This window comes from Patella vulgata, chromosome 1, assembly GCF_932274485.2.
Source record: "Patella vulgata chromosome 1, xgPatVulg1.2, whole genome shotgun sequence".
Classification (NCBI taxonomy): Eukaryota; Metazoa; Mollusca; class Gastropoda; family Patellidae; genus Patella; species Patella vulgata.
In genome coordinates, this window is record NC_065879.2 from 69,003,008 (window position 1) to 69,114,883 (window position 111,876).

Genomic DNA, 111,876 nt, shown 5'->3' on the forward strand with positions numbered 1-111,876 from the left:
TGGTGGTTAATATCAGTTAATTTCAGAAATAGTGGTTAATTTCACTGAATGTCAGTTATATTGGTTGATTTTAGTTATAATGAATAATATCAGTTATAGTGCTTAATTTCCGTTCTAGTGATTAGTTTCCGTTATAGTGCTTTATTTCAGTTACAGCGGTTCATTTCATTTATAGTGGTTCATTTCAGTTATTGTCGTTAATTTTAGATACAATGGATTTTTTCAGTTATATTTGTCAATTTCATAATTTTCAGTTATAGTGGTAAATTTAAAAAACAAACCAGTACCACCTATATTGTGTAAAATATTTTGATAGGCTTCTTTTTTTTTTATCCAAACCGGTGAAGTTTGTAAAATAGTTTCCTACCTAACGGCTAAGCAGTGAAATGCACGATGGGATTTGCAACTTTATGAAAAAATAATTATGATTATAGCGATTTGCAAATTTTCACTATTTCACTTACAACACAACAATGGCGAGACGTGTCATTTATTGGACGATCAAGATATTTGATGAAAACATGCCAATTGTTGGTTATTTAAGGGGAAATAAGACGGCTCGACATATTATTAAATGCTACGAAAATGGTACTAATCCAAATGTAGGACTTTGTTGGTAGGCGTCATTCTTTGTATTTTAAAAACAAATTGTTTGATTTACCATGTGGGATAATACATGTATATACATTCAGTCGCATTACGATGTCTATGGTATTGACTGTTCTAGTCGCTCGCATAACATGTAACGGCAGTTGTTTCAACCTTATTGTTTTTTTAGCTGTCATCTTTTTGAACAACGCGTGGTATTACTTCGTAATCTAATGAAGTAAGCGATCAACTTTATAACGATTGTGTATCTTTGTATCCCTGATAATCGCTAACTAAAGACCTAGTGTGATTCAACAGAAGACCATAAGACATGTCGAGTATTTTAATGTAAAATGACTAAGGGCGATAACTCTTATAGGTAGGTTTATTCATTCCTTTAGTACACGATTCTTATTTGTTTAATATTGTTCTGTAAGGTTGTGGAACTGGTCAATCTGGTTAAAATAAAGATCTCTATTTCGTTTCGTGTTTATACTTTTGTTGGGAGGTAAAGCTACTGGATAACGTGGACAGAGATTATGTACTAACAACATGCTAGTATGCTACTAAGAATGAAATGATCTATTCATATGTAAAAAGATTTATTAAGAAATATGTATCAAAAAGTAAAACAAAATACTATAAACCACACCATGACTGCATTTATGAAATATTGGGTTAATGTCGCGTCAGATGACCTCGGGAAACAATAAATAACATATATATAAGAATATAAAGCACAGTTAGTGTTTCTTTTTTTTAAAAAAAAAACCCAAGATATAGCCCATTATTTGCGTACAGATAGCCTGGCCTCGACTGAGACTGAACTATAACGAGTCCTTTTACTCATATGAAAAAAAAACATGAACGGCGCAATTACCGTCGCAGAAAGCCCAATCGGTTCAGATAAATAGGACGTTAAACCCCATTTAATTTCTTCAATGATGTACAGTGTATTGAGGCCCTGGTCACATCAGTGATCAAACTAAAATGAGCTGGTATTCACCGTACTATAAGACCAATGCATCAAAGATAATGTAAATATGTTTCACTATACAAATAAAACGTCTTTATCGTTAGTTTTGCACGAAGATACCGGTGCCATATCAAAAAACGACCATATAATAGGTCACCTTTTTTTTACACAAACACACAATGCATTCACAACAAATAAAAATCTATAACATGCCCAATATTAATTTAGTCCAAAACTGACCTACATGTAGATTTTATCGAGTGTACGTCAAAGCCCTTTTCTTGATCTGTCCTATAATGATTTATTTGGATAAAGATGTTTAATCACATCAGAAAATGGAATATCGTTAGTCATTATTATGTACAAAACAACACTGCATCTCCCACAAAACTTATTTTATGCTTCTTGGTAAAATGCACAATCTGTTAGTTCTGTTACAACAATGAATAAAGTTTGTTGACTTAAAGTTCACAAACACCAATACCTCCGACTGGAGAATACTCCACTACATTCCCTATAGAATGACCAGATCTGGCATTTAAATAGCATAGCTCAGTCATGTTATACACGCAGCACAAAAACTAGAATGTCAGGTACAAAACATCTAGTTTGGTCCAGAGGCTTCAATCTTTGATATGACGTCCCAATTCAAAGATGGATGCGATAACGGTTGATAGTCCATTATAGTACTATCGTACTTGTGTTAAAAAGCAGTCAAACTGTATACAGTAAAAGTCCTTATTATAAAACGTTTTATTCGATGTTTTCATCCATTAAACAGCCAAATGTTACATCCTGATCGATGTTAATGTATGGTGTTTATAATAATCAATATAAGAGGACATATTTATTTGCGTATTTAGTATTTATAAATTGACTAACACCGCTCCTTTCTGTTCACAATAAATCTTAGAATAAAACAAAACACTGTGTGATTCACTGTCTGCCTACTTTCAGTCCCTCCACTTTTGCGAAAGCTAGTAATGAAACAACGAAAGCTTTTTAATAATTATTCGGAACCCCACGGTACTCTAATGTTGAATTCCCATTGATTGGATAATGGATGTGGGTATTTCAAGAGCACGATGGGTGAGTAATTGGTATTGTCACGACTTTGGGTTGGATCGCAGGAGTGTGCACCCTTCCATGATCTATCACCTTATATGAATATTATAAGATTCCACAGCGCTCGTTATTTTCTTAGACACACCCCTAGCCTTATCTCCGCACTGGTTAAGGGTTAATAGTTCACCATTGCTCAGTACAATCACCAATCAACTCTAATTTACATCACTAACCAAACTGTCATACGCTGGTGGAGGATCGGATAGAAATTTATTGGCGATTTCTCTGTCAGTTTGTTCCACAGATTCATAAGAAGGGGGTGTTAATCGTAGTCCTTGAACATTGAGCACCATTGAAAATCCTTCAGCGGATCCGCCTACATTGGATATATTTTGTGGTAATGAAAAGTTCGTAATGCCTTGTGGTAAAGATTGTTCTTCCGCGTTGTCTCCGTCAGCATCACGTACTATATGCCCAGATGAACTTCTTTGTATCCGTGTTCCGTTTTCAATAGAAACAATCGTCTGTCCCGTGTTGGTAATGCTGTAAACGACGGACGCCGCTCTCAACCTGGAGGCAGGCCCACGACCACTTTTGCGAGCAGTTCTGAGAAAATAGTTCCCGAGTATAAATAAGAGAAATGTACACAGCAATCCCATGACGGTACACACTAGAGCTTTGGTGGAGAAATTTATTTCGCCGTCTTCTGATGAAATACCTGAAAAAAGTTTGTAATGCTATAAAATGATGCTTTTATCCAGTGGTGGTACATTATGTTGTATTGACTAATTCACAATAAATATAAGTCAAGAAACAATTTGTCTCTCCGCCTTACGTATATGACATTGGGCTTTATCTTATTTCCTTTATTAATTGTCAGCTGGGGGATTAACCCGTCATTGAGGGGTTTCGATACCCCGCTTATACGTGAAAATAGGAGTAAGGTCGCTAGTCCATCCTCGTGGTTTCTCTGAGCCCTCCAGTTCCCTCCCACTACAATAAAATCCTACGTTATTCCCGAAATGACCTAGTTTTGTCGAGTGGACGTTACCCCCCCCTCTCTCTTTATCTCTCTATCTCCCTCTCTCTCTCTCTCTCTCTCTCTCTCTCTCTCTCTCTCTCTCATTTGTCACGTCATGGCCACGGTTTTCGAGCTGTCACAGCACTGGGCTCCAGAAAATAATAACCGATGTTTTATTCCTGGCATGGGTCAAGAAGAACTTGGGAATTTTTCAAGCCTAGTTCCCTACTCGTTTAGGTGGGATCATGTGGGGTTGTTACTAATATGTATCTACACAAAAGGACGCGACTCCAATATGAAAACAAAAACTACGGTAACTGAAATTTCGAACAATTCATGCAGACTTTACACTAAAGTCTTTGTTAATCCAACTTCCTCACCAAAAGTGTATCTGTTTCCAACGCTTGACGACTCTAACTTCTGCGTTTATACAATCAACATCTAGTCTACGAATAACGTCAAAATCTTTACCATTTACAGATAAAACGTCCAACAGTGTAAACCTAGCATTACGGTGCCTTTTGTCGTAAAAATAAATAACCTACACGACCCTATCTAGACTGTATGGTACTTAGATATCTGTGACTATAGCGCATTAGCTTAGGTAGAACCCGCGTAAAACCGTAATTTATATATTATATGACTTTGTAGGGAGGTGCTAATTGTAGGCCGGTTGGGGAGGTTGGGGATTTTCCGGAGTCCAAAATGGCCGCATTTCTCGACTCCGAAGAATTCGAAGAAAAGAAAGCAGAGACGCCACGGTATAGGCGTAAAATTTATATCCCGAGCATTGTATGCCCTGTAGACAATGATTGTTGTAAATGTCACTCTCAAATTGAAATGATTGAAATATTGGAATGATTATAATAATATAAGTTCCTTGCAATTCCGTACGAATGTGTGAACATGACTTTAAAGACGATGACGTATATGTACATGTACTTACTTTTATATTCAATCTTAAATCCACGATATTGTTTGGACGAATCTGTTTTAAATTTTATAAATATGGTATTCTTCGTGGAATGAAAGGATGGTTGAGTGTTACCACAGAATACGCCAATACGTAAAAAGCTGTCGTTCGGTCCTGAAAATACATTTAGAAAAGAAATATTTAGTTCTAGTTCCAAAGCCAAATCTCCAACTACAATTACTGACTTTTATTAGAAGAGCTTTATTAATACTAAATGCCAATTGTCAAAATAGACGAAAAAGAAGTTTCACGGTTTGATTTTGAAGATGTTTTTCACAAGTGCGTAGAGACTGGCCCAAAACCCGTCGTGCGTGCTACTACGGACAGTCTACGGGGGAAATTTTAGTAAACCCGTCCGCGAGACTTAGTGTTCGGGACCTTATACGATCCAGACTTGCCGTAGGGACTTTTGTCAAAACACGTACGGCGGGTTTTGAGCTAGGCTTTAGAAATACAAATTAACAATATTATTATTATATAAATATAAAAACATCATAAATATTGTTTTAACAAGACTTTAAATATTCTATTGCATTTTGTGGACGCATAACCGGTTAGTGAATAGCAGTACTGACAAGAGGGTGAAGATACCCGGGTACGGGACAATTCGTAACCGGACAACTTGTCCCCTAACAACTCGTTCCTGGACAATTCGTCCCCTAACAACTCGTTCGCGGACAATTCGTCCCCCAGGACTATCAGTCCCCAGATAATTCGTCCCTGGATAATTAGTCACGTAGGACTATTCGTCCCCGGATAATTTGTCCCCAAAGACAATTCGTCCCTGGACAATTCGTTCCCTAGGTTTATTCGTCCCCTAATTATGATCAACAGCTAATTCTAAAGAAATTGAAGAAGTTGAAACTAACTGATGTCTGGTCTACATTGTTTTATCATACATAATAATGCATATTGATTATAAGTCAAGTGCAGTATTGACAATGGACAATACCCATAGTGAATGGATAAATATACTCAGCCAAATTAAAAACTTGACACTCGGGATTTTTGGGACTAGATTTTTAATATTTGGTTTATGGCAACTATTTTAGTGTTATGTTGTGCACAGACGACCTTGACATCAACAGAAAGCAAGAATACGTCTCGTGATGTCACATTACCCCCCAAAATGAAATTCACAGACTTGGAGAACAATCGGAATATTGTGTTTAGTAACGGTTGTGGCCTACTCTAGCTTCTCGTACTGCCACACAACGTCTTCTCATGGATCTCAGAACATTAGTAAGCACTACCCGAGGAAGACGTCGCCACTGCTCAGCAAGAGCATGTTGAAGGTCCTGCAACGTCAGTGGTGGATTCACTTGCTGACGAACACGTCAACCCAGTTCGTCCCAGATGTGTTTAATAGGATTAAGGTCGGGGCTAAGCGAAGGCCAATCCAGGACATGGACACCGGCATTTTTTAAAAAAATTCTGGGTAGCAATTGCTGTATGGGGTCGAGCATTATCTTGTTGAAACGTTAGTCCAGGCCCATAAACGGAAGAAGAACAGATTGCAAAATCTGATCCCTGTACTGGACAGCATTTAAGTTCCCTTGGACAACAACAAGAGGAGAACGTCCATGTGCACAAAAAGAACCCCAAACCATGACGCTGCCGCCACCAAATCGGTCAACTTCTCTGACGCATACTTGAGCGTAACGTTCACCTCTTCTGCGGTACACTCGGGCCCTGCCATTGTAGCACCATGGGTCTTCTGTCTGACGTGGAGAGCAGATTTAAGGGAACCGGTCGCCACATCCTACGTACGACCCATGCATCTTTTCTTACTACATATTTCTGTAGCCTTGTGATCGTCTAGAATTTGTCTCTAGCTGTCTTTACTTCTGCTTCACGTTGTGTATTTACTTCTTACAGTTTCTTAAGACGTTTGTCTTACCAGGAATAACAATGCAACAGTTTGCTTCTACATATTTTATATATATATATATATATATAGCTGAATACAGGTATACAAGCATAATCGATAACAATACAAGCTAAAACCATTTCTCTACCCTAGCCAGCCTCGCGGCTGTCTAGGATCTCAGATGTGAGCCCTCTGGAACCTAATAGAAGTCTGACTTACAGGGTTCCCCGGTTTCTTTTAAAGGTAAGTGAATATCATGCACAATAACGCGTGATCATGGCCCTGAACTTGTGTAATTAACAAAATGATTGGTTACTTTAAATCAAATGATGCAATTAGAATAATTCCACTCACGTGTAATTCGGTGGTAAATGAGTGACATATGTTTTCGATAAATCGCTCTTTTTTATGTGTCAACTATCAATTACAGACTAAGTTGATTTAAGTATTTTAAGTACATATCACATATTATGCGAATATGTTATTTCTCGAGCAAAAATTCTACTAGAAGTATTACACCATCGACAAATCTCAAAGTGAATCGAGATTCGTCACTAAAGACAACCGAATTCCACTGTCTTTGAGTAAATCTTATGTGTCTTGTGGCCCACACAAGTCGGTTACGGCGATGAAGAGGTGTCGATATTGGTCCATTATAGGGCCTCCGAGCTCGAAGACCAGCAGTCTGCAAGCGATTTCGAACAGTTTGTGCAGTTACCCTTCCACCAAACATCTCTCTACTTGTGGAGGTTGCAGTGACAAATCTGTTTATAAGATGACGTAATCGTATTGCTTGATCTTCCTGGAGTGACGTCACACGTGGCGCTCCCGCCCTTGGGCGGTCGGCAATAGTTCCACTTTGAAGCACTCTCATTCTAAGATTATATATTGTCTGGCGTGAACAATTAAAGGCTCTTGCAACAGTGACCACAGACTGACCAGCATAGAGCCTACCTATAGCACGTAGACGTTCTACATTTGAAAGGCGCGGCATTTTCTAACAAAGATGAAAATAACAATTTTAATTTGTTTTTCCAGTTCAAGTTACGTGTGCGTGTTCAGTTTAAGCAAACTTGCATCGATTGACCTCACGAGTTTGTGTTTGCACGTGTTTTTCAGGTTTTTCGTCTTTATATGGTCAAAAGTCACGTGATCCACGTGACTTTACAATTTTATGAAATTAAAGGCTTCTTACTACTTACTATCGTTAGAAACACTTTAAAATTTATTTGACTTAGCAGAAAAAAAAAATTGTTGAAATTCATCAGTGTCAAGTTTTTAATTTGGCTGAGTATAGATTCTTTAACTCATAAAAAGATGTCACTGATCATAGCTGATTACTACATGCATATCAATTAGCCCGAAAAAACTTCATGAACCATTAAGTTAAGGCCTATATTTAATACTAAATGTAAAACGATGTTAAACTAGCATAAAAACTGGGATTTTGGATAAAAGTAAAGACTAATTCAGTTTTTGATAATGGAACTACCGGTATTGTTGTTCAGGGACAAACTGTCCTAGGGGACGAATTGTCCTAGTGGACGAATAGCCCGGGGACAAATTGTTCATAGGGACGAATTGTCCGTGGACAAATACCCCTAGGGGACTAATAGTCCTATGTGACTAATACTTCTGATACGAATTGTCCGTGGACGAATTTTCCGTGGACGAATTGTCCGGGACGAATTTTCCGGAGACGAATTGTCAGGAGACGAATTTTCCGGAACGAATTGTCTTCGGGGGCGCGTTGTCCGTGGTCGCGTTGTCCGGGGACGAGTTGTCCGGAGCAATTGTTAGTCCTCCTCATGTTACCTATTCTGTGTTGACTGAAGCAGATCATTTAAATAATATGGAAGAAATAAACTGTCAAAACATACATTATACGTATATACTTACCATCGTACACTTTAACGAAATCATGTTGACAAGCATCATCATATTCTATCATACAATCTGTTACCGTTAGAGATATCTTAGCTGTTTTATCACTGGTGGAAATAAGCCAATAATAAATTGACGAACTAAAAAGATATTAAAATACAAAACGTTAGCTAATGGAAAGAATCGGGTTTAACGTATCGTCAACAAGATCTTCTGGTAATTTTGAGACTAACATATGGTTAATTTCTGTACTATGGCCATGTGTGTAGCATGTCAGTGGCGTTTCTTGTCTGGGATTCTTTTACCTGTATGCCAATGGGTAGATTAGGCCACACGACTTATCGTTGTCAACACCCATTCGATATATCCCTGCGATCTGTTGAGAGAATCTCGTTCTACGGCGGGAATCAAAAGATAGACATAAGCATAAAAATTGAACAATTATTTTCAGTATGTGTACTTCCCATAAGTTTCATCTTAAAACATTTAATCCTTCGGCATTGATACTCAGAATGCGATAAGTCAGATAAGTCGTCTTAATAAACGAGACTTGTACGCCATGGCAAGTTCATAAAGAATGACTGCGATTCTTAGAAAAGTTATCACATAATTATTCTGTTACTTTTAGAATTGTTTCTGTATGCCGTTGTGACGGATTTTAACATTCACTTTGTCATGTCGGGTTGTCTATGTATTAGTTGGCATTTAATGTCACACCCTCTTTTATGAAATGAAATGGGGTTTAACGTCCTATCGTTCTGCTTCGACTGGGCTAATGAAGACGGGCATACGCAATACAATGTGCTGTGAGAGACATTTTGTCCGGACAGTGGCGCTATGGCTTACTCTTATATCGAATTCCAATTGCCAGGGGATCTTTTACGTGTATGCCAATTTGTACACGGGAGTAACGGGAGTACACGGGACTAGTCTGCTGTATTTGTCAGGCCCTCCGTCCTGTACCACTGACAAAAGGAAACCACGCCGGAAAATCCCAATGAACTTTCTCGGCCAACACCGGGCCGTGGCTCCCCCGTCTTACTCACTTAGTCACCCCCACCCCAACCCGCCTTAAGAATATGATAATAAAATAATTGACCCGCTATTTTCTCTAAAATATGTATGGGAGGACATTTTTAAATTATGTTAAGTGTTAAGCTGATTTAGACGTGATCTACAAATTCCAAGAACACATTCGATCGTGAAGCGAAACAAGAAAATTTCCGGACATTACACTGCTATATATAAAAGAAAAGATAGAGTTTAATAAGACTTACTTGGGGTATCTTTTAGGATAATTCTGTGAGACAAGTTCTGCAGAAGACGAAGTTGCAGTCAGGTTATAGTACGTAGATGCTGATACAAAATTACCTAAAAAATAAAATAAAAGCAGTACAGAAATAATTCGTTAGAGCACCAAGGGAAACATTACCGTCAAAATTCAGCCATGTTAACGTTTGATTATTATATAATAACTGCAGATGCAGTTTATATGTTTAAATAATTCTCTCTTTCCCATTTATGCATGACTATTTTTTTTCGTTGAATTTTTGGGCTATAATCGAAGGAGAATTTTTGGATTTCCATTTTCTCTCATGGTTTACCGCCTTCTATATTTTTATCAGATGACTGTGGTATATTGGACTCTTTGTGGTTATACAGACTATGATCACCGGAATATTACAAAAATGTTACAGGCCATTAATATAACATTGAGGGTGAATTGGGAAGATTACTAGTCTTATTCCTGATTAATGTTTGAATTATCTCCCTTGAATTGACCAGTCCGTGTACCTGTAAATTATTGGAACAATGCAATGAATGTAATGGGGTTAAAACGTTTCGTCGCGAGTTTAGATAGATAATTTTCTAATCAAAGAGACATCAAGCCAAATCGTTCACATGTATCAAATACTATAAGCACTATTTTATAGTAAAACCTATTGTTATCATCTAATTGTAGGTTACATCCAAATTACAAGAAATAGTCATTCACGAAGAATGCGATGATATTACTTCATGTGTCTCAGAATTAAAACAATTGTTGTGCATACAATACGTATCTTAACCTCTTTAAATATAAACAGAAATGTAGGGCGTTAAACCCCACTTCATCTGATTTTATTTAAATATAAATGAAAGTGTTAATAGGAGTTTAGTTAAGCCATTGTTTGATAACACCTGGGTAATTATATAACAAGAGAACCTTTGTCTTTGTTTGCTTTTCTCTTTCAAGTGATACCTATCTGTTACATCATTCATTGTTCACGTGAGAGAAGTCATTTCGGGACTAACATATAAGGTACATTGTTATGTCTATAATTGGCTTGCTGGGCGAAAACGTAGGGGTGGCGATCATTATACTCTGTATTCCTGTAATAATATACAATTTCATCGCTAGCGTAACATGTTAATCTCTTATTTATCTATACTACCTGATGACTTGGGCAATAAAAAACACGAGTCAACTGTCAGCGATAACACTTCATAATGAAAGCGGTGGTTAAGTAGAGCTATTTCACACTTGCTTTGTCACATGAGTCAATGATCGATAATATATAAAACTATATCATAAATTGCCTCATTAATTACCATTATAAGTAGTTGAACTAGTTGAACTCGTTCGGTAATATAATTGTTCGTGTTAAAATGTTGTCTGATGTTATTCATCAATATTTACATATAGGTCGACTATTTGACCTAGGCACTGTCAAAGTTTAAAGGTTATGATGGATTATATCCCCCAATATGTAGCTTACTTAAATATTCCTTTCAATGTTATCTGTCTACCTGAGAAAACGGTACATTTGATACGGTACGGTGGCCCATATGCGACTTTTAAATATTATTTAGTTTTGGGTTGTTTTTTAGCTTTAGGTTTGTTTTTAGTTCTCACCGAGAGAGAGAGAGGGGGAGGGAGAGAGGGTGGGGGGGATAATGTCCAATCGCTTGACTCAATGACAGACCTTATGATTCCACGCGCACTAGATCCTTTAAAAGATCAAAGACAGATAACAGTCAAATATGATATACATTTATAAACTATAACTTATAAAATTGAAAACTCCAGAAACAATCATAAAATATGTTTTCATGATTTCATAAAACAAATAAACATAGTGTTCCACCACTCACACTGGTCTTATTCCACGTACAGGTTAAATGAAATGAAATTGGATTTAACGTCTTACTGTTCTGCACCTACTGGGCTTATGAAGACGGACATACGGCATGCGATGTGCTATGGGGGAACTGTTGCCTGGACAGCTGCGCAACGACCTACTTTTATTTCGAATTGTAACTGTCAAGTGCTCTTTTGTGTGCACACCAATATGTACAAGGAATCTCGGTTTTTGTCCCTTCCGAACGATTATACGTTGTCTGAACGATTATACGTTGTCTATACGACTATAGGCCCTTCGCCCTACACCACTGACAAAAGGGAACCACGCGGGGAAATCCCGATGGATCTAACACGGAACCTCCAAGCTAGCGAGCCAACAGCAACACTTTTGCCTTCTCTTCATCGAATTCCAGGGGTTCTTTTACGTGCATGCCAACGAGTACATGGGTGGACCTCGGTTTTTTGTATCACTCGAACGACTAGACGCCAGTTTCCTTGCTATGTCCTCCGTCCTGTACTACTGACATGGGGATGTCCAATTTTCTCGGCCAACACACGGATTGATCCTAGGACCTCCGTAAGAAACTTTTGCATTTTTCAGGGGCTACTTTAACAAACAAATAATTACAAACCTATATACACTATATAAATAACGCATGAATGCGCCCAGTTGTATTAATAACCCCACTGTGTGATACATGTGTTACTGGGAGCTCTTGTGTCTCAGTGAGTAAGACGTTGGCGTGCAAACCTGGAGTTCCCGTGTTCGATCCCGGTGTTCGTTGGGAAAGTTCATCGTGATATTTCGGCGTGGGACCCTTGTCAGTGGTGCAGGATGGGATGCCCGGCAAGTGACAACGTATAGTCGTTCGGATGGAATTCGAAATACATGTAGGCTGTTGCACATCTGCCCAATGCAAAATTTCCCTCATAGCACACTGTATGACGTATGCCCGTCTTCATTAGTCCAGTCGGTGTAGAAAAGCAAAATGGTAAACCCTATTTCATTTCATTTAAATTTTGAGATAGCTGTGAACCTATGAACCATCTGGACTATTTGAATAACAGTCTAACACGAAGTTTCTTTTCCAATACACCGTCAACCTCTGACCCCGGAGTCTCGCCATCCAAACGGTTGTCTGATTGCATAACATAATGGAGCACTGTCCGTTTAGTACAAATTTAATCTGTTTTGGGTGACCTTTGTTTTCAGTTCAGGCCAATTAGAAAACAGTGAAACCGGACATTAAGAAGCAACCTGCTGACAAATATTTATAATATTGTCCACGCTTGATTTACGATTTCTGTGTGTTTTATGTGTCATTGAAACCAAGCCGCAGCGTAATTTAATTAACTCGATGGACTGTAGTCCCAACAGGGGTTACGAGATATGTGACACGGGGTTAAAGGTATCCCTCGGGCATTTTCACCTGGCCAACCAACCAGGTTGTTTGATAAAGGGATAGAGAAAACTTGGCCACAAAACATTTTACGTCTAACATAATTATTGCTTTGTACCACGTACTACACGTATCAAACTATAATCTCCTCTGCCACATAATCGACATCGATCACAGGGTTCGAATAGTTCGGATGGGTCAAGACACGAGGAAGCTGAGTACAAGAAAAGACAGTGAGAGCTATTTTAAAAAGTCACTAACTTTCTCGCAAAGATAAATGTAATCAATTTTCACTAATATCATGTCCAAAATATAACATAAAATGGTGTTTAAGGTCCTACTGTTCTGCACCGAATGGACAAATGAAGACCACATGTTATTCTAAATGACCCAAGTAATCATCGAAAATCCAAGCATTAACATAATTGGAGTAATATATTGTTCACTAGTGTTGCTGAAACTAAAACCCCATGAAAACCTTTATCATAATATAAGACTCGCGAATCAAATTTTAGGGCAAGTATGTTAGCGACGCCCTGGCAGATGTGCTCCAAGTTTTGTATACAATCAACTTGTCCATGTAACTACATAGTCGAATCTAAAATTATTCTTTTACAAAGTAGAGAATATCCATTAAAACGTTTACTGTTGTAACCGAGTTTTGAGTTGAAAAGACGAAGTTACATGTTTTTCTTTACGCTGTGATTGACTTCATTATGCCATAATAAAAGAACAATCTGGGTGATAATTTGTACCAAAACCGAGTTAAAATACCATGAGGACATTCAGAAAAAAACAATTATTAAACACCGTCGCATGACCAGCACGGTCTTTGAATAGCCAGTGTAGAACACTGCTAAATTTAAACTTAACTCCGAACTTATTTACCTGCTTCGTGTTTCTAGAGAAAGGTATACCCAACCTGTTCGAGAAACCATCAATATCACATCGTTTCAAATAAAAGTCTTCTATAGATTTTCGTTTTTTGTCGAGTAAGGAATATCATAAATCTACCAAATTTCTCCACCTTGCCCATCTCGTCAAAATTAACGGATACCTTTAGGGCTTTATTACAGTCTTCCACTGTGCAGGTTCAACTGATCAAAAATAATTTTATATTTAACTCACCTTTGAGAAGAAGATAGCATAACAATATACTGGTCCAATTCCAGAAACAATGACTTCGAGTAGAACTTATGAACTCTGTAAAGATTACATTATTAGTATTAATATGTGACATTAAATTACATTTCCTTTTACAGAGTAAAACAAGGGCGAGTGAATATTCTTTTCGATATCGAAGAACAACCATAAGTGAACAGCAAGGATAAATCTGAGTTCACTCATGTTAATCCTGTGTTTTCTTCAGCATTGACGTGCCAAAATCAAACAAAATCTGACTTTAAACTGGTTTCTTAATTATGAATAAATTAGTTTATTTGTGTGTGCGTCTTGTACGTTTAAAATGTACTAAGGCTAGTTTTCTTGGTCATATTGGGATTTATACCTGAATGAAAGATAACACGTTTCTATATTAAGGTTTGAAGGTTAAATCCTATTCGATTATGCAGTAAAATAGGTTATGCCTTTACCACGGGGTCCTTGCACTAAGGATGGTAGCTTAAGAAAATAGTATTCATGTTTATCATAGTGGTGGTACATTTTATGTCCTTCCTGGATTCAATCAACAATATTAAAATAATTTATGCAAATTATCTGAATACAACCTAATTTAAAATTGTGAAAACAAAGTAAGATCAGTGGACTATGGTGTCGTTACTACTATCAGTATAAAAGTGCTTTTGAATATATAAATCAAACGCCAAATTATGAGGGTATAGCCTTTTCACATTGTCTCAAAACTTTAAAATCAAAATATTGCCGATGGCTTACCACTTCGATGGATATGAATGAAATGAAGAGGGGTTTAACGTCAATTTGGAGATAGACACTTCTGGCTTTCAGCCCTCGGTATATGCCATGCAGTCTACTATGCGGGGGAATTTTGTTAAGGGTTCTTTCGGGCGCACCCCAATATGTTCGATGCATATAAACATGGTTATTCAGACATGTCAGAGCATTGGATAATTACAGAGTACTAGGTTTACGCGGATCTTTTTCAAAAAGTATATATGAGTCTACTCCTTTAATACCTGCCCTGTTTTTTTTTATGTTTAGTGACTGTTTCTCCTGACATTTTAATCTATTTGATTAATTTATTTGAATTCTTTGGTTGATAATAAACAAAATGTGATAACACAGATAAAACAATTTACCTGGTAACTTCTAGGGTGTATTTAGTTTTCTTAGTCAACGAAATATTCCACGGTTGATATTACAGCGTATATGTATTACACATTGTTTAATCCAAATGAAGTCACCTATTTGTACGATTGAATTTGGGTACAATGTCAAATCAGTATATATACATATGGCTTATTCTAGTCAACGTAACTCAATTTTAGATTACATAATTGACTGCTGTATTAAAAAAAAAAATAGTGATGTAAACAAATTTTAGAAATTATGAGTTTTATAATGGTTGAGCACGTTTTAGAAAATATTTAGTTGTCTATTCATAACTTAAATTGAACACGTTTAAGGAGAATTAGAAATCCATTCGCCTACTAAAATTGTTCGTTATTATGATATAATTGTTCGTTATTATGGTATAATTGTTCGTTATTATGATATTATTGTTAGTTATGTGATATTAGAATTACAAGGCCACTCGCCAAAAATAATCGTAATTATAATACAATTTTTCGATATGATATTATTGTTCGTTATTACGATACAGTTGTTCGATATGATATTATTGTTCGTTGATAAAATTGTTCGTTATTATGATATAATTGTTCGTTATTATAATTGTTCGTTATGTGGTTTAAACGAATATAAGACATAATGATTTTTACACATTTCATGATGTGTTTTACACATGTTTAAATTGTATTCGGGCCGCGGTCGCTCACTGAGTAAAACGCAGGCTCTCTAGCCTGGAGGTCTCGTGTTTGTTAATGATGTTGGTCGAGAAAGTTCCTGTCAGTGATGCAGGGCGCAGGGCCGTGCATGATCGGATGCGCATTGGTGTGTACTGTACACTGTATGGTCTATGCCCATCTTCGTGGGTCCAGAAGGTGAAGAAAAATAGGGCGCTAAACCCCATTTAATTTTATTTGGTTTAGTTAGTTTTGAAGTTGACTAAACAAGACAGTGTTTACCAATACATTTGCTATGAATGAAGAATTAAAGTTTGCTTTTTCCAAGAAGATTGCTGCTACATCGAGAAGTAATACTCAAATTTGGCTTTTGTTCACAACTATATAGGGCACCATTGCAGACCGATTAGTCTTCTTGGTTACCGAGATGACTTTATAGACTATAGTCAAGATGACTTTATGAGTTTATAACGATCGTTGATAAGACTTTTAATTCCCACACCCAGTATACTGAGTTAAACCAAGGTTGTAGAGAAGTATGTGTTTAAAATTCCTAGAGTACCAGCCAGTAAAGTAATACGATAATGATCTGTAAATAAATACAAATGTACGTTATTGTCGTGAATTTGGTACACTGACAGGTCACCTAGAGTCCAAGGGGCTGTTAATAAAAGGTATCATTAAAATACTGACCAAATCCACAGAAAGAGGTATAATATTTCATAAACTACGGCATACCTATATTGATAAGACTAGAGTTAAATATTTGGAGAGAGAGAGAGAGAGAGAGAGAGAGAGAGGGGATGGGAGAGATAGGATTTAAGGCCCACTCAACACAAACTATGTCATTTCTTAACTAGCAGAATATGGTACAATTTTATTTCAAGATCCCTTGGTAGTTGGAATTCGGTATAAGAGTGGGCCGTAGCGCCACTCTCCAGACAAAATTTCCCTCGTGGCACACTGTATGGCGTATGCACGTTTTCATTAGCTCAATCGGAGCATACCACTAGGGTGTTAAACCCCACATTTCATTTCTAGCTTATTGAATACTAAAACATGTGTATATTAAAGTCAAAATTGATTCTTCCGTATAAAGTGGTTTGATGTTTATCATGTAATATGAATATAGATTGGCTGAATATAGTACATCCTAATAAGAAGGCATTGTCCAGGGTCGTCCATTTAAATATTCCGCGTCATCGGAAGTGGGCGAGCAAAACGTGCATTGAGCATCGGTGGAAGTCACAGCCTGATGTGATTTGACACCATTTGATTGATCTTAATCAAGTGAAATGAAATGAAATGGGGTTTAATGCCCTACTTTTCCGAACCGACTGAAGGCGGGCATATGCCATACAGTGTTCTGGACAGCGGCGCCATGGTTTACTCTTACACCAAATTCCATCTGTTAAGGGCTAGTTCACGTCCACGCGAATGTGTACACGGCATCTCGGATTTTCGTCCCATCCGAACGATTACACACTGCTTCTTGCCAGACCATCCGTCCTGAACAATTGACAAGTGGGAACTGCGCCGGAATATCCTGATGAACTTTCTTGGCCAACAAGGGCTCGAGATTGAACACGGGGCATCACCCCAGTGAGCCAACGTCTTACCCAATGAGTCACCGCGTACCACTTTATTATCAAGTGATATAACCAAGCTTAAGGGAGTCATGACTTTTTCAAACAGTACAGTGACTCTGAATAAACCATTACATACGATCAGCCGATTTTAAAGGTCAGAGTAGGGCTAGCAATATAAATGGAGGAATAAAACTATGCTTTGATATTATCTACGGAATGTGGTCATAACGGCCATAAAGCATAACGGCCAAAATTCACTTTGGTCTGAATGGTTATAATTGTTCTTAGATTTGCTAAGGGCTACACAGATCACAACGGATCGTTATTCTTTTCAACTGAAATGAAACAAAGTGTCTCTGATGTCTTGTACTGTACGAATGACTAATTCTTTTAGGGTTAAATTAAGCTTTCGGTTTTCATAGGTGAAGGTCACAACAACTGCTCGACTGCGGAAATGAAATGAAATGAAACGGCGTTTAACGTCCTACTGTTCTGCTCCGAACTGGGCTAATAAAGACATTCATACGCCATACAGTGTGCAATGAGGGAAATTTCGCCCGGACAGCGGCACTATGGCCTACTGTTATATCGAATTCCAACGGTCAAGGGATCTTTAACGTGCATGCCAATGTGTACACGGGACCTCGTTTTTTTGTCCCATCCGAACGACTAGACAGCTATTCTTGTCAGGCCATCCGTCCTGCTTCGCTGATAAGGGGGAACTACGTCGGAAAATCTGGATGAACTTTCTTGGCCAATGCAGGGTTCGAACACCGGACCTCCAGGCTAGCGAGCCAGCTCGACTGCGGAGAAATACAGTTATAATACCGATAATTGAGATATATACATCCAGACCTGAGTGGGGAGGTGATCAAGCAAAATATCAAAGCTCACCTCCAAGTTTACAATATTTCACACTTCAGTAAGTGTCAACATGTCTATAAGTGATTAATCTTGTTGTTTGTATAAAGCCAGTCATCTATGGCCAGTTGAGCGCAGCATCTATTTTTCAAAGTATCATATCACAGCATGTTCGCGAAATACCTCTTTTTAAATACATGTACATGCATGTATTATCAGAAGTATATCAATGCATTTTTCGCTAAAAGATCAACTGTCTACGGGTTAATACACGCTAATATGTACTCAGACTGCTTATTTAATATTTAATTAAATACTAACGCTAGATAATGTCCCGGCTTGGATTCAATCGGATAAAAACAGGCTCTTCAATAAAAAAAAAACTCGCGGACAACAACATGGCGGTGGCCTTATTACTTCGCGAAGCGGCATAGAGCGATGAAATTTTAAATCCACATATATTTATAAATACTGAAAGGAATTGAACCATTTGTGGGCTGATGTTCATATTAGAGATTCATCTTTAACAATATTGTAGTTGGCAAGTGATTCATATAACACTAAAATGGCGCTTCGGGGACTTTAAGAAAGTAGGGAAACTCGTGCAACATTTGAATTCCCTACATAGTCATGAAATATCCACCCGTTGGTAAATATAGATTACCAGGAACACTTCGGAGAAAACTGTTATGACAATCTCTAAATCTTAACGTAGGTGTCAGCGTCAGGATTACCGGGTAACACTCAATAGTAATTGACTTGTTTAATTGTTGTAGACTTATTAGTTGGTGATTTGCCTTTTCTAGTCAAATACAAATATGTCTAGACAATGGTCGAGGTAAATAGGTTATGCCCGAGAGAAAATATATATTCAGTTAGATTTCCTGAATATTCCGTAACGCACATTTATAATTTCAGAATAATGGTTTACAGATTAGTTGACATGTAGAGAGGAGTTTAACTTTGAAATTATAAAAATATGTCTTACCCATTGTTTCGCTTTTCTTCTTAATCGTTTATATTAAGCAACCATTTTGAAATCACTGGCAGAAGTATTATTAAAATTCTTATTAAGGATGCAGAGTAATAAATGTTTCGTTTCTTTTCCAGAATCCGGTACACAATTTATCCAGTACGTTGTTCTTACAGGTACAATATTTAAATGGGTTCTATTTAAATTCGAATACGCGCATAGAACAGTCTAAAGAACACCAGTCAGAATTCCAGCTGTGAAGTAGAAGTATCCCCCTCAAAAGTACTAAACAAAAATGTTTCAAAACAGAATGACACTTTTTGTTATCACTATTTCAATATCACCTATATCTAACTGTTATCGCAAGAACTTCCGCTGTTATCAAAGTCGATCAAAGATAACACCTAATCATTAAGCAATCAAAACAATTATACGATAATCCAGCTATAACAACATAAATAACGAAGTTTTGTTACGAGACCACCAAGTTTAGAAAGAACTGGAGTTTCTTTTATCGAGGGTCCATACTAAAGCTAACAATGTTATATTGAAGGTTTTATCTACAAAAATAGGACAAAATTTAAAGCACTACAGCTTATGATAATCCTTTAATCCCAGGTTTTGATAAATTCGTCGTTTAATCTGTCCATTCTCCATTAGATAAATAAAAGGCTAAGTAAAGCGACAGCCTTAGAGGATTAACTTAAGACGGAGTTCATTAATAGGTTGTAATTGTTTATTATATGTTAATCTAAAAGGCAAAAGATCAGTTTTAAGTTCCAGTGGCTGCCAGTCTTCAATCTTGGTAAATTGAAGGTATAAATCTTGTTTAATATACTGATCACAAATGGCAGTTTCTTCATAAATCTACGATTCTCCTGGTCACTTTGGAAATATCATTCACTCCTATACACAAACATCTGTCTGTTCCGTTTCACATTGGAAGAAGACGTTAAACCCATATCATATTTTGTCCATTAATCAAAGAAGGACAAATGTTTAACGAAACATAAACATAACTAGACTGAAAATATCACAGGCTTGCTATAATTGCAGATCACATTTCCTGGAAGTGCCGTAAGTTGTGTATCATGCGTTGAAGTTCCCTTTGATCGTAATGTTGCCACGTATCCTGATATACCTGACAAATTTCAGAAACGTTATGGTATTCTTAAACGCTATATTTTTGATATTTCAACTACAGGTGTTTTGCACATTAAATGTATAACACTTTAAATAACTGTCAACTCAAACACAACAGACACACTGCCACCCACACTCTCTCCAACATGACTAACCCTATGCACTCATATATGTTGACTTATACTGGACAGTCCATTGGTCACCAGTCACGAGTGACTGACCACTGCCCTTGTTGTAATGGTTGAATGATCAGTTTAAAGAATCCACACAACAACAATAAACAGCACAGATGAGGATGCAGACAAACAATAACAATAATAATATTGTTAAGATAATTGTGAACAGTCTGTATTCTTGTATATAATCTATATCTCATTCTTTGAAGAAGAAAAGTCTGAACGTCCGTCGCCCCTTCTTCGTTCCATAGCATGGAGATTCGTTTTTCTTCCGTTATTACTAACATGGCGTTGTCTGAGATTCAAGGCTTCAAAATTGCTTCAACCCATTTACTTTTGAAACGCGCGTCTCCTCCACTTCCCACAGGTCCGGTGTGGACAGTTTTAATGGTCGTAAAATATCCACTGACGGTTGAAATTTCACGATGGGCAGACGAAAATGCTGTCATCAGGTCAAATTACCCACCTTCCCACAAGACGAGTATACAAAGCTATAAAATTTGTTAGTCTCAAAATGATGAAAACATTGTTTTGAAGCGCTGTTAAACTTCATTCATTTTTTTTTATTTTTTATATTTTCCTTCTGTTTTAAAACATCTGTCATATTAACATTTTTTATATGTTCATTCTATATTAATACATCTATTATTTTCACATTTTTTATATGCCATTTTTTCTTTAAAACATTAGTAAACATCTATTATTTTCACATTGTCTATATGTTCTTTCGGTTTTAAAACATCTATTTTGTATATAGGTTCCTTCTGCTTTAAAACAGGAGTAAACAACTAATAATTTCACATTGCATATGTAACTGAGCAATTGTTCATCATAAATTCCAGCTTGAAATCAATGACATGTTTAGTGTGTCCGTAAAACCAGCTGGCGCCATAACATAATTATTATTTAACACGCGACGACTGTAGACCTATTACATCGATGGCAAAGTGGTATACTACTTGTCCACGTTGGTTGTAATATAAATACATTTAGACATTACGATTTATATAATTAATATTTTTGTCAATATCTCCACCAAAATTAGATTTAAGGGTCAGAGATAAATACAATCGTCCAAGATCATACAGTTGGTCGGATTGACAAAATTGTTATAAAAAGGAACAAAATATGCATATTTCAAAATTCCAAAACGTGTTATTTTTATGTAAGCAATTATATTTTGTGTTATTAAGCACGACATGATTTTAAAACAGAGCCACAGATACAGGTGTTAAATCCATAGAAACCAAATTAAACTTAAAATGACCATAATTTAATTTTCGATTTGAATAATGTTTGGACCAAAATATTTTAAACAATCAAAACATTTCGATTGTAATATGATCTTAAACATGTTGGGTTTTTTCCCATAGTATTTATCAAACAGGTATAACCCCTTTAAACAAATCTTATTGATACATCTGAAATCTATAGGTGTAGATGGACACTGTGCAAGAATGTAATAATAATTACACTGTGTGTGAATGCTACGATTATCATGAATACGGCTGCGTGTACGTGTCATTTCAAAACCATCTGATACAATTATATTATTCCATCGGATATTACGTCCACCCGTTAACCGTATAAAAATCGGCAATTCAACAATAGAGTCGACTATATGCAACTTCAAACTTTAGACTATTCAGTCACTCTACAACATTAAAAATACACTGGGCCGAGTCTTTGATGAAATATAAACATGATACTGATTTGCTATTAAACGCCAGTTTCTTTGGCATATTCCCCTGGTAAACCCCATATACTATTACACATTGGGTTTGATTGCCCTTTAGGGCGGATGATACTATATTTTATTCATAATACAAGTTTGCGTACTGTAAACACAATCACAACATCAACGATATTTCCCTTGTAGGCAAGTTTAATTCATAATTAATGACCGTAATTTCGGAACGCGTGTCGATCTTCGATTGTGAAAACGATGGCTCTGACGGTAATATAAATGTTAGGCTATATCCAAATTACAAGTAATTAATTGAAAGGGGGTTTACCTTTAATCAATGTTTTATCTACCTATTGTAATATTTATTCAGGTGACAATAGACAATACCAACATATTTTATTATTATTGTGTATTTATCTTTCTAAGTCCTCGGGTTCCGACCAAAAGTTCAATATTGTCATGAACTTTGAACGTTTAACGAATCCGCCCAATTGGTCATTGTTAATTGTTCAGTACATAAACATTTTTGGGGACGAACACTGACTATGACAGAAATATCAAAGAGAAAATAACACGTATATGAAAAATAATGTGTTGATGGCATCCGGAAAATAAAATAAAAATAGATTCTAATTTTATTATGGGTATCTGTAGACTACGTTTTATAAAAATACCCTTCAGATTCATAACAAAAGATATTTTCCCGAGTGATCAATCGCCGTAATTTACCAGCTAGTTGGGATATATTCGTTACTTGGACCCCACACTCCATAAAAATATGGTGAATATATTCGTCCTGTTTTCTGCACAGAACAAATTGACAGAACATAATGTTTATGTTATGGTATTTGTGTGGCTGTGTGATCATTAACCCCTTGACACCAATGTGAACAGAATGATGAATGGCTTATTGATGTTTTCGTTTGATTTTTTTTTTCTGTGATGATTTTTTATTTTTATTAATGTATTGTTGTTTGGTTTTGTTATGCTAACTAGTCAAGCTTGTAGCATGTTTACAGTTACTGGCCACTAATTTTTATATTTATCGGAAATCAACAACACAGATTATGTTGTACTGAACATTAAACTATCATTGCGCTACGAATTACTATATTTGGCAATTTCGCATTGCTAATAATTTTAGTACATTTGTATTTGTGATTGAAATGACAACTAACTTTCGCAACTTTCATGTCAATTAAAACACCATCTCGATATCCTGTTCTACCATCTTGAAAAGACGCCTGAATCCAGCTCAAATAGTTTAAATGGTTAGCGTGTGCGTGCTGTATCATAAGATCTGTTATTGAGGCAACTGGCGTGGTTTCGATTTCCCGGTTGTACGTGACAAGGAGTAGGGTCGCCTGTCCAACCTCGTGGGTTTTCTCCGGGTCCTCCGGTTTCCTCCCACTGCTAAAGACCCCTACGCGCAAGCGAATTATTGAAATAAAATTGAACCATATGTTAGTCCCGAAATGACCTAGTTTGTGTCGAGTGGACGTTAAACCCCATTTCTCTCTCTCTCTCTTGTTTAAGCTGTATATTTTAAACTAAATTAGTCTAAAAAAGAGTTATCTCACCACTTTCAAAAAAATGTTTTTCTATTTAATGCCAAAATCATTCTCTCTTATAGATTGAACATAAATGTAAATTTAATGGCAATATTCACCAGTTGACTGATGTTCGTTGTATATATTACAGCAATTCAAACATCATATCTATAAGTCCTTTAGAATAATAAGTGTTTGATCACTAGGACCGAATTCCCATGTAATAAATTTGTACGTGACAAGGAGTAGGGTCGCCTGTCCAACCTCGTGGGTTTTCTCCGGGTCCTCCGGTTTCCTCCCACTGCTAAAGACCCCTACTCGCAAGCGAATTATTGAAATAAAATTGAACCATATGTTAGTCCCGAAATGACCTAGTTTGTGTCGAGTGGACGTTAAACCAAATTTCTTTCTTTCTCTTAGGTAAAATGTACAAATTATATATTATACATTTTTTCAAATAAGTAAGTAAGTAAATATGTAAATAAATAAATAAATAAATAAATAAATAAATAAATAAATAGATAAATAAATTAATAATTCTATTAAGCGAAATTTGCTTTTCACACGACATCCATCACTACTTATATCTAAAAGGAGTCAGAAATAAAAAAAATCTTAACATGATTATTTACAATACTGATATTGTGGATCTGAAAACAAGCCATAGCGTATATAAATTCATCTCCATGTAAATTGTACATTTCAATAACATTGTAAAATGTACAAATTTTAAAGGTATAATATATCTTACATTTTTTCAAATAAGTAAGTAAGGAAATATGTAAATAAATAAATAAATAAATCATCATCGTCATCATCATCGCCATCATCATCATTATTTAACATTAATCATTGTCGCCTGCCAATTACCCTATCTATTCAAAGCGTTTGGTTAGTTTAAAATACCTGTGAACTTGACAAAAAATCGCTTTGTTGTACGAGTTACTTTCGTTGGGATCGCCATATAGGAACGCTTTTTGTATGTTTGGATTTAAATGGGAGGGTATATAATGTTGAGATACGCCGAGTCGAATAATTTGGGCAGTGCAGAAAATAGTGATCGCTGTAATGTGGATGTTCAATGAAAAACCTCGATCTGAATTACACCCCTACTCTGCAACTGAGCTAGGCTATTGCTTTATCTACCTGTGCTTCAAAAACGTTCTATATTACTTATTCACTATCTAATTAACTACATAGCGGAGAGCTCTAATTACCCTGAATATGACAATAATGTGTTGAACCGTGTTTTATGGATATACACGCGAATCTTAGTTTATTTTTCCGATGAAATTAGATTCTACACCATATAAATATAATGCGTGATCTCGGCTTCACAATATCAACATCTGGATTATAGAAGTCCAGATTTGGATACCGGACTACCAAGCACACCATGGTTAAGCTCATGCATGATCTGTATTGCAAGGCATTGCCAGGTGTTGCTCCGTACGTGGTGGACAGCGTTCAGCTTAACAATATTTTGAAAAAAGCTCGAGTTATCCCTTTCATTTAACATGAGTAAAGCAGTTGCCTCCCTTTATTGTACATCATGGTGCTTTTCCCATCAGGTTATAATCAGGTTTAGATTGTATTATTGAATGAGAAATATTGTATTTTTAAATTAGAAATCATGATCCAGTTATAAAATTCAAAATACGCTAAGATATTATCGCCGAATAACAGCCTTGTCTATTTCTACAAACAAAATATTTTTTCTGATAAACAACAATATTTATATTCAAGACATGCACGTTATAAACAACGGACACTGGATGATGGATGTTGTGCACGGGCCAGGGTATGTCTAATCTTTCTGAGAAACCTGATCGTGTATATACGTACTGTATTTTTAGTTGTGTGTGTGTGTGGGGGGGGGGGGTCGCATAGCTGAAAGTTTCATATTAACCGCTACATTTACTTCATTATGTGGTTGTTAAAGGTCATTGTCATTTGGGATTGTCTCGACTGGACTGTTCCCTATGTTTTTGCTGAGCAGTTGGAGTTACAGGGTCCTTTGAAGAATACAAATAGCTCAATCTGCTTTTGTACATCCAACTAAAGTGAACTTTCCAATATTAAAAAAAATACGATTTGCTGAATTTGGAAATAGTAACTATAATTTTACTCAATTTATAAAAAAAAGTAATTTCTTTGTTATCAATAACAAAATGGGTAATTAGATTAGCCAATAAAATAGCCCGTGCATCACTGTTACTCTAAAGTGTGTCAATACAATTGACGAAATACCCTAATTATTTACGGATCACTGAATTTAAAGATCACATTCTTCAGTTCATTAAAATCAATGTTGATCATTAATGTTTATTTAAGCGAAGTTAATCTTTGCCTATCGCCATCTTAAATGGCCTTCGCGAAGTCACGGTTGGTTATTACGTAACATGTGATGTATCATTAATCATTATTGGGCGGTTCGGCCTTTGAGAAATGAAAGGGTGTGTTTGGCGTTTTTATTGTCATGTTAAGCTTATTTGCATTAAAGAAGCGTTAAGTTAGTTATAGTCCACCCGAGTAATGCGTTTCATTTGGGTTAGGTTACAACTTTAAGACTGTACAAATTTGGAAAGCACCCGAGAAATATGCTTAGACCTTGGTGTTTATTTACAAACAAACGTCAATTGTGTAAATGACACTGCACAGTTCACAGTTTTCTTATCTAATGAGACAATTGAAAACTATTGGACAAGAAATCTACTTATTACGAAACTAAACCTGACACATTTGATACAACATCTTCATGACAGCTTCAAAGACTTAACAAATATTCCTGTGACCAGATCTAAGTCAATAAGATTGACTTTAAAGTATGTGACCACAGTGTGAAACCCATTAAGCCTACATTTATTACGAAACCATGCCTAATGTACTTTATTTATAAGGACCGTCTTTATAAAGGTTGAAACAATCGAAATCAAATAAGATTCTTCGGAACATTCCAAAAGTATTGATGGGGAAAAAAATTCGCAGTCGTTCAGACTAAAATCGCTCGAAAACAAAGGGGAACATGTTATTAAAAGACCAAAATTCCAGACGAAAAGTCAAATATTATAAGCTTTTAGACCACATACAATAAAACAAACAGTCTTACGAAAATCAGTTTGTTACAATAATAAAATTCGACCAGTCCTGACTTAAATTGCAATCTGTAACCACAAATAGCGAGGCCAAGATGGTAACTAAACTATACTGTTTGTACTGTTTCCACTTTTTGTTCAATTGAAATAAGAAAAATGCTTAAAGGTCTTCTGTTTGACATATTGAGAGAAAACTGTACGTCATATTAAGAAATAAGTTAACAGTAATTTGATATTATATTGTTGGATATCTTAACCAAGATGTTGATGTTTCCAGGCAATAGCTAAAGTTCATCAAGAATGCATTGACGCTCTTTGTTATTGTGTCGTTGACGTATTGACAGTCATCTTCGTAAAACGTGCAGTAAGAATTTAATGCGATCTGACATTAAACCAAATGATCTTTAAAATGGTATTAACTTATACAAGAAATCTGCATGTATCTAATCTGCACAAGGATGAAAAACCTGGCGATCCGGAGCTATAACTGTATCATACAAACATTCAAATTTCTAATCATATATAGGGTAATTACATTATAGTTTGGTTCAGGCGCTGCCTGGGTAAAATCCCCAATACAATCCATGCAAATTTCATAGAGTTACTACTTACTCTCAATATGAGATAAACATTCTGTTCTTTATAACACCGTTTCATTGGTTCCATGAATCGTGTCTCCGACCTCTTTACTCAAAATACCCCAAACCACACAAACCAATGTTTTGTAAGGGTCAAAACAGTAGCGATCGAAGATGACTGTTCTAAACTACTTTGATTTGACTGTTTATTATTCCTAACCATTCAATTTAACAATACTACACACGATAGCAAAGATTTCCTTTGAATATACCATACAAAACAATAAAAGACGAATGTAAACTGAATGAAAATAAATAACAATATGTATCTATGTTTATATGTGTCATTCGACGTACAGAGTGAAATTTCGAGCCAAATTTTATTAAAGTTTTTGTGGATTTATTTAATAAACTAAGGTGTCACCAGAGTAAATTCCAGGTATCTAATTATGATTTTTTTTTAGTATTTAATATATTGTTATTATGACGTGAATATAAGGGAAGAAACAAGACCGTATACTAAGGTTTATATTGCAGACCCATCATCGGGAACATTGGAATATTTTTAGTGTTTGTTTAAGCTGGGGGGGTTGGATGGCTGAATGATTAGCGTGCGCGCGCTGTATCATAAAGTCTGTCATTGAGTCGACTGGCGTGGTTTCGAATCCCCGGTTGTATGTGACAAGGAGTAGGGTCGCCTGTCCAACTTCGTGGGTTTTCCCCGGGTCCTCCGGTTTCCTCCCACTGCTAAAGACCCCTACGCGCAAGCGAATTATTGAAATAAAATTAAACCATATGTTAGTCCCGAAATGACCTAGTTTGTGTCGAGTGGACGTTAAACCCCATTTCTCTCTCTCTCTCTTGTTTAAGCTGTATATTTAAACTAAATTAGTCTAAAAAAGAGTTATCTCACCACTTTCAAAAAAATGTTTTTATATTTAATGCAATAATCATTCTCTCTTATAGATTGAACATAAATGTAAATTTAATGGCAATATTCACCAGTTGACTGATGTTCGTTGTATATATTACAGCAATTCAAACATCATATCTATAAGTCCTTTAGAATAATAAGTGTTTGATCACTAGGACCGAATTCCCATGTAATAAATTTGTAACTGCATAGCCAAATCACGTAATATTCAAATAAAGATAGATGGACTGAGAGTGTCTCTTTAATTACAGATGTGAAAGTTAACCATAGACGAGTAAAGATGATAACTTAATGTAATATTTATCACATGATGAAATTACTATACATATTACTCATATTTCTACAAGTTCACCTACACATCTTACACATTAATTCAGTAAGTAATGACAATTGTGCCTTTATGGTTGTTGTTTTCTGCTTGTTTGTTGGGGTCTCCAGCCTATTCCGACGAATATCCTTTACCTGAACAAAATTATGTTATAGTGTCAAAGATAATACGAAGATTCACGCATGTCTTACGATTTGTGTAGAGGTAAAATATTTCCACCCTGCATTTGTTGACATTTGTAGGGTATTTGTGAACAATCAGTTGTAATTTGTGACGACTAGGCACCCTACTATTCGTGTTAATCGAAGTTGAGACAAGCCGGGAGCGTGGGGTGGGGGTGGTGGTGGATCTACCCATATTTTTCTTCCTTGTCGTAAATATCTGGTTGAAAGCCACATGATATATGGTTGTTGTGGTACATCTCTCAGCAGTGAAAAGTGTGTATCCTGTTAGGGATTCCATTTTCTTTACTTTAAGTTTTGTAAAGAACGATATGTTTAATTACCAAACATGATTTATCCACTTGATATAAAGCTTCAGAAAAAAACCCAATTTGAAACAAAAACAGATATTTAATTTGTGTATTTATCAAAGGGCATCTAAGATGGGCGAGAAAATTTTTCAATATGTATAGCCAATGGTTACTATATCCACTTTACGGCAACTTCACACCAATCTGATTAAAATTAATTCAGCTATCTTCACTCAAGTCGCAAAAAGAGACATCGTTTACTTTACTTTATTCATTTCTTATTTTAATTACTGAACTGAAGAGGACAGGTCTAATGAAATAATAATTCACTCAAAATATCTCTTTCTTTTTGTTGTGTTACTGTGTGAATCTTTATATTAATGGTCGAGCGCTAGGGGAAATCGAATTATCTAGTTTCTTCCTTTTTCCATAATGTTAAAGGTGCGTTAAACTTTATTCCATTGCTATTTTAGTTTAGTACGGTATTAGAGAGACTACAATTTGCTATAAAAGAAGATACCAGAGTTGAGACAATATTATCAGAAATAACATTTGACAATGTCAGTTTAAACCAGGATGAGAACCAATTTGTATGTTACTTACAACACGTCGTACCCCAACCTAATACAGATCCTCTGATTGGTCCATTTGAAGTTAGAACAACCAGTCGTTTTGGTCTTACTCGTAAGTTATCATGAGAAAATGCTTTTTAGTCTTAGTCAAGATAGCCCTCCTTAGATATATAGAAATTGAGTGTTTGAGGTGTTGATTATCATTTGGATCCAATGCTCAATTTGATAAAATCTTCCATATAGCCTATATACGACACACCTTATAGACCACCAACCTCCTTGAATGTGAGCTTGAATGTTTAAATTGCTGTTCATGTCATAAGACGTCCGCTACGAGAAAATGAAATGAAATCGGAGTTAACTTCCCAGTTTTCAGCCCCGACTGGGTTAATGAAGACGGACATGAGCTACGGCCTACTCATATCTAATTTAAACTACCAATGTATACATGGCAGTGAATTGCCATATTGAACGATCACGTGATAACAGTCATGCACATGGATCACATCATATTGACCGGTTGTATTAAACAGTAAATATTTTAACCCATATTTTGAATAAGAGAACTATCTTCAAACAAACAACGATAATCCAAATAGCTTTCACCTTTTATTGGCATACGGACCTACAATGTAGGCCATAAAAACAGCCCTTGAAGTTTATTTATTTATCCCTGGAATCAAAGCGGCTTGAACCTTACCCACCCACCACCACCCAATTCCAGAGTCTAGCATCAATAAATATGTACTGGTCTCTTTTCTTTCCAGAATCTTCAGTGGTGTATGATCCTAAAAATGGCTTCCCGCTTAATCCGCTGATCCAGTCAGTTTATCAAACCAGGGTTTGTTGTTATGATCCAACGCAGACGTCAGATCCGCCTGTCTGTACTCCATTTTTCATATCCGTATCCAAAAATACACCACCCATTATAAATGGACGTACGTAACATTCAAAATAATATAACAAGATATTTTATGAAGCGTTCTTTTAAAATGAAATGATAGGTTTGATTATTTGCCCCACCAGCCCCGATCTAGATTTATAATACAACCAAGAATAACCACTGCAAAAACATCTGTCTCATAAAAGGGTGATACAATAATGGAGGAAAGGAATGCTAAGTGGGAGAATTTTGTCTGAATAGTCGGTTTGCCATCCACCCTTTATGGCATTCACTTTGTCAAGAGTATGTGACATACACGGTACTCTCGGATGACCCTCATATTCATGTCTTGACTAGCTACACTTTCCTTGGCATCGAACTGCCAATGGTTAATCTAGAGGTTCTTTTGGAAAAAATAAGGTTGTGGGAGTGGAAGGGAAGGGGGGGGGGTCGAAACTGGAACATACCAGACAGTCTACCGTTAAAATGTCAACGTTTTAGTAACAGTTCTTCTCACCTACTCTTGTCGAAAAGCCGATTGATTTGCATTGCATCTGACCTTGATTACTGCCCCTTCCAAATATATTATTAAATGCAATTTCTTTGTAAGTCAAAATATGCAGATTCCACATGTCTTTACTTCATGACCAAAAGAAACCTTCTTGCAAACAAGAGACAACAAAGAAAACAAGAATCCAAAGACTTCAGAGGTTCCGTCCATTTCTTTTATGTAAACAGTATTTTCGATAACAAATTTTAAATGATAAAATCTCAAGCACATCAATTTTTCTTTTCAGCTACGGAAATGACAATTGACAGTGAATTGAATTCTGGGGGTACTGTTGTACAGCTCACACCCGTTGATACGGAGAATGACCCCGTGAGCTTGTCTATAACATCAGAACCGGCTGATGCTAAAAGGTTCTTTGCTGTTGATTGTAAGTGCTAAAATTGCTCAAAAGAGATAAATAAATATCCGATCATGGCCGATTTGCTTCGTACACTGTGTTTACAGCGTTTGTCTAATCGGCATGCTCAGGCATATTTCAAGTCTATATTTGAGCTTCTCTCGTGGAATATCTTGTTCATAAAATGTATGTCCGTCATAAATGTAGAATGCTTTTGTTAAAACTAAGTGGAGATAAAAAAATTTGTTTTGTGAAATATCAAATATCAGCCTGCTCTAAACCGAATTGTATGGATTCAAATATTTTGCTTATTAAAATTGGAAAATTAGCCAAACAACAATATTGTATTTTGAATTGTAACCAATTTACATAGACGTACATAATTTCATTTTGTTGCCTTTTCTTTATAAAAAGCTAATATTATTTCCAACTATTATTGTAACTAGTTTGAACATGGATTAACTCGGTGTATGACTAATGAGCTGAATGGATCTAAAGAAATTTACAAACGTCCCACTAATACTCTTCCAGTGAGGTGATATAGTAGACAGCATCCCCCACCCACTACCCCCTCCCTTTAGTTGAAATCGTTTGTGATGCGCCCGCCTATTAATCAAGGTGCATAACTCTTGTTAACCGTCCAAATTAAAGGATACAGACCACCAACTATTTCTACAATGGTTTATGAGAATCTCTTTGCACTCAACCTTTTCAATACATTTTCTTGGGATAAACGCTCTCTAATACATAGGGAGCAACATCTGGTCGTGTCTTGTTCGAAATCGTGTATGAAGCTCACCATTGAAATTTTGAGATTCACAAATTTGAAGTAGCATACTCTATACACATGTAACTATCCGTCGTACATATTCACTGAAACCTGGTAGAGGATCATAAAATGTCAATTCAACCCCTCTCCTTCGATTCTCACAGGTACAGGAAGATAACTAATCAGAACGATTACTAACCACAATACGTGGCCAATGAGCTGTCAATGCTTGTAATCATTAATTTGAGAATGTCGATATAATAAAGCCTAGCTTATATGATATTTTGTTAGCTTCAGGATTAGTAACAACTACAGTCAATGGTAAATCAATACCCTATGCCAAGATGACTCTATATATTAATGCTACTGATAGTAAAGACTCAACATCATTTAAGCTCACTGTCAATGTTAATTGTAAGTTTTTATTTATTCAAAACTCTTGAATTATATTTTTACATTACATATTTCTTGTATATTCCACTGAAACTCACGGTCTCCCATTACGGACAGATCTTGTGATCAACAGTGGTGCCACAATTTTATTTTCCATTTCTTTTTTTCAGCTGTCAATCATCGCCCTAACATACTTCAACTACCGTTAAATGTTACAATAAAAGAGAATGCAGTTAAAGAGACCCTTATAACCAACTTTAACTTTGCCGATGAAGATGGTTTCACTGCTCCCATAAACCCTGTATGTACAGTTAATCCAAGAGAAGAAAGTTTCAAGTTTGCTTTCGATTCTAACAGTAAGTATAGATCAGTTTTGCCCTGATTATGCTACTGATATTGGTCAAACCATGAGATAACTACATAAAAATAAACCAAAGCCCGTTTCAAGAAAACCTCTCAGGCGACTTAATTGAACGGTAATTTAGGCAAAGATATGTCTGCCATTTGTACCAATTACATTTACTTTGTAACTTTAGACATGCTTACATTGTTACATTGTCTTTTCTTAGTACGAAATCTTCTTCGGACGTTATTCCTTGTTTTTGAATGGTTGACTCATTCGGTGTTTCGTCTCATTTTAATGCACTATTATAGTTGGGATTAATATTCCATACTATATCTTCATACATATATCTTCATACACATTTGTACATGGGGTATTTGCTTGAAAACGACTTGTGAAATCTAGTTGAAACGTTGCAGTACAATAAACCAAGTGATTGTATCCATAATAAGTGTTCTAGTATTTTAACATAGAAAGAACGATACCCAGAAAAGAAAACACGATATACATGTATATAAAACATAACAGGCCTTATTTGCACGACTTTGAGTCATCGCGGTTAAAATACAGTGTTTGATAATACAGTCGTCCCATTTGTAGCTTTCGAGTACAATTGAAATTGTCATTTGTAATCCATGAAGCGATGCCAGTAGTTTCTTTTTCTCTGAAAGTTGTTTACTGTGATGTGAGTTTATCCCGGAATATTATTCTAGTATGAATGTATTTATTTATTCCAGGGAATGCTTACAGACTCTCTAGTATAAGTGATCAACCACTCGATTTTGAAAGCAACAACTTTTATAATATTAGCTGTGTAATATCAGATGGGTTTTTAGATTCTGTAGGGGAAACAATCGGTATTTATGTGGAGAATGTAAACGAAGCTCCAGTTTTTGCCAAGTCACAACACACCTGTGTTCTATACGAATCTCCGGTAACACATCTTAAACAATATGTTTTACTGTTTTAACAGTTTCATATATATACCACTTTTATGAATGTAAATATTTTTTTCAAGAATAATATGATCATTTCTTTTAAATATAATATCCCATACCCATCCATCTCACCCCATCCCCAACATCAACATCATCATCATCACTTTATATGCACACTTATCATATTCTAGGCTGGCGAGTCATTTTGCGATGTACGCTTTACTGCCACTGACCCAGATAATGATGCTGTGACGATCAGTCTGGCTGGTGATTTTAATAACAGATTCGCTTTAACAGATAATAACAGACGAATAACATTTGCTGTGGATTACGATCTGGAATCTGTTGCATTTCCTAGTTCGGGTGAGTTAGGGGCGTTTTGTTTTTAAATTTTATGGACTAAAATTTATCACTAAGTAAACAATCGTTCCTGTTCTAGCAGGGATCTTGTATGTCACCCATTCCATTGTAGATTCCTTCGTTCACACGGATGTATGCGCTAGTGTCGTATGCCTACAAGTGGACCTTCATTGGGTTCCCTCCATTGCTAACGAACTGTCATGGCAAGAAAGGTATCTCTAGTCATTGAGTGGGACGAAATAACGCGGTCCTTTGTACACGTTTGCTGCCATGATCAGAGGTATTGTCATACTGTCTCGCGATAGCAATTCGACTTTGGATATGTGATGAATGAAGGCGTCCACATTTTCGTCTTGTTATCTTCGGGGACTACTTCTCCAACCGGTACAATTGAATACACACGTATCCAAAAATCTTAGTTTTAGAACTTACCAAGCACATGGCAGTGTGTGTTCTACAACGGGTTTGCATAGTTGGTGTAGTACATGGCCTCCGTCACTATTTGGCGTTTTGAAAGCTGACGCAGAATATAACCCCAAAGTTGAAAAGCCCTTGTCGACTATAACCTCGGGGCAAGTTGTTTAAATTAAGAAAATGGCTAGAATTGCTTTGTCTTGTTTATCTATGGTTCAAATGATAGTAAATAGATTCGACAATAACAAAGTTATATTTTCTAACATTAATTAATTGAAATCCTTAATGACAGACCATTATATTTCTTTAAATATTTTTAATCTGTGTTATTGTTTTAGTGATATTAAATGTGTTAGCTACCGATCCGTTCGGAGCAACAGGTACGACTACGCTGAACATAGCTGTTACAGATATAAACGACAACGATCCCGTATTTACGACGGAGATTACAACTATACCAGTGGAATATGCTACGGGCATCGGCCGTATAGGAGCATTTACAGCTACTGACACAGACCAAGGTAATAAATGGATGTATACTGGAAGAATTCGGTAAAATTGGTTATTCGTCACCTGAGAACATTCTCAGAGCGGACAGAGCTAGTTGAACAATAAGTTAAACCAAATAAATCTGTAATGCTAACAGAATGACGAATCTTGTATATCAAATCGTAAAGGACAATATATTATGTGATAATGTATGTCGTCTCGTATCAGTTTCATGCTGGGTTTTAGTCAAACATTAACCATGCAGCAATATTTTCCGGCCTTAAATATTTACACCGTTACACGTTACGGCAATACACGACAAGAAATTGCGCACTGTTACGGACATTGCCAGCTCCTAATGATTGTTATAACCACTGATTAGTTATCCCCATATCTATTCGATGTAAGTGTATGTTAAACATGAACTGGAGATTTCTAGGAACCTGTGTATCTTTTCTAATTCCGCTGTAGAATTGAAATATCCTATAGTGAATTATATCAGTTCTGGTTTTAATGAAGAACGAAATAAACCCTGCATTTAGTTTATTGATATAGCAATCGGTTATTGGAATACAAGAATCCCATGTCTAATTATATTTTAGACTTCTATTTATAATCTAATAGGCAAAATTCCTGATGACAAGCGTGGCTGATTGATAAATGTTTCACAATGCAAAAGGAAATAATATCAAAATCTCTCAAGGATTGTAGTTATTTTCCCTTGACTAAATGAATTTCAAGACACTCATAATATATACGACGTGTAATAGTGCAGCGCAATTAAAAACAGTATATAACCTCGATATATTATATTATACCATATCATTGCTTGTATGTAGCATTTATTTTAATACAATATATGACATTCGAAGTAACAGTAATTTGGCGCAGGAAAGGTCACAATCTTTTTTTTACTTCAGGTAGCAATGGTGATCTAGAATTTGAATTGGTGAATATTTTTCCGCCAGATGCAGCTACACATTTTAATTTGTTTAACAACGGTCAATTACACTACCTTAGTCAGTTCCCTGATACATTAGCTGGAACAACAGCTCTTATAGTAGCTAAAGCCACAGACAAAGGTAAGGTAGATTCATTATATAATTAACATGTAAGCGATTACGATTTTATGACGTAGATGATATACAGTACATCTAACGCACGTAGATAAAAGTGACAGAAACTATAAATCTATCTCCGAATATTTTCTAATCCAATAATTAAGAATATTGTTTATTTGATTTAAAGTTGGTGTTTCTATGAATTACTTTTGTAAACTTAAAATGAATTGTTGAATTACGAATGATGAGCACGCTCATTATTCATTATTCACAGGTTGAAAAACAACCCAGGTTTACCCTTCGCTTTGATAGGTCCGTAGCTAGCGGTGGGGGGGGGGGCGGTGGCAAGGGGCAGCCCAACCAATGTCACTCGGCTTTATAGGGCCGTTGGCTTCATATTGCGTTCAAAGGAAAGGGTGCGGTTCGGCGCCCAAGTGTGTTGGAGGGGGGGGGGGGCGCTAGCTACGGAAAGTTATTGTATTTCCCCTAGACTTCCGATGTATCTTTGTTATCGTCATTAAGAAGAATAACGATAGTTTATGTGATCTAAAATAGATATTAAATTGAAATGAATGGAGTTTTATAGCACTTCAGCTCCAACTAGGCTATATAGCGCCAAACGCATCTTGATCTGAACGAGACAAACTAAATCAATGAAATTAAAAATAAATATAAATCCTTTATGTATAACATTATTTAAAATGAAAAACAGGTTACATATATTTAGAATAAAATATGGTTTCTTGAAAAGCTCTCTATACCAGTGTTTTATTAGAAATACATGGACAAAAGGGCCAGCTTAGATATTTATTTTCTGTGTAAAACATCAGTGCCGTGTAAACGCAGCTTTTCTCATACTATTGTACTTCAGGGTCTCCAAGACGCAGTGCTACAGGAACCATAGCATTAACATTTGGAACAACGACAACGACATCGACTACAACCATGACTACCACCACCATGACAACAACCACCACAACCACCACGACTACAGCTCCACCTACAACCACACCATTTGACTTTTGGGCGCGACCCGAGAACGTAGCTATGTTCGCTATATTGATGACGCTTTTGGCCCTGGCTTTACTTGCTGCTCTGTTATTCTGTTTGAGGTACATCCACAACAATGGTATCTGCACATCTGGTTCAAATGCACATTTTCATAATTATGATACCAGCTCATGGAAACTGCTAAACTCGTTAAAGGCATGGCCTTACTGAAAATATGTCGTAGGGAAGTCTGGTTGATTTGCTTCATTTTATTTGACATACTATATAAAGGTGGTTCTATTTTAGGTTGGTGAAAACAACTGAATAATAGAGTTAAATCGGGGGTGCTGAAAATTATGCAAAACTATAGTGATTTTGTTTGTTAGCTATGTGAGCCCTTCAAAAGCGACATGGTACCAGATGCTCTACCATTTTATTTATTGAGCGATAATGACCATCAGACTTTGGTTGTATTATCCCGGTTATCAGCTTTAAATAAATCTCGGTTAAAACGTGTGATCTAATTAAACATGCATTATGCAAGAGCTAAATCTGCATATTGCAGGTCTTTCTTTAGGCCTGAAATGTTTTCTAAAGTATTAATTAGGCATTAATTAAATGATCCAGGCCCTAATCAACTCTCGATGGCATCAGATTTCTCCGATATTAAATAGATTAGAATGGTTCAGCGATACTTTGATTTAATCAAATATGGAGGACCGAGACTTAGCTTCGATCAACCAGTACGGTGGTTGAAATTATTGCGCACGTCTGTCAAACCTCCAAAGGCTAATATCTTCGCTTCCAATAGAGTAATTTGAATGAAATTCTCAAATTATTCATTTTACATCATCTACTTTCGAACTATTATAGCAAGAATGGCTAGTTCTTTATCTAAATCTTACATAATGTATCTTTAATCTGACAGAAATGCAATGAATTTTGTCTTCTTGCAGGTACTGTCTGACTGGGGCATGTTGTGGTGGTCCACCTATATTCACCGTGTTTCGTAATTTTTGTGGTCAGTGTTGCACAGGTTGTTGTGAACCAGGAGCTTGTAGTGGCTTTGTTGACAGATGTCGAGGCTGTGATTGTGACTGTGACTGCTGTAGGTAAGTAATGCTACGGTAATTGTGCACGGACAACAGCGTTTCTTTCTACTCTTCGTCGCATTCCAACTGCCATGTACACAACAATGAGTACACGAATGGACCTCTGATTTTTATCACACCTGGGCAACTAGACGTTATTTTGACTCAGACCTTTCCAGGTTTGAATAACCACTGTTGTTCTCTTCAGTGCGGTTGTTTCAAAACCGAAGAAAAAAAAAGTATACAAAACCCTAAACTTGTCTAACAGGAACTTAATTCTAAGTCCTAGTTGTACCCGCGTTATTGTCAGAATACTCAGTCAGAGTATAATAGTTATTCACCCCTAAACCCCTCTTCTACGCAATGATGTGGATTAAAGCCGCCCCCGAGTCACCTTGCGGGATTGGGGCCCTGAAACGTAAACCGGACTATACAATCCAGAGTAATCATATCGGTCCACATACCGCCAGACATACCATGTCATGCATTTAATGGGGGTGACAGTGATTTTAACATAATATATTATATCCATGACAAATACACCACCCTTTCCGTAGCACTTAAATAGTCTTCTGTTCTATAATTTCCACCGTCTGAATTCTGTTGCTCGATGCATCAAGCTGTTCCTGGATAACTAATTCTGCAATTTGTTTTTTTCAGACCACGAAAGGTTCGACCTCAGTAAGTATAAGTATTCTCCTTGGAATTGACACCCTCTATTCATGTACATTAACACATAACATCGAGAAACAAGGACTTTGTTGTAAGAAAAGCACACACCCTTCGAATTTAACGGCCTGTATGAATTAATAGGTTTAACCAATACGCTTTAATGATCGTCCTAGGTTTGCACCCCACTCTACACCCATATTGAATGCTCTGTATACACCACTGAAAGAAATGAGTTGTAATAAACCTCAAATGAATTTGTTGTGTACCAAGATGCCCGAATATATATTGAAAGGAACATTATGTAATAGCTCAGTCTGCCTATTCCATGTCTTTTTTCTGGCTTCAGATCATATATAAATTATTATTTAGATATTTATTCACATGCGATAAAATGGACAATCCCGGCTTTCTCTCGATTGTCAAGTTGCTACGCTAATAAACGATCTACACTACATATTCAAAAGTCATAACTTCGCCAAGAATAAAGTGATTTGGATGAAATTTTCAATATCTTCATTCTTCATTGGCTATTTTAAACCTTTATAGCAAGAACAGCAAACTATTTATGTAAATCTTACATAATGCATCCGTACTTTATGTTTTTGTTTGTTTTTTCCAGAGTTGTACAATCTATAGACTACAACGAAGATTTCTGGCGTAAAAGTAAGTTTTAACCATAATTGTCTGGGACCCAGTGCGGTTTGCGAGTTCCAAATTTTAAAGGTTAAGTACGTTGGTTGGATCAAGTATCGTACGGTAAATGACAGCAATTAGTCCCTGTCCAGGCACATTTAATCCAATTTAGCACCTTTCTTGTGACTCAGGAAATCGCTCGATGACTTATAGTTCTTTACACCGGTCTCGGAACACAGCAATTTCGTGCTACGTTAAATGTATCTTCCCCTCCTCCAACGCGGGAGATATTCCAGACATATCATTCCAAAACAGCTAAACCAAAAAAAGGTCACACGTTCTTAAGAAGCCAAAGACAAAGACACCTTGATGGGTTGGATGCGTGGTTATGATTCATTTGACAATAGATAAACAGTGTATTAAATTGTAAAGGATATCTACCTAACATCACTTCATGCTTTCGATATAACTATTCAAAAATAGACTAGATAAGAATGTATTTCGACATATGACATCATAATGTTAATTGGATGACTTTGTGACACTAAATGTATTTATTTGTATTTCAGCTGATCACTATGAGTCTGGCAAACCGTTCTACTGAAATAGTTGACTCGGCTAATTCTTTAATTGGCGAAATCCAGAATGGCTGTCATCTTCATAAACGTGGCATTCTGTTATATATATTTGAAAATCTTTAGTATAATAAATTATCACATGGGGATATAAGCGATATTAAATATGAGGTAAAATGTGTTTAATAATTATTATTGAAAATATCACCCTGGAACTGATGTACATAATTTATAAATATGTATATCACGTATTCAATAAGCACCACCCACTATTAATTATGTTTCCTTGCACATATCCGGAAAAGACAATGACAAAACTGTGTACGATTGCCGCGAACCAGAATCCATTCTGTTAGTTTTCTGCAGAATATCAAATCAGAAACCAGATACAAAATCTGTAAATCCACCTGCTGGTGTGGATTCTTCTATTCAAAATAGTCGTCATTCTGAAGTGCACCACAAATCATATCCGGATACCGAAAATTGACAACATATTATTCTACATTTGGTTGTTTTGGTAATCAAAAACACCATATGTAACCGAAAATGTTTAAAGTACTCCCCATATGTAGCATCTAGTCTTGGTTTCCAAGAATTACAAAAAGCAATACTTTTATAATATGGCGGCCATCTGAAAGTCATGTTAGTCTTTAATACAAAAATGGATGGGGAAAACTGTTCTATAGGTTTTGACCAATCAAATTGCTTACTTCGCTGAAACGCAATACCGGAAAACTGTTGACATTGTTGTCCTATTACTTTACTTGTATTTAGAATATCATTTGTCTTCTAAATTCTGAACTGTAATTCACTGAATATTGTCACAGTATATTGTTTCCTGACATTTTTACTCCGCGCAACTAAAACCCATGTTAAGTATTCGGTGACAAGAACTATAATTGTAGAAAGATATGTAAATATAATGACCGGTATCATAATTATTATCAATTTTGTAAATAAATATTATTTAAATAAACGTTGTTTTTTCAATCTTCAACGTATACACGAATTTAAAGTTCATTTCCTTGACTTCTTCAGAACCATAAACGCAATCTGACGACTAATCCTTCTAAATGTGCTTCCATAATTGATTATCGAACTATTAAATGGATTAAATTAGTTAATGCTATTGCTCAATAAATGCATATAGTGTCCTTTTTAATACATGGTCAAAATTTCAAGCATACATAAAAGTATTGAAAAAAAATAAACGACACAGCCCCACCCATCCGTTTGCATGAAGTCATGGTACAAATTCAAATACGTCGGATATTGTTGGAATGTACCTCATTATGCCGGTTTACAGGTATGATATATTGATAACCAAACTATAAACTGTAACAGAAGACCAGCTGTTGGTGATAATAATACAACTAATCAAACATACAACTAGGAGTATAAAACTTTGCATATCTACTTTTTGGTATATTTCGCAGTCAATATTTCTAAACGTTTCTCGTAATTTGACCAAGACAAGATGCACCGCCACTCCATGTGGTGATTGTTTATTTCACAACTTTTTACTGGCTACAAACAGTACTTGTTCTCATAAACGGTGACATTCCATTATCCTCTAAGTCTAAATAGACTTACTGTGACATCTTAGATACGTATTAAGTAGGAAGCTTGGTTTAAATAATACCATTGTATTTAGCCAAAAGTACCAAAAAAAAAAAACCGGCCTATAAAACAAAACCGTAATTAAACCTCAACCGCAATAATCATCATTTTAGGTTTTTGGGGTTTGGGTTGTTTTTTTTTTTAATCATTTACGAACTATAATTTTTAGACAATTGGGTCTCTAACAGTCTAAGTGGAATATCGGTCCAAAATTGGCACAATTGCGTTCAGTATGTACGCTGATGTGATGTATTGAAAGTAAACCAATATTCAACATCCTCTACAGAAGATATAAATGGAACACGTTCAAAACAACCCAGAGCCATTTATACTCTCGTTTTAATCCATGCCGGGACAATTTTTTTTAGTAATTTGATGTTAAATAATCTATTCGAGTACAATTTATCGTGCAACTAATAAACCGTGAAAAACATTTAGGCCTGCAGTCAGAATTTCTAGCGTGAAATTTCGCTACATGACCTGCACCAGCGCTCGGTTGGATATAGCTTCTTGCGAGGATAGACGATGACGCTGTTTGGCTGCAGAAGCCGCGAGTCACCCATTTCGACCTTAAAAGAGAGCACCTCGGCGAGCCAGATTTATGGTTGTAGCCGGCTAAAAGTCTAACAATAACTCATTTAGCATAAATAAACAATTATTTCCTGGTTAACAGAAAATGATATCGCCATTCGGGAATGCATACAAAATACATAAAATTAAAAGAAATTGAAAACAAAGATGAATATAAGAAAGTTTTCTTCCTTTAAATTATCGTAAAATAAACTCCACCTAAATATTATATTTAAGTATAGGAAAAATCCCATATAATTATATTTATTTAAATTTTATATTTATACAAAAGCATACAAAAGTTCGCCCGTTTATAATTAATTATATACCAATACTTCCATAGGTATAAATCACTGCATATCGATTGATGATTCGTTCAGTTTGAATGTATCTGAAACCTTGGGATCATTGGGGATTTCATCTAGGAGTTTCTCCCCTTTGTCGTCATAACCAGGCAGAATGTCTTCTAGCGCTAATCCCAAGGTTTCTGGTAGATAAAACCTGGTCAGGACACCACTTATTGCCAGGAGAATAATAACTATAATAAACGGTATCATCTCGTTATCAGTCTGAAATGTATAAAAAAATGGTATATAAAGCACCTTATAATCTCTTATCATTCTGAAATATATACTTATAGTATATAAACACCATATAATGCCAGTGTGATAATTACAATATACAGAAATGAAATGAAATGAAATGAAATGGGGTTTAACGTCCTACTGTTCTGCTCCTATACTGGGCTAATGAAGACGGGCATAAGCCATACAGTGTGCTACGAGGGAAATTTTGCCCGGGCAGCGGCACTATCGCCTACTCTTATATCGAATTCCAACTGTTCAGTCTTATAAGTCTGATATATTACGGACCAAATACATAGTTCTTTTATTAATCGGGAGATCACGTGAATAAGTGGGTAAGACCCTGGAGGTCGGGTGTTCGATCCCTGCATTGGCCGAGAAAGTTCATCCAGATTTTCCGGCGTGGTCCCCCCTGGTCAGTGATGCAGGGCGGAGGGCCTGACAAGGACAGCTGTCTAGTCGTTCGGATGGCACGAAAAGCCGAGGTCCCGTGTACACATTGGCGTGCATGTAAAAGATCCCTTGACAGTTGGAATTCGATATAAGAATAGGTCGTAGTGCCGCTGTTCGGGCAAAATTTTCCTCATAGCACACTCTATGGCGTGTACCCGTCTTCATTAGCCCAGTTCGGAGCAGAACTGTAGGACATTAAACCCTATTTCATTTCATTTCTTTTATTAATCGTTTCTAATCGAAAACAACCGTCATTTATCAATGACTATATCAGGTACTCCAACATGTTCCTAAAGCAACGACTGTGAGTTTTACAACATCTGGACGTTGCTAGATTACTTTGCAATTCATTTTACAGAAAACACGTGAACAGTGGTTTCCAATCAGAAGTTGTGACACTAACACACTCAAATCAAATATAGCGACCTCCAAGGAAATCTTGACACTGAACTAAAATTGCAACTCGATTATCACAGGTCATTTTACCTGGAAGGCGTGAAACTTGGTATTTACGATGGTCGAGGAATCTGATAGGCTCTTAAGCTGAGTGAGTAGCCCATCGAAATTAGTGCCGAAATATGTAGGCTATACGTGGAGGCCTTGATAAGATGTACGGGGTTAACGCGAGATCAAACCTTCTATTGAAGATGCTGCCCCTAAACTTACCGAAGCAAACACAAACGGTGCAACAATTCCCCCAACACGGGCTGCAGTACTCGCAGCTCCATAACCTAAATTTCTAAAAGCAAAAATACGGTTGTAACAGGAGAGAAAATGCTGGATTGAGATAAAGTCGTGATCTACCAAATGAAGTATTCTGCGACAATCTAAATGCCATTGTCAACCAAATGATTATTCCGAACCTGATTCCTGAACATCCTTACACAGTACATAAATACAACAAGAGCATATTATATACATGCAAAATATAAATATTATTTGAGACTAAAATATAAACTTAACATTTATACATATATACAGCCCCACTTCACCACCACCACACACACACACAATGAGAGCTACTCAAATTTGAAGTGGTATTAGCGAGTCCAACCATTCAATAAAATACTAATATCTTGAAATTGCTGCTCAAGTAAACCAAAAGTTCGTCTACGGACACCTGACAGTTGGGACCATAATTATGTAATGGCAACACTCTTCAAAATGATGTCCACCAGCACAGACGGGGCTATACATTAAATGTCTTAGAACCCAATGATCGAACCATGCCTTGATTAAATAATAAGCTTTATGGTCAATAGCACATGCGTTAGACCTAATACCAGACCAAACGCAGGTCAGTAGAGAAACATAACAACAAAAAAACACACTAGCATTTATTCTTATTTCACTTTTCAGTTTGTATTTTCGATCAACAATTAACGGTCATAATTTCTCGTATAAATTGTGTTGGAATGCTCTTGAAGATACTACCTTATAACTGTAGGATAACTTTCATTTGTTATGGCAATTATCGAGGCCCACGCTTCGCCTGCAAAAATTTTTATCATCAATGCTAAAACTGTAATCACAGTTCCTTTGTGATCACCAGATACTGAAACATAACAGACGACCCTTTAGGATATTATAAAAGATTAATACTCCTATAAGAACGTTAGATGCCGAAGGATATTATTCAAAATAGACGACATTTTATAACCCTTTGTGATCATTATCACTAAAGGATATTATAAAATATAGACGACTATTTTTCTATAATGATTGGTGATCAATAGATGCTGAAGGATATTATACAAAATAGACGGGTTTTATAATCGGAGAACGTGTTGGCTGAGGCAAACGAACCACTGTAACGAACTCTAGAATTGTAAACCTAATATCCATGAATAATTTTTGAAACTCACAGGACAATGTCATATACTTTAGAATGCGTTAAACAGATTCCCGGTAAGATCCATTAACTCGGTTCGCTGACGTGCAGAGAGACAAAAACTGATTTGCTGACAGTGCTCCAGCCCTGTAAACCAGGTGATCATCAATATAAATAATTGTAGGCTGTAGACTTTGGGTAATTTGCGTATTCTCATTTTCAATACCAAAATAACTCACCTAATTTGACAACGTCCATTTAAATCTTAATAATGTGGCCCAACACATAAGTTCATAGAAGAAAAAAACATTTTAGAACTAGGTTGGATTTTAAATTTTGCTTAGTGGGATTTATAATTTTTGAACTAACACCGACTGTTTAAAGTTTTATTTGTACCTGAAACATTATTCGATTGAACAAGAACACGATTGCAAATATTGACCAATCAAGCAAAACATTTTTTTTAAGACCATTTTACCTGTATTTTGGACAATGATCACTCCCACGCAACTCAATGAACCTCCTGCGAACATTGCTGCTGCTACGCTTCGTCGACCTAATCTACAACCAAATTATTCTGATATAAAATTAATTGGGACATTTTTGAGACCAAGTATCTTAGCCTTAGATACGACGTTTCATTAACAAGGCTATATGTTTTCGAATTCCAATTGACTTCTACGGACCTACATGATTGCCTCAACCTCTTCGGCAAATGGTACGCCTATCTCTAAGAACGCCGCATGATGATCTTTTGGCCTGTGGCCTTATAGGAACCTGAGGGGAGAATGAAGGATTTCCAGTTTTCTAGCATAAGAGACCATATTTGGATTACTAGACTATGACGCCATTGACCTAGTTTAATCTGCAAGGTACCTTATTAGTCCGAGTTTAATCTGCAAATAATACCGTATTTGTCCAAGTCTAGCTGTCACCCATTTCTAGGTGACGACTACGACTACAATACAATACTACAATACAAAATGACTTGAAAGGTGGTGGGGCAGCTTGGTAGACAGTAATTGCAAGCCACTCACCTATTTAAAGCACATAAAACAGGTACAACGAATGGAAATTCTAGCACATTCATCAGAAACAGATTCAAATAAAAATTCCCAGAAAATTTATCCACACCAAAAGCAATGCCATAATAAGAAGCCGATAAAGACCACCTGAAATTGAAAGAGAAGTTCTCTGAATGTCCGTTGGCAAGTACCTGTGATAGACCATGGTAATAGAAGCTACACTGACAATACTGGGTCTGTATTTAAGGACCGAATAAGTTGGACCATCCGCATAATATATATCCCAAGTCAAAACTACGAACTGTTTGTGTAATAATCCAAATAACAATAACCGCCATAAATAATTACACATTCATATATATTATGTGAATGATTAATAATATTATTGGGCCATGATACCAGTGTTAAATCAATAGAATTGAACGGTCAAAACTTTAGATCGATTTAAAAGATGTTTGATTGTATATAATGCCGTATGCTTTACATTCTATATTTAACCTTCATTCTGGTCAGTTGGAGCTTTACCTTGTTGTCTAATTATCTAAAATCATAATGCAGGACTTTAAAGGTATTCCTCAATGCGCATGATCATAAAATCCACAATTTTGCAAGAATATATTTTATGGTCTAAATTTTGGGACGTACCAAACGATCTGTAGTGTTATCGTATGTCTAGCAAGTTTCCATCCTTTGTACAAATTAATATAAGAATATTTTTGTCCTCGTTTCGTCCGCTCTTCCTCTTCCTCGCTTAGTTTCAAAATCATTTCTCTAGTTTTAGCTGGCTTGGTTCTGCCGTTCATCATGGCTACTCGTTCTATAATATGTTCGGCCTGTTCAACCCGCCCAGTAACTGCCAACCACCTTAAACTTTCTGGTACAATACTAAAATAAACATTTAAAGAAGTTTGTTAAAACAAACTCAATGTCCAATGACATAACCAAACTCTAAAATTTAAACTCACATACGGAACTTATCTATCTACAATTAGATCCGTTCGAGAAGAGACACAAAGTTAGTTGACCGACATTTTAATTCCCATTTCTACGATTTCAGTCGAAAACACTACGTATACTTCCAGAAGTTTGAGACGTATGTATCCCGCTTCCATTTTAGTATGTAATAAAATTGAAAACGTTTATTTAGCCTTTTTGTGTATGAAACGGATTAAAACCACATTGATCAGTACGCTATATGTTCAATATGGCAGCCATCCAGGTTATCTATTTTCAAAGTAGATAGTTCTCTGTGTGAAGAATTTTACTCAGGGTGATGTATTTAAGACCACGTCCTGTTATTCCGGTTTTGTTTTAAGGCGTTTCGTCCGCAACCGGGGAACCGTCCGTGACTAAGTGAGTAAGACGCTGCCTCGCTTGTAGCTTGGAGGTCGCGGTTTCGCTTCCGGTGTTGTCCGATATAGTTCATCGGGATTTCCCCGCGTGGTATCCTCTTGTCTGTGGTGCAGGACGGAGGGCCTGACGAAGACATGTCTAGTCGTTGGGATGGGACGAAAAACCGAGGTCTCGTGTACACTTTGGCATGCTCGCGAAAGATCCATTGGCAGTTGGAATTCGATATAAGAGTAGGCCGTAGTCCCATACAACACTGTACAGTGTAAGCCCGTCTTCATTAGCCCAGTCAGAACATTCCATTTCATTTTATTTCGTCTCCAACCCTTTTAAACAGGTCACTGATTTTTTTCGATGGGCTTTCTTTTTAATGCGAATGAATAGAGGCCGGAAGATCATCTACCACTGATATTTTGATTTCCTAATTAAAAGTTAAATTATCAAATTGCATACGTTTTAGCCTGAATTAGAATATATCTTTTCCCAAAAAATGCACAAAATGGTCAGTGGGTTTAAGAAATGAGGCACCCGATTGGTTTTGGGATTTCATAAGACAATTCACGCCTATCTCTCTTTATGCGTCGCATTTAGGTTATCAAGTGATATGGATTTTTCCCATTTCTCTGATCACAAAGCCCAAAAGCAATAATAATAATAATCGATATACTTGTACTTACAACCAACCAAGTAAAAATATCATCGTCCAAACTCCAGCAATTATATGAACATATACCCAGTCGTGCAATAACCATGTGACTAGAGCTAAAATACACACACCAGTCGCCCAGAATGGAATTACTATCAAGGCAGGCCTCCATTTGTATCCAAGAAATTCGACTGGAAACATGCTGACCACCAAATAAGACCCGATAGTTATTCCAATCAGACAGCGCATGACAGTAAACGCCTGCCATGACGAGACAAATATTATAGCTATTGTAAATATGGAATGGAGTAGTAACGTAAAATAGAATGTCTTTTTACGACCAAATGTATCGGCAGATTGACCAGCAATTATAGCACCAACTAACACCCCAGCCATCTGTATAGAGGTAATGATAGGTGTTATCCACTTTCGTTCACATACCAAATCCCACTGAAACACAGAATATGAAAGGGGATTAAAGTTGCAATTTCATATTTTCTAAGAAAGTCAAAACATAATTATTTCTATGTCTTTTGCTCAATAGGTTGTTAACTCACTATTATACGATCATAGGTGTCATTGTCACATACCAAATCCCACTGAAACACAGAATATGAACGGGGATTAAAGTTGCAATTTCATATTTTCTACGAAAGTCAAAACATAATTATTTCTATGTCTTTTGCTCAATAGGTTGTTAACTCACTATTATACGATCATATGTGTCATTGTCACACTTAAAACTCATTTACACCGGAAATAATAACACAATTACCTCCCAATTACCCCCGTTGTTTTCTATTCTCCACCATGGAGTAGCTATCTTCAAACGTTTGAATTTGAAGATGAAAATGATATTTTTGCCAATTTCTCAACTGGAAATAGTGAATTATAGGATTAATAGGATTATTCTTTAACAAGGTAGGACTGTTTATAGATACCATCTATTTTAAGGCTTTATTTTAATACATTTTAAAAATATAACTTAAAAATATGAAATTGCAACTTTAAAGGGAAATGAAAGTATAAACAAAATTAAAACGTTTTAGATTGTAGTAGAAAAGTTCGTGAATGGATTGCCAATTATTGTCCCATTCACTGTTCATGGAACTGAAGTTTAATTTAAGTTAGTAAAATGAAAATATTAAGTACGTTAAGTAAGTATTAAAGCAAACTAGATACTCCAATTAGTAAAAAAAAAGTAAATGCACACCTTACAATCTTAAAATAATGTAAACTAAATGTCGCAAGTGAATAGTTCAATCGTTATTTTTCAACTTAGTTTATCGCCTCTTCAATATGTGCTAGGTATTAGTAATCTACGCATCCTGGCACAATTTTTAAATTTTTGGACCACGGGAACAGTGCCGGCTAATCTATCCTAGTTGGAGGGTGGGGCATTTTGGGCGTGTCTATTAGGGGTAACCCACCGCACAAACTGTCTGGCAGTGGTCATTCATGATTCCTCTCTTGGTACTGAACAACTCCAAAGCTGTTTTAGGTGGTACAGATTTGAGCTAATCTAGCCTAGCTTTGGTCTTGAAATTAGATAACTCTTGTCAGGGATACTCCATCACTACAAATGTCTGGCAATTACATAGCTCTGTCAGGGGTACCCCACCACTAGAAATGTCCGTCAGAGTGTTTTTGTAATACCTAAAGATGTAGGGTACATTGCTGTGCGATTTTCATGTGGTACACTTTTGAGCTAATCTAGACTATTTGTGGAATACCACACCCACCACCAGAAACCCGGCAGACTTACATTCTGATGATACCAGATATACGTACATTGATACCATATAGGAGAAAATTGGTACACTTTTCAGCTAGGTTAACCCCCTGGGCTACCGCTCTATACGTAATACATCAGCCAGATGTCTAATAAGACTCCTTTGTCTGGAAGGGTTTATAAGCCCAGAGGACAAACGAATCGAGGGAGAAGTCCGGCGAGGACAGGCCACGCATGTCTGGAGTTAAGACCGGACAACGGCCATGTAATGTAAGTTAGTTGGGAGTTGGCACACTCGTGCCTAGCCGAGCTAGGACATGGCTCACCCAACACAAGCTAATTACGGAGTCTTGAGTTTTGTACATAATATATTAGAAGAAGAATAAAAGTATTACAAGATGTTAAACTAGTCTTGTCATCTGAACTTGATGATAGAAAGCAATAGTGTCGCATATTCGTAATGCATTATAGAACTGTAGAAAATGTAGATAAATGCGAATTTTTATTTATTATTCATAACGTGACAAAGACTAACGGAACTGTGACCCGCAATGTGGTGTCAAGTGCAATTTACAGTGAAGTTCAAAGAGCAGGTGAAACACAGATCAAGACATTGCACGTATTTCAGCAGTCAACCAGGGTGATAGCAGTGTTAGTTTCTGGTTGACATTTTATCCAGATTAATTTGAAACCACCACGTTATATACCATGTGAGAGTATGTAGTGGTTTTTCACTGAATGTGTCCCTCCAAGTACTCTTTAACGTGAATCACATCTACACTTTTATTGTCAGCTTTCAAGGCAATACGTGTGAACGGTGTCTTGCAAAAGCCCCTCCGGACGTTCGAGTAGACATTTCAATCTCCACAACCCAAATTCTAACCGTGGTAGCGAACTAAATACTATGTTGTGCATATTAGGACTTCGCCGAGGGAATCCTAGCTAGAATGACGTCGTTACAAAATACGTCTGTAAACAATTAATAAGGAACTGACCTCGGTCGCCACAGTCCTTGTATAGCCATCATAAACTCTTGAACATGTTGAATTACCAGCAGAACAATATTTATACGTCATATTATTCCTGCTAAAATTAGAATTGACGTCATCTACACACCACCAATCAGTGACGTAGGCACCATATGACATTAACATCATATTATATCCAATAGCTAACTTTGGTGACATCACCATGAACATCATTAATATCTGGAATTTCCCAAATGACCCTATCTCTTCTATCAATTCATCCAAATGCATTTCGAAAATATTGATTTTTTCTTTTTCTGAAATATATTCAATTAAATTGGTATTAAATTGTTATTTGAAATTAGATTGATGTGTGCAGGGATTTTGTTTCCATTTGTCTTCGGGAAAGGGGCTGCAAGGATATATTATTTGAGCGTGATGAATAATAGAATTATTCTTAGGAACGCTGTAATTCTAGTTCTTGTCCACTCAGTCGGTGTAGAACAGTAGGACGACAACCCCATTTCATTTCATTCTTCTTTCTGTATGTTAGAGGGTTTCATGGCGTACAATGAATATTAACAGACACCCCTTTCTCAATTTGTCATAAATTTTGGCAGCCTTTTCATTGTTTTCATGTATCCTTTCGGGAAACGATTCAGCAGAATAATAACAAGTGCTACAAAAAGGTTTCACCACATCTTAAATCTAGTTTAACAGTGAAAATTTAGGAAATGGGGTCCATATGGTATGGCACCAGGTTATTTACCTAAACTTTTCAAATTGTATTCCTACTTTGTTGGCATTCACATTTTCGTCGCGTTTCTGGCGAACCGACGAATCTGATATATTTAAGTATTGAGAATTATGCGTTTGAAATTTGCGTTATGTTGTTATCTCTGTAGCCATCAAATGATAACATTTATGTAAATGGCGTCCGATGTACTGGTGTTTATGAATGAAATATTAAATCACAATTAATGAATATTATTATTTGATGTCCACAGATATAACAAAAGAAACCGCACAGCCCATTTTTCATCAATTTTTATTTGAACGAGATCGTTGTTTCCAAAACTTTTATTAATTCATTATTGGTTTTAAATGTAGGATCACTAATTGTGACTGGCCATACATTTTGCCGAAATTTGTTTTCGCTTGATTGCACCAAGACAAATGAGTTTAACAATTTCGCAAGTTTTTCGCATGAAACCCAAATCTGAGGCCTTTAAAATCCCAGAATGTGTTGCACATATAAACACTCAACGAGTCAAGTGATGCCTCATCTGAACGAAGATCAGCGCAACTATGCTGTCGGTTGGTTACATGCAGGCGTCTAGCAGACAGATGTAGCCAGGCTGCTGAATGTTTTCCAGGGTACCATTTTTCGCCTTTAGTATAGGTACTGACAGCGAAGATCAACATGTGCCGGCCCAAGCTCAGACCAAACAAGATTGACCCCACTTGCCCTGGATCGCCACATCAATAATTGACACTTTTATGGACCAGAGGGCTTAAAAAGTGTCTTGTAGAAAGTCACTCTGCAAATAATACTCAGTTGAAAAAATATTGATTTTAGCTTCGGTGATTTCGGACATTTCGCATTGTCGCAGAGCGTTCAAAATAGCTTTATCCCCTAAGCCACGTAACGAGAGAGAGAGAGATGGAGTTTAACGTTCACTCGACCCAAACTAGGTCATTTCGGGACTAACACATGGTTCAATTTTATTTCAATAATTCGCTTGCGCGTAGGGGTTTTTAGCAGTGGGAGGACCCGGAGAAAACCCACGAGGTTGGACAGGCAACCCTACTCCTTTTCACGTACAAGCAGATTATTGAAACCCCACCGGTTGACTCAATGGCAGACCGTATGATACAGCGTGCGTGCGTGTTTTTTTGTTGGTTTTTTTTTTCAAAATATCGGATATTTTTTCGACTACTTTCGGTTTACATATCATAACCGGGATAGATTTAATAAGTGGTCTGGATAAATAACGTCCTGTACCAGAAGTTTCAGAGCCATCCATTGAGTAGTTTAAAACAGAAAGAAAATTTTCAGTAATTTAACGATTTTTCGACTTTTTTCAAAGATTTAAGCCCTTTTTGGACGCTTTATATCATATTGAGGCGTTCAAATTTGAATTCACGCCCTAGACCACCGATATGACTCTGAGTGACAGAAGATTAAGAAATGAAATAAGAAGAATTTTCGAGATAAAAGCGTCTGAATAGGCTCCAAAAAGGACAATACTAGATGAAATAACCATGAAAATCCGATGTTCAAAAGGGCAAAAATGTCAAAATATTGAAAATTAAACTTCAATAACTCAATACATATTTTACATCATTAGAATCGCCATTACATAAGCTATCTGGATATAAAAACCTTTTCATACGCCCACATTTTCATGTGGACGTATATTGTCGTCGCCCCTGTCCGTCCGTCCGGACGTTCACAATTGTTTGTGAACAGTCTACAGGTCACAATTTTTATCCGATTTCAATGAAACTTGAAATATAGGTTGATCACTCTAAGATCTCGGTTCTTTCGATATTGGCATGTGTCGGATTGTAACTTCAAGGATTACGGCCCCTGATTGTACGAAAAATCACGTTTTTAGCTTGTGAACACCGTAGAGGTCACAATTTTTATCCGATTTGGTTTAAACTTGGAATGTATGCTTATAATCCAAAGATCTCGGTTCCTTTCGATATTCGCACATATTGGAACGTAACTTCCTGAATTATGGCCCCTGATTGTAAAAAAAATCGCGTTTTTAGCTTGTGGACCCTATAGAGGTCATAATTTTTATACGATTTTAAAAACTGTATTATTATATCACCGTTACACCCTAAGGCCGACTGAGTTCGAATTTCGTGAAAATCAGCCCAAAACTGACAGACAAAATGGCCGCCCTTCGTTCTCAAATAGCATAAAAATATGGTATATCAAGGTTGCGGACCCTATAGAGGTCCGATTTTGATGTAAGATTATAACCCAAAGATCTCGGTTCCTTTCAATATTCGCGCATATCGAATTGTAATTTCCTGATGTATGGCCCTTGATTGCAGGAAAAATCACTTTCTTTCCATCTGTCGAAAATGTGGGCGTATCGTGCCTGGCAGCCGCTGGTTTGAACATCTGACAGAGCATTTTCCAAAATTTAACGATTTTTGGACCTTTTCGATTTTCTGTCCTATTCCAGTTATTTCAAAGTCGAATTGGACTTCTTTGTACACATGACTACCGAAAGGACCCGGGATATAGAAAGTTTTAAAAAGAATCGTTAAGTATTCGAGATAAAGGCGTTTAAAAAGACCCCAAAGTGGAAAATACTTGATTTTCGGCGTACATTAATTATTTTGATCCGGCAATATCCGACGTAGAAATCGAATTTTCCCAAAAGTATCCATTTTTTGTGTATTTTTACAAAATATCGGACATCATTTCGAGTATTTTCGGTTTACGGATCATTGTCGAAATAGCTTTATCCAATGGGGCATAACTATTGAAATGATAATTGAAAGGGTTGAAAATCAATAGGATTTATTCGTTTCAATGCGTTAGACAAACCATGTAAGCAAGTTCTTTAAGCTAAATAAACAGAGATAATCTCACCTTCAAAATACTGCTATTCATTAGCTAAGAATACACCACAAGTAGTTTGGATGTATGTGTATATTCTGGGATTTTACAATATATCGGATTATTAAACTACGAAAAGGGATACACAGCAACTGTCTATCTGTTATAGTTTACTGTCAGTTTCTCAAACTGTCCGTGATTCGGTGAACTAAATTGGTGTGTGAGAATAGTTATTAACCAACCCGGCTGGTGGACTGCATTTAAAGGGCCATTGTCACAGTCATTATAAAATAATGTAAAATATTACTTTATCTTTATTAAACACAGAAAATCGTTTAAATATAATTTATTCTTGAGAGAGAACTAGTAAAAGGTATATTGGAACGAATTTATAATACACATACGAATATTTTATTTATAATTTATTTCAGTGGTAGTGCTTTTGTGAAATACAAGTGCACACAGCAAAGCGAAACCAACATTAATTAACTAGCTGAGATTTGGTTGACAATCGTACTTTTATAATATCCCAAAGGTATTTTTAACTTCCCTACTAATTATGTGCCGGCGAATAGTGGTCTGAGAGTGAGATATGTTTTAAATTTGATTGAAAATCTAATTCTAGAATACCATATCGTCGAAATGATTTTGACCGGAGTGTGTTGGGATTCAATGAAGGCAGTAACGGGGAAACTATTATTTTGCTCTAATTGACACCAGAAGTAATGAATGTATCAGACCTTTGAACAACACCCTATAGTTAATTTTCAAATCATTTGTTTTACAGATCGGCACGTTCCGCCCAGGCAAAAGATACCTTTAAGTACCAGCGCATGTTGTAATAAATAGATAATGTTATGCATGGCGGTTAACTCAGTGAACTAGTGCGGTGTTACTTGGATTACACTAATAAAGTTAAACGTCCGTCAACAAAATAGTTCGGAGTATGGAAAAGCATGGGGTTAAAGGGAATGTCCCGCATTTCACGAAATAGGTGCTGATAAAATTAGTTTAAAGGCTCAATACCACTCTTGTTGTAACTGAATAATATGTCCCAATCTTTATTCTGGTCAACAAATTGTACTATTTTACAATATTCCAATTAATTGATGATAAAAATTTGATCTTAACCCACCTAATTTAAAAAATTAAACTAAATGATTTCAAAAGCCTGACGTAAAGCTTTCTAAATGTGACTTGGATTTAAAAATATTTTTGAACCCTCTGGACAAGTAAAATAGGATTTAATGGATAATTTACACAACAGGTAGGACACTAACACATCTAGTACTTAGAATAAGGCTATTTTTTATTTTCTGGGGCTGTCAAGCCAGCAAGAGTGGTATTGTCCCTTTAAGGAATGCCAATTAAACGTGAAATTGTAAATAAATGGCTGGTTTGCAAGATTCAAGATTATAAGCTACTAACTGGGTTACCTAATCCCTTTAGGGAATTCCAATGTCGAATGAAACCTGTGACTTTGTAGTAACGCACGTAAGTATGTAGACATGGTTATCAAGGAACTTAAGATAGCGTTAAAATTGGTGGCTTAATACAATAAACATAAGGAAACAGAAAGTCGCATGTACCAAAGAGATTCGTATAGGATAAAAGTTTCCAATGGTTTTCTTGATTCATTAAAAATTTCCATTACGACCCCTTTAACGTTCGCCAACACATTTCTTCGGTCATATGGTTGATTCTGTATTTACCGCGATCATTTGTATCATAATATCATCGGTGTTTCTACCTAATATTCAAATTAAAACTTTTAATAGTTCTCCCAAGTGCACACCGCTTTTTTCCCATCCCAATCCTCACTGCTTACAATGCTTAAATCTCCACTTGTAATTGATAGAGATATACGTGGTTTTCAAAGGAAAATATTTGAACATCCAGCTGTCCAGTACAATTTAATATATTATTATATTACATTCTGTCATACTTAAAAAGACCGTCGTGTAGCGCATTCACAAGCATTGATTAGTAGGGAAAGTACACCAGACGATAACGTGGGTTTAAATATAAATTTTGTTCTTCGGTGTCACCTTGTAATCAATCTTTATAAATTTGAACTGCTTGATCGAATGAACCTTTCTAATAATTTGAAAATCAACTACAAATCTTGTAGAATGTCCAAAAGTGGATAAAGATTATGCTAATTACATGCAAGAACGCATAGTTGAGATACTGTCGGTTGCAAACGATAGTAAAGGACATGTTGGTGTCAATCATTATCGTTCATGTGAAAGAACTCGTTAAACACGTTTCAAATATAATTTTAACACAGGGGTAATTGCTACGATAAATGTGTAATGAAGGTTTCAACAAAAGGAAGTGACGAACGCAAAAGGAAAACACGAGTTATCCTTCTATATAACAGACTGAAGTGACGAGTGATAACAGATACCCGGGCGAATTTCTGCTCACTAATAATTCCTTCGAACTAGCTACATCATACGGCCATACTATTACCTGATCTAGTTTCGACTATACGCATACACTGAATTTTGAGACCGCCTTTATATAATGCTATTGAAATAACATGGATTAATTCGGGTCACAACATTCAGCTGGGGATTTGGATATCCCTAAATTAGCCACAAACCACATATAGCACGTATCTTAAGATTAATTAATTTATTTCACGATTCACGCATGTAAAATGTGTATGATAATCATGAATAATAGTTGCGATATAATCAACTTAATTCAAGAACTGTGATAGTATCTAAAAAAAATGAGGTAATATTTGGTAGTATTTAATTCCTATTGGGTAAATCGTATTGTTCGCCGTGTGGTAAGATAACAGATATCAGGCCCGTAGCCAGCCCAAAAATGTTGGGGGGGGGGGGGGCTTCTGGAAAATTTCCTACGATCTCCAGTTGACTTTCTTATGGTAGATTTTTTCGAGCGTTGGTATGCGGGTCTAGGGTGCTCTCCCCCCACCCCTTCCCCAACATTTTTTTGAGGAAAAATAGGGTTTGTACCCGAGGACAGGAACTATGAAAATGACGGGAAATTTCAATTTTGAGGCTGAATTTGCGATATTGGCGTATTATGATATTTTGATATGAACATTATAAAAATCTGAAGGAAGGTATACGACTTTTGCGTACCTATAATAATTTATGAGAAAAACGAAGAGATTGGAAACGGATTAGAGTTCGTTTGGATTTTGAAGAATATCACGCCTGGTGCGAGCTGGAATTGATCTCATCGCCATCTGGTAACAGATATCATACCCGTAGCTAGCCCAAAAATGTTGGGGGGGGGGGGGGCTTCTGGGTGCGCCGATTATCACGCCTGTGTGAGCTAGAATCAATCTCCTCCCTATCGTGAATTTGACCTGGAAATTTCCTACGAACTCCAGTTGGCTTTTTATGGTAGATTTTATCGGGCGTCGGTATGCGGGTCTATGGCAAAATTCCGCTACAAGGTCCTCCCTACAAAACAAACGATACATTTTTGGAAAGCTTATAAAACCAGGAACACAAATCCAGAAAACAGAAATCCAAGCAAAATGTTTGCAATAACTCGATTTAGGGCCAGATGAAAATTGTGATAATTGTCAAGTAAATGCCATATTTATACTATTGTGAAGTTGACATGAAATTAAATACAGTGACTATGCCGATACATACGTTCGGTACTTCAATGGGTTGAACGTGAAACAGAAGGGCCGAAACGCTTCGAATTCTTGTTTAGGAAACAACCGGCAAATCTGGACCGTGGTGTCGAGGCCAGTTACATAATATCATTATTGGTAGCAAAGAAAGGAAACCCACATACTATCGGCGAAGAATTGATCAACCCGGTCTTAGTTGTTTTCGCGCACACTGTGCTTCAGAAAAGCGCCGACGCTGGTGTAAATTCAGTTCCTACTGTCGATATTTTTTGCATGTATAAACAATGCATTGTGTGATATTCTAATGAGCGATATCTCATATATCGCTTTACATGAATTCGATTACGATACTTACCCTGATAACAGACACGAAACTAGTTGACAGCCAAGTCGAAAACAATGTCCATACGTATACTTGGAGAATGTTCATGTGTTATGCAATTGAAATTTTTTATTTAGGTTTTGCGTGTAAAGAATGGATTAGAACCATATATTTGATGTCTTCGAATATAGTTTGAACAATAGGTTACCAGGCAAAGAAACATAACCCATGTCAGCTAAGTCCACAAAGATTATCATGCATATTTATTCTGTTGTTGGTAATGGAAGCGTTTAGAAAACACTAAGAACTGATTTAATAGTAAGTAATTGTCAAAATTCATTAATATTTTACTTGCTTCTAGTACTTCTCGAAGCCAACCACTATTATACAAATCTTGTAATATGATGATGAATTTAGCTGTTCTCAAGAATGGCGCACTGTGTATGAATTTACAATCGGATAACTGTGATATCTAAGGTGTCCCCAAGTCTTATCAAAGTGAGTTAGACCAATAATACAGAAATCATTGGAAATCATTAGACTTCATCGCATGATCGTATATAATGTGTATAAATGTAAGCCATTTGGATGATCACGTAGGCTTCTACAGCGTCCACAAGATGTTTCAACACGATCAAGGTCCATAATAATTGAAAATCAATAGGATATAAAACTTCTGTGTATAAATGCAAGTCAAAATACGACCATAGTTCCGTTTGGGAGTATTTCAAAAATTGTTGTTTAACGTCATATTTTTCTGCATAAACCGAGCCAATGAAGAAGAGCATACATCATGCAGGGAAATTATGATGGGACAATGGTTATGTTATGTGCGCGCCAATGTGTACAAGGGACCCAGTTTTCCCCGTTACAACGATTAGACCCGGCCCTGAATTCACAAGGCATTCTCAGGCTTAAGAATTTACTCAACTTACAAGCACTGTTGATGAGAAATGTCTTTGATCCAGAAACACAAAACTTTGCACATAGTTTCTAATTCGTGTATTTGATATATTAAAACAATAAAAGTTTTATAAAGGGCTATATTTTAGTTTAAATAAGGTAAGCAATTTTGAGTAAATTCTTAACTTAAAGGAGCTAAATCGCTAACATTTGGGACCTAGAAATTGACAAAAGTGGGTAGCAACGCATATAATACTGTAATATGAATGTATATAAACTGATTTACATTCAATGGTTTCCGTTTTTACTCCAATTTCAAATCTGTTATGTTCGGCGAAATAAGCCAGCAGTCTCACGCGAGTGCAAATTTCTAGCGTCTGGTTATTCCAGTCTACATACGCCGTTTGATATAGTGCAATGTGTCTAGCCTCGTCCCTCGAGTCCTTGATACAACTGGGGCTGAAGCGCATTATGATACACGATTCGTGTACCAATTGTAAAATGTTTATTTTGTGTTAAATATTGGATATCAAAAGCCCATCTTTTTCCGGTAAGATCACAACATCAATGTTGATTTAAATTGACAAATAAATCGTGTTTTCAATGTTGAAGATTTTGGATGATACTGAGTTAGAGACTTAGCTACTTTAAGTCTGAGAATGCTTTGTGAACTTGGGGCCCGGTCTCTTGTCAGGCTAGCCGTCTTGAACCATTGACGAGGTAAAGCAATACTGGAACATCACGAAATTTCGATGAACATAATATTCTAATATGAGTTCACAATAGGTAACCACGGGTGAAATCATATTATTAATATATTGTTGTGAGTACGGATTCGCTTGCTGGTCACGTTTGAAGGCAAGCGTTCTGTTAACCTACTTATAATCTCCCACGAAAGAAAACAGGATTCGGTCCACTAATTATTTATCGTCACATTTTATCATTGATACCTCCATTGGCCCTATAAAAGTAATTCTCGTCCGTAGCCTTTTCTCACATTTTCGTTTGGTTGAATACTTACTGTCGCAGCTAAATGTGGCGCCTAAGGACAGTTTAGACTCGCTGCTTTAAGTGTTCGGAATAGCTTGGGGAGAAATGATAACACAAGATGGTTTTAAAAGTTTTGAAAAATATCACAAATATATATGATAGAGCTACATCAAATATAAACCTGCCAATTCTAGCTGTTACAGGTTAATATTCAGTACCAAAGCAGCATCAACAGTGACACCAAGAACATCCATAACAACTGAAATGATACAATTCAATGGTACACAATTCCGCTGTAAACCCAAATAACTGACTTCCATCTTTGGATAAAGTCCACAAATTATTTGGTAAATTCATAATATAATCATTCATTGTACACACACTTGATTTCATTAAATAATACACGTCAGATACCAAACATCATGTATTCTTTGAAGTAAAATGTAATAATCTAATGTGTCTTACCAGTACTGTAGAGTACGGGAACGAACAAGTCATCGAACCAGTGAAGAGTGAGAGAATATGTGTATGTGTTTTAATAAATTGTGCCACCCAAATAACCCAATAAGAATACAAGAAATCATAATCACCTGATAAACAACCTCAAAGTAAAATGTTGATCAATGCTCAAAAGCATTTATTTGATCAACATGGAAATCTTGAGTTAAGCAAACTGAAAGTAACATACTATTAAGCATATATATACAAATATTGAATAACAGATTGAATAGGCTCGTCCAGCAGTTCGATTAATCACTTCGCAGTTTTATGTGTTGTCGAAAATTAAACTTCTGTACTTATCTTTATACTTAACGATTTTATTATTCGGAACAGAAGACCTGAAAAACCATAACTTCCTCTACATTTCCCAAAGATTCTGAATAAATGAAGGAAATATGAAACTGTTGATTGTGGTATGTACATGTATATAGCCATCTGATAATTTGTACATACTTTACTTCTTTCACATGTTTGTATTGTTATGGAGCGGGGGTCTATAGACTTATGCCTGTTCTCATATCCTGTTTCTGCGAATAAATATTGTTTAAAGAAAACACGTGTAACGGTTTCAGGAGATGCTTTTTTCATCATCATTAATATTATTAAGAAAGCCTATCTTCTTAACGGAAAGAAGTCTTACCTTTTCAGATAGAACCCCAAGCCCCACCTTTTCGTTCGTTCGTTCATTCATAGAGCTTCGGGCCCAACGAACGCCCCCCCCCCCCCCCCCGGGAGTGTGTGGAAGAAAAATGTTTCAGCCAGTCGTGCTTGAGAGACTTGAAGGCATTAAGTGGAAACGGATATGCGAAGAGGAAATCGCAGTCAATCCCATCATTTAAGACGCTATCGTGCCTTTTGTGATACAGCATCTGATGGACTATTCAGGGTCATTCTTACTCTAATGCAATGACATAACTCGTGGGGACAAGCTTTAAAATATAAACCCCATTAGGGGCCGCTAGGGTGATAGAAGTTTATGTGCTGACCCAGGCTGCAACCATCGTTCCCATACAAGGATGTGTGTAAGCTTGTAGCAGGTCGACGGACCCAACTGCATATCTGCCTCACCGTATCTCAACACATGCCGTATTGTTCGGTGTTCGGTCTATGAGCAAGAAATATTGAAATTTTGGAGGGTATAAAAGAAATTAGAAACGAAACGAAATACAAAATTATTAACAATTAATCTCACAAGTCTCAGTCCAGATTTATTCGTCTGCTCGTGTGTCGGTGTTATATAAAATTTTGCATAAAATTTTGTGACTTTTTAGTTAATCACAGGGGGGAATCTTATGGTATTCAGTCATGCATCATTTATTTGAGCAGTTGGCAAATCCTGGTGATCCGGAAAATACTGGCTATTCATGTTGTGTCAAGGGCATTGTGAAATAATGAATATACAAAAATCTAACAAAAGTGTGCTAGCAATATGAACCCCTGAAATAAGACGTTACATAATTGGAAATTAAACTTTGGTCATTGGCTCCAGGCAGAAAATTCTGCCGTAGTTTATCTTCAAACATATAAGTAAGATACTACTTATACTTACGAATTACAAAACAGGATTAAATTGTTAATATACATTTTAATCAGTTTGGATATAGGTTAATTCGGTCGTTATTAAAAACCAGTATAATACGGAACATGATGAGGGATATACAATATTCTATCCCCATTTTCAACATGATAATTATTAAGACATGTATATTTCTGACCACCATTACTTCCATGGTGGTACAAAATACGATCTCCATGTGGCCGTATAATACAGGTAATGCAAGTATCGTAAACACCAGTTTCCTTGGTGATTGCCTTCTCTAGATCAAACAATCTACAGCTTCTTCTTATTATTAGATTTCTATAACTGGAAAATAATTTAATTATATTTAAAAATTGTCATTGCTCAAAATGAATTGTGAAAACGGGTCATCTGAATCTAATACCACAGAGAAATTGTAATATTATACATTGAATCTATGACCCTTTATCGAGTTTGAGAAAAAAAACTTTAATAGAGAGTGTAGGTACCACGCATAAGCGAACAGAAGCAAGGGCACTTCATATGCAGACATTGTAATTAATATATAATAAAAGAACTCTCAAATCAAATGAATTGATTCTAAGGTATACCATAACCGCACCGGGTTTGAATCAACAAGTACTTAATTGAAATGAAAACAAGCTCACAAGGCAGACAACGCACAAAACGCAAAGCATTAAATATTAGTGGCAAAGTACATGTAGCTCCAATCGTTGTCAAATATGCGATCTCGAGGACAATGTCATTTATTAATGACAAATAAAATATATAAAGTGTTATACTCACTAGTTACTGAAAAATAAAACACATAAAGTGCTACACTAAAAAGAAGTATGTCATCACATAAGTGTATGTGTAAATATATTATAGTATGCATTTACTCTACATTATGTTTAACAAAGACAAAAATATTACATTAAACTAAACGATGTTCTTTATAATACACATATTATAAATATCAAAATAAGATATACTTAAAGGGACTATCCCGATTTAAACAGTCTCAAAAATAAAAAGTCCGAGTTCGTATGAAATTTAAGCGCCAAAATATAGAGGAATGGTGTATTTACCTTGTTTCAAATTTTCCGCTCAAAATATTCAGTTGTTTGGACGTGAACGTCAAAAATGCTTATCCGGACACGTAACCCTTTTAAGATTTCTGGTTAATTTTTTCGTTGGGTGAACTGATAATCTATCGCCGTTACTTTAGAGGTCTATACAGTGAATGACCCATGTGCCGTACTGGATAACGAAAGGTAAATTTCACCTACACATTGTTTTTATAAAATAAAAGTCTGGTTTTATCCAGACACGGCATAATACATCTTGGAACACCGGTCTCCATTTCCAGATGAAGACTGACGGGTGTAAGTTGTTTCCAGATGAAGACTGACGGGTGTAAGTTGTTTGAAAACATATCACAAATATTGAATTAGTTGCTGGGCCCTTAGGTACGGGATTTTAAGGGGTTTTAACACAAAATTAAGCAGTTTTATTCTCCAAAATATTATCGGGATTGGCCATTTAAGGTTTAAGAATATTCACATACAATTTATAACTCAAATTATACTTACTGGGGGTACCTGAAATAATATAGGATAATAAGTATTATATTAAAGACCGTTACACATTGAAATAAATTATTATGGTGGCTAATAGTGGCCATGTAGAATCTCCCTCTTTTCATAACAAGACATCGCTTCGGTATTCGACCGAGCATACGGCACGATAAGTCGATAAAGCGACACTTTATTCCGTCGTAACATCGTGGTATTTTTGCCGTGGTGTCGTATCCTCGACTTATCACCGTGATCTCTTTCTACAAGAGAGAGAGAGGGAGAGAGAGAAAGGGGGGGGGGGCATTTCGGGACTAACAATGGGTTTCTAATCTGCGTAATTGAGTTTGAACAAATTAGTTTTTAGTTGGGACATAAAAATTGTGAAAGTTTGATATTTTCTAATGTTTACTGGCAACTGATTCCAAAAGAGAGGTGCAGCAGCACTGACACTTTTATCACCAAATAGTTTTAGTTTAGGAACATTAAGAAGATTTTTGTTATGCGACCTTAGGGGTACGTTTAGGTTTATAGTTTGTCAAAAGTTCAGACAAATATAAGGGAGCGAGATTATTTTGATATTGATACACTAATGACAGAACCTTATACCCTGAAGTTCTTGTGACACGGCAACGATGTTATGGAGTCTTTGTAATTTGTGTGTTAGTGTTTGAGAAAAGCAGATTGTTGGCATGCTCAATACGTGAGAGTATTAGTGCCTGAAATAATGTTATAGAAGCATCTGTTGTGGTGGGGTGGCGAATGTCACGGCACAATTCATTAACGTGTGTTTCCATAGCACGTCAGCAGTCGATTATTACATCACCGATTGTTGCATTCTTTTCTGTTATTTTCCGTAAATTATTAGAGGTTCCAATAGCTTAATTTTAATTTTTAGCATCATTAAAAGTTTAAGACTGTTTTATTTCATCCAGGAATTAATGAGCTGTAAACATACTACTGTACGGTTTAAGGTCCACGATAATACGACAAGCTTATGGCATAATCGGGTGATCTTAGGACAGAACATAATATTATAACATCGCCTGATTTTGTCGTGATATCAACACATCGACTTATTTTTGCTATATGTTAATACTACGACAACTTTTGGCCAACTTCCGAGGGGTCGAGGATACACCGCTACAATATGAAAAGGGCGAGATTTTACATGGCCCACTGTCAGCCACCATATATTATGTTAAGAGTCAATCCGTGAGAAAACCATGCAAAACCCTGCAAAAGTGATAAGGTGGGGGGTCGGCCAAATTCATTCTTACTTAGGTCATAAAGTCACCCCATCCCAACATGCAAAAAGCCAAAATGGCCGACCCCAAATATTAACCCCCTCTTAGATATGGCCCTATGTCGATTTTTAGCCATTTTTGGCGAATTTTCGGTGAAAATTTGTCATTTTTTTAGTTATCAAATTCTACTAACAGCATCAGGTTAGTGATTATGTCCGATTGTGGATGGATAGTGGGGGTCGGCCCCTAAAAACCCAACATGGAAGACCGACCCAATATCACAGTCTTTAGCCGCTGGGGGGCGTTTTGTGGATGCCACTTTTCGCATAGTGAAATGTACCCAATCGTTGAGGGGCTATATCTCGTCTGCAGCAGGGGGTGGGTCGAAATCGGGGGTATGTATTTTGAGGCGAGTATATGTCCTAACAATATCAACAATAAAATCCACGGGCGCTAGTCTACAACATAGCGAATCTTTGATGAGAAGATTGCCGATTTCTGGATTTCTGACAATAAACTGATATTCATTGAAAGGATTCTAGGAGGCCTCAACACTTATAAAGTGCTCTAAATGCCCTATATATCACGGCATTTCGGATGAAAAATATTTCGAACGTACCGCCACCCGCTCTAGCAAAACAGACACGGTTGATTTTAGCTTGGTGTCCAACCTCAAATCCAAGATGGCTGCCATGGAGGAGAAATGCGATTTTTCTCAATATTTTGAGTCAAAATGTGGCATTTATGATGCGTATCCTGCAGAGAAAGATCACAAGCGGGTAAAAGACTGTAGGAAAGATATCAAATATTATCTGGCAAGAAATGCCGAGATATCAAATAGAAAAGTAAAAGCCGGTTGGGCTCTGAAACAAACTAAAACCATCAAGAGATTTTCTGACGAGATAAAGGAATTCTTATTAAAGGAATTCATGCGTGGGGTAGACACTGGTAGGAAAGCGGTTCCTAGCAACGTTTCTAAGAAACTGAGATCTTTGTTTCCGAAACAAAGCTGGTTATGTGCTCTGTGGTCCGCAACGAGGCAGAAAATTCCACCACGAGCGCGACGTGGACATTGAATTTTTATTTCCGTTTCCGGTAAATTTTGTTGCAATTTTACCTCGCGTTTCCCCACTATTAATCTGCTCTCTAGTTATGTGCTCTGTGGATTAAAGGAAGCCGTCCCTCAGATGATGCTGGAGACAATCTATTCAGTCTCCAGTCCCGGCTTCTTTTGATCTGGGTCCTATCAGGTGGCGGCGATAACGGAACTGACAAGAAGTGTTCATCATTCATATAATATACGGTAGATATGATGGCTGATGGGATACTCGCTTTCGTGTCTTATTATTGTATTTGTCACTTTTGTATTGAATTATATTCTAAATCTCTCACGATTAGATGAACATACTAATTTGAACGATAAATTATAGCATAATATACTATTCAAAAAAAGTAGGGGATATTTGATTTTTAAGTGTTATTAAAGTCACCTAATGAAACTGACGAAGAAACAAATGACAAAATGAAATGAAGTTCACATTCATCGATTTATTCCAAATGATCGTTAGACTAAGTAAAGCACAGACTGACCATTATAAGGGTAAAATGATACCCGGGGTCAAACAGCAAAGTTACCACAGCATCACAACCAAGTCAGTAACGGGTAAATCCTCCCCTGTTTGCCAAACAAGCATTGATCCGACGTGGCATACTCCTAATGAGACGTCTAAGGTCATTTTGGTCCAGATTGTCCCATTCCTGTTGCAACGCAGCAGCAAGTTCTTGGACATTGGCAGGACATTGTTGACGTTGACGTAACCTCTGTCCAAGCATGTCCCAGACATGCTCGATGGGGGAGAGGTCGGGACTCAGTGCTGGCCAAGGTAATGTGGTGATGTTCTGTTGTTGGAGGTAACCTGTAACGATCCTGGCCCTGTGACATCTTGCGTTGTCATCCTGGAAGATGAAACGGCGGCCATGACGTCGTGCGAACGGCACAACATGGACTGCCAAGATGTTGTCCCGGTAGTACTGGCCTGTAACACGCCCTGCAACAACATGTAAAGCCGTTCTTCCAGCAACAGTGATGCCTCCCCACACCATAACAGAACCACCCCCAAATCGATCATGTCTGATGACGTTAACGTCTTGGAAGCGCTCGTTTCGACGACGCCACACCCTCCTACGTCTGTCCAAAAAATCAACAGTGAACCTTGACTCATCTGAAAACATCACATTGCTCCAGCGTCGATTATCCCAGTGTTGACGATCCCTACACCAACGACGTCTTGCCTGAATGTGATGATCTCTCAAACAAGGGATCACGCGAGGACGTCGGGCGCGAAGGTGACCCCTATGCAGTCGATTCCGAATCGTCTGGCCACTCACTCTCACACCAGTGTCTGTTTGAAGACGAGCGCTGATCTGATTTGCTGTGATGACACGATTTCTCAAGGCCAAGGTACGGATAAATCGATCCTGGGCTTGAGTTGTCGACCTGAGCGTGGTCTGTCCTGTACAGATTGTGTATCACGGTATCTGGACCATAGCCTGCTTATGACAGACTGAGAAACATTCATCGTCCGCGCCACAACCGCCTGTGTTGTGCCGATCTGTAGCATGCCAAGGGCACGTAACCTTTCATTTTGGGTAAGCCGACGCATATCAAAATTTGTTTTCTGGTCACTAAAACAATTAAACTGATGTTTCCACCCTGGAATTCAATGCCACAATGACTGTAACATTCAAAGTCAGAGTCGTGCAAATCTTGGGTTGGACCCCCATGATGATCCCAAGCATCACCTGCATTCCATGCGGTAGCTATTGGTGCGTTTGGGCGTCACATGTAACTGGAAATGTTTCTTCTGTTAGGTTCTATAGTGACTTTTTTCGTAGTCATTTGCATATTTTAGTATTATGCCCCCAAAATCAAATATCCCCTACTTTTTTTGAATAGTATAGTATCGAGTGAGGGGATTGTTCTCGGGCATAGGAATCAAATCCTCAAAATACGGTATTTCGCTATACTACTCATGTTAGTAAATTCATACTCTATACTTACTAAATCCTATTTCTAGATCTAAAAACTTTTTAAAAATATTTTGTTATTAGTGATTGTCGTGTAAAAAATAAAATCCCTTTCTTTGTTTGCAAATAAAAGTTCTGAATTGGAGCTTACCAGATGAGTCGCATCATTTCCTTATTCATAAATACCTATCAAAATCCTTTATATCAAAATTGACAAAAATTTCGGGAATCCTAGCCTCACAGGATACCATTATTGATGACCAATCAATCCTGCGCCCCATGTAAAGGTGAAGGGGTGATGAATTGCCTCGATTAGGACTCTTAACCTCATCTCTCGGTTCCACATACTGATTTTTCTCATTTTTTGCTCACCACGAGACTGATTTTTGTCAAAGTTTTTCTCAATGTTGTAGACTAGCGCCCGTGGATTTTATTGTTGATATTGTTAGGACATATACTCGCCTCAAAATACATACCCCCGATTTCGACCCACCCCCTGCTGCAGACGAGATATAGCCCCTCAACGATTGGGTACATTTCACTATGCGAAAAGTGGTATCCAGAAAACGCCCCCAGCGGCTAAAGACTGTGATATTGGGTCGGTCTTTCATGTTGGGTTTTTAGGGGCCGACCCCCACTATCCATCCACAATCGGACATAATCACTAACCTGATGCTTTTAGTAGAATTTGATAACTGAAAAATGACAAATTTTCACCGAAAATATGCCAAAAATGGCTAAAAATCGACATAGGGCCATATCTAAGAGGGGGTTAATATTTGGGGTCGGCCATTTTGGCTTTTTGCATGTTGGGATGGGGTGACTTTATGACCTGAGTAAGAATGAATTTGGCCGACCCCCACCTTATCACTTTCTGCATGGTTTTCTCGCGGATTAAAACAAACTTTAGAATACGTACTGAAATTTTATATTTTATTCATATATTTCATTGTCATATAATTATATTTCAGTTCCATACCATACACTTAATTGGCCAACCATGTCATATATACTGAAACAAGCTCAAATAGTGAGATGTATAATAGAGGGGATTAAAGCATTCTAATCTTTCCATGTTCTTCGGAATTAAATTTGAATGTCTGAATATTATAGACTAAATAATACGTTAGGGGCCTAATGGTCGCGCTTTTTAAAAATCATTATAAATTTGATATCAACCCAATTTATCTGTTTCTGCCCTAGTTTACCTATGTAATTATGCTAAAAGAAGAAATTAGTGTGACGCCACTGGCAGTGATGGGATATCGATACAGAGAGACCAAGAAAAGCTAAAATTGGTAAACAAGCTGACTTCCATTTAATCTGTTGACACAAACATCTGATCGCTACCCAACGCAACACTTTATTTCGACCTAAATCAAAGAGGTTTGGATCCGGTATCTTACTTAATGATATGTTTAGTTAAGGTGAGTCGACTGACAATGGCTTGTTAAAAATGCACTATTTATATGACCATGCATTGTTTTAAGTCTAAAAGGGCATAAATCTCTATTCTTTCGTACGTTGACATAGACAAAACTGGATTGAATTGATAAATATGCGTGTATATTAGGTAATCTTAACCCTATTTTCAAATTTTTGTTGTAATTTCAAATCATTAATGTTCTGCGAACAATCCAAATTGAACTGACAAATTCTAAAAAGTTGGATTTGGGATTCGCCCCACTGAATCCAGTCAGATTTGATACTTTTAGAACAAAGTTATACATAGTTAACTTAAGGGGCAATTAAGAACATTTCAGAATTAGTTTTGATCAGTAGTTTTGATATTGTCCCAATTTGTGCCCGTGGCATATTGGGCAAATTTTAAATAGTTAGATTGGGGATTCATCCCACACACGCCAGTCAGATTTTATATTTTTAGAGCCTATAAATAGCTAACTTTTGACACCAATCTCAACCATATTACTTATGAGGCAAATTTTGACCGCTGTGAAAACTTATTGGGGCAGTCAGATTTTTCAATTTTATGCTCAGATGTCATGTTACTAATGAGACAATTTTTGGCCTTTTTGATTTGTCCCTCCCTGGCAAACGTTCTATTACTTATGGGACAGTTTTTCGTTACTGGTTCTTGGTCTATTGTATAAATTAAAATTAGACAATTATGAACATAACAGGCCCATAATCAACTGTCAAGAACATCGGCTGGTCGCGATTTTCAATGGATTGAAACACGATTCCCATTTAAAAATGGATAATCGTGGCTTTTTAATCGTAACAATGGTACATGACGATCGAGGGTATATTGTGAAAACCTTGGGCCGATAACTACCCCTGAATAAGGTAATTTGGCTTAAATTCTTAAAATAATTATTTTTCATTATCTATTTTTAAACTATCTAAATCTTACATAATGCATCTTTAATTTTACAGAATTACAAAAGGTAATTTCTATGAAAATTCAATAAACTAATAATTACCCTGGGTAAAGGTCTACAGAAATGAAATCATTGTTTGGATTGTTCCTGTTTCCTGAAAACAGCTCTGATTTTTCTCTGTTAATCATCACCGACCTTTTTATGCGCTTTCTCTGTTCCTCAATTTCTGTTTCCTAATAAAATGTAATAATACAAGTTTGTTCAATAAAGACCACTTGCAATAATTACGAACAAATAATAATATATTCGGTATGCTTTCAGGGTACAATCATGGACCTTAAAAAATTGAAAAACATCTTACCTCCAATTTTTTTACTACTTGTCCATAGCTAGCTTGTCGTAGACAAGTAATAAATTGATCATAAGCACCAGGACCAGCATCGCGCAATAATTCCAGCATCATCTCTGTTCCTTCCTTTCTACTTCGTCTTTCTTCTTCTTTAATTTTATTTATGGATTCATCATCAAATATAAGATTCTGAATTAAATAATTTCTTAGAACACTACTATCTAAATTATCAACTAAATAAACATAGTTTTCTACAATCTTCTTGTTATCCGAATTGTGTAACTTCCCACGTTCCATTTTCAAACGACGAATCAATCCGGTATCCCTTGGGACAACAAGCCCTCCAACTTAACACACAGACCTCGCTTTATTTCATTTACAGCAGAAGTAATATTAATTTGTAATCCGTGTCCACAGAAATGTTATTTTATTAGAATATATTTGCTACTCGGTAAACGTCTTCTTACATCTATATTACGAGTTACTACTATAAAGAGGAAGTTATTTAGGTATCTATATATTATGTCAACGCTTGGGCGATATAATATATTATGTCAACGCTTGGAACTAGGATGGAGGTGACTAGGCATGAACTTGCAACGATAGATTTAATTGGCGCTTTGATAACCAATGAATGCTTTGGAGACATATTTTGGCGGTATTTTCCATCATGGAATCGGTAAGTTTCGATTGTTTTTTTCTTTTCTGTTTTTTCTCTCTTTTCTGTGTCCTAACCCTAACCCTAACCCTAATCCGAAAGAAAAGTGCCCTTTTTTGAAATTCTGACATCACAGGTGCCCTTTTTCTGATAAGGATGCCCTCTTTTATTTACAGGGACACTTTCTATTGTTAAGGGGGTGGACCGGTCCCCATGGTCCAACCCCTGGATCCGCTCTGATGACGCGTACATTCCACTGAGTCTACAGGTCTAATATGCTAACACGCTTGGAGCGTCAACACAATATATTATGTCGCCCAAGCGTTGACATAATATATTATGTATGCGACAATATACTGTTACTTCGTGCCACAAGCCACTGACACTAATACCATATATACGCTTCAAGCTACTGACTTGAAACGTGCAGGGTGCATTAACTGTGCAGTGATGAACAACTGATATACTACTCCTTATTTTAAAGTGGCCAAGGGAGTACGTCAAGGTGGCCCTAGCAGCACTAATCTTTTTAATCTTGTTATCGAGACACTGTGTATATATATTAGAAATGATATAAACATAGGGGGAATTATCTTTCGGGATCAATCGTTAAAATTAATAGCCTTTGTAGACGACATGACAGTTTTATTGGAAAATTTTAAATCAGCTAGACACCATTTTGAAGGTTTTAAAACCAGCGGCTGCCAGGCAGGATACGCCCACATTTTGCAAGAGATAGATAGAGAACAAGCTAAACAAAAAGCGATTTTCCGTACAATCAGGGGCCATAATTCAGGAAGTCACAATCCTATATGCGCAAATATCTTTGGGTTATAAACTTACATTTCAAGTTTCATCAAAATTAGAGTAAAATTGTCACCTTTAGAGGGTCCACAATCTTGATATACCATATTTTTACGCTATTTGAGTACGAGGATCGGACATTTTGTCTGTCAGTTTGGGTCCGGTTTTCACGAAATTCGAATTCAACCATCCTTGGGGGATAAAGGTGATATATTCAAAGTTTTTTTTTAAATCGGACAATAATTGTGATCTCTAGAGGGACCTCAAGCTAAAAACGCGATTTTTCGTACAATCAGGGGCCATAATTCAGGAAGTTACAGTCCGATATGCGCGAATATTGAAAGGAATGAGTTTTTTTGGTTATAAACTTACATTTCAAGTTTCATCAAAATTAGAAGAAAATTGTTACCTCTAGAGGGTCCACAACCTTGATATACCATATATTTACGCTATTTGAGAACGAGGGACGGCCATTTTGTCTGTCAGATTTGGGTCGATTTTCACGAAATTCGAACTCAACCAACCTTAGGGTGTAACGGTGATATACTAAAACGGGGTTGGTGATAAGTCTATATATTATTGTGTTACCTTATAGTGGCATCTCGGGAGTCTTAGCAATTTGGACCCGATCTGGCTGGCTTTCAGAAGAGCTGAAGCTTGGGGATCTCCGGGGGGCATGATGAAACATAGGAGGCAACTCTAATACTATATTTGAATGTTTTGATCTGCACAGCGTGAAGCGTTGAATGGGAATAAGGAATGCCAAAATTAATAGCACTGGGTTATAATAACCCTCGAGCCAGGACGGGGTTGGACATAAGAACGAGGCGAGTTGAACTGTCTCTGAACGGGGGTGGTCGGGTTACATATATATGGACTACGAATGCCACGAATCGTCCCGAATCCAAACTTTTTCCGATTCGTAGATAAATCGTAGACGGTTCGTGAAGTTCGTGAGTAATTCTTATTGGGTTCTTACACATTCGTACTGTTCGTAGCATTCTGTAGTCTAAGTATTTCGAAATTCGTAGATGTATCGTAAACCCAGCGTAACCTATTCTTATCGTCAGTAACAGCTTCCTGTTCTATTCTTTAACGAATAGTGCCAAATATCGTAGACTTTTCGTAGCTTTATCGGCATCATTCGTTACTGAATTCCGCATATTCGTAAGCAATTAGGCATATCCGAAAATCATTCGTAACTGAATCGCTTTTATTGGGATAGACGATTCTTTCATTTCGTAGAACCCTACCTTGACATCCGGCATATATTTCACCAGATTACCCCCGAATTATCGTAGCTCTTTCGTAAATTATTCGTAACTGCTACGTAACTATTCCAGATTCTCTAAGACCTTTGATTTTTTTGCGCAATCGCCACGAATTTCGGGGCGATTCGTAGCATTCGTATCCCTCGTAAACGTTAGGCATAAGAAAAAAAAGCTACGAATGGGTTTAAACATTTTACCGTAAACTTTTTTTTATGGGAGTCGGGATTGGGCTTTTAAACCGACTAAGGACGGGCTTGGACTGCTTGGAAATGGCAAATTTACCCGATCGGAACATGATATGAACTGACTGTGGACGGGGTTAATACGAATTGGACGTACTAAGGACTGTTCATGAACGAACTAGGATCGTATTATAGACAATAGTGGTAGAGTGGTAAAACATTTTTAGCATTCTAGAACTTCCGATTTCAGAGATGCATCACATTTCCGGAAAAAATTGTGAACACGATATATTTGGTAAGGGCGACTTCCGAACTTTCCAAAAAGGGACATACACCAGCCCCAAAAATTAAGCCCCGGCATGCGAGGATAACGGTAGAGTGGTTGATAATTTTCAGCATTCTAGAGATGTATTATGTGTATAGGAATATTCTAATTTGATCAACATCCAATATATTTTTCTTTCTGGATAAGCTGCTGTTTATGGCGATCTTTCTTTTCGAGACTTGGGCGTATATTATACGTACTTTGCTTGGATCTCTTCTAAACCACGTGGCTTAAAATTGTTGATCGAACAACTTAATAACCTGTAACCTATATGTAAGCAGACCACCACTGCATTTGCAATTCTTTCACCCTTTTTTCCTCTTTTGCATAGCCAGTTTTGTGGATTTCCTTAATTTGTATATAATTGAAGACGGGGGTTTGAATAAACATTTGCTTCAGGTTTTTATAAATATTCATGGTTTAGAGGCTAACAGAATTAATTAAGAGGTTGGTTACACTGGGGGGCGAATGGTTAACGCCTGCATGTTGTATCATAAGGTCTGTCATTGGGTCATCTGGCGTGATTTCGATTCCCCGGTGACAAAGAGTAGGGTTGCCTTTCCAACATCGTGGGTTTTCTCCGGATCCTCCGGTTTCCTCCCACTGCTAAAGACCCATGCGCGCAAGCGAATTATTGGAATAAAATTGAAACATGTGTTAGCCCCGAAATGACCTAGGTTTTGTCGCGTGGACGTTAAACCGCATCTCGTTCTCTCTGGTTAAAGTGATATGCATGGAGTATAATTACGTGTTATTACCATGCTACTTCAACTTTGCGTATCTCATAATTTCAGTAGCCAATTACACAAAATGTGGAGCAAATACATGACCATTTGTTGCTCTGTCTGTAGTGAAGAAAACATTCAGCCGAACGAAAATTTGGAAAAGAGTTGGAGCTGGGCAAAGAGACCAGAATGAACATTGAAGGAAATTCGGAAATTAATTGTGGTCTGCCTCTTATATGTGCTCGGACTAGTAATTGATTCCCTTATCTCCGTACCAGCGATTTGTAGTGCGTCTATTTAAATTTATTATTAATTCTCCCTTTCTTCGTATCATATTTTGTTGATTTATTGGTCTAATATCATGAATGGTTATCGCCTACTTAAATGACATCACTACCTTTGACCAGGTCTAGCAATTAATCGAAATGGACAAACTCTTCGATATTACATGTTGGGCTCATTGTGGTTATGAAGTTTAAGATCATGGGAATGTTAAAATAAAAACGGCCATTGGCCCAAAATGTCATGGATTTAAGACTGTAGTTAGTGGTTAAAAAGATTAAGGTCATCGAAATGTTAAAAGAAACGGTCATTAGCCAAGAAATATCTGTGACCCTGTGGATTCCGACTAGTAATTATTTGCCCATTGACTTCAATGTTAAATGGCTGTAACATCACAGGCTGTAGCTTTTTGCTCAACGTTCCGTTAGTTCCAATCTTTATAGGCACAATGGGGACCACATTTGGCAATATCCTCATCATAATTTTGTATGGGGTTGACCGTTTAGATTTTTTGCTACAGGGATTTGATGTTGACTGGGGTGAAAATCTCACTTCCGACACAATGATTGCTCTGCAGAAAGACACTTTACACCCCCTATCCCTCCACTGTAATATCATCAGTATTACCTAAAACTGCTATGAAATTGCAAATTTGATCCCTTTTCTCCAATTCTAGACCAAAAAGTCAACCCAAAAATGCAGGAAGAGGGGAGAAAAAAATTAAGGAAAATATTGTCTATTATAAGGGGAAATAATTACTAGTCTGACTCCTATATTGATACGAGTTACCCCCCTTTAAGTGCACTTACATGTACAAAAAGATATAATTGTGCAAATAAAATTGTAGTTGCTTTCGGAAGGACTAGGTCCTCTGACCGATCCTATTTGACCCAATTAACAAACAATATGAAATTAATGAAAATAAAGCTTCCCTCCCACTTCTGTTCTATGGCTTTGATATGATTCTCTAGCGCACGTGCATTTAAGGTTGTATATTCGTCTGGGCCACCCATACTTGTAATTGAGTTTAAGCGATCGGTGACCACATCTGAGTTTGGGAAAGCCTTGGATATCAGAAACTTAATAATGTTACTGAAACATAGATATTGCAGTGTTCAATAGGTCGCTACACGCCTCCCAATTCTATAAGGCACCTTGAAAAGATTGGGCTAGAACTGAGACTAATCTAAGAGGAATGTGCCTCTAAAAATTACAAAATCCACACAAGTCATAACCATTTGAACAACTGGCGATCTTCTACAGACAGTAAATTTATAGCTGATGCTAAGACCCGCCAGTGTCATAATCCTCCTAACGAATAATTGCTCGATTCATTTCTTGTATGGCCATCTGGAGCTAAATAATTTAGGAGGGTGTCCTGGTCTCTTGTATTCTGACAGAAAATATTCTTAGAATTTCCAATTTACGATACAATTTCTCTTCAGACATATATCTCAAACCACAAAAACGGAATATGTACTTCAACATGTCTTTTTATTGTTTATGAAAAATAAAAACACCCCTTAACCGGGAAGAGTTCGGCTCGCCCTACTTGACTCATATTCTTTAGCGTCGGTTGACCATGCTGAAACTTCCTACTGCCTTATCCTAACTTCCTCCTGTGTTGACTGACCAAGCACCAGCCTCGAATGACCCTACTCCGGACTCGAATTGTGGCAAACGGCATATCTCATAAGGAAGTCCACATAATGTTTTCTTCAGGAACTCCAAATGATACCCGAAGGGAAATTTAACCTCGATCTTTCTTAAATAGAACGTATGGATGTGTCAGCTATTAGGGCGGGGCAATTACCATTTATGGGTCAGTGTTTCGTATGGGTACCGTTTTATGTCTCTATCCCGGCCCCCAAGCCGAGGCGGCTAACGGCATATCTCACCAGGAAGTTCACGTAATGTCTTCTCTAGGAACTCTAAATGATATCTGAAGGGAAATTTAACCTCGCTCTTTCTTAATTAGAACGTATGGATGTGTCACTTATTAGGGCGGGACAATTACCATTTTTGGGTCAATGTTTCGTATGGGTACCGTTTTATGTCAACATTATTTTATTTAATTGGCCTGGAGGATAGTACCCTACTTTCAGCAATTGATGGTGGCAGGAACTGTCTGTGAGTTAGTCTAAGAAAGTTGAACCTTGCAAAATACGTAAATAATTATGATGTAAATAATTATAAGGATTGGTTACTCAAGCCAAACGATGCAATAGATAAATTTCCAACCACGTGTTAAACATGATATTCTCATTCCCACGGAACCAGCTAATGTTTTCCAAATTATAACTCTTTTTTATATAACAATCTGTCATTCATTCACTAATTTGATTTAAGTACGTGTTAGATAACATGTTTGAATCCCACAACGTGCCAAAGAGATTTATTAATACAATATAACGCCATAATTTTTCTCTATTCTTTATCTATAAATTTGAAAACAATGTCGCAACGACCATATTTCTACACCTGCCCCGACACCCCATCCCGTACTAACATTTCCTCCTTCTGCTGTGTTAACACGTCTTCCCCCTGCCATCTAAAAATAAAATACAAGCCAACAGTTGTCCCCCGCCGCAATCCGAAAATAAATAGATGACACATATATATTAATTGCACAATAATCTTTTTGAAAAGTATCGAGCACTCAAACTGATAAATGTATATTTAGTCTAAGTCGAAAATGATCACTAACTTCTATCACTCTCCATAAGTTAGAAACAAAGTAATTTGAAGTTAGGTGTAATATCAAGCTATGTTTTGGGTATTCATTTTATGGCACACGCAAAGTGAATATTACCTGGGGGTTTTGTAATAAGTAAGAACTGGGATATTCTTTTATATTGAGCTCTTTGATAATATAATGATCTGTCATAAGATTTATCAAAATGGGGAGAATTAAATCAAAGTATTCATCTAATGTTTAAATCGGGTCAAGACATACAATTAAAAGGGTTACAATATATTCGTATGTATTATATGTAAATAAAACGGCGTTATTCAAGTACAACGTTTATTTGATAGACTATACAAAAGTTACTACTTTATATAAAGTTACTAGCTGTCTGCTGCATTGTTATATGTAATGGTTACAATAAACCAAGCGTGTGATAGGGTGTATGGAGAGCAAAAGCTGTCAAAATAAAATATGAATTACGTAATGAAGGCAAATACCTTTCGTTTTAATTATTAATGTTTAGTTAATCTCGTGTAATCATAGTATGTTTAGTTCCATATAATTTAACCCATATAATTGAGACACATTTCATTTATTCCTTTGTGTACTTTTATGATCATTCATACCTTTGATACCTGTGTTAGTGATGCGCAAAGTTATGTGTCAACCAATTTGCTGGTATAAAGGGCCGTGCCATGTGAATTATTTGAATGATTTTTCTGTTGGGCCTAGTGTAGGGATCTTTATTTTTGTGTTTTCTTGCCACATATTATTAAACGAACTTGGCACCTTTTAAAATTACAAGATAAATATAAAATTGAACTGATAATAATATTTTTGAAATTTTATTTCTGAGTCAGGGATGTTTGCCTGATGGTAGGTTCACTTAATCAAAATGGAGATGTATTTACTTTGTCGGTTATGGTGCTCCATACCATAATCAATAAATTTGTAAGTATGTCACCGATACAAATTGAATAAAATAAGTATTGTGGTATAGAATTTATTGAAGTGTTGACAGATTAGGCAAAAGAGACGCTCTCCATTTTGATTATTCACTGAATTAGTTAAAAAGATTAGGAGAACTAATACTGAACGTTAAAACCAAGGGTAAGTTTATCAAGTTATTTCAATTATAAATCTTATATTTTATCATATATCAAGACTAATGTTTCATTGGGGTTTTGTCAAATAATTTAAATATAATGGATTCGGTGTGATTAGATTTAAATAAATGGTAACTTGTATTTAGAATATAAAATATAATTAATGTCTCTATGAATTTGGGTTACACGTTCTATTTTTCTTAACCGACCAGGCTAATGAAGACGGGCATACCCAATACAGTGTGCTATGAGTGAAATTTTGCCAGCAGAGCTTTTGAATTCCGTCTGTCAAAGTTTATTTTACGTGCACGCCAACGTCCGGCATCAGTGGCACGGGGAATCGCGCCGGAAAATCCCAATGAACTCTCTCGGTCCACACCGCGATTGAACACGGAACCTCCAGATTAGCAATCCAGCACCATACTTATTGATTGTTACCGGTACATGTTTTGTATAATAAATGAAGAGCTAAAAGTCAATTAAATTTTAATTATTTGTGATAATTACTTAATGGGTTGACCAAAGGCTGTTTGCTAAAAAAGGTCCTAATTTTGCGAACAAAATAACAAAAAGTAACACAAATATATGATACTGCAAGGAATCTGTACACGAAACAGTTATTAAGGAACATCCTGCCTTTTAAACATCTCCATAGCAATGAAATAAAATGAAATGAAATGGGTTTTAACGTCCTACTGTTCTGCTCCGATTGGACTAATGAAGACGGTTCCCTGTCAATCGCTTTGCTAACTGAGTTTTGCGATGGCTTTTTCAAAGAACATTTTAACAACGGACGAGGGGCTCTGAAGTTAATAGACAATAATTGTGATATCCCTGGGAATAAAGTTGTGTCAAATACCTAACTGGGTACGACGCTGGCTCGCTAACCTGGAGGTGCAAGGCGGAGGACCAGGCAAGGGCAGCTGTCTAGTTGTTCGGATGGTACGAAAAACCGAGGTCCCGTGTATACATTGGCATGCACGTAAAAGATCCCTTGGCAGTTGGAATTCGATATTAGACTTGGCCATAGTGCCGATGCCCGGGCAAAATTTTCCTTATAGCACACTGTATGGCGTATGCCCGTCTTCATTATCCCAGTCGGAGCAGAACAGTAGGACGTTAAACCCCATTTCATTCCATTTCTTAAGACTATTTAAGATTTGCATTTGTCTTCTACAATATCTTTAGAAAATTTGGTCGACTCTCAGCCAGATTTGGGAGTCGACAATTTTTACGGACCTAGGATATAGCCTTATTAGCCTAATGGTTAAAGTAGCTAAGTCTCTAACTCAATATCATCCAAAATCTTCGACATTGAAAACATGATTTATTTGTCAATTTAAATCAACATTGATGTTGTGATCTTACGGGAAAAGATGGGCTTCTGATATCCAATATTTAAGACAAAATAAACATTTTACCGTTGGTACACGAATCGTGTACCACGGTGCATTTCAGCGCCATTTTTAACAAGGGACTCGTAGAAAGAGGCCAGATTTATTCCACAAGTCATGTCAAACGGTGAGGTCATATTCTTATCTGGAGAGCATGAGCAATAAATACTATCGGTATAGACTGGAATAACCAGGCGCTAGAGATTGCCATTGGATTGAGACTACTGGTGTATTTCACCGAACATAACTGATTAGAAATTGCATTAAAAACAGAAACGATTGAATGTAAATCAGTTTATATACATTCACATTACATTATTATATACGTTGCGACCCATTTGTGTCAATTTCTAGATCCAAAATATTAGCGATTTAGCTCCTTTAACCCAGCCCTGATCTTGATCAGTTTTATTGTCTTTTAAATGCCCCCATTACCTAAAAAAACAATAAATATGCGACAATCCTTGTAGACTGTTAGGGCGACTTAACTGCTGTGGCCGTATGGTTCGTTGCCTGGCAAACTATCTGTATGTGTATAAGTATGTGTTTGTGATATGTCTCGTATATATCATATGTTTGGTGCAATATAGCCCGATTGGAGCTCACATTTCACTAAACCACATGTCATTAATTCATTATTAATCTGCCTTTAAAATGCATTAGGCCTATTTATGCTATACAGGTTTCTGGCATGTTTTGGGGAGTTTACTGTTATGTTGTTGCTATGTAAATAGATGTGTATGTCTAAATGTTCAAATAGGTTCATATTACCAGAATATAATACATCAAAGGTTCTCCAGTATGTATTAAGGAGTATGTTTACCATTTATTATTAACGGTGTTTACATGAATAACAATAGAATGTCTGCGATATCAAGGAAAGTGTGAGTGGACGTAAGTCACATATATTAGGACACATACACTGTAAGTTTACTGACGATTGCATTCTTAGGACACATACACTTTCCTATATTTCTAATAGTAAGTACAGGGGGACTGCACCACACACAAACAATTACACAAGACAAACCCACGGACAAGACACATATTACAGACACCAGAAACAACAAACACACATATCAGATCAAGTTATTGGACCCGGATGGCTAGAATATCTATTCTCAATCTGATTAAAACACAGATCTATATCTCGTTTCGTTTTTTTTATACTTTTGATTAACGAATCCGCATTGATGTTTCTAGTGGATTACCCACAGTTCCGTGCACTACTCGCCAAACGTTCGTTTCATTGGCTAATCCCCACACCATCCAGAACACGGCAATGACAACAACCATTGACGTCATATATAGATACATGGCGTCAGTGACAACAACTCTTCCAGACACTTTTAAACATCTCCATAGCAATGAAATAAAATGAAATGAAATGGGTTTTAACGTCCTACTGTTCTGCTCCGATTGGACTAATGAAGACGGTTCCCTGTCAATCGCTTTGCTAACTGAGTTTTGCGATGGCTTTTTCAAAGAACATTTTAACAACGGACGAGGGGCTCTGAAGTTAATAGACAATAATTGTGATATCCCTGGGAATAAAGTTGTGTCAAATACCTAACTGGGTACGACGCTGGCTCGCTAACCTGGAGGTGCAAGGCGGAGGACCAGGCAAGGGCAGCTGTCTAGTTGTTCGGATGGTACGAAAAACCGAGGTCCCGTGTATACATTGGCATGCACGTAAAAGATCCCTTGGCAGTTGGAATTCGATATTAGACTTGGCCATAGTGCCGATGCCCGGGCAAAATTTTCCTTATAGCACACTGTATGGCGTATGCCCGTCTTCATTATCCCAGTCGGAGCAGAACAGTAGGACGTTAAACCCCATTTCATTCCATTTCTTAAGACTATTTAAGATTTGCATTTGTCTTCTACAATATCTTTAGAAAATTTGGTCGACTCTCAGCCAGATTTGGGAGTCGACAATTTTTACGGACCTAGGATATAGCCTTATTAGCCTAATGGTTAAAGTAGCTAAGTCTCTAACTCAATATCATCCAAAATCTTCGACATTGAAAACATGATTTATTTGTCAATTTAAATCAACATTGATGTTGTGATCTTACGGGAAAAGATGGGCTTCTGATATCCAATATTTAAGACAAAATAAACATTTTACCGTTGGTACACGAATCGTGTACCACGGTGCATTTCAGCGCCATTTTTAACAAGGGACTCGTAGAAAGAGGCCAGATTTATTCCACAAGTCATGTCAAACGGTGAGGTCATATTCTTATCTGGAGAGCATGAGCAATAAATACTATCGGTATAGACTGGAATAACCAGGCGCTAGAGATTGCCATTGGATTGAGACTACTGGTGTATTTCACCGAACATAACTGATTAGAAATTGCATTAAAAACAGAAACGATTGAATGTAAATCAGTTTATATACATTCACATTACATTATTATATACGTTGCGACCCATTTGTGTCAATTTCTAGATCCAAAATATTAGCGATTTAGCTCCTTTAACCCAGCCCTGATCTTGATCAGTTTTATTGTCTTTTAAATGCCCCCATTACCTAAAAAAACAATAAATATGCGACAATCCTTGTAGACTGTTAGGGCGACTTAACTGCTGTGGCCGTATGGTTCGTTGCCTGGCAAACTATCTGTATGTGTATAAGTATGTGTTTGTGATATGTCTCGTATATATCATATGTTTGGTGCAATATAGCCCGATTGGAGATCACATTTCACTAAACCACATGTCATTAATTCATTATTAATCTGCCTTTAAAATGCATTAGGCCTATTTATGCTATACAGGTTTCTGGCATGTTTTGGGGAGTTTACTGTTATGTTGTTGCTATGTAAATAGATGTGTATGTCTAAATGTTCAAATAGGTTCATATTACCAGAATATAATACATCAAAGGTTCTCCAGTATGTATTAAGGAGTATGTTTACCATTTATTATTAACGGTGTTTACATGAATAACAATAGAATGTCTGCGATATCAAGGAAAGTGTGAGTGGACGTAAGTCACATATATTAGGACACATACACTGTAAGTTTACTGACGATTGCATTCTTAGGACACATACACTTTCCTATATTTCTAATAGTAAGTACAGGGGGACTGCACCACACACAAACAATTACACAAGACAAACCCACGGACAAGACACATATTACAGACACCAGAAACAACAAACACACATATCAGATCAAGTTATTGGACCCGGATGGCTAGAATATCTATTCTCAATCTGATTAAAACACAGATCTATATCTCGTTTCGTTTTTTTTATACTTTTGATTAACGAATCCGCATTGATGTTTCTAGTGGATTACCCACAGTTCCGTGCACTACTCGCCAAACGTTCGTTTCATTGGCTAATCCCCACACCATCCAGAACACGGCAATGACAACAACCATTGACGTCATATATAGATACATGGCGTCAGTGACAACAACTCTTCCAGACACTAGTTTAGTAAAGACACGTAAAACAAAATTTTGAACTATAATAAACGAAACGAATTAATAGGATCTGTGTTTTAATGAGATTGATCTATTCTTGGCCCGGTCGGTGCTGACCCACGATAGTTCTAATTCATTCATTATATATCTTAAGTCAATTGTTTATATGAAAAATTTATAGCTGATTTGGTTTTAAAGTAAATATACTTGTATCGATATTTAACATATTCTCAGTGTGAGTACATTCTTATTAAATCTTGGGGAGTATATTTAAGAGACTGAGATAGGTCCTAACCTGTTACATTTGAAGAGGAATAAATTTAAAACACGTTTTATGGACATTAAGATTACGGCGTATTAACCTTAGATAAGACATTTTGCATGAAAACTACCATGGACTGTAAATTTGATAACTCGGGGATGGACACCCCTCGTAACTCTATAGTCACATTACAACAAATTATAAGCGATGATTTTTAAAAGCACCAATGAACGACCTTAATTAATCGCTAGGTCAGACCGGATCAAACATCTTGGACTTTTAGCTAATACGTTGCAGCTATCGACACAATGTCGTTATACATAATAGCCATATTCCAAGGCTAGGGTTAAAGTTTAGCCTACTCAATACAAACCGCATAAAGACTCAATAACTCGCTTGTACATAACTAGTGTCTTTATCCGTGTTGGGGGAAACCGGGGGATACGGAGAAACCAACGAGCTTGGGATTAGAAGAGATTATAGCGCGAAGGCTACCACATTAAAATAGTCAGATAAACAAATAATTTGACAATAATTCTACTCAAGCTTTTGAACATGTCTTTATCATGAGATCCGCCTTGTCTGGAGACCCGCCTTGTCTCGATGTGTCCTATCTTGTGTGGTAAAGGTGGGGCGTTATACCTCGAATACTTTAATACCACTGTCATACATGGTCATGTTCCGAGGATATTTTATCGTTAGAATTAAACATATATTTTCCCAGCTTAATAGGATATACGATTCACGCCCAACGCTCATATACATGTAACTATTGGGCCGTTATAGAAAGGCAGAAGGAGCAATGCAATAAATAGATCGATAAGGAGTTGTACTTTAAAGGTACTTTCCCGCGTACTTTAAACTGTGTGATTTGATGATATATTTGGACTAAAAACATATTCAAACTAATTAATATATCAAAAATTTGCTTCAAACCCCTCTCAAAACTTTGTATTTGCTTCGGAGATACCCCAAGCTATAAATAAACTGTTGTTAGACGCTATGTCTGTCACCTCACTTCGTTGAAGGAGGGTCCATTTTTCAAAGCGTATTTTTCATTATTTACTGCAATCCAGTATTTTTCTAGTAAGATTGGGTGTCTATACTCCCCATATATAACATATATACTTTTATTGGAAATAACCACCCGATAATTACTTTCAGGACAATGTATCTTTAATCTGAAAGAGGTAAAACGCAAAACTACATTTACACACTGTGGCTGTAGCTAATACAGAATCAACAGATTACGGAACATGTTGTCGAATTGACAGAGAGTGGAGCATAATTAGGGAGAGTTAGTTGGGAAGGTGGGTGGAGTGTATTTCATTAGTCAAGTGAGAAAGTCAGTGTCTAAAGAAAGGCGACAAATTCCATGTGCGGTACAAATGTGTGATCTAGCCCTGGTCGTTTACGTAGGTTGGTTTCTTTTTCACACTTTGTAGTACGAATATTGATTAGGCTACTAAAGGGTTGTACATCACTGGATAATCATAAAACACTTGCCCACTAGTTACAGTTATCTACTCCTAGTGACTATACATACGAATAGTAATTTATTGTACGTGTATTACTATCTACGCAATTACAATAAATCAGGTTTTTAAAAATGTCAAGTGTTTTGTAAATATTGGTGTATTGAAAACGTTACTTTATAAACTTCAGTTTCGATTTAAAGTAAACCCAGTTAAATGTCTTGCTTAATCGGGGCTGTACTCAAATTGAAACGAGGGCGTGTATAATTAATTATACCCCCTTAAACTACATAATTTCAAATATCATTATTAAATTCAAAATAACCCCACACTCTACTAATGATCAATTCAACAAGTGGACAAATCTTTTGTAAATTATAGCTTCATATATAGTTGTCATAGTAAGCTGGGACGGGTGTTGTGCACGTGGTTGAGTGGATTTAAACTTTTTTATTTTTTGTCTGGCGGGAGAGAATTGAAGTCGGGAGGGCGGGGGGGGGGGGTTGATTATTGTGGTTTTCTCGACCCCAAACTGATAGTGACAAGACAGCGACTATATGCAGGCCTATCTATCCACCTGGTTATTATCTTTGTTCTTGGGTTTTCACTGCTAAAGAAACTTTACGCAAGCGACTTATTGCGTTCTGAGCTGTGTTAATTCGAAATGAAAAGAATTAAAAGGTATTCAGTAGATCTTTAAACTAAAGTGTGAATTTGTTTTTGTAATCGATTTCTTTATTCTTATCGTACTAGTTAATCTAGACTATGTTTGTAACTCTTGTAACTTGAGACTGGTAGATTAAGTGTAACGAATATCCTATTTCAATACATCAATAAGTAAATGGAATTATCTATATTGTCCGAGCCAATGCGTATTACATACATATATATGTTTATAGCCTTTATATTATAGCCCGTATGTACATAAGCATGTTTGTTAAATAATTATATATATATACACATACGTAGAGGACTACTTTAACTTTACAACATACTCGAGTACGGTAGGTCAAATTAATAATACAGTTAAGTGCTTATCTGTAAGTATATTCAAAATGTTAAAAGTTTTAAAACGAAACGAATTTTAGTACAAGTTTTATGTATATCTTGATTCTAAGTGTGCTATTGGTGTTATTTTAAAATAGATATAACGTGATACTTGTTTTTAATTTCTTGTAAAATAAAACTGGTTATTTTATTGGTATTATTTAAAACAAGTACCCAAACAAACCTATTGTGGCTATGATAATATTCAGGTTGTCTCGAATATAACAGTGAAGATGCACCATTAAACTTCTTTCATCTCCATTTTGTCTGGTTACTGTAAATTTTGTGGGTTTTTTGGAACCAGTTTAATCTTTTCATAAAAACTAATCATGAATTTTGTGGCATCCGATAAATACAGATATATAACTAACTTAATCATCTTGACCCTGAGAAATATAATTGTTAATATTTCTTTTCTGATATTTCCAATACGGTGATTTTATAATGTTAATAATAATAATAATAATGAATATTTATATTGCGCGCATTCCATCCAAACAGTATGCTCATGGCGCAGGTTTGTTTAGCTCTTCAGTTTTATAGTTCACTCATTATAATAGGATTCAAACATATGAGATTTTAATTTTGATTTGAAAGTTTCCAAACATTGCGAAGTTTTGAGATTTACGGGTAAAGAGTTCCATAGTTTTGGCACACTGTGGGAAAATCGTCGAAACCCAAAGGATTTAAGTCTATAACTTGGTACTGTTAGAAGGTGATGATTTTTTGACCTTAGGGTGCGTTTGGGGATATATTCAGATATCATTGAACTAAGATATTCTGGGGCTGTTCCATTTAAACATTTATGGGCCATACACAGGAGTTTGAAATGGATTCTGTGGCCTGTGGATGATTGGTAGCCAGTGCAATGTTGGTAATGTTCTAGATGTCATGTGAGAGGCAGAATAATGGCTACCTTTCCGGTAAACCCGACACCACTACAACATTAGGTTATTGATTAAATTTATTACCCCACTTCTCCTTTTTATGAAGTTCACTAGGCAGAGTATGTAGCCAAAAATGATTTGGTAGTCTCAAGTGATTTTAATGGATTTCAACCTATTCTGTGCTTGATAATCATTCTAAAATCCTGTGAAAGCTGTAGGGACAAAAGATATCACCCAATCTATTGTAAATCTATACGCATTATTGCCTGGACAGCATTAGGCCTTATCCAACTGTCGAGGGTTCTTTTACTTGCACGCAAATGTATACACAGAACCTTGGTTTTTCTCTCATCCGTACGACGACAAGACCTCGGTTTTTCGTACAATCTGAACGACTACTAACTGCCGTCCGTCCTGCACCACTGACAAATGGAAACCATGCCGGACAATTCCGAGGAACTTTCTCAGCCAACACCGGGAGCGAACACGAGATCCCCAGACTATAGCGAACCATCAAGCCACTTCGGCTATCATATTTTGAGTGGAAGAAGCCTATATCGAATTTTGGCGAAACGAAGAATCGTATGTAATTTTAATGATTTCTGGTAGATTTCCCTTGTAACACACCCCATAGCGTATACCCATGTTCATTATCAAGGTTAGTTCTCAAAGGTAAAATTTTGAACCCATTTCAGCTGATTTGTTTATGGCAGAGCGTACTAACCTCTAGGAAATGCCCACACCTTAAGCTAGTCTTAATTATGGGTAGCGTGACAAGTCAGATAGCATGGTCTAATAATGGAGACTATAAATTTTTTCGCTCTGCTGTTAATAATTAAATATCTTCTTATGAACCAGTTCATCCGTAGCAGCGTTGGCGTGTGAAGTCATCTTAAATTTCACATTTAATCTATCAAAATCTCTTCAAAAATTCACACAATTTGATTATAGTGGTTAAAGTTTCTGATTAAATTCCGACGAGAATAGAATCAAAACACTGTAAAATATAATATGAGTTCATATGTTTCATCAGTAAACAATCCGAAGAATACGTCGAGATCACAACCTCACTGATGTCCAACCTTAATCGTCACAGCATGTGAGGGAGCCACGTTGGCTGAGTGAGTAGTTCGCTCGCTAACCCGGAGGTCCAGGTCCCTACGATTGCCGAGAAAGTTCATCGGGACTTTCCGACGTGGTTCCCCCTCGTCAGTGGTGCAGGTTGGAGGGACAACGTATAGTCGTTCGGATGGTACGAACGACCAATGTACACACTGACGTGCACGTAAAAGATCCCTTGATAGTTGGATTTGAAATAAGAGTAGGCCGTAGTGCAGCTGTCCGCGCACCCCCCCCCCCCCCCCTTAGCACACTGTATGGCGTGTGTCCGTCTTCATTAGCCCGACCGGAGCAGAACAGTAGGACGTTAAACCACATTTCATTTAATTTCATTTCACAGCATGTGAATCTAGATATCTTCAGCTCAACGAGTATTAGGTCACTAAGCAGGAGGTCATGAGCTCCATCAATGTGTTGACCGGGAAAGCTCCTTTGGATTTTTCAGTGTTATTTCCCCTTGTCAGTCGTGCAGGATAGAGGGAATGGTAAAGAAAATAGTCTAGTCGTTCGGATGGGACAAACACCGAGACATCGGGTACCAGTTAGCGTACGCATAAAAGAAACCTGGTAGTTGGAATTCGGCGCAAAGTAGATGGAAACACCACTCCCCTCATAGTGCACTGCATGACGTATGCCCGGATTAATTAGTCCGGTTGCTGCAGAAAAGTAGGCCATTAAACCCCACCCCTTTCAGTTATCTTCAGTTTTTTTCACAATGTAAAATTAACATATTGTATGGGAATATAAAAGATGATGGATATCTCTTAACACGCAATATTGACAAACTTGTTAATTATGTTCTTCTGCCGTCAGTCACTAAAACGAAACATGAAGTTAACAATAGTTAACTGTAAACATTTAATCCATTTAAAGTCGTTTTCCCTCTATATTCTTACGGTTACATCTTAACACGGCTGAAATAAATACGTTTATATGGTACATGTAGTTCCGGTGTGTAATATCATGACTATCGACCCATGCACGTCAAGATGTACACGGGACATCAACGATTAAACACCTTTTCCTACCAGATCCTCTGTCTTGCATCTCTGACATCAGAGACCAGGGTGGTTAATCCTCCTTGAATCAAGCAGTTGTAACTGATAAAGGTCTACTTTTATACAAAATTCACGCACTGTGTTTTTAATGTGCGATATTTGCGGACGTTATTGTATCGTTGGCTTCTATGGGATAACACACAGGCTCGCCAGCCAATCAGCACTTGAAGCAGAAATACTGACTCGCGAGTGAAAGGATTCATTTGATACTGAGAGACTCCTTTTGGGGGAATTTTTATCTTGTATTTGTAAGATGTCTTTTCACAGGATACGGAGTTCCTCAATATTATTTTGGTATGATTGCATACAATATAGTCTTGTATATAGTCGATGTAGATGGACGTTTAATGAATAGAAGCTCTGTCCCTTTAAAGTAATTAAGTGTCACGATAATTATTGATGCATAATCAATTATCATAAAGTTTTCTCGCTTCTTGGCACTCTCCCGCCCCACTAATAAATAATACAGGAAAGAAAAAAATAATCATTAAGAACACGTTGTAGTCACGCGTCTCTTGTCAGTCAAGTTAGTCTAATAACAGTTTTCAAGTGGCAAAGAAGTTTTCAAATTTTGCTTTTCACACAATTGGCAGAGATTTGTTCTTGAATATCTGGATTAAATGATGATGTGTTATGATCCATAAAAACTATTTGAAGACCATATTTTGTCATTTTGTGATCGAAAAGCGTTAAATGGTAGCGTTTCGAAAGTGATTTGAAAGATTATCGTTTGAAACAAGTGTGATAATCAATTTGTTTTAGTGATATAAATACATATAAGGAAAGTTAACGATAAATTTGATAAATTTAAAAAAAAAAAAGTTTATTATTTTCGATAAATTTAAACATTACCCGTTTTATCTGTAAAATTAATATTTGTTTAAGATCAGTTTTTTTGTGGTTTAACGTTTTCGAAAGGGAATTTTTAAAAGCGAATTAATTCACCTTTTGAAAGGATTTACTTGTGACAGTGATATATTTTGTTGTACATCAAATTTAAAATTTTGGAATATTTGTAAATCTGAAAATCATTAAAAATGGCGAATGAGCACAGACACAGAGTGTAAGTATAGTCTACACTATGTTCACAATAATATCCCTTGGCTATGCGAGCTCCACAAACGAGAAGTGGTATCAAGTGTTCTATCAAGTAGTCATAACCTGCCCCGTGCATTAAACGCATTACTATATCTTGGACTACCACGTATTTACAGCTGACGTAAAACATTCAATATGTTTCATAATGAAGCGAGGATCTTGATTGGATGCGTTTGGTGATAAAGCACATTTTCTTGCACTTGCGTTAAAGCACCTGTTACATAAATGTATACACGTCCGTGTCCGTATGTTAAAGTATATCGTCCATCATTTCCTTTTGTTCTTTATGTACATATCTATAAATATTTTCACTAATAAGTTCACTTTGTCGCTAATCACATAGTAAATATTTCATTTGTTTATACTATAACATGTAATTGTCTGCGATATCACTTCGGTGGAAGCGAACGTAAAGTAAAGCTATTAATGGTAATAACCCATAGTGATTTTCCTCTCTTGACATTTACTTGCATATAATATGTGGCTCCTAGCATAATTCCAAACTATTTGATTAGCCATACTTTGATAAAACACCGGAACGAGGTGTGTGTTTAAAGTGAACTACAAGTATAACCGACACCTTAATCTGTGTTTTAAAACATAATTAATATGAATGACAATCTAAATATTATCCAAAAATTCATATCTTCTGTTTATTTGCTATCCGTACAATTTTAAAACCCCGATGCTACATCATATGAATATAATATATGATCCTGAACGTTAAAATGAACAATACCAGCATTCTAACATTTTGATTATATAAGGGATTCTGTTTTCAACTATCAAAATACGCCATAAATTTGTATGTTTATATAGCATAGTAATATTATACGCCTTTACAAATACCGCAATAAGGGGGAAAGGTGAATATTCATGTCTACTAGAATCCACTTAAAGAAAGGGTATCTACTTGTAACCCCACTCCCACCCAGCCCTTTCCAAGAGTTTACAGTTTGGGACTAAAAAGGATCTTTTGTTGAAGACAGATTTTATTACCTCTAGAACCCCTTGAATGGGTTTGCCAAAGCCTTTTGAACTCACTAATTAATCCGTAACGTCTATATGATGAATCATATAAACCATTCATGTTCTTTTACATTTATCTATATGTATTCTGTTGACATATATTCCTGATTACCTGTCTGAATTTAATTCAAACTTTTTATTTGTATCTTTCAGTCGTAGTCTAAATAAAAAGCTTTATAATATGGAGGACGAATTGCCGGAAGTGAAGGACGATTCCCGTGCTTTTTTTCAACGGAAAGAAGGTATATTATTCATTAAATGTTAATGGAGCATTATCGCTTTCACGAAGAATAATTGAATGTTTGAATAATGTGAGCTTGGACTCTCCTGATTACCGAACTTCAAAGCGTCGGTCGAACGTTCGTTACACTCCCTTTAATTACCATTAAAACCTTGTCTGAACATAGTACATGGATGTTTAAACACCTATGTCAGCAAACGATGCTCATTTTCGTCTCAAACTCTGCATACAATCGAATTTGTTTTGTAAAACCCAAAAACTGCAAAATGCTAGCTTCACTTTCGTTACGGTAGCTGGTTGCCAGCGACGGGTTAACGCGTGCGCGTTGGATCAGAAGGTCTGTCATTGAGGTTTCGATTCCACACTGGTACGTGGCAAGGAGTAGGGTCACCTGTCCAACCTCATGGGTTTCCCCGGGTCCTCCGGTTACCCGTCACTGCTAGACCCAACACGTTTATTAAAATAAAATTAAAGGATGAGTTAGTCCCGAAATGACCCAGTTTGTGTCGAGTTAGCCAGCTGGACGTTATACTCCATTTCTCTCGCTCTTTTCTTTTAAGGTCTATGAGAGCTTTTTTAAATCACTATACTATCTAACAGAACTATCAGACTAAAGTGGTTCAGTATTTTCAAAGATGTAATGAATCAATGAATTTATAATTTGTCAACCTTTCTGCACACGATAAAACAAGATGTGGTCAAATCAAGCCAATACTTCCGATAATCTTCGCTAAAATGCTTTGACAGACCTCGTTGTAATCCAATTGAATCAAAGTCAAGACATTATCTGCCAATGCTATTTTGATTTTGGTTTCTTAATTAAACATACATTATGCAAGAGCTAAATCTGCCTATTGCCGGTATTTCTTTAGGTCCGAAATGTTATCTAATTTATTAATTAGACATTAATTAACTTATCGAGACCATAATCAACTCTCGATGGCATCGCTAGCCTGCGATGTTTATTGGATTAAGTTCCGATTTCCTGTTCGACTTCCATTCATAATTTAATCATGAAATGAATAATCAAGACTATGTTGGGGTTTTTTATCGTCACTGAGTCAACTGGCGTGGTTTCGAATCCCTGGTTGTACGTGACAAGGAGTAGGGTCGCGTGTCCCACCTCGTGGGTTTTCTCCGGATCCTCCGGTTTCCTCCCACTGCTAAAGACCCCTACGCGCAAACGAAATATGGAAATATGTGTTAGTCCCGAAATGACCTAGTTTGTGTCGAGTGGACGTTAAACCCCATTTCTCTCCCTCTCTCTAATCTCCCATAATGTATCTTTAAATGTTAAATAATAGATTTGAGTACATTTTAGCGTGAATTAAGTCGTGAGTTTTGTTTAGATATTGCCCGAAATATGCAAATGACGATCAGTGGGTTTATAAGAAATAAAATTAAATGGAATAGTGTATAACGTCCTACTGTTCTGCTCCGACTGGACCAATGAAGAGCGACATATGCCATACAGTGTGCTAGAGGGAAATTTTGCAACGAAGAATTGTCATCGTGATGCAAGAACAAGCTACGACCGAAATATTACTTCTGTATGAAATATGCACTTGCACTCAAATTGCCTTTGTTGTTATGATATTATCACTCTTGCCAATAATGTAAATGTAATACTCACCTAATTATTGAAAATTCAACCACCTACTTGTATAAATAATATATTTTGAAGATTCTCTATGTAACTGTATAGTCAAATCGTGTTGGATTGGAATTACTTACTACCAATCACCGATGATCCATGTAATGCTAATTCATTATTGAAGATATATCATTTTTTAATCTATATCAAATATTTTGTTTAAGCGGCGTTTAGTAACTGAATGAAAATAACACACGACACCGTTACTTAAAAGCCTATTTCTGGTGACGTTTCGACGAGGGTTCTATCGACTTTATTAAGCAAAGAATAATAAACTTTTAAGTAATTTGTATAACGCAAATTGTGTCCTGTTTTATATCAAAATGCTCTCCTAATTATGGTACAACCAATTATTGGCAGTCTGACTCTCTTGACGTATCGGATTAACAGCATACTAAATTATATTTTTACCTATCATCGAAGCCCCCCACCCCACCCCTCCCCCGGACCGTTAAAGATAAATTCCTGGACAGCAACAGTCCTTGTAGTCTACCTCTATTAGTCATGGGGTACATCATACCTACATAGTCTAAAAGAAAAGTTAGTTAATTAATGCATCATTTTTTCTGGAAGCATATGAGTGTTATTATTTCCATATTTCCAGGTCGGATGGGGCTATATTTAGAGATATATGATGCCAAAGCTGAACATCCAAAGGAATATGGTTCTGACCATTTCTTTTTAATGTCATTAAAAGACAAGCTTGCGGAATATTTAGATGAGTTTGACTTAGTAAAGGCCAAAGGGATCATGGAGTCTAAGAATGTAGGCAAAGGAGTCATCTTGGAAAAATTTGTACATGGTAGGTTATATGGTTACAATACAGAATGAAATAGGGTTTAATGTCTCGTCAATGGCAATACTTCGGTCATTTCTGGTCGAGAGTACAGTTCCCTGACCACTCGGATACCACGACCCCCACCCCCCCTACCAATAAAAGGAGCATAGAACAAGACATAACAAGCAAACAATATGGTAAACGGTCCGGGTTTATAAAACTGTTTATCAGTTTAACTTTAACTCGAATTTTAATCGTTTACTGCTAGTGACGAAGGTAAAATGTTATTACCTGTAATATCAGTATTATCATAGTGGAGAAAACTATATGACATGGGGTGAGGGGTGGGGTGTTTAGAATAAAATAAACCTCTAGTAAATCAGGAAACCGTTTAAACGGTAACCTGATATCCTGATATATATGAACATTGGCCTTCTCCAATTGTATTTATACCAGACCACAAACAAGACACATTACTAATAAATAAACAAAATATAAATTAGACTTCTTACGTCGAAACATGTTGTATGGTTCCAGCCCCGAAGAGTTACAAAAAAGGACCTCTAAAGAAGAAAGACATAAACAAACAGGCATACTTTGGATTGTACAACGTTTATGAATTTGTCAGGATACATCATTCGATAATTAGCTGGTGCCATAAAAACTAGCCAGTGCGACCTATCAGGTTGGGGAGTGGGGGTGTTGGGATGGCCTAGAGGTCTAGAGTGTGATGCTTCGAGCTCTAGCTGGCCGTCGTGGTTTCGATCCCTGATGTGAGTGTATATGGCTTGGAGATAGGGGCGCCTTCTCAACTTCGTGGGTTTACTTCGGGTACCCCGGTTTCCTTTCACAGGAAAGGCCCCTGCGCGTGCACTGTCTGCGATATCACCCTCGTTTGTAGTGGACGTTAAACACAAAAAAACAACCTACAAGGTTCGTTAAGATCAGTGAATCGAGGTACAAAACCACACATCTAATTGCTTCCCCCGTGCGGTACCATATGGCCCCTTTAATAGTGAAATAACCAACAACGTTCATTTTTATTTATAGGATTAGTTCTATCAATGGCTTTCGACAATACTGAGGCCGTGGAAGGAATCTGGAAACTACATTGTACTAATAAGTTAACAGCAATTGTTCAGGATATGTTTGTTGACGAAGCTATGTTGAAAACTGTTGGTGCAGTTCGAGTGACGTTACAAGCAAAGCTATGGGAAGATGAATACACGGCGTGCAAAACAGAATTACTTTCTACGGCGATGGATCGCCTTAGCTTGAAGAAAAGCCGTAAGTGTTATCGATTTCTTTGCCTGTAAAATTCAATAAAATGCATTGGATATTAACTGTATCTATTAATCTACCTAAAGTAATAAAGGAATTAAACGACATTTCGTCGAATTATGCAACCCTCGTAGTGTATTTAGTGGTTTATTCTAAAGTGGGCATTACCCCTTTTTAATCATAATGGACAAATGAAATGGGGTTTAACGTCCTACTATTTTGCTCCTAAACTGGGCTAATGAAGACGGGTATACGCCATACAGTGTACTATGAGGGAAATTTTGCCCGGGCAGCGGCGCTACGGCCTACTCTTATATCGAATTCCAACTGCCAAGGGACCTTTTACGTGCACGCCAATATGTACAGGGGACCTCGGTTCTTCGTCCCGTCTGAACATTCGGACAGCTGTCCTTGTCAGGACATCCGTCCTGCATCACTGGCAAGGGGAAACCACACCGGAAAAACAGGATGAACTTTCTCGGCCAATGCAGGGATCGAGCACCCGACCTCCAGACTAGCGAGCCAGCGTCTTACCCACTTAGCCACGTGATCCCCCATAATGGACAATAACCTCTCCTAGAGGATACTCGATTGGACGTTCCGGAATGGAATTTTTTCAATCCCCCTAATAATGAAAAGGGGGATTTCGGGCTACATAATGAACAGATATCTCGACTAATCATGGGGGATGCTCGATTGTCAGCCCCGAACGTCCCGAATTGCCAGGATTTCAATCGAGTAACTCAAAAAAATATTCGTTGTGTTTTTAAAATTACGTCACGATTCTACTCACACCACCTATGACGTAACAGTGAAAGAACCGAATTCCGCGTCAATAGATTGCAATTCTGTCAGTTCGGGAAGTTCCAGAATGACAATAGAGCATGTCCAATCTTGATAATCCAGAATGCAAATTCAAGGGACACAACTCTAGAAATACTAACTATAGAAGATCACCAAACCTTAATAACTCACATTCAAATTCAAATGTACAAAATAACGTTATTATTATAGCCTTAAACTATAGCACATACTTATGGAAGAACAACTATTACTGGTTTATTTAGGAGACGTTTCGAATAGTTTTCGCTCGACAATTTCATAGAGGACACTGTCACATCTCCATATACGTGTGTGATATAGTTTATTGCTCTATCCAGTTACTAAATGCCATTACAGGATTATTATTGTAGCCATTACGGATTCTCTTAACGTTTTCATAGACGACACTGCCACATTTCCATATTCCATACGTATGTGTTATAGTTTATTGCTCTATCCAGTTACTAAATGCCTCTAAAAGATTATTATTATAGCCATTACGTGTGCGCAACTGCTAGCATTTCACACATAACTACTGAAATGAAAACAACAACCATAATATATTATAATATCCTACAATTTTATATGTTTCAGAAAATGGTATCAGTATGGTGAAACGGCTTCGCGAAGCACAGAAACAAATTGTTGAAATGACATGCAACCTAAGAGATGAAGAAACTCAGTTTGAACAGAACCTGTCAACTTTCATACTCAATGTTAAACAAATTCTACCAACGAATATCCTTGCTATTAATACTCTTAAAGAATTCCACACGAGCATCAAGATCGCAAAGGGCACCAAAGGAGCGAAACCTGAAACGTTCGAAACCATTGACCATTACTTCAGAACGTTGCAACAACTGCGAAAGGCGTTAGCACAAGTTGAACGAATTGTCTGGTATCCGCTATCTCAAATCCACGCTGCCTGTGAAAATGAAAGTCAAAAGACAACTAAGAAATCGATTAAGGACACTCACACGGAGATCGTTAATATGTTAAAAGCTGACTTCGATCTTCAAAAGGTTAAATACAAAGAATGGGAAGGAAAAATACTGTTCCGGGAACAGAAACTCTTTCTAGGGCTGGTCAGTCTTGTGCCCTTGGCTCTAGAGAAGATACTGGATATAGATCACATGGTAGATGAATATATAACAGATTTCCCAGATAGGATCAAAGTTTAACTACAACAATAATCTTGAAAACATGTCTGAATTTCGTTGCAAGACTGTAGTTATTTTACATGACAAAATTAATATTAGAACACTGCCTTCTTTTGGTGTCTTAACTTTTTAGCTGAAAGATATTTCACTAGTAGAACTCCATCTTGGCTTTCTCTGTGTCAGTGGAGGGAGGGGCAAAATTATATACGTATTGCGGACAGGACATGGGCATCTTGGAATTAGCGATTTATAATACATGTGATAGCTTTTCGAAATCCGGAAGTATCATGATTTCTTGAAAGGGTAAACATGCCCAACATTATGCACGATACCATGAATTGTGTTGAGTGCAACCCAAGACATCTTCAGAATGTCATTGGCGGGTAGAGTTGTCTGTCTTAGTTTCTTTGTAATATCAAATTAAGCTGATATTTATGTCCGCGCGCGACTACGGCATCCATTTATAGTCTTGGTTTTTTTTAATTGCGAGTGAATACGTCATGATACTTTCGATACGAATTTTTATTTCTCTTAGAGTACGCTCGCATAGATCATACATTAACATTGGGGCAAAGTTACGCAAGTGGCGCTGAGCTACTCACGTCTCCATAGATGCCTTCTTTATATCTTTTTGTTTTCTATGCATTAATTCTATAATTCTTCACTAATTATTGATCTAATTGTGTTATGTTCAAATGACATTTGTTTTGTCTTGGATTTGTTGTTCAGTTTCCCGGCATTGATACTAATGTGGGGATGTCTTCTAGAAGACACGAAAACAGGGCACTTGGGTATATGTTTGTATAAATGTTAGAAGATCAGAAAGATTTGCTTATTGTTTACACAATTTTTGTCACTATTCCTAAGACCCTTGCGTCATAGAGCTTTTTCGGTGTCTTTTGGGGTATTCCGTCCGTTTACGATATATAATTTTATTTATATCATTTATATCCAGAACTAATTATTATTCCATATGCATTGATATTATCATGTGGCTACCACACTTTAACATTTAAATAAAATACCTATCTAATCTATACCAGCTTTTTTCTCTTTCTCTAATTGGAGTATAGAATTAAGAAGGGATTTTTTTTTGTGTTAACCAGGCTGAATTATCTACTGTTGTTTATTTTTTAAAGAAGTCTCCAATTTTATAGTGAGTGCACGGTTCGCTAACCTGGTGGTTTAGGGTTCGCTTCTGGTGTTGGCCGAGAAAGTTCCCCTGAATTTTCCGGCGTGTCTTCCCCTTGTCAGTGGTGCAAGGCGGAGGGTCTGTCGAAGATTAGTGTCTAGTCGTTCGGTTGGGACGAAAAATCGAGGTCTCGTGATCATATTGACTTGCACGTAAAAAAAGAAACATGACAGTTTTAATTCGTAATAAGAGTCGGCCGTAACGCCACCCTCTGACAAAATGTCTTTCATACCACACTGCATGGAGTATACCCGTCTTCATTAGTCCAGTCGGTGCAGTAAAGTAGGACATTAAACCCTATTTCATTTTATTTCGGGATAGCAATTGGCCAGAATAAGAGGAGATGACGTTGGATTCGCTCAGATTAGTAACAACCAAACACAGCATTTGGCACAATGAGTCGCTGTTAATTCGAAGATAGCTATTGGCTGTTTAAAAGCAAATGTTAACTACAATAAATGTCCAATTGAATAGAGTTTGGTGTATAGTCGTAGCATGATATGGTGACTTGCTTGTGTGGCCAGCGATGCGTTACATATCATGGAGTTCTTCTCGGCCAACGATGAGATTCGAGCTCAGAAAACTACACGATTACAGCGTCCATCCGCGGTCATGTCCCCAACAGTTCTAAAGCCAAGGCAAGGCGAACAAAGAGGGCTGGAACCATATAACTTGACAGTAAGGCACTATGGAACACAATCATAGGTTTGCTTTGGCCTCCGGAGTTGCTTTAATCACACGCAGACAAACTTAAACGATTCTTATCTCTATATAATGACAACTGGGACTTTCTTTTCACGATAAAAACATGGTAATAGATAAGAGTAGAATAGATAATGTCATAGCTCCAATCTACCTTTTAACCTTTTGGTCAACCAAATTTCGCCATTTATTATTTTATTGTACCACAACCGCTCAAAAATGAGGAAGGAAGTTTCGATTATCAAAGTAATTGTATTCTGTTGTATATATGTAGCCGCGATCAAAGGTTAGTATTTTGATTACTTTTTATATTACTGCAAAACGTTTGTTATATTGGTAGATTATGGATGCGCATTGGCATAATATATCTTTTTACTGAATTGCGTGAAAAATTGAAATTATTTTTACGTTCCCTTTATAACTGACCTTAACAGTTGTTGAATGTGCATCTTCTTGTCGTACGTGAGAATAAAGTATACCCACGACCAGTGGCCCAGGTGTGATGCCTAAACAGTATTCTGTTTCCATGAAACGTGTAAATTTGAGCTTTTTGTTGGTTGGATTGATGCAGCTGATAAAATTGAATGTTATATTAGAACTTCGATTTTTCAAAATGTTCTCGGAGAACCCCAGATCCCCCAGCCCCCAATCCACATATACTGCGTCCGAGATTTTCTTGAACTGGATTAATCTCATAAAATTCGCAGATCGGAAAATGGAATAAAATTTATTTTAATGAGAATCAAAATGGTACTCAGGTCTGCTACCATTTTGTAATATATTTAGACCTCTGTCTAGATTTTAAAAAAAATTAGATTTATCAGAAAGCAACATGATGAATAAAACTTGATTTTGCATCTTGGTGGTCGACAACTTGAATCGTATTGTTCTTGTTTCACCTATATTTTGACATAAACCAAAGAGGCTCACCTCTAGACAATTATGTACTTTAAGACGCCATTTGCCGATCGTCGTATTTATAAAGAATGAAAGTTTAATGAAAGGAGTGGAGTTTCATGCCTCACACAACGGTTAAATAATTTTGAGAGTAACATAATGTTCTAAGTTTACGCGTGCTACGCCAGCACGAGAATTCTGCCCGAATCCAACCACCAAGATGTATTTTAATGCACCATCAATTTTTACACAGAAAGCATGGTTTTTATCCGACCAAAAATTAGAATATTCAGGGCAAAGTATAAAGTGACACAACCTTGTTGCAAACTAGTCTCGACACCAATAGACTGAAAATATTATTTTCCAACACAGAATAGTGGCTCTTGGATACAAAAGTCCAAAATACGGACAATACACTTTTGCACTGTCAATACCCCTTTAAATCGCACATCCGTGTGTCATCATTTAAGCGAACATTTCAATTTCATCACTTTCTTGCCCTTTAGATAAAACGAAAAAAATGATATTTCCGCATCCAGACGACGTTTACTAGAACATTATATCGATATGTAAGTGTTTCATTCACCATACATACAAGTATGCCGCATTCCGTTTAGTATAATAAAAGCATTTCATCGTTTTATAAAGGATTATAATGTTTCTTATTCTCCAATTTCAAACGTCTCTGACCTCACGCTTATATCAATGAGTTGGGTATTGATCTTAAATATAAATTTTTTAAATATTTAATTTAAACAACTAGATTAGTTTATATCATAATTACTCTGAGGTGTCATTTACGGGATTTGATAATATTAAAAATATAAATCATTCATAAACTTATTGATATAAGCAGCATTTCCTGTGAAGCAGTGGGGGTCACGGTGGCTAGGTGCTTAAGACGCTGGCTCGCTAGCCTGGGGGTCGGGTGTTCGATCCCTGCATTGGCCGAGAAAGTTCATCCGGATTTTCCGACGTGGTTTCCCCTTGTCAGTGGTGCAGAACGGAGTGCCTGACAAGGACAGCTGTCTAGTCCTTTGGACGATACGAAAAACCGAGGTCCCGTGTTTACATTGGAATGCACGTAAAAGATCCCTAGCAGTTGGAATTCGATATAAGAGTAGACGATAGTGCCGCTGCCCGGGCAAAATTTACCTCATAACACACTGTATGGCGTATGCCCGTCTTCATTAGCCCAGTATAGGAGCAGAACAGTAGGACGTTAAACCTCATTTCATTTCATTTCTGTGAAGCAGTAAGACGACAAAGAAATGTAAATAAAGATGCAGTTTTATCTTTTTGATTTATACGTTTACCATCACAATTACCGAAAAAATCAGCTAGTATATCTTAATAGTATAGATCATTGACCTTCATTTGTAAGATCTGTCACTTCCATTAACATTAACATTATCCATATGGAGCGTACTAAATATTGACGAAAACAGAATTGTCAAAATCGAAGGTACGATGGTATCCGTTGTCAAGTATTGGTAAATGTTATTGTAAAACGTAGTGAATATTTCTAACGTTTAATTGTCAGATATCTTTATGCATTCTGGTACAAAGTTTCAAAGTGTGAATTTAGAAGTTATAAAAATGATAACAATGTGTATTCAATGCAAACATAGCTCAACGCAAAAGCGGTTTCAATCCCTTGTCAGTTGAATTTCGATATAAGAGTAGGCTGTGGCGCCGCTTTCCAGGCAAAATTTCCCCCATAGCACACTGTATGGCGTATGCCCGTCTTCATTAGCCCAATTAAAGCAGAACTGTAGGACGTTAAACCCCCATTTCATTTCATTTGTTTATTATTTCAGGAAGAGTTCAAAGTAAAGGGAGACAATTCGTGGTTAACTTTATGAACAATGGTAATCCGGGTGCAAACTTTTTGTTTGCTTCGTCCGAGGAACCTGGGAACTTTACGATCCAGTCTATCTCTATGTCATCACTGATACTTCCTTTATCACCAATGAAATCCGTCAGCATTCGTCTTCCGGATAACTTGGAGTCCATGCCAAAGACTAACTTGGACCGTGTGGGCATACTTGTCACGTCAACAGTGGACATGACTATCTATGCGCTGAATGAGAACACAGCCGGAAACAGTGAAGATTCCTACGCGGTACTTCCGATAGCAGCTCTGTCTACTCTCTATGTTGTTACGGGAGCGGGAAGTAATGAATTAATTACAGTTGCGGCCGTTGATTATTCAACAAATGTGAACATAACACTGAAAACCACTTGTAACGTAGATTGGGAACGGACTACTTACTATGACGGAGATACGATATCGGTAGATATAAACTCCCTTGATGTCTTTCAACTGGCTCACACAAGTAATTCGGACAGACAATGCGTATTCGCTGGAACTCAGGTATAGTTGATGTGTATCTCACTTAGAAAATAACTTGATCGTTTGTTCAAGTCCAGTTCCCTTTTAGTAAGGGATAGTTGGTTGATTTGGGGCTGACAAGTAAAGTTTTGGGTAGTCGAAGACCCGAGGTCAGCCATGTATAGATTATCACGTAAACGATGCGTTGGCAGTTCAGACCCAACGAAAACCCAAGGTCTGCCATGTATAGATAAGCATTGAAACGAAACCCTGGCAGTTGAAATTCCATGCTGTCTAAACAAGTAAACGTTTGCGTATTAGTTTAGATACGACGAAAACCAGAGGTCCAGCTATATACAAACGTGACAACAGAAAACGTTAATGGTATGTTAGTCTCTAAATGACCGAAGTATACTGTTGAGAAGACGTAAAACTCCACCCCTTTCTGTATTGAGAAATGTATTGTCTCGTTCTAGAATTCTTACAGTATCCACAACAATACTGGCAGTGATTTCGGATTTAATCGATACCGTTTAAAATCTGTATATTCGTCTAGGATTTTATCAAGTGTTCTTCTTTTACAGGTATTATCCGATAAACCCGTATCTGTTCTATCTGGGGCTTCGTGTACGGGCACCAATTGCGACCATACGGTAACACAGATGCTTCCGGTTGAGTTATGGGGAAAGCGGTTCATAGTTCCCAGTTTTAACGACACGGGCCATATCAGAATCCAAATGGCGGCATCAGAAGACGATACAAATATTTATGTAACGGAACATTACGGGGATGGTACTCGGCACACCACACACCGGATTATCGATGCAAACCGTGTGATGGATATATATGTGCCTAATCTGACCTTCACAGAAATCTTCAGTTATAGAAATATTCTTGTGACAGGATTCAGCACTGGTCCAGCTCCGTTCAGTTTCCCTATTGCTAGCATTGAGAGTTTTGGCTGGAATTACACCATCTCCACGATGGATAATGTTTATGCATCAAACTTCTCCAGCTACGTCAATATATTGACAAAAACCGACATGCTTTCAACTTTAACTATGGATGGTTTTGCGCCTCATCCTTCTCACTGGTCTAGAGTTACAGACCTTGGTTACTCTGTGGCCACCATTCCTATAACTCGAGGAAGTCATCGATTTGAAGCTTCAGATCCTTTTATGGTTCTTGTGTATGGTTATTCTTCAAAGGGGTCATATGGTTACAATGCAGGATATGGCTTTGATAGCTTTCCCTCCGGTAAGTCAACTGATTTGAATTTCGAAAGAAATATTTTGATTGCATACTCGTCAATATTAAAGGATCGCAACAATTGACGTTGAATATGTCCCCCAGTCCTTTAAGAGAGTGTTTAAGCGACAATGAAATGGTTTTACATTCTCAATTTGAGTTCTTTATACTATGTTTAAAGAGATATTATCACTTTCAGAAAGCAATTTGTAAAATAGCATATTCCAAAATAACTATGTTACCGGCACTCGCTCGTGAAATTACACCGCGAAACATTGTATAGGGCTGATTTGTTAACATGGCCCTTTAAACGCGCTCTCTGATTTGGGGCTATAAATCTTTGTTGAAAATTCTATGAATTTTGGGGGTTTTCTTTGGCAAGACACTGCCATAGCCTATATGGGTCTTCGTCCTTTAAATTGGTTTGGAACTGGTTAGTATCTTAGCCTGTCTCCCCCGTTGTCCCGGTTGTCGATTGTCCTGGGTGTTAGACAGTTCCATAGTCTACACAAATTACTGTTTCTCCCTTTAAAGGTCTTGGTGGTATGCTATTTTGCCCTTAGATGTTTGGTTTTTCATTTTGTGTCACAGCCGTATTGTGTTGGTTAAGGACATCGTCGTCGACTGGTTTTCAATAATAATAATATATATGAAATGCACTACACTGCGATGTATTATCGGGCTACAGTAACTAAACGATGCTTTATTAAGTTTACAATTTTTGTATATAGGTGGATTAGTCGTAACTGCACCCACCTTACCACCAACAACCATGCCAGCAGTGTCAACAGTAACAGCTACTACATCAACACCAAACTCGTGCATTGATAAACCTGGAGTGGACTGTCAATTACTTAACGATACTATACATATTTGCAAAGATTCGAAAACTGCTATAGAATATTGTAGGAAATATTGTAAAATGTGTTAACATTGTCCTAAGCCTGATGGTTGTATCATTGGATAAAAGGAACGCAAAGTACATTGTATGTTCTGCTACATAGGTAGCATTACTATCTGTTCTCTTTGGGGATCCCTTTTAGCAATAAATTAGATTTAATTTCAAATAGTGGTTACAAAACCGACAAAATATTGTTTTCACGAGACACTAACATGTGGGTTTGGGTGTATATCTGTAAACTTCGTCACTAACGCACCTATTGTTCGCTATATAGAATCCCAAAACGATAACCCAGTAATTCAAATGCAGTCTCATTTATTGTATGGGTGTCGCTTTGTAGCCGATGTTGGGCATATTAAATTGTGAATCACACTACCCGGCTTATTTGGAGATTAGCTACGGAAGTCGGTTAGAGAAACATTCAGAGTCAAATTTTATTAAAAAGGTTGACATAAAAATAAACTAGAAATAATACACTGCAGTAATATCTATCGCCGTACTTTTACTCTCGGTGGAGATGGACCACGAGCTCTAGTAGGTGGAGATGGACCACGAGCTCTAGTAGGTGGAGATGGACCACGAGCTCTAGTAGGTGGAGATGGACCACGAGCTCTAGTAGGTGGAGATGGACCACGAGCTCTAGTAGGTGGAGATTTACCTTCCCTTTGTGGAGATTTACCTTCCCTTTGTGGACTTCCTTCACCTTTTGAAGAACGCCTATTAGCAATGTTCATGGGTTCCTTTTCTCTCCGATTAATAAAGCGACCTTCTCTGGACTTCTTGGCCACTTCGTCCCTTCCTTTGCTTGTTGATGGAAGAATGGGGATATCTTCAATATCTCTGGAAGCGTTGTGTCTTTTGGATACCGGAATGTTGGCAGTGCGTCCGACGGGTTTTGTTGGAAGTACAGGATAGTCTTGGTCTAGTTCTGCTACGGTGACTACGGTATTTTTACCTCGTTTCTTGTCCGGCTTTGCCTTCGTAGGTACACCTATTGGTTTGGTTGGCAGTATAGGGTAGCTGTCAATCTTACCCAGTGGTACTAACAAAATAAAAAAAAACAATTATTAAAAAATGCAATATGTAAGAGCTAAATCTGCCTATTGTCTCATATCATTAATTAGACATTATAAAAAATGAAATGAATTGAAATGGGGTTTAACGTCCTACTCCGAACTGGGCTAATGAAGACGGGCATATTGTCAAGGGATCTTTTACGTGCACGCCAATGTGTACACGGGACCTCGGCTTTTCGTACGATCCGAACAACTAGACAGCTGTCCTTGTCACGCCCCCCGTCCTGCATCACTGACAAGGGTGAACCACGCTGAAAAATTTGGATGAACTTTCTCGGCCAATGCAGGGATCGAACACCCGACCTCCAGGCTAGCGAGCCAGCGTCTTAATTGCCCATTTAGCCACCGTGATTCCCCAATTAGACATATATTTACATGAAAAGTCCATATCAATTATCCAACTTACTAGTCCATCGGATGGCTCGGATTTTCAACGGATTTAAACACGATCGCCATTTAAGGATTTAATTAAAAAATGGCTAATTAAGGCTACGTCGCGAAGTACCATTGCTACAATAATATACAATATATTATTTCACACCTTGTCAAAAATTCGTTTATAATAAAGTAATTTGAATGAAATTTTCAATATATATTCACTTTTTTGTCGTTATCTACTTTTGAACTATTATAGCCAGAACGGCCAGCTCTGTATCTAAATCTTACATAATGGGTCTTTAAGAATTAACTAAGTCAAGAATCGACTATTCGGGTGTTTCAATTGTTAAAATTTAGACGTACATTAATCGTGAACATTTCTCGGATTATTCAGTTAGTCTTTTGGAATATAATAATAAATTGGGAAAGCGGAAAAAGAGAGAATATCACGGAGCCGTGGTAATCTATAGTCTGTATATAGAATTTGTAATGTGAATAATGAACGATGAAGTTCTTTTCGTCAAATCCAACACGAATGACTTCCATCGTTAGTCAAATCCAAAACAAATGACTTCCATCGCTTTTTAAACACATGTGACCAAAATTTCTTACCGGCATACACAGTACATATAAAGGTAATATTTTTTACCTATTTTATTGTCAGCTGCATAGTCTATGCTGAGTTTGGAAATTTTGTTGATGACTTTTTTAGACATTTTTTTATGAACACATCCAACTAATATTATTAGTGCTATCAATACAAATGTTACCACGGCTATAATGGTTACAAGTGCATCAAATGAGAGAGTTTGAGATGCTGAAAATAGAAAATAACAGTAGATCATTTAGTAATTAACACACAGTATATTTTATATTTATTTTCCATATTTTACACACATAATTCTTCAAACCTGGTTGCTGGTTTGTGTGTGCTTAATCTGGTTGTAATGAATTTAAAATTCAAAGATACTGCACTGTGGTCTAATATTTGGGTGGTTTGTATTCAACAGGATATTCGCTCCGCCCCAGTCACGGACTCCGCTACGACTCTGATCACAGTTACGCACAGTTAAGGAAATAACATGCGTGTTTACATTTGGATTAGGACATTGTTAACTTGACCTCATGCAGATGAAAAAGTTGCTTACCAACTTCTTTTTGGAAATATCTGGCTTTAAAACCTTTATACTCAAGTAAACTATTGGTGAAAAATTGTACATAGATTCTTCTACTCGTACTGTGTAATGATGGCTGCCTAATACCACAGAATGTCAAAAGATGAGTACCAATAGTTGCTGACTGACCTGACAATACACAAATATATAAATGAATTATAAAAGCTGAAGACCAATATAAAGAGCTAGCTGACCATTTTACTTGTCGCATTTTCTGATATCAGGTCAGTTGCACCATTCTCCATTATATCTATACCTTATGTGAATGTTTGTTTGATTGTAGGTTCACTATAGTTTATAAATGTTCACACAACTCTATAATAACAGTTGCTTTTGTTTTACACGTACAAGGAGGAAACGAGGCTGTGAAATCGGTAAATTTCAAGAAATCTTCTTGTCAAACACTGAGATCGCCCCGCGAGAGTGGTCCAGTGGCTACTTATTATATTATCAACTTACCATCATAGACGAGTATTCTATCATTTACGCACATGCCCGAGTCTTCTATTACAGAGTCTCTAAATTCTAGCTCCACTATTTGATATATAGAAGCTGCAGTGATCAGCCACGAACATGATAAATTACTGAAAGGATGATAATAATGATAACACTGTTAGTATGCCTCACTAGAAGACTACTGATAGTCATAGCATTATAAGTATTTAAAATACAGATGTGACGTCACCCTTTGATGTTGGCGTACCATGATTTCAAATAATCGTACGGACAACTTGCCAGTCGTACATTATTTATACTAGTGAAATATTGGACTCGCGTGACATATTTCATTGAAAAGCACGTGCGGGATAGTGTCTGTATTTTAAGTTGTTTAATGGTATCGAGCTAAAGACATTGCGTAATATATTGAAACAACACTCGGCTAACGCCGGGGGGTCTGGGAAAGAACAAAGTATATTTGTTCGAGTGGGACAAAAATCCGAGGTCCTCTGTAGACATTCGTGTGTACGTAAAAGATCCATTGACAGTTGGAATTCGCTTGTACGTGACAAGGTGTAGGGTCGCCTGTCAAACCTCGTGGGTTTCCTCCAGATCACCCAGTTTCCTGCCCCTACGCGCAAGCGAATTATTGAATTAAAATTCAACCATATGTTAGTACCAAATTGACGTAGTTTGTGTCGAGTGGTTGTTAAACTCCTTTTTGCCTCTCTCATAATCATCACCATACATCAGAAATTGATTGTGGATATCTATCCTATTGCTTTAATGTTGTTTTGCCTGAGTATTGTTCAATTCTTTAGCTTTAACTGCATTTCCATTAGTACTGATCCGGTACGGCCCCGGTCCGGTTGCGGATACGGAAAAAATCACTTTCATAGAAATTTAGTAAGAGTGTTTCCTTATGTGCGGGTACGGATACGGTTCTCTATGCGGCATCCGGTACGGTTTTTCGAAACGGACCATGTCGCGATCGGTACGGAAACACATGCGTAACCGTGTCCGTAAACGCACATAAGGAAATACAGTTTGGGTAACACGCACGGGAAAAAGCTAAAAATAGGTAGGGAAATTCCAATTTTCGCCCTCTCTTGGACTCGTGTTCATGGAATCAGAAAAAGAAAAAATGAAAATAGAAAGAAAGGACATAGAGAAACTGATTGAACTTGTACGTGACCATTATATGCCTGTATGATGCAGGCTGTGCAGAATATGAAGATGCACAACTGGTGCACAATGTCTGGGAATCGATTTCCCAGGCTATGGGATGATTCCATCAAAGGTGAGTGATCAAACTATCGATGCATAGTGACTGATAAGCAGATTGTATTCATCATCATCACATGTATGCTGCAGCCAATATTATCAATGTTTTTTCTTCTTCTACGAACCTTGACAATGCCGGTGCCATGTTGAAAAGAGAGCCCTTCCGCTTGAATAACCGCATATAAGGATACATAACCTGCCGTGTGCCATGTCTGCTCCCAGACCGGAGCCGGACCGGGTCCGTACTAAAGGAAATACAGCTTTATGCACGTTTGTATTTTCCTGACTCACTCACCCACCATGATCGAATCTCGGTGATTATTGTTTAAAGATACATTAGTTTAGAGTTTAATAAATAGTTGGCCATTCTTGCTATAATAATTCAAAAATAGATGATAAAAAAAGAAAATATTGAACTGAGTTGTAACTGTTGGAAGTTTGGACTAGAAATAGGCATCAACTGTGTCCGCACTAATCATTATCAGATACATATGATAGGCCTACCGGTAGCAATATTTAAGATATTATTATTATTATTATTATTAATAGTCTAAATAAGGTAATACATGTTCATATAGCGGATCGCGATATTTGGCGAATATGTCGAATATAGGTCTACTATCGGTACGGCGAAATGAAATAATTTACAAAGCTATAGAATAGTAATTTCTTAACGCAAGCGTGCAAATGTGACGACACACAACACACACGAGAATTGCCGATCGTTTGATTGACAGACGATAACTCCACCCACATATTCTCGATTATCAAGTAACATTCTCAACGGCTATGGTACCTCGCTTAATAGGCCTTTCATCACCAATCCCCGGTAGTGACACCAGTGAGTAAGGGTAAACGTTAGCTTGATCCTCCCTTTACTGATTTAATTTTAAATGGGCGACTGATTATATCCAAGCTGTATCCAAGCGATCCGAGGGTCTGCAGAGTTGATTTTGAGCTTGTCATGTACATATAGATCTAATTAATCATTTCTATAACACCTGAAGCCCAAATAAAGACTTGCAATAGGCAGATTTAGCTCTTGCATAATGTACGAGAATGTTTAAAGCAACACGCAAATTAGGATCGATTCCTAATCTTCAAACGTTCGCACAACAGCCTTTACTTATATGTTAGGTTTTTAAACTTCTATACCTACTGCCCGGTTCCAAAGTCTCTCTTGGCTATAGTGCGATCGATAGAAAGCGGGATATTAATAAATAAGGTAATAAAAATGTCCACAAATTGAGATCTGAGCGATTATTTTACCCCTGGAATGACAAGTGTTGACGATTTATTAATTGAATCACCACGCTATGTAGGCTATGTTGTGTGACGTCACATTTGCACGCTTGCGTTAAGAAATTACTATTCTTTAGCTTTGTAAATTATTTCATTTCGCCGTACCGATAGTAGACCTATATTCGACATGTTCGCCAAATATCGCGATCCGCTATATGAACATGTATTACCTTATTTAGACTATTAATAATAATAATAATAATATCTTAAATATCGCTACCGGTAGGCCTATCATCTGTAGCCTATCTGATAATGATTAGGCTATATATCGTCTTCTTATTAATTGACCCAGCCATAGACTACATATAGAATACTTTAAACACTTTGGCCTCAATTTTTTAAAAATTTTAAACCGATGTTGTACTGTAGACGAAGTGAAATTTTAAATATTAGTATTAACCTTGAATACAGACTTGGGTAACTTGGAGAAGTAAAATATTGGTAGGAACTGGTTGCTATCAAATTAATCTGTCCTGAACACCCTTCTACACTGTTCTCAACACAAAAGAGAACAAATAAAACTCCCAAGATCATTAGATACATACTAATGAACAGATGTATTTAGAAGACTTAAATAAATATTAAGACAAACACCATAAAAAATCAAACTTGTCGCGGAAATAGTATGAGTGACATCTCTTCCTAGGAAGTCGCCATCTTTGTAATCATGGTTACGGCGAATGTCCATTGTGACGTCATAGTGAATATACGTCATAATGATTTAACCTCACAATGATATTACATGCTTGTCTTGGGGAATGGAAGGAAACTGAGGTTTAAAGTTTTTTAGATTATCGGGTGTAAGTTTCGCTTTTCAAATATATTCAGTAAAATCAAAAAGATTAAGATAAACATATTTGGTAAAAATAAAAAAATATCACGTCTATTCAAACAGTCAGATGAAACAGTTAGTTAATCTTGATCTAGGGCCTACCTATATTATTAGCGGTTTATTACCGCGTAACAAAATAACTAATTCATACAGTATGTTACATCATAAAAAACGCTAAATGCCACTTAAGGATTATGTTACATCATCTTAATAATGTTGGTGTGCTCGCTAATA

General features: G+C 36.9%; 3 protein-coding genes and 1 long non-coding RNA gene across 7 annotated transcripts; 2 read left to right on the forward strand and 2 right to left on the reverse strand.

Annotated features, from left to right (window-relative positions):
• Nucleotides 1–1,052: 1,052 nt before the first annotated feature.
• LOC126822718 (uncharacterized) lies at nt 1,053–9,716 on the reverse strand. The gene is made up of 4 exons (XR_007680965.2): nt 9,655–9,716; nt 8,393–8,517; nt 4,597–4,737; nt 1,053–3,347 (listed from the first exon to the last, which is right to left on the reverse strand). It is a non-coding gene; the product is annotated as an uncharacterized LOC126822718 (long non-coding RNA).
• An 18,090-nt stretch (nt 9,717–27,806) lies between these two features.
• Nucleotides 27,807–41,296, forward strand: LOC126822448 (protocadherin-15). The gene is made up of 16 exons (XM_050551381.1): nt 27,807–27,934; nt 28,681–28,805; nt 29,703–29,913; nt 30,569–30,739; nt 31,482–31,622; nt 32,653–32,775; nt 32,925–33,110; nt 33,835–34,031; nt 34,227–34,398; nt 35,148–35,330; nt 36,219–36,380; nt 37,231–37,471; nt 38,306–38,461; nt 39,101–39,121; nt 39,732–39,775; nt 40,315–41,296. Exons 2-16 carry the CDS (start codon nt 28,737–28,739, stop codon nt 40,347–40,349), a joined length of 2,112 nt encoding a protein of 703 aa, XP_050407338.1. The 5' UTR covers nt 27,807–27,934; nt 28,681–28,736; the 3' UTR covers nt 40,350–41,296.
• A 1,525-nt stretch (nt 41,297–42,821) lies between these two features.
• On the reverse strand, nt 42,822–54,810 carry LOC126822470 (solute carrier family 22 member 4). 2 transcript variants are annotated; one of them, XM_050551394.2, is made up of 9 exons: nt 54,719–54,810; nt 51,127–51,416; nt 48,431–48,849; nt 47,049–47,288; nt 46,416–46,550; nt 45,857–45,939; nt 44,982–45,102; nt 44,214–44,286; nt 42,822–43,079 (listed from the first exon to the last, which is right to left on the reverse strand). In XM_050551394.2, exons 2-9 carry the CDS (start codon nt 51,388–51,390, stop codon nt 42,861–42,863), a joined length of 1,554 nt encoding a protein of 517 aa, XP_050407351.1. In that variant the 5' UTR covers nt 51,391–51,416; nt 54,719–54,810; the 3' UTR covers nt 42,822–42,860. The 2 variants fall into 2 exon arrangements, with proteins under 2 accessions (XP_050407351.1, XP_050407360.1); XM_050551403.2 differs by lacking the exon at nt 44,214–44,286 and having other exon boundaries at nt 42,929–43,079.
• Nucleotides 54,811–79,026: 24,216 nt separating this feature from the next.
• Nucleotides 79,027–98,919, forward strand: LOC126822590 (uncharacterized). Of its 3 annotated transcripts, none has more exons than XM_050551558.2 (5): nt 79,027–79,136; nt 92,100–92,188; nt 94,446–94,643; nt 95,670–95,906; nt 97,317–98,919. In XM_050551558.2, the coding sequence occupies exons 2-5, from the start codon at nt 92,128–92,130 to the stop codon at nt 97,901–97,903; spliced, it is 1,083 nt and encodes a 360-aa protein (XP_050407515.1). In that variant the 5' UTR covers nt 79,027–79,136; nt 92,100–92,127; the 3' UTR covers nt 97,904–98,919. The 3 variants fall into 3 exon arrangements, with proteins under 3 accessions (XP_050407515.1, XP_050407532.1, XP_050407524.1); XM_050551575.2 differs by lacking the exon at nt 79,027–79,136 and adding an exon at nt 85,430–85,543; XM_050551567.2 differs by lacking the exon at nt 79,027–79,136 and adding an exon at nt 86,673–86,712.
• Nucleotides 98,920–111,876: the final 12,957 nt, after the last annotated feature.

Excerpts from the sequence above, each read along its gene's own strand:
- LOC126822590 (XM_050551558.2), top strand. The coding sequence starts at position 92,128 with ATGGAGGACGAATTGCCGGAAGTGAAGGACGATTCCCGTGCTTTTTTT. Across the intron at positions 92,189-94,445 it reads TTTTTTTCAACGGAAAGAAG|GTCGGATGGGGCTATATTTA; the intron begins GTATATTATTCA and ends CCATATTTCCAG. Across the intron at positions 94,644-95,669 it reads CTTGGAAAAATTTGTACATG|GATTAGTTCTATCAATGGCT; the intron begins GTAGGTTATATG and ends TTTTATTTATAG.
- LOC126822448 (XM_050551381.1), top strand. The coding sequence starts at position 28,737 with ATGATGAAATTACTATACATATTACTCATATTTCTACAAGTTCACCTA. Across the intron at positions 31,623-32,652 it reads AAGGTTCTTTGCTGTTGATT|CTTCAGGATTAGTAACAACT; the intron begins GTAAGTGCTAAA and ends ATATTTTGTTAG. Across the intron at positions 32,776-32,924 it reads GCTCACTGTCAATGTTAATT|CTGTCAATCATCGCCCTAAC; the intron begins GTAAGTTTTTAT and ends TCTTTTTTTCAG.
- LOC126822470 (XM_050551394.2), bottom strand. The coding sequence starts at position 51,390 with ATGCATTTGGATGAATTGATAGAAGAGATAGGGTCATTTGGGAAATTC. Across the intron at positions 47,289-48,430 it reads ATATTTTTACTTGGTTGGTT|TATTGTACCAGAAAGTTTAA; the intron begins GTAAGTACAAGT and ends TGTTTATTTTAG. Across the intron at positions 44,287-44,981 it reads AGTTATCCTACAGTTATAAG|AAATTTAGGTTATGGAGCTG; the intron begins GTAGTATCTTCA and ends TTTTGCTTTTAG.